We start from the raw sequence: 138,634 nt of genomic DNA on the forward strand, positions 1-138,634 counted from the left end.
AGTCTCTATTTATAGAGGAAAAAAATTACGAATTTTGGTAAAAAAAATAAAAATCATTTGCAATGAAATAATTGAGTCCAAATTATTAAGAAGATAAAAATCCAAGCAGCCAATCGTAACAAGCCACATGTCACAACCTTTATCCATTGCACTTTCTCTCTCCGCGTTCTGCAACGCCCACGCACCCTGTCGGCGCGTGCATCACACGCGCCCAGATCAACGGCCAGAAAAACAACGCGTGACATACGTGGCAGGGTTTCAACTTATTGAATTTGTTCATCATCTCTCTCCTCTTCCCTCATTTTCAATAGGTCATTGGAGATGGTCTAAGTTTTTGTTTTTGTTTATATATAGAAAATTATACAGAAATAAATGGTAAATAAACAATAAACTACGTGATTAACCTTTTTTGATGACAAAATCAATCATCTTAAAAATAACATTCATGAAACTTATGTTTGGCCCTTTGTTATAAGTAGTTTTAAGGATTACCTATCCTACAATAAAAGCTTCACTTCCCAATCCCACAAGTGATAAATTATTTTTTGAAAGCATACATTACCTTCTCCTCCCTCAAAAGCAAAAATTCATAACATCAAGTTAGAATCAATTTTACTTAAGACCAAATTAAACATTGATTGAAATCAAGTGTGAGTGATTGTGTCTCACATCGACTATAAATGGAGAAAAAAAAATTATAGTTATTGATATTTAATAACCCTGGGACCGCTCCAATAATATATAGTTATTGATATTTAATAAAAGGCAAATCATAAAAAAAAAAAAAAAAAAAAATTATTAGATCTTTCTATATGTTTAAAAAGAAACAAAATACTCCATTGCATGTACTTCCAATGTCCACACTCAAAGATACGATGTCCGAAATCGTGTAAAAAATGCACATATTTTTTGAAATTCCTTCCAACTTTTGAAATTGTGGTCGAACACCATAGAAGTTTTCTTTTCAATATTAAGCTTATGTTTGCTTCCACGTTTGGAGTAGTTATAATTAATTCCAGAGGTGCAAAATATTTTAACATGTTTGTTGGAAAGTTTGGAAAGCGTCGAGAGTTTGAGTGATTATGTCACACATAGTTAAGGCGATTTTTTTTACCAATTTTTCTATCTAGAATAAATAATTAAGGAGATTTTTGAAAAAATAATAGTTAACATTGCATTCAATTATCGGAGCGGTCCCAAAGTCAATCAGTCCAATATAAGATTTTAAGCTTTAAAATTTTGGGATCAATTTGTATCCCCTCCGGCCAATCTTCTCATGTGGTCTGTCCTGCGGTAGTTACAACCATTGAATCTATACACGAATGAGAGAGAAAAAGTAAAATAAAGTAATTAAAAAGTCTCAACTATTGAATCGCCGCATGAGAGATGGCAGCACATCTTATGCAAGAGATGATCCTTGTCCAAAATTTTGTTTCATAAAAAGGCCACAAATAGTCATGTCTTCCCTATCCTAGTTTTTTTTTATTGACAAAGCTAACCTAAGTTGAAACCTTGAATCCAAACAAAACTTATTATTTTTTAAAATAACATTACGAATTCTTCAAGAATAAAGAGCAGTCACTCACAATGCACTATTTGCCACAATTCAAGGAGGTGTGACTGAAAAATAGGAAGTGAACAAATAAATCATGCAATTAAAACTTGTCGGTTGTGTCAAAAATTCTTGATGCTATTTTTCTAGAAAAATAGCATTTTCCTTTTTTATATGTTATTAAAATTTTCCTTTTGTTATCTTTTTCCTTTTTTATGAGGTATCACTATAAAAAATATTTTAGGGCATTGCCAAACCTAAAATCAAAATGCCTTGTCCCAAGATGTCCATTTTTTTTAGTTGCTGGCTACTTGGTATCTTTTGTCCTATTGGTATACAACCAACCAACACCAATGTTGAGCTCTCTGCAATTCCTTATGGTTTTCAGTCTTCACATGATCTGGGAAGTTGGTTTTGGGATTGGTTTAGGAATCTGACTCACAAATAACTTATCAATGCAATTTGTTTGTGTTTTATACTTGGTAGGGCTGGAAATGCGGCTCGACCCGATAAAAATTAAATCACCTCGAAATTCAACTCAAGTTCGTCACGATCTTTTTTTTCCAACTCAAATTCGACTCAATTCAAGCTCACGAACAACTCGGTTCGACTCAATAACTCGAATCAAAAGAACCAAAACTAAAAAAAAATAAAAAATGAAAATGTAGCCAAACACCATAACAATAAAATAATGCGATTGGCTGAGAACAAATTTGTTCTTAAAACAAAGTACTCCAGCTTTTCTTTTATTATAGCCAATCCAGCTTTCAATTGTTTGAAAACTTACCGATGTGGGACTATTCTCATATAATGGTTTCATGGTTTGAACTTTGAAAGCATTTTGTACATCGCTGTGTTATAGTTCTAAACATTCATTTGTCACTTTTTTAGTTAATTTTTTTTCATAATATCTTCATGTTTAGGAACCTATAGTTTTAATTTTGTGGGCTAATTTAAGTAGTACGATACAAGCTAAGTGTATGAGTGTGTGTATATATAATCGAGTTGGCTCATGAACCAAACGAGTCAGACTATATATAGCTCAAGTCCAACTCATTTATTTAACGAACTTAATTTTTATTTAACTCAAGTTCGATTCATTTGGTTCAAGAATCGAGTTCAACGAACTAATTACCAAATCGAATCTCAAACTATTTTCGAGTTGGTTCGGTTTAACGCCAGCCTAGTGAAATAGAAACTACGGGCCCAATTTAACCCCTGTAACATGTTGAATTCTGCTCATTACCGAAACCGTATTGCTCATTTCCAAAGTAAATGTCCAAAATACCCATGCACATGTTAACATGCGTAGCGTGACTTAAGTTGCGCTATGTCCTGTTATTAGCCCAGGCAGAACCTCATTATGCATCACTTTCAAACACAACACACACACAAATCTCAATTTTCTCTCAAATTACCCAACTCCAAAATTCCTTCAACTTCAAATCAAACAACACTCCAACAACAAAAACAAGTAAGCTATCACTTAAATTATGTTGGTATGATAGATTTTTTCATTTAATCTAGAAGTTTTTAGGTTTATTGTTTTGTTAAAATTTTAATTTTTTTTTGCAAGAAATGATAGAATGTTACATGCAAATGACTTATAGTGCTTAATTGTTATGATGTTTAGATACTATGTTAGATTTTTTACATTTAGATTAGATTTTTTACATTTAGATTAGATTTTTTTAGATTTAGGGTTTGTTTAATTTTATTTTTTTGCAAGATATGACCCAATGTTACATGCAAATGAGTAATATTGCTTAATTATTTAGATGTTTGCATGTTTATGTTGTAGTTATCATTTTTAAAGTTTATGTATAATTTGCACTCCAAGTGTTTGATAAAATGTTGGAATGAGTTTTTCATTGATTGTGTTTAGTTTCTTATTGTGTAGATTTGAAGCAATGGCCGGGTGGGTCGACGTTCATGCAGAATTCAACGGCGGAGAACCTCAGAGGTTGAAGGTTCGGCGCCTTGATGTAACGTTAAGAGGTCTCAAGGATCAACTGAATGAATTCAACCAAGGAGTCAACCCCAAAGACGCAAGGAGGGTGGAATACGTTCGGTATAAATGTCCAACGCTTGACGAGGGGAGAGTATCATTCACTTGGGTTGAGTTAAAGAACGACGAAAACGTGACGAGTATGTTTTGAGATCAATTGAAGATATCATCAACAGCTTGATTCCGCTAGAAGATCGTCATTAGTTAGGGTAAGGTGCATTCCAACTACAACAATTGTCTTACCTCTGAAATGAGGTAATTCAAACTTGCCAAACGACCATGACTCAAGTATTAAGCCCAGCGTTCATATTTTTCCTTTGAAAAGATTAAATTCTTGTTATGCTGGTTTAGATGAAGGTATTAAGTGTCAATGAATGAACCTCATTTCGTTGGCACTTGAATACCATCATCTAAAGCAAGCCTAACAAAAATTTATTATTTTCAAAGAAAAAACATGAACGCGGGGCGAAATGCTTGAGTCATGTTGTTTGGCCAGTTTAAATTTACCTCATTCAAAGGTAAGACAATTGTTGTAGTTAGAATGCACATTCCAACTACAACAATTGTCTTACTCTGGATGGGGCAATTCAAACTTGTTAATCGACAGGACTCCAACATTCGATAAGCCTCTTGAACACTGGTATTCAAGTGTCAAGGAATGCACTTCATTCTTTTGACACTTGAATACCATCATTCAAGATGTTGATCGTATATTGGAGTCCTGCTGCTTAGCAAAATTGAATTTGCCCCATTCAGTGGTAAGATAATTGTTGCAGTTGGAAGGTACATTCCATAATATGTAATGTAATGATAAGAACATGTATTACTGAGAATCAGCTATATAAGTTATTTATTGAATTTTTATTTGAATTCACGCTGTCGCAATTTTTATTCGAATTTGCGCTGAATTTATTATAAAAGAAACAATTAACATTTACATTTTATTAATATAAATGCAAACATAAAATAAATGCAATCAATCATAAAATATCATTTTATTAATATAATTCTTATTACATTTACAATAGGGTAAAACTAAATCTGCGAAAAAATAAAAACCACCAGAAAACCTACCTCCGTGGCGTAAAACTAAAAGAAAACCCCCAGAAAACCGACCTTCCAGTGGTAAAACTAAAAGAAAACCACCAGAAAACCTAGCTCCCTGGGGTAAAACTAAATCTGCACATTTAGTTTTACGCAATCTGGTTCTTTTTTCAAGAAAACTGCTCACTACTTATCTTTTCCCCAGCATTCCCACTACTTATCATTCTTTCTCTTTTTACACCAAAATAAGAAGGAAAGGAACAAGATTCATGGGGGAGAGAGTGGGGAGGAGAGTGAGAATGTGAGTTGGTGTGAGGAAATGGGGAAGTTTAGAGGTGTATTTATAGCGGGAGATTGTAACATATGTTATATTTACCATAAATAGGGTCAAAAAACGTGTTAAATCTTAACAAAAACGTGTAAAAACAATTAAAATGCATTGAACAAAGTCAAAAAAACGTGTGTTCTTGAGGCTAGGATTAACACTAGCGCGAGTTAACTCACGCCCAGGTTAACACTAGCGTGAGTTAACTCACGCCAGTTTGGCCGGTGGTCAAGAACACGTTTTATGAACTTTGGTCGGTTATTCAACACTTTTATTGAGTTTTACACGTTTTGTTTTACTGTTTTTGACTGAATTTAGTGCATATGAAACCTATGCACTAAATAATTTTCAATTAGGCTTTTATTCTTATTTTTTGGTTACATTTAATTTAGTCCTTTATTCTAAATTATTTTATTAACTTTATTCTAAATTATTTTATTAACTTTATTCTAATTTTATTTATTAACTTTATTCTAAATTAGTTTATTTACTTTATTCTAAATTAGTTTATTTACTTTATTCTAAATTATTTATGCACTTAAAATAAATATTAATTTGATATTATTCATTAAATAAATACAAATATAAATAAAAGTAAATGAACTAAATTAATATTTATTCATTAAATACAAAATTAGAAAATAAAAGCAAATACAAAATAAAAAGGAATAAATAATAAAATTGAGGCATATAACAATATCTCATTTTATTAATAGAATTCATACAATACAATAATTGATACAATAATTTATTCCAATTCACTAATTTATTCTACTTATTAATAGAATTCATACAATACAATAATCAACTTCTTGGGGTAAAATAGTGAGGAGCCTTCTTGGGGAAAATACATCACCAACCCTTGGGCTAAATTTAAATCTGGTTTTTTTATACCCCTACAAGAATCTTTTTCCCACGGTAAAAAGTTTGTGGAGTAAAAAAAAAGCAAATTTAAACTTATCATGAGGGTCGATCACTACCCCAAGTCGGCTACTCACTATTTTACCCCTAAGAAGATTGATCATTTTTGCCCCCAAAGAGAATATTGAAAAAGAAAGAAAGAAGAGAAATAGAGGGAGAGAGTGAGGAGGGGGAGAAAGTGATATGGTGTGAGGAATTAGGGAAGTATGGAGGGGTATTTATAGGTGGGAATGGTAGTATAGGTTGTAAACACCATTAATGTAGTCAAAAAAACGTGTAAAATAGTGTTAAAAATGTGTGGATTAAATGTTGAAGAACTGACCACAGACCAAAAAACGTTTGTTCTTTAGTTCTGCACCGGCCAACTGGCGTGAGTTAACTCACGTTCAGAATACACTAACGCAAGTTAAGTCACGCTACGTGACTTAACTTAGGTAAAAAAAATACATTAGCGTATGTTAAGTCACGTAACGTGACTTAACATAGGTAAAAAATGCACTAGCACATGTTAACTTACGCAGGGGTATTTTAGACATTTATTTTGGGAAAGAGCAATATTGTTTGGTAATGAGCAAAATTCTAACATGTTTGTAAAAGAAGGTTGTTCTCAAAATTGTACAAGTTATTAGTAACCGGTGAATCTTTAGGGTTCTAAATAGAATGCAATGAGAAAATAGAGAGAATATGTATAATGCTCTTGAGGAGTACTTTAATAAAAGTAATAGACAGATTTGCCATATATTAAAGTCAACTTAGAAGAGAAAAAGATGCTAGATAAATGCAGTGGGTAAGCTCTTTCTCATTAATTAACAAACTTTATTTTCTTTTTCTTTTGACTTGTTAACCACTATATCCATAATCATGATCAACAAAAAAAAAGAGACTATATCCATAATCATTTTCATATTTCAACCGTATTTACAAAAAAGGAAAGGAAAAATATGATTTGGATATTGTATTGGAATTGAACATGAAATTGCTACTATACATTTCTCATTTTCTAATAAAGTGAACATCCCCTGACCGTTGATCAACATGCTTAATCCATCTATTATGAATAACACGTGCTTTATGCTTCACCGCCGCCACTGAGTACTCACCACCACCGGCAGCTGATAAATGTGCCATATGAATCCCCTTCCCCACCGGAAGAAACACCGACTTAACAAGTCTTCGCGAGCCCCTCGCCACCACGCTCCGCCACATATAACCAGAATCCATCTTAGAAATAAAATTAGCATTCTTACATATCAATACAGAACCTTTACCACTCAACTTTGCTAACCTCAACACTCTAGTAAAATCTTTTCTCCGAGAATCAACAACCAAGAAATCTATTCCGATCAAACCATCCATCACTTCCTCCGGTTCTCCTACCAAAACCTCCGGTGACATACCAGCTTCTAACATATTTTTTGCATACTCTGATCTTGAGAGTTCATCAGGAACTATACACACGTGTCTTCCACCATTGTGACCGCTTGCTATGGATAAACCAACACTCGTTGGAATAACTCCGCCACATGACCATGTTTCCACTATAAGCTGAGCGTTCCATCCTGCCGCCATAGCTGAAACAAACTCCGCCACACCAGATTCACTGACAAGGTGATTGGTGGTTACGGCTTGAACTGTGTCTATGTATGAGTTAGTTGCTCTCTCTGGGGACCAAACAAGTTTCATGTCTTTCATGCTACTATTGCTATATATGTTTCTTTGTGTTTTATTGTGAACTTGTGTTGTGTTTGTAAAATTGTTGTTGTAGTGTGGAATGGGAAATGGGAGTTATGGAGTTATATTTATGCGTGTGTGAAGAGACAAGACCATTGACTTTTCTTCGATTTATGTGTACGTTTTCATAGTCATAGGTAGTATTGGATTACGATAGCGGTGGAATTTATTTCACTTTTCCAGAAACAGTAATGGCCGCGTTTTATTTTCATATTTTCTCGGTGCTTTCTTCGTCAACTTCTTTTTTAATATTCATACCTTTTCTGTTGGTGGTTTTGGATTTTAGTGGTGGTAGCTTCTTCATAACTTTTTCTTCTAGTTGCATTGCAATCGCAATTTAAGTCTTTGTGGACCAAGGCGGTTGAGGTGATTAGATATTGTTTACTCCTACTAAATATCCGACATGTACAAAAATATCAAACCTTAATACCTAATTCTATTTTATATTTTATCTTATGACTATGACTGCTATTTATATTATTTTGTTGTGTTAATTAAGTTTTTAACCCTTATAAATATTTATACTTTTATTTTTAGTTCCTGTAAAATAAAATCATACATTATAGTTTCTATAAAAAATTTCATTTGCATTTTTAGTCCATATAAAATTTTCCATCAGCACTTTTAGTTCTTATAAAAAATTTCCATCAACAGTTTTGGTCCCTAAAATGCTTAAGGAAAATGTCACAAAGACTAAAAAGTGTGATTTTATTTTATAGGGACTAATAACAAAACTGTTAAATATTTATAGGGATTAAAAACTTAATTAACCTATTTGTTTTATCTTGATAACAAACATTAAATTCTTACTTACTACTTGCATTTGATTATTATAGAAATACAAATTTAATCATTCCTCTAAAAAGTAAATACAGTTCAAATTTGATCGTTAAAAAAAGCAAAGTTTCACAATGTGGTCAATTTAAACAGTTTAACCATTTCAAAGAAAACATCGTAGTAGTATATTCCCTCCATCCCATATTATAAGAAAAAAAAATCATATTTATTAAGAAAACTAAAACATACAGTTTGTAACATAGTTTTTGTGTTATCTTTGAAATAAGTTTTATAGGAAGATATAAAAACAATTTTTATTGGTAGTTGATTATAGAGAAAATGAAAAAGAGAGCAAATTGAATGCACTTTGCATTTAATTTTTTCTTGGAAAAAATAATTTTTTTAAAAAAACATAATTAAATATGATAAAAGTTGATCTTTTTTGCTTATAATATGGGATAAATAAAATAGGTTTTTTTTTGCTTATGATTTAGGAAGGAGGAGTATGTTCAAACTTCAAAAATTTTGACAAAAATAATTATTTTGATAGATATTAATGGAAGTTATTACTGATGGGATTGATGGCTAGCTTGAATGTAATAAGCTGGGCAAATTGGTCTGTCTTTACAACACATTCTTCGTGTTAAAAAGAAAAAAGAAAGAAAGGGAAAAAAGAACACGGGCCGGGGTCAATGGAGTGAGGGATGCAAGACATGACCAATAATAGTAAAACACTAAAGAAGAGAAATACTAGTCAAATGGATATCGTTTAAGATTAGTTCCAACAAGAAATAGATCTTGTCTTTGGTATTAATTATGAGGTCATAGCATTCGTAATTAATTATACCAAGAATGAATGTGGTCGAAGTCTTTGTAAAGGTGCAAGCAGTATCTTTTTTCACAAGAAACTTGATTAACTGCTTAAACCCACCACTAACCAAGCAGAGGATCCCCCTTCCGATATGGTCATTGTTTGCTTGGGTGCTACGATTAGAGTCACAATCATTCCACGAAGCCATCTTCATCACAGTCTCATCCATTATTTTAATTAACGTCACCACTTAGCTTTCATCTTAATTTTCTTTGACTTGTTCCAATGGACACGGTGCCTCTATATTTTTACTCGTATATGAAAAATACTGATGATTTTGCTTTGAGCATAAGTTAAGAAAAATTAATGTATAGTCATTTTTTTAAGGAGAAAATTAATGCAGTAACGTTTTTTTTTTTTTTTAAAGTATGTAATCAATTTTTTCTGAAGTTTAAAAATGAAAAATCTTGTTCTTTCAATAGCAAAATTTGTGAAGAAAAATACTAATAAGTGGACTGGCATGTTAAAGAATCAAATATAGTATTACTATTCTTAATGTTTTACTATTATTATTTTTTTGAATGGCAAACTATATATATACTAGGTACACCAACATCTGAAGGAGGAAACTCTAGCCCCACAACTGGGGTAAGAGAACCAAACCAAAGGCACCAAAGAAACAAACACCCGAAAGGGAAAGACAAAAGGAGAAAAAACAACAACAACCAGGAGCATCCATCCAACGACGAACGCCACACACCAAAGAAACACCTGCAAGGAAAAGAAGGTGCAAAGAGAGCCCACGGAGCCAGACCAGGAAGGAAGAGGCTGCGAACCCCCACAACCCCCCTAGCAACCCCAGGAAAACCACCCCCACAGAACCCTACTGATGCCAGCACAGGATGGGTTGCACCTCCCACTCATGGTAAGTGCAGGAACTAGTAGAACGCTTCGCCAAGAAACACTTCCAAGCTAAGAGTTTCGCTCTATCCACCAAAGACTCCTCTCGAAAGGTGCCACCAGAAAAAATAAGGTCGTTTCTGGATGTCTAGATGGTCCAAATAACAACATGTCAAACGATGAGTAAACCTAGCCTAACACTCTTCCCCCACCTAATCCCGTGAAGGACACTGCCGGACTAGACCCATAGGAGACACAAACTCCCACCCCAACCACCTAATTTTTAAGCTAAAAACTATTATGGGGGTTAAAATGCATTTGAACCATATAATTAATTATTTCAGTCATCATCATCAGTTCATTTTGGACATAGAATTTGATGGAAATTAAACAGACTTTTTTGACCTATGTAACCCAAGTGGGAAACAAAAAATGGTGGGCTAGACATATACAAGCCGCATGCTTCATCCGTACATATAGTATGTGTTCTTTGATTGATTCTTTCACACTATAAAGCGCTAATACAACGGAGTACTGTATGAGTATTGAGTATACTATTTCTGTTTGAACTTTGCCTTGTTATTGTCTTCAGATTCAGACTTCATGTAAACGAGATAACTTTTTTATTTATTCGAAAATAAACGAGCTAAATTAAAGAACACCTTATTTTTATCCAAATTCAATTGAAATGAGAAAATGCACCGACTGATAATGCCTGCATTTATTGACCTTATAAATGCATGCATGAGGATATGATGAATAGTTGCAAACAAGTAAAGGCAGCATTCTCTCTCAAAAAGAAAAGTAAAGGCAGCATTCGGATCCTGAAATCAATTAATTCTGGCATGCATGTAAAAAGTACTATAGGATTGTGTACATATCTGCCAGGTGTACGAATGCACGATCCTCCTAGAAAACTTTGTGTATTGACGACCATGTGGAGAATAAGGGGGAAGCAAACAAGAAGAAAATGAAAATTTTGTTAAAAAAACAATTAAATATCACACTTGTTAATTACTCCACAACAGGGCCGGCCCATAGCCCGTCGAGGCTGGGCGACGACACCGGGCCTCCAATTTTTTGGGGCCCAAAATATATATTTTTTTAATATGTAAGACATGAAAATAATGATTATATATCTATTAAAAGCAAATTTATTTAATTTGTACAGCTTGCTTTAGTGGCATGGCCATTTTTTGTTGAGTGTGAGGTCATGTGTTCAAGACCCACCAAAGTGTGATTTTTAATTTTATTTTTTTAAATAACTTATTTATTTTTTTGGGGCCCAGATTTTTTTTTTTTTTGCATCCCTTATAAAATTAAAACCGGGAATTTGTTAAGACGGCCCTGCTCCACAATAAAGGTGAAATATAAATGATAGGTGACAACTAGGGTACCCATAAAAGAATGGTGGGTAATTTACCCCAACCAATACACATTAGCCACATAAGCATATTTTTAAGTGGTATCCATGAACTATCTTGACCCCACCAACAAATTGCTCATTTTCATTGGTTAGTGGGTAAATTACCCACCATTCTTCAAAGGTAATCTAGAAAAAACCTAAATGGTATCATTGTTAAATTGAATTGCTACTCAAATGATAATAGTGATATTGTTATACTAAACACCTTCATCTAAGTTCATACTTGTGATCTTGAAATTATATATGCGAATTTTAAACGGTGTTTGATACTTTGTCAAGATATAAAATAAAATAAAATATTGGATTTGATCATTCAACTTATCAATTATTAGTTGAATTATTAGGTTGAACCAAACCACATGATTTCAAAACCGTGAAATAGACCAAGTGCATGCATGTTTGGTTCTACGGTGCTAAAAATTAATTTTACTTAACAATATGATGAATGTTGAAAGTTTTATGTTTATATACATTTTCATGAAAGTGAATTGAACAGGTATAAAAATCACGTTTAAACTCAAGTTATAAATCTCAAATTCAAACACGTCAATCAATTTTACACCTCAAGATCAATTATGACTACAAACACAGAACCACATAGCTAGGTGGAAAGAAACTCCCAGGGTGTTTGGCCACAATTTCTAAAAGCCAGTACAAAATTGAGAGTTGGAAGTAATTTCTAAAAGCATCTGTGTTATTTTAACACAATTTCCGACATTGTATATCTTTGAGTGTGGATATTAGTCCCAGGGAGAGAAAACGGATTTGATTTCGCTGAAATACAAAGCATGGTATACAATTTTAAGCCCAATCAAGGTTTTAACTAGAAGTTTGTTCCTCAATTGCATAAATTGATTAAAAAAGTTTGAACTTTTTTTGAAATAAAAGTGCTTACTATTACTGAAAAATTGGCATATGCCGTTAACGGTGACGAGTCCATGGTATTCTTTAGTAAAAGGCGAAAGAATAGTTTGCTTTGAGCTCATCACACGGCTGCGTGAATTGAATGGTGGAAGTCTCTATTCATTTTATATTATTAACAATTTTATTTCACACATGCACTGGTCGATGTGGGCTAAACTCTGGTGTGACCTCTGTTTACACTTATAGTCTGTTTTGGAAGTTCTCCCCATCCACTCATTACTAATGCTTTCTTACTTTCATATTTTTCAACAACAGTTATACAAATAAACATGTGTATGTTGTAAAAGTTTTTATATGACTGACTGAATAAAAGGCTTCTAGTGAAATTTACAATTATTTGGCAATCACTAACTTAGATAACTTTATTACATGCTCATGGAATAAATAACAGCAATGGATGAAACCTAGCAATTAGAATTAGTAGATCATAATGAATGAGCCGGAAACACACTTAGCTCCTGAATCACATCCACCATGTTTGGTCTTTCATCGGGGCTCTCATGGATACATTGCATTCCAAGCTTTGTAAGAATGCTTGCTTCAGAATTAGAATATCTTCCCTTAAGATTTGTGTCGATGCAATCATCAAATTTGAAAGATTGAAATGCCGTCCGGATTGAACCGCCTATCGCTGTCTTGCCAGATAAAACTTGAAGTACAATAACTCCAAATGCGTATATGTCGCTCTTCTCGGTAAAGCGTCCCGTAGTAATGTATTCGGGAGCTAGGTATCCCATTGCAGCACTTACTTTTAGAGCCGAGAAAACTACATCGTCTGCAAGAAGCTTGGGAAGTCCCGCATTCATGATCAAAGGATTAAAATCTTTGTCAAGGAGAACATTCTCCACTGAAATATTCTGGTGTACTATCGTAGGTTTGCTTGCTTCATTGCTGTGCAGATATCCTATACCTGATCATAAAGGAATAGAAAGTATCAAACAGAAAGAAAATGGATATTAGGTTTGAATGTTTTTGGTCCATACAAATATGCAACTTTTTGCTTCTAGTTCCTGTAAAACATATTTAGTGTTTGTAATCCTTGCAGATATGCAATTTTTGGCCTAAAGTCCTTACTTTTTTTCAGTCCCTAAAATATTTAGTCCCACCAATACATACTACATAAAGACTAAAGTGAATATTACACATATATTGCAGAGACTAATTTCAACAGGAAGGACTATAAAAAAACAGCAAGGGGCCAATTATGATTATATCTGAAATTTTGTCAGATGTGATTCAGTTTCAGAAAGGACATTGCTGAAACTTTTTTTGGAAACTTCTTTCATTTGTACCATAGATTTCTAAAGAAAATATCATCAATTATGAATAGCTTACCCTTTGCAATGCCCTTGATGATAGTAACCCTCTTGGACCAGTCAAGCAAATGGCCACTTCTATCTTCTATGTCAAGATATTGGGACAGGTCACCCATCATAGCAAAGTCGTTGATAAGGTAACATTCACCTCTACTACTTGAGCAACAGAAACCTCTTAGCTTGACAACGTTTTCATGTCTAAGTGAGGTTAATAAGCTCAATCCCTTTACAAATTCGGCTTCCTCAGTTTTGCAGCATGACATGTTAATGCTTGTAATAGCCACAAGAGAACCATCTCTGAGAACTCCCTTATACGTTGCCGAGAATTTGCTCTTACGCAATAAATTCACTTCTGAAAAATACTGTGTTGCAGATTCGACTTCATCTACATTAAACCTAAACTGGTTTAGATATTCATTTGATAATCCACCGGCATTTTGATCATCAGGCATTGGATAACATCCATTATAATAGTCAAGATTAACAAGTGTAGATGGACTTTTTTGGTATAACTCTTTAGGTTGCTGAGGACTAAGTTTCCCTTCAGAAGAGTTGGATGAAATTTTCTGCTTTCGACGGCGGTATTTGACGAATGTAAATAATCCAGCACCTATGATTGTGAGTGTGATGATGGCTATAACACTCGCTGTGATGACACTTGTAGGAACACTTCTTGATTTTGAGCAATGTTTCTGGTTACAATGCATTTGGAAATTCGCAGGCTCCGGGCGAGGCGTTGCAGGATTACTATTTTTGAGGTGGTCTTGATCCGAGGTATCAATGTTGCTGACGTTTAAATCTGGTTCTTTGTTGCAAGCTCTCAAAGTAGAAATCCCTACTCCACATAAACCTTGGTTGTTTGCCCCTTGGAATCCTTCCCCAAGTCTCTGCAACACTTCATTTTCAATTTCAAAACAAAATGTTACTGCGGATTTAAACTATAATGCACAAAGAAGAATGCCGAAAAAAATTGGAAAGTCGGCGAGGCATTAGGCGTACCAGAAGGAACAGTTCCCGACAAAGAATTGTTTTGGATGTCTAGAACTTCCAAATGTGCAATATTGGCTAGAGTTGCTGGAATAGCACCACTGAAATTGTTGAAGCTCAAATTTAGCCTGCTTAGATTTTCCAAGTTCCCTAAGCTAAGAGGAATTTGACCAGTTAACTTGTTATATTGCAAAGCAAGAGTTGTAAGTTGCTTTAAGGAACCCATCTGTGTAGGTATATTCCCTACCAATTGATTATCTCCCAACTGAAGTACTGCATAAACAATTCAAAATCAATTTGTCGCCACACAACCAAACATACGCACCGTAAAAATTGAACCTGGATTGAAAACCCCCTGAGCCCATCAAAAGGGTACAATGCACAAAGACACGTGAGATTTCAAAATCTATTCAAATCCAACACAGCAATAAAGCTCTTCTTTATGATCTACATGATTTTTTTTTGTGGAAATTAGAATATATCTTTACGCAACAGCAAAGACTAATCTCACGAGATAATTGATATCTATTTGAGGATTTAACATCTTTATCATATATTTATTCATAGGCACCAATCAATGATCAAATCTCTTTGATCAAATGCTTAATGGATTCCTTGTATCTACTATTCGTGCCACACTATATATAATATATGGTCTTGTTGACACTCACAAGTGCTTGCAAAATTAAACAACTGTTAACAACTTGATACTAAAAAACGGTACTATATACAATTATAAATACATACCTTGGAGACTAGCCATGTTGCCAATCTCAGGAGGAATTCTTCCAGAAAGACTATTAACATCAAGATAGAGATCAACAAGTTCAGTAAGATTTGAAATCTGTGATGGTATCTCACCAGAAAGATTGTTATAATGCAAGTATAACCCTGACAAGCATTTGAGTTCAGCTACAGATGAAGATAATGATCCAAAAAGTCCCTTTCCCTGCAAAGAGATATTAGCCACTTTCCAATGTTCATTGCAAGCAATCCCTTCAAATGAACCACTGCATGGATTACCATCACCGATCCATGAGGTAAGAATCTTTCCCTCTGGATCAAGAGAGGCTTTCAAATCCATCAAAGCTCTTAGCTCTGCATTTCCAAGAACAGTTTGTGAAATTGAAAAGGCAATGAAAAAAAACATAGAAAAGAGGAGATGGAAGGAGTTCATGTCTGAATTATGAATTCTTGAACAAAAGCTAAAAAAAGAGATACACCCTTTTTGAGGTTTTATGTTAAATAAGCTATCTGTGGTTTAAGGTTGTCATGTAACATATTGTTTGATTAATGATTAATGATCACTACCTTGTTAGAACTTTGTTTTGAGACTTAATGGTGTGTGATTTTGTTAGTATGTGGAAAGATTTAGATAGAGAAGAAAGGTAAGTAAAAGGATAAGCATTTTTTCAAAAAGAGGTGGATAATTAATTGAATTAACTTTATGAGTTGCTGACAGAAAGACAGAAAGTAGGTTTGGTTCACATTGCATCACTATTTCTTGACTTTGAGTAGGTTTTGGGGGGGGAAATGGGAGTTTATGATAACTTTGGTGTTGGGTGGGAATAGCTGCAAGTGCCACCCTTTGCGGAAAAGATTGGTGGAATTAGTTAATGCATGAATAGAGATGTGTCATGTTGTGGACCTACATTCTTTGACTAGTACTAGTATTTCATTTTCACTTTTTAATCATCAACTTTCTATTGAGCTACGCCTACTACTAGTACTATTGTCTATCTAGCATGGTTTCTAGATTTTACTCCCTCTATTCTTTTTTTAATTTTGGTTTTTCTTTCTTTTTTGCACTTACTAAAACAAATAATCATTAAATTTATCATTTTTTTTATCTAAATATTTATTGTTTTATAATATCCAAAAAAGTCTAACCGTACAATATTTTTTAGGGAATCTAATGGTACCATTTGTTTTTTTGTTCATGTATAATTAATTGTTTCTTTAATATATAAAAATGATATATAATTCTTTTCATTAAACTTTCTCATAAATAATTAAGGGTTCTAAATAGAATGTTAATTTGATTAGGAATATCTAACAACAAATGAATCTATTTGGGTTGACCTGGTGATATTGGTTTGAGGTTTAGAAATATGTTTCTTCTTGAATTCGATTATCTCTTATGTCAATTTGAATGAGTTAATTTAGTTTTTTTAAAAACAACAACACTACCTTTCTTTTTAGTAGCCAACACAATACTACCTTTCTTTTTTGAAAAATGATTGTTTTCTTTTGTATTTTGAGAAATAAAATTTGTAATGATACTATCTATCATACTTTCACCGTGTTACTCTCTCTTTCCTTATACTCCATCCATTTCAAAATACATGTTCAAGTCAACCACTTTATATAGGTTAATGTATAATTTTGACTGTTAATATCTTTAATTATCTAAAGTAAAAAATTAAAAAAATTTAATATTTTGAAAATATTTGTCGCGACAAATCAAACAACATCTTACATGCTAATATTTGTATTTATTCATTAGTTAAAAAATATGGTCAAAGTAAGTCAAGTAAATAGTGCACATTGCAAAAATTGAACATGTATTTTGAAACGCATAGATTATCTTAGATTTTCATACTAATACTTACATTTCTTTTGTTTGTTCAAAAATGATTGTTCAAATAATATCTTTTGTATTTATTGTCTTACTATTATTTTCCATGTGTGACATCGATGGGTCAAACATAAACTGAACTGAACACAGGTGCAGAGATTAAATATAACTTGAGTTCCCAGTAGTCTACCATTTCACTTTCTCACATAAATAATTAACCCACAACCTACTTCACGCACCCGTCCCCACACACACCGATCCCTCTTTTTTAATGGGCTTAGGCCCAAATAATCAACGCTCTAAACTCAATAACCGTCCAAAAATTCAAAAACGTACCTAACGACGTCGTAAAAGTCCAATAATAATAAACAAAAATAAAAACAAATCACAAGTACCAAACAAACAAAGCTAACACTACCATAATCATCAATCTGAGATTCTGAGGAGGGAGTGAAAAAGAAGGAGAAAAACATTTTCAATTTCATTTCACAGTGTTTGTAATATAAACGAGAAAACAAAAAATCTCAAACCCGAAATCAAACGAAAATGGGTAAGGATCTAAGCGACGATCAAATCTCATCAATGAAAGAAGCATTCACACTATTCGACACCGACAACGACGGCAATATCGCACCATCGGAGCTTGGAATCCTCATGCGTTCTCTCGGCGGTAACCCGACCCAAGCCCAGCTCAAATCCATCGTCGCCGAAGAGAATCTAACCTCCCCTTTCGATTTCTCTCGCTTTCTCGATCTCATGTCCAAACACATGAAACCTGAACCGTTCGATCGTCAACTAAGGGATGCGTTCAAAGTTCTCGATAAAGATGCAACTGGATTTGTTTCTGTGAATGAACTTCGTCATATTTTGACGAGTATTGGTGAGAAGCTTGAGCCTGCTGAGTTTGATGAATGGATTAGGGAAGTTGATGTTGGGTCTGATGGGAAGATTCGTTATGAAGATTTCATCGCAAGAATGGTCGCCAAGTGAAGATGGATCCTGAAAATGCAATCGCTTTTTATATTTTTCTCGTGTTTCGGTATTTTCTCTGTTTAATTTGTGATGTTATGTTTTGTTCAAGTGGATCAATGAATTAACTTAGTTATGTTTGTTTATGATTTTAATTTTGCGTGAAACAGTTTGGATCAATGTTATGTAGCTAACCTTGGGTGTGGTTTTAGGGAATGTTTGGTTATTCAAATTGGATATTTCTTTGGGTTGATTTGTATGATGAGATCTGATTCTGAATATTCTGAACATATATGTGTATCTAATCCTTTGTTCCTTTTTGTATCAAGTTTGAATTTTGAGTGTTGTGAAATCTGGAAGTAAATGTTGGTTTTGGTTTCTTACTGAATAATCATCCTGTTTACCACATGTTTCGTATCACTTGGAAGTTTGCCCGAATCAAGGTGGCTCACCGTGATTCTGACGAATTGTCCGTGATATCAAAGATGCCGTTAGTGTGGGATTGGACACTATGTAAAATCTCCACTTGCTTGTTTGTTTTGTATTTATACTGGCTTTTCTTACTGAAGGAAAGAAATGCATATAATTCAATGCAGACAAGATTATTCTTGATTAGGAAATATGTTATTGAAGTAATTTTATTACTCTAGAAGTTCTATCGAAGTTATCTATGTTTCAAATTTTGATTGTTGTGAAATAAGGAAGTAGATGATGGTGTTATTATTTTACTAAATAATCAAACCTTATTTAGTGTGTAATTGGAGCTTGTTTTTCATGCCGAGGGAAAAAGGAATACATTTAGTTCAATGTAGAAACGATTTTTTTTTTTAAGAAGCTAAACTAGCCCACCCAATTGCACACGTCAAGGTCCCAAGCCAACACCATCAGACTAATCCAAATGGGCAACGTAGAAAAGATTGTTCTTGAATAGGAAACAAAAATAGAAAATGTCATTGAAGTTATTTTATCAGTCTAGAATGACAAAGATGACAATTTTTTGTCGCTCATTAGCAGTTGAATGCTGGTTGTGTGTGTTTTCACCTGTGCAAGGTGTAACATATAGTAGGGAGCGGTTTGGATCGAATAAGATCAGAAGGATAAATGTTGCTTTAATTTAATATGCGCTTGGCGTGTCCTCTTTTGTGATTTAAACTGTTTTATTTACGTTCTAAATATTATTTAGTTGTTGGTTCCCTACATAAATGATTATCTATGTGGTTTTTTCAAAGAATTGCTTCTAAATGTTTGAGTTCTGGTTAGGAAGGAAGAAGCCATTCTGTTCTAGAACAAACTTTAAGAGTTCAACTGTGAATCTTTAGTCAAATATAAAGAAATAGACTTCTCCCATGTCTATAAATAATGCTTACTGCAATCTATTTGACGTACTGATTGAGTGAAAGACACTATCAATCAAACCTAAACCTGAACAATCACTATTGTAGTCAACTGATGTAATGAGCAGTTCAGAGGCACATGATTTTGGGAAACATGGTCTTGGCATGATACCCTGCAATTTTGTAATTTTTGCATGTAGTTTATTTGATGGCGCCAACAAAATAAATTTTTGTTTTCAGATAATGAAAGAAAATTATAAAATCTTTTATGTTGTATTTGCTTTTCCCCAGCACCAAGTCTCTCCGGCTCCACCTCTAGCATTGTACAAGACATTGTAGCATATGTCAGGCAACTAGGGTTGATTTGTTCATGAAGTATTGTTTTTACATGTGTAATTGTGTGTGCCTGTGATTGCAAGAGGTAGAAGAGGTAATTTTTCTGGTTCCACAAGTGTTTGCATGTTCTTTAAATTCTTTAAATGTGTGTGTCTCACATTGGATGATCCAGAAAAGAGAACCATTGTAAGAGTTAGAATGTTAGGATATAGAACTCTCCTAAATATGTGTGACTGTCTCACACGAAGGATACTCTTGGATGATGTCGTGTTTGTGAATTGTGGATATGGATATTTAAATCATATGTTCTGTTGTGATAATTTCACAAATCTCTATAAAACATTGAAATTCAAGTTAGTAGTGTATTGAATTGTTGTCCATTTCAGAATAAGGTTCAATGTGATCCCCTGGAACTTTAAACCGTGCCCTAGAGTATCGCTATCAGGTCAGGTTAAGGTAGAATTGAAATGTGGTATGCTTGAATGATAAACATTGATTGTCAAAAGTAGACAATCAAACCCATCATCTTAGGCACATCCCAAACATTTGTTGGTGACTCTCATTCATTGAATATGAATGCAGATGAACTGAGATAATGATCGATTATTTTTCCTTCCACGTGGGTGTTTATCTGTGCACTTTGTGTTTATTTACATTTAATCTTCTCAGTAGGTGTTGTATCCAATGCTACGCTCTTGTAATTTCCAGTGTTACTGTGTCATATCATGTGCCATGTTTATATACTTCTTTTCTACCTGCACCATGTGCAAGGGTGTTCGCGGTTTGGTTTGATTTCAAGGCTAAAATTCATCTGTCCCGCAAGATATAAAAACATATGGTTTGGTTGGCTCTTTTAATAAAACTAATTCAAACTAATGCGGTTTGGTTTGGTTTGGTTTGGGTTGGTTTGTTTTTTGCAAAGGTTAAAAAGCTTATAAACTCTACATCTCTGTTTTTCAGTTCAGAAATTCTTCTGTTTTTCCGTTTAGAAATTCTTACCTAGATTATGTTTGGAATTGGTCATTGTGTGCAAAGTTGATGTACCTAACTGTAAGAAATTATCATAGTTTGGCAATAAAGAATCTATTCTTAAGGAAGTAGAGATTTTCACAAACAAAACTTTGAAGCATGTCTACTGAGTGTGTTTTCATAAACAAAACTTTGAAGGATGCCTAGTAAGTGTTTGGGTTGAATAAGTGTTTAGGATCAGTGAGTGTTTTGTAAGGACTTTATCTTTTCACACCTACTGTTTGCTTGTGAAAATACTCTCAATGATAGTTAATTGCTGTTTGGAGACCTTTAAATCGGTTAAACCCATTTTTAATGTTATTGTAGCAATCTAAAAAGTGTTGAACGGTACTTAACTACCGTTGTGTGAGCGTACAATGGTTAAACTAACGCCTAGCCAACAATAATTTGATTTTTTTAGCAAATATAGGGTTCGCAAAGAGCAACCTTCTTTAAGCCTGCAAATTGCAAATATCTTTCTCCCCTAATTCTTCCTTCTTATTTTTTTTTGGTTTTATTAACCGGTGCCCTCAGACACTGGCTAAGATATCTAAAAAAGGAAAAATTAAATTAAAAATGACACTTTGTGCTCGCGATTTTCGGATATCAAACCATTTAATTGATTTGAATCGTCAATCTTTGAACTCTCGATTTTTATTCTTGGGAAGGGAAAAAATGAGTAAAAACCCTTATCGAGACTTTGGATTCGGGGGTTGGTTATGCGAAGGGAAGGTGCTAGCACCCTAAGCATCTACGGTATTCCGTAGGAACCTCTTACCTAGATTATCTTGTGCTAAGCTACTTGTTTATTTGAAAAAATTATTGCCTAATGTCTAAGTGAAAGAATGGAGGGAGAAGAAGTATGTTTTTGGTTATTTTTATTTGATTTGGAAGGACGAGTCCTCTGCCTACGTACCCTTTTTGGGGAAGGGATCAAAACCGACGTAGTTCCACTCAAAAATTTCTTTGGTGGGTTAGGTTGATTTTAAGATTTTTTGAAAATGGGTTTTAAGAAGAGAAAGAGGCCTCAAGGCATGAGATAAGAAAACAAGTGAGGTTGATTGATTTTAAATTTTGAAAATGATTGAAGTTGAATTAAAATTGATTGAGAATTTGATTAAGAAAATAAAGGAAAACAGTTATTAAGAAAATAATTTTTGAAGTTTTGCATATTTGACTTTTTTGAGAAAATGATTTTTCTAAACTAACAGTAAAAACTAACGTAACGTCGTAAAAACTAACGGAAAGCGGTAAATAAAATGTGGTAGTGTCGGTGCATGTGTCGGTGCTTGTGTTACCTACATTATTACATCAATTCCTAAATACAACCCTAAGGCCTTTATGCCAAAATAAAATGCAAGAAATAAAATTACATCAATTCCCTATTTATACATACTAAGTCAATGACAAAATAAAATAATGAGAAAATTAAATATGCATGCTATGATTTAAGACAAAAATTAAATGGTTAGTGATCACAAGGAATATTATGATGAATGGGACATAAGAAATAATAAGCAAGAATTAAGATAATAAAAAATTTAAGATCATCATATAAGAAATAAAAAAAAAACCAATTAAAAGGGAAAAAAAGGATGGATTTTTAACAATGATAGAAAAATTAAAAATAGTGAGAAAAACATTTTTTGGAATTTTTTTCTAAACATAAAAATGTCAAAAAGAAAAAAAACAGCATTTAAAAAGTAAAAACAATAACAAATAAAAATAAAAAAACAAATTGGCTCAGCAGGATTAATTCTGGACCATTGGATTAAATCAATGGTCCAAGTTCAAACCCCTGGATTCATCATAGCCATAGGATCTAAGATCCAACGGTCACAAAAACAACATAGAAACAAAGGGATTATACTGAAAACACAGTGACCGTCAGATCAACGATCTGATGGTCCAAACAGAAACCACACTATACTCACGCAGAAAGAAAATCCACTTGATCCAAAATCAAGATACACAGGAGCCCTCAGATCAAGGAATGATCCAGATCCAAAGGCTGTAACGCGATGGAGCACTGAATTGCAGTATGCGCATGTGCACAAGATCAAACCAAAAAAGAAGCACTATAAAAAGGTTTTAACAAAAAAAAAAAAAAACACAAATCACACAAATCCTCTCTCTAAAAAAAAACTAGAGAGAGAAGCTCCCCCTTCTCTCTACAAAGCTCGCCGGAGAAGAAGGTGGGGGAGGGGCGGCCGGAGCTGCTCCGGCGTGGTGGCCGGCCGGAGCGCCGCCGCGCCGGAGTTTTTTTTTGCTTTTTTTTTTTCGAAATTTTTACATCAAAATACTCCTCTTCCCTTCCTCTACTCGAATCTAAACTCAAAATTTCGAAAACATGCACCAAAAATCCTAGATCTACAAATGAAGATATGAAAATTTTACCTCTTTTTCCGGTGCGGTTCCGTTTGCGTTTCCGGTTCACCTCCTTTCCTAGCTTTTCCGGTTCGGCCTCCTCCTCTTTTCCGGTTCGATTGGCTCCTTGCTCCGGTTCGCCTCCTCTCCTAGCTTTTGCTACGGTCCGGTTCGGTTTTGGCTTGTTTGGGATGATGATGATTTGTGGTTGTATGAATGGTTTGAGGTTGTTGTTTAAGTCTTGTGTTGCTGGATTTTGATGAATCTATGAATGTTCTTCATGAGTTCATGTTATTTCTTTGTAATTTTAGTGTTTGATCTGAAAAAGGGTTGGAAAAGTAGGAAATGAGTGTTTGTGTGGTTTGGGGGACTGATTTGACTCTGACGTGAACAGTGATTTTTTCTGGCCCATTTCCCAATGATTGATAGGGTTTTTATAGTGACAAACTAGGGTTTCTCTGGTACAAACAAATGACCAAAATGCCCCTGCAGCTGAGACTTGGAGAAAAAGATTTGACAAAAGGATAAATAAATAAAAACAAAATGAATAATAAAAAGAATAAAAATAAAATAAAAAAAAAAGAAAAGATAGAGTCACGTGAGTGACTTTGATTTTTTTTTAAAATAAAAATAAAAAAATAAAAAAAAATATAATAATAATAAATAAACTAAACTAAAAAAAGAAAAATAAAAAAAGTCCCTTCGGAATCTGACATGAGGTACTTCAAAGTATCCTCCCTGCCGAAATTTTGTTTGAAATGATTAATAAAAAAAACGCCTTTTAAAATGCGATCAGGCCTTCTCTTTTTTGACGTGATCGTTACGATAAAAAAAACTATGCGTCGTAAAAATGAAAGTGAGACGTTTTTAAACGTCGTGAAACGCGAACGTTGATTTAACGTAAAAAAAACTTTTTTGAATGACTAAAGACAAAAAAAACACGAACTTTAAATGGTAAAAACAACGAAAAAAAGGGAACGTGAACAATTTTAAAATACGGACAAGAGGTTTTAAACGGTCCAAAATTGGGGTATGACAGATGCCCCTATTTAAGTTTCTTCGTCACAAAGATTTTAAAAGAGAACTTTTTAAACCAAAGTGTCGGAGAGACTTAAATATATAAAAACGCCAATTTTGGACCCTTTGAAACGCCAGAGGTGTGATGCTGAAGAATGTGACAATACGACTAAATATGATGTAAGTATGAAGGTAAAGATGATGCATATACTGACTGGGAGACAAATGGATAGGTATCACTGGGGAAAGAAATGATAGGTAGGTATAAATGACATTGTTTCAAGGCGAAAGTGAAGACATGATTGGCCGACGAGTGGCGAAAGTAAAAACATGATTGATTGCCGACGAGTGGCTAATGTAAAGACATGATTGATTGCCGACGAGTGGCGAATGTAAAGACATGATTGATTGCCGACGAGTGGCGAAATTAAAGACATGATTTGCCGACGAGTGGCGAAAGTAAAGACATGATTGGCCGACGAGTGGCGAAAGTAAAGACATGATTGGCCGACGAGTGGCGAAAGTAAAGACATGATTTAGCCGACGAGTGGCGAAATTAAAGACATGATTTGCCGACGAGTGGCGAAAGTAAAGACATGATTGGCCGACGAGTGGCGAATGTAAAGACATGATGGACCGACAGGATTTGCTAACATTGTGGGATAGCGCACACACGGTAAAAAATAAAGGCAAGACAGACCATTAGCATTTGCTAAAAGCAAAGCCTCCGGTGAAAGTAAAGACAATGTAAAGCTTGGTATCAGGGGAGTGACTTGATAAGGATAAAGTTGAGGGGAACAAGGAATTTGTCTGAAGACCAAGGGGAATTGTATAGACTGATTACTGGTGAGACCTGCCGCATGTTTGATTTGATGACATTTTGGAGTTAGACACACTGGGGGATAATGAAGCAAAATATTGGGTAAAAATGCAACTATGTATGGATGATGTTTATATGCGTGCTATGTATGCATGAATGAATGAATATGTATGAGACTCATATGATGGTGTAATGGTAAGATTGTTGAGGCAGGACTGGGCAGGTCTACGAGGAGAATGGCCCGGCATTACTGTACGAACACTCAAAGCCTTCACCGGGGATAAAGTCACGGAGATGAATCAACCATTGTTAGGGTACAGCCCTTAAACATACTGCTGGGATAAGTCCTCACCAAATGGGGTAGAAGTCGCCATTCCACCAATGCAACACCGTATTTTCATGTTTGAATAGTCATTGCTTTTTGTATATATTTTTTTTTTGAAATCCCTAACTTTTGCCTGGATCGTCCTTTCGGATTTTCAATCCACCGGGGAGACATTTTTCTTTTTCTCTTTTTGTATGCCCCTAATTTTTACCTGGATCGCCCTTTTGGGTTTTCGATCCACCAGGGCGCTTTTTTTCTCTTTTTTTTTTTTTTTTTTTTTTTCTTTGCAATGACTATTTCTTCTTTGTTGAACCTGCTTGTTTCGGACAAACTGTTGACACATACTTATGTGATACATGTTTTTAAAGATAGTATGTTTGTCATTTTTTTTTTTTTTTTTTTTTTTTTTTTTTTTTTTTTTTTGGAAAAAAACATAAAATCTTTTAGAAAAGTTTTTTCAAAATTTTTGCTTCAAATACTAATATTAAAAACGAAAGAAAGATTTTTTTTGCACATAGAATAAACAAGAATTCCAACAAAGGGGCACATGCTCAAATTGATTTAATAGAAATGGTGACCGGCTAAAGGCATGGCACCACAGATTACAAAGAGTTGGAATATGGTAATTATATGGGATAGGTACATTGAACACAATAACCGCTATACTTCTTGACCACTTTGAATTCCACAGTTTGGATGCTTCAACATTAGAGAACTTCTGACAGTCAAGGTGTCTCGGGCAAGTGATGTTTCATCTGATGCAGTTACTTGTCTCGATCCTTAATTTTTGCATAGATCGCCCTTGCGGGTTTTCGATCTATCAGGATAATTTCCCCTTTTTTTTTTTTTTTTTTTTTTTTTTTTTTTTTTGTCTCTAATTTTTGCCTGGACCGCCCTTTCGGGTTTTCGATCCACCGAGACGCTCATTTTTGGTTTAAGCCGCCCTTTCAGGTTTTCGACCTACCGAGCTGTTCTTTTATATATTTAGACAAAGTATTTCTTGACTGCATCAGAATTCACAGGACGAGGTAACTCCTCTCCATCCATATTCGTAAGAATTAAAGCACCACCAGAGAAAGCTCTCTTCACCACGTAGGGACCTTCATAGCTTGGCGTCCATTTGCCCCTAGGATCTGGTTGAAAGGATTTGATACATTTGAGCACAAGATCTCCTTCCTTGAATTCGCGGGGATGGACTCCTTTATCGAATGCTTGTTTCATCCTTGACTGATATAACTGTCCATGACACAAAGCAGCCATACGTTTTTCCTCAATCAAATTCAACTGGTCGTACCTGCTCTGGCACCATTCAGCTTCAGACAATTCAGCTTCCATCAAGACTCTTAAAGAAGGGATCTCAACCTCTACAGGTAGTACAGCCTCCATACCATATACCAAAGAGAAAGGGGTTGCCCCTGTCGAGGTTCGCACTGAGGTACGGTATCCATACAAAGCGTAGGGTAACATTTCATGCCAGTCCTTATAAGTAACTACCATCTTCTGTATGATCTTCTTGATGTTCTTGTTTGCAGCTTCAACTGCCCCATTCATCTGTGGTCTGTAAGGAGAAGAATTGTGATGTTGAATCTTGAAGTCATCGCACAACTCTTTCATCATGTTGTTATTCAGATTTGTGCCATTGTCTGTGATGATTCTGTTGGGAACACCGTAGCGGCTGATGAGGTTGTTCTTGATAAATCTGACCACTACCTGCTTGGTCACATTGGCGTAAGATGCTGCTTCAACCCACTTGGTGAAATAATCGATAGCCACTAATATGAAGCGATGCCCATTGGAAGCCTTTGGTTCAATCCGACCAATCATGTCAATGCCCCACATAGAGAAGGGCCACGGGGACGAGATGACATTGAGCATAGATGGTGGTATATGAATCTTGTCAGCATAGATTTGACATTTGTGGCATCTCTTGGCATGATTGTAGCAATCAGCGTGCATTGTTATCCAGTAGTACCCAGCTCTTAATATCTTCTTCGCCATGGCGTGCCCACATGAGTGAGTTCCGAAAGAGCCTTCATGAATCTCGCACATCAATTTTTCTGCTTCATGCTTATCCACACATCTAAGTAGGACCCTATCAAAGTTCCTTTTATACAAAACGTCTTCGTTAAGGAAGAAACGGCTTGACAATTTTCTCAATGTTTTCTTGTCCTTGTTGGATGCCCCAGGTGGGTACTTTTGAGTTTGAAGGAAAACTTGGATATCATGATACCATGGCTTGTCATCATCAATTGCTTCAGCTACAAACACATAAGCTGGTCGGTCGAGAAATTGGACATTGATTACTGGCACAGTATTGTGACCGTTCACATTGATCATTGAGGATAGAGTAGCTAAAGCATCCGCCATTTGATTCTCATCACGGGGCACATGGTGTAACTCTACTTTGTTGAAGAAAGTCAGCAATCGTCTCGCATAATCTCTGTAGGGAATCAAACCAGGATGGCGAGTTTCCCATTCTCCTTTGATCTGGTTAATCACGAGAGCTGAATCTCCATAGATGACAATTTTCTTGATCCTCAAGTCGATGGCTTCTTCGATACCCATGATGCAAGCTTCATATTCTGCGATGTTGTTTGTACAATCAAATCGAATCCTTGCAGTAAAAGGGATGTGAGTACCCTTAGGGGTAATGAGAACTGCACCAATTCCACTACCATAGACATTAACGGCTCCATCAAATATCAAACCCCATTCGGATTCAGGATCAGGACCTTCACCGAACACTGGTTCGTCACAATCTTTTGCTTTTAGATACATAACCTCTTCATCTGGGAAGTCAAATTTGATCGGTTGATAGTCTTCGATTGGTTGATGAGCCAAATGTTCTGCCAAGATGCTACCTTTGACTGCTTTCTGAGTGCGATACTCGATATCATACTCGGACAATAACATCTGCCAGCGAGCAATCCTTCCAGTTAAAGCTGGCTTCTCAAATATGTACTTGATAGGATCCATCTTGGATATCAACCAAGTTGTATGATTAATCATATAATGACGGAGACGCTTGGCAGCCCAAGTTAAAGCACAACAAGTTTTCTCAAGTACAGAATATCGGGACTCACAATCAGTGAACTTCTTACTCAAATAGTAGATAGCGTGCTCTTTCTTTCCGGTTTCGTCTTGTTGACCCAAAACACAGCCCATGGAATCTTCTAGTACTGTTAAATACATGATCAAAGGTCTTCCGTCAACTGGAGGAACAAGAATTGGAGGTTCTAACAGATATTCTTTGATTTGATCAAAAGCCTTCTGACAATCATCATTCCACTTCACCCCTTGATCCTTGCGGAGTAACTTGAAAATTGGTCCACATGTGGCGGTCATGTGAGAGATAAATCTGGAGATATAGTTGAGTCTACCAAGAAAACCTCTTACTTGCTTCTCTGTCTTTGGAACAGGCATTTCTCTGATGGCTCTGACCTTGTCGGGATCAACTTCAATACCCTTTTGACTGACGATAAAGCCTAGGAGTTTACCAGATCTAACACCGAACGTACATTTGTTAGGATTCAACCGGAGTTTGTACTTTCTCAACCGCTGAAACATCTTCAACAAATACTCAACATGTTCTTCTTCTGTGCCAGACTTAACAATCATATCATCTACGTAGACCTCAATTTCTTTGTGAATCATATCATGAAAGATTTTGGTCATACCCCTCTGGTAAGTGGCACCAGCATTTATCAAACCAAATGGCATCACCACATAACAGAAAGCACCCCAGGGCGTGATGAAAGACGTCTTTTCTCTATCCTCAGGAGCCATCCTGATCTGATTGTAGCCGGAGAAACCGTCCATGAAGGAGAAAACCTTGCACTTAGCAGTGTTATCAACCAATACATCAATGTGAGGCAAAGGAAAATTATCCTTCGGACTAGCCTTGTTCAAGTCCCGATAATCAACACACATTCTGACTTTACCATCTTTCTTTGGAACAGGCACTATGTTGGCCAACCATTGAGGATACTCTGATGTGACTAGGAAACCTGCATCAATTTGCTTTCGCACTTCCTCTTTGATCTTGAGGGCCATATCAGGATGAGATCTTCTCAATTTCTGTTTTACCGGAGGACACTCAGGCTTCAACGGTAGTCTGTGTTCAACGACATCAGGGTCTAGACCCGGCATGTCTTTGTATGACCATGCGAATATATCAACATATTCTCTGATAAGCTCAATTACTCTTTTCTTGACAGATACATCCAACGATGCCCCAATCTTGATTTCTTTCTTGTCTTCCTCAGTACCCAGATTGATGATTTCTATCTCCTCCTGATGAGGTTGAATTGTCTTCCTTTCTTGTTCCAACATCCATTTGATCTCATTCGGGATCTCCTCATCCTCCTCTGCCACAGCCTCGTAAACCGGGACCTCAAAGTTGGGAGAAAGCATGGGGTCACTGTGTTCAACGGATTCACTTATGTTCAGTCTGCACATGATTCATGATTGATTTTAATGAGTAAATGCAGACCTTTGGTTTTGAAATTTAAAAGAAAAAGAGAATGATTTTTTTTTTGGATTTTTTGTATTACCATTTTTTCCAGAAAAAGCAACAAAAAATAAAAAGTAATAAAAGCCGTGATAGAAACGACGATTTTTATTTGTAATAAAAGTACTAGAAGCAAAACAAAGCCCTACATGATTTCACTTTCGCCTTGGGCAGAACGAAAGGAGTTTTCTTAAAAAAACAAAAAAAACAACAAAAGACAAGACAAACACATTACTTAGAGCGGGGTGTCACAGAAGGAATGTCAACAGCAATCCAGTTGCAGCAAGCTCCTCCAGGCGTCACAAAGACCGGTGTCACTCCTCCAGGTGCATCATCTAAAATTGCATTGGTCTCTGATGAATCATGAATGAAACCAGCACTGTGGAAAGAACCTCTGGTAGGGTCGAACATCCCAGGCTTACTGTTAAGGAAACCAATTCCCTCCTTACGCTTGTTTTCTGGCAACTCCACTAGCTGACCCCAGCCTTCGGTTTTGCCTTCCTGAATTACTCTCCGGGCATCCTTCAACGAAGCCATACAAGTCTCAATCTTACCGACACTTTCTTCGGCAGAGAACCCTTGGAATGATGGCCCGTCCGAACTACTACCACCGATAACAGAGAAAGCAGACAAATTGCTGATTAAAAAGGCCGATTCGCCACTCACAGTGATCAACTTTCCACGACTTACAAACTTCAATTTCTGATGGAGAGTAGATGTCACAGCCCCAGCGTCATGAATCCATGGTCTGCCGAGCAAACAGCTGAAAGAAGCCTGGATTTCCATGACTTGGAAAGTAACCTGAAATTCATGTGGGCCGACCGAAATTGGTAAATCTACCTCACCATACACCGATCTCCTAGTTCCATCGAAGGCCCTTACCGTCACCTTGCTAAGTCTCAAAGGAGCCTCGGAGTATGCCAATTGGTCGAAAGTTGACTTGGGCATCACATTAAGTGCAGAGCCGGTATCTATCAGGACGTTGGATAACGAGTCCGTTCTGCAAAGTACAGAGATGAATAATGCTTGATTATGCTTATTCCCCTCCGCCGGGAGATCTTCATCACTGAAAGTCAGACTGTTACATACGGTCACATTCCCCACAATGCTTTCGAATTGACCCAGAGTTACATCATAATCCACAAATGCCTGGTCTAGTACTTTCCTCAGGGCATCCCGATGAGCACCAGAACTTGATAACAGGGCCATGATGGAAATCTTCGCAGGAGTTTGTAACAGCTGGTCCACCACCCTGTATTCACTCTTCTTGATCAGCTTCAAGACTTCATCGGCATCCTCAAAGTCAAACTCTTTGGCCTGCTCCCCAGCTTTACCTTTACCGGCGTTTCGCTCTTTTACTGGCTCATCGACCGGAACACTAACACTCTTCGGACCCACCGTAGGAAAAATGCGGCCACTCCTCAAAATCCGGCTATTCTCTGCGATATTATCCACAGCAACAGGTGAAGTTGTCTCACTTCCGGGCTCTAGAATCGTGCCTTCATACTTGTAGGGTACAGCTTTCTGAGCAGTAGTAGGCGTGGGCCTAGGCACACAGATTACCAAGGGAGTACCAACGGGCTTTGTACTGTTAGGGTTTATCACCAGCGGCCTCCTGGCTCTGAATACCGGAGTGACAACGCAGACGTCCTTGCTCTCGGGTTCCCTTGTAACCACAAGTTCTCTTCTATTTAGGAGACCCTGCACATCATTCTGGACTTGTATACATCCACGAGGATCCATCGAACATATGTCACAAGCTTCATGATTGTGGTTGAAGAGAGTTGCTTTACACATTTTCACATGTATCGGTACCAGAGGAGTCTTGATATCACCTACAGAGAGAATGCGAGCCTCTTCCTGATCGTCTTGAATCATATTAACAGCAGGCCCATGAGTAGGCAGAGGATTGTTCTGAGCTACAGCATCAGGGTCGGTGAAGGTTAACTCTTTACTATTTATCAGTTTCTGAACCTCTTTCTTAAGAGCAAAACAACGCTCCACATCGTGGCCTGGTGCCCCTTGATGGTAAATACAATGAAGGTCCGGACGGTACCAGCGTGGGAGAGGGTCCGGAATGCGAGGAGGTGGTATTGTTTGGACCAGATTCTGTGCAAGTAAAGAAGGGAGCAATGCTCCATAGGTCATTGGCAAGGGGTCAAATTGTTGTTTTTGATTTTGCTGGTTGTAGGGAGCTTGAGGACGGGGTTGTTGTTGTGGGGGGTTATATGGCCTTTGTTGGTATGGTTGTTGAGGATAGTAGGGTTGTTGAGGATGGTAGGGTGGTTGAGAGAGTTGTTGTGGGTTATATGGTTGTTGATATAGTGGGGGATAGTATAATGAAGGCCCTTGAGGTCTTGGTGGTTGATAGTTTGGGTTCTGGGGTGCGGTCATTTGTGGGGTGATATTGGCAACAAAGGGGTGATTAGGGTACACGGGCTGAGGTCCTCCATGAGCCACCATGCCAACCTCTTGAGCATTCCTCTTTGGGTAACCATTCCCAAATTTCTTATTACCACTGGACGAAACTCCTGAAGAACCACCTGAAGAACTTCCCGAAACAGCTGCTCCCTTACGAGCCCACTCCTCGATACGCATTCCTGTTTCCACCAAGTCAGTGAACTTCTGTGATGCACAGACAATCATCTTTTCTGAATAACAAGGGCTCAGGGTTTCATAGAACAAATCTGAAAGTTCCCTCTCATCCAAGGGAGGACGAATCTGAGCAGCTTTTTGAATGAAGCGTTGTGCGTATTCTTTGAACGATTCTTTATCTTTCTGGGTTAAGGACTGCAACTCCTTGCGACTTGGCGCCAGATAGGTATTATATTTGTACTGTTGCATGAAGGCCTCAGCCAACTGTTCAAAAGTAGTGACTCCTTTCAATCCCATGAACCAGGTATGTGCCGGACCAGTCAAACTATCCTGGAAGCAGTGAATGAGTAAGGGAACATTATTCTTGTAAGCTATCATCTTGCTAATATACATAGTTAGATGATTTTGTGGACACGTGTCCCCTTGATATTTCTCAAATACAGGCATCTTGAACTTTGGAGGTATGTTTACATCTGGTACCAAGCAAAGGTCATATATGCTTTGGACGACTGTTTCCTTTCCCCGCATATTACTCATCTTCTTCTCTAGAGCACCGAACCTTTCTTCCCAATCGATTGCTTTATCATCCCCCATTATACTGTCAGAGTGATAAATCTGCTCTTCATGTTGTGGCCCAACATGCACAGTAGGACCTGCTTGAGTCATGGTAGCTTGAGGAATCGGTTGACTCATCTGGAAATGTGCCGAAGTCTGTTGACCCTGTGCGAAAGGCATTTCAGTAGCGCCTGGACCAAAAACCCCGTTAGTTGCAATCGGCATGCCCCAAGGGTAGCCTGAAGGCATGGAATATTGAGGAGTAGCAAAGGGACCCTGGGGGCCAAGAGGACGGAAGCCTGAGTTGCCCATAGTTGCCATATTACCAGAAGAAAAATCAGTTATCAGAGGCTGGGTGAGGCCGATAGTTGTAGTAGTAGTCGGAGATGGTTGCGGGGGACCCTCAGGTGCAGCTGTGACAACCACAACAGGAGCTGAATTGGAGATTGCTGCTTGCTCTCTCTCAGCCATCATAGTTTCCATCATAAGTGCCATTCTTTCCATCTCCCCCTTGAGGTTAACCAGTTCCTCTCTGAGCTGAGCGTTTTCCTGTTCTGCCGCTAACATCCTTTTCTTGATATGAGCTCGAGTGTTGTGAATGCGAGCGGGTTTGTACTGAATACGCCGGGCCACTTTGCTTTTCTGAGGCAGAAATGAGGAGAGTATGAGACTTGGATTTTGATACTTTTTATGAATGCAATATGATGCATGATATGCTATATGCCAAAATATGCAATTTTTATATATATTTATTTTATTTTTATTGAAGGACCTATAAAAGCAGTTTTGTAAACATACCAACCTAAACAAATCATAAAAAAAAAAACAAAGTTGATTACAAGATAATTCCCTTTCTAACAACAAAGCCAAGGGATAAACTTTCAAAGAAAAACAAGATAATTCCCTTTCTAACAACAAAGCCAAGGGATAAACTTTCAAAATAAAACAAGATAATTCCCTTTCTAACAACAAAGCCAAGGGATAGACTCCGTAACTACACCAAAAAACATCAAAACAAACTGAAAGACTCTCAAGCCTCTGAACCGAGCTACTCCTCAAAATCAGAATGCGGCCCATCAAAGAGATCCATACGTTTCTTCTTCCGCCCGGGAATTTGATCAAGCGCGACATCTTTCTCCTTGATACTCTTTTTCAGCTGGGCGATTATCACATCTTTCTTGTGGCTATCATAAGCTTCTTGCTCTAGTAGGGCCATCACAGCCTCATATTCCTGATCCTTTTTCTGATACTCCCCTTTCCACTTTTGTACTTCACGTTCCGCCTCAACTAAACGCTCTTGGTATTCCTTCTCGGTGTCAAAGGTCATAGGTAGGGGTGGTGCTGGAGTGATTGCAGATACAAATCTTGATATCTTGTAAGGCATCCCAATTTGAACAGCTCTATCTATCACCCACTGAGTATATGATTCATGAACGGCTCCTGTCTTCCTCCCTAACTGGCTCTTGTCTCTTCTACGAATGGTGTGCCAAGCTCGCACAACCTGCTCTCTCATGCCTTTACTGTCATCTACGTTGAGGTAATACACATTCTCTAGATAGATGCTGAGCGGCTTCCCTTCCATGGGATATCCGAACTGACGTCTGGCAAGCGTAGGATTGTAGCTAATTCCTCCTTCTATACCAAGAAGTGGTACATTGGCAAATTTCCCACAACTGTCAATAATAGTTCCTTTGTCATAAACCCGATCGTACCACACTACCTCGGTTGGAGTCAGGGACATGAGTCTTTTGGACCAAAGAAGGTTTTCTGGATTGGTGGTGAAGCGAGGAGTTCGGGGTAAGTGCGAGGTGATCCATCGATATAGCAATTGTGCACAACAAAGGATAGTTCCACGACCAGCCTGGGTGCGCCTATGGATGGAGAGGTAAGTATCACCTAATAAGGTAGGGACAGGGTTCCTTGACAAGAAAATTTGAATGGCTTTAATGTCCACAAAGTTGTCGAGGCTAGGGAAGAGTACGAGGCCATAAATAAGCAAGGCAAGGATGGAGTTAAAGGCATAGGCAACCCCCATTTTGTCAAAGAATGTGGTCCTTTCGTAAAGAAAATCGGTGGAGAAACCCAAAAGTTTTCCCTTAGTGATGAGATGTGCTTTCACTTCGTCCGTTTCAAGATGGAGAGCTGCGGCAATGGTTGAGTGCTTGGGGATTTCCTCGAGGCCACTGAAAGGTACTTTGTCCAACACTGGTAGATTAATCCAACAAGAGTACTCCTCCAAGGTGGGGAGAATCTGGTAATCTTGAAAAGTAAAGCAATGGTAGCCCGGGTCATAGAACTGAACAAAAGCGTTGAGAAGCCCTTCGTCAATATCTGTCTTAACAACACCCATCAAATTTCCATGTTGCTTGTAGAAATCGTCCATACAAACCACTTTCTTCCCTAGCTTCCTCAAACTCAAGAGATCTGGCTTCCTGAAACTATACTGCCTAAGGTTCCTCATGTCTACAATGTTTACAACAAAGCTTTTATAAGTCCTTCAAAAAAAAATGATGAATGGAAAAAATATTTATGGATGGATGCATGTATGCATGATGAGGTTAAATTCATATGTTGGAGTCAAAGGGTAATAACGCCATTTGGTAAGGACTAAGGTTTTTTAGATTGCACTTGTAACAAGGGTTCTACCAAGTTCCCAAAGTCTTTAACCACTTCCGAATATTTATCGGGTGACGGGAGTACTCCCATTCCAATTATATTCGTCGGAAAGTCTCGTTTGGGTGTAGTATCGCGTATCAACTAATTCAAGAGTACTCTCGATTAGCCACCGCACTACGTTCCTAAAAGGCCAAGATGGGTTACAGGTGACTAAAGGTCCTCAACTTCAAAGGTCACTTGAAAATAGCATGCCAAACATGAGTACTCACGTTGACAACATATACTTCCAAGATCCCTCCGTTGAGTGGGGTTATCACATGTGCCAATACCGAAGAGTACTCTTGGCATGGAACTATGATTATACCACCGTCCTATCTTAAGTTTCCCTCAAGCTCGGGTGTAGAGCTTATCGCACCACTCACGTAATAAAGCAAACATGTAAGCAAAATATTTACAAAGCATAAACAAATAATAAAGCACAAAATAAAGAAAGTGAGGTGGGTTTAACCCGCATAGGATCTAAGTCCCCAGTGAAGTCGCCATTTCTGTGCTCGCGATTTTCGGATATCAAACCATTTAATTGATTTGAATCGTCAATCTTTGAACTCTCGATTTTTATTCTTGGGAAGGGAAAAAATGAGTAAAAACCCTTATCGAGACTTTGGATTCGGGGGTTGGTTATGCGAAGGGAAGGTGCTAGCACCCTAAGCATCTACGGTATTCCGTAGGAACCTCTTACCTAGATTATCTTGTGCTAAGCTACTTGTTTATTTGAAAAAATTATTGCCTAATGTCTAAGTGAAAGAATGGAGGGAGAAGAAGTATGTTTTTGGTTATTTTTATTTGATTTGGAAGGACGAGTCCTCTGCCTACGTACCCTTTTTGGGGAAGGGATCAAAACCGACGTAGTTCCACTCAAAAATTTCTTTGGTGGGTTAGGTTGATTTTAAGATTTTTTGAAAATGGGTTTTAAGAAGAGAAAGAGGCCTCAAGGCATGAGATAAGAAAACAAGTGAGGTTGATTGATTTTAAATTTTGAAAATGATTGAAGTTGAATTAAAATTGATTGAGAATTTGATTAAGAAAATAAAGGAAAACAGTTATTAAGAAAATAATTTTTGAAGTTTTGCATATTTGACTTTTTTGAGAAAATGATTTTTCTAAACTAACAGTAAAAACTAACGTAACGTCGTAAAAACTAACGGAAAGCGGTAAATAAAATGTGGTAGTGTCGGTGCATGTGTCGGTGCTTGTGTTACCTACATTATTACATCAATTCCTAAATACAACCCTAAGGCCTTTATGCCAAAATAAAATGCAAGAAATAAAATTACATCAATTCCCTATTTATACATACTAAGTCAATGACAAAATAAAATAATGAGAAAATTAAATATGCATGCTATGATTTAAGACAAAAATTAAATGGTTAGTGATCACAAGGAATATTATGATGAATGGGACATAAGAAATAATAAGCAAGAATTAAGATAATAAAAAATTTAAGATCATCATATAAGAAATAAAAAAAAACCAATTAAAAGGGAAAAAAAGGATGGATTTTTAACAATGATAGAAAAATTAAAAATAGTGAGAAAAACATTTTTTGGAATTTTTTTCTAAACATAAAAATGTCAAAAAGAAAAAAAACAGCATTTAAAAAGTAAAAACAATAACAAATAAAAATAAAAAAACAAATTGGCTCAGCAGGATTAATTCTGGACCATTGGATTAAATCAATGGTCCAAGTTCAAACCCCTGGATTCATCATAGCCATAGGATCTAAGATCCAACGGTCACAAAAACAACATAGAAACAAAGGGATTATACTGAAAACACAGTGACCGTCAGATCAACGATCTGATGGTCCAAACAGAAACCACACTATACTCACGCAGAAAGAAAATCCACTTGATCCAAAATCAAGATACACAGGAGCCCTCAGATCAAGGAATGATCCAGATCCAAAGGCTGTAACGCGATGGAGCACTGAATTGCAGTATGCGCATGTGCACAAGATCAAACCAAAAAAGAAGCACTATAAAAAGGTTTTAACAAAAAAAAAAAAAACACAAATCACACAAATCCTCTCTCTAAAAAAAAACTAGAGAGAGAAGCTCCCCCTTCTCTCTACAAAGCTCGCCGGAGAAGAAGGTGGGGGAGGGGCGGCCGGAGCTGCTCCGGCGTGGTGGCCGGCCGGAGCGCCGCCGCGCCGGAGTTTTTTTTTGCTTTTTTTTTTTCGAAATTTTTACATCAAAATACTCCTCTTCCCTTCCTCTACTCGAATCTAAACTCAAAATTTCGAAAACATGCACCAAAAATCCTAGATCTACAAATGAAGATATGAAAATTTTACCTCTTTTTCCGGTGCGGTTCCGTTTGCGTTTCCGGTTCACCTCCTTTCCTAGCTTTTCCGGTTCGGCCTCCTCCTCTTTTCCGGTTCGATTGGCTCCTTGCTCCGGTTCGCCTCCTCTCCTAGCTTTTGCTACGGTCCGGTTCGGTTTTGGCTTGTTTGGGATGATGATGATTTGTGGTTGTATGAATGGTTTGAGGTTGTTGTTTAAGTCTTGTGTTGCTGGATTTTGATGAATCTATGAATGTTCTTCATGAGTTCATGTTATTTCTTTGTAATTTTAGTGTTTGATCTGAAAAAGGGTTGGAAAAGTAGGAAATGAGTGTTTGTGTGGTTTGGGGGACTGATTTGACTCTGACGTGAACAGTGATTTTTTCTGGCCCATTTCCCAATGATTGATAGGGTTTTTATAGTGACAAACTAGGGTTTCTCTGGTACAAACAAATGACCAAAATGCCCCTGCAGCTGAGACTTGGAGAAAAAGATTTGACAAAAGGATAAATAAATAAAAACAAAATGAATAATAAAAAGAATAAAAAATAAAATAAAAAAAAAAGAAAAGATAGAGTCACGTGAGTGACTTTGATTTTTTTTTTAAAATAAAAATAAAAAAATAAAAAAAAATATAATAATAATAAATAAACTAAACTAAAAAAAGAAAAATAAAAAAAGTCCCTTCGGAATCTGACATGAGGTACTTCAAAGTATCCTCCCTGCCGAAATTTTGTTTGAAATGATTAATAAAAAAAACGCCTTTTAAAATGCGATCAGGCCTTCTCTTTTTTGACGTGATCGTTACGATAAAAAAAACTATGCGTCGTAAAAATGAAAGTGAGACGTTTTTAAACGTCGTGAAACGCGAACGTTGATTTAACGTAAAAAAAAACTTTTTTGAATGACTAAAGACAAAAAAAACACGAACTTTAAATGGTAAAAACAACGAAAAAAAGGGAACGTGAACAATTTTAAAATACGGACAAGAGGTTTTAAACGGTCCAAAATTGGGGTATGACACACTTTTTTGACTTTTGAAGAATTGATTACACAATTTCAATACAAAAGCATATTTGTTTCTTTAACCAGTGTCCCGGAGACATCAATTAACATTTTATTTTTTTAAGGAAAATGTTAACTTGTGCCTTAAGGACACAAGATAAGGATCTAAAAATGGAATTAAAAAATAAATGTTGTATTAAAAAGATAAATTTTTAAGTTTTTAAGATTATGAATGCACAATTTTCAAGATCAAATTTTTATATTTAGTTTTTTATTTTGTGCCCTTATGACAAGTTGGCAAGACCCTTTTTTCAAAAGTCTTCCCCTCCCCTCCTAAACTCCTAACAGAACCTTAAAGCATTGAACCTTAAAGCATTGTTCATCTTTTATGTAATATTGCTCCTCCTCCTTTTCCAATACAAGAGAGTACACGTGTAGAAAATGTTTCCACTAGTATGAATTTTCCAAATGTTGCACTGCATCCAGGCCGTTTCTGAAATGTTTGTGGCCTAGGATCAACCTATAATTTGAACCCTAAATAATGAGTATGTAAAAAATTTAAATGTCCAAAACAGTGAAAATAATTTGCTTAAAGAATATATTTTTACTACGTTAGAAATTATCTAACAAAAACATCAAGTTTTAAAGTGAAATATTGAATTCTTGATTTAATATTCAAATGCTCATACAAAACAAACAATTTATACGACCATTTTTAAATGCAAAGTCACTAATAATTGTGTTTACAACAATATTTTTCTCAATACATAAAATGGCTAGATCATTAAACTTTTCTTAACATAGTCATATGTGTAAGCATTTGTACTTTGCCGTTTTATGCTATTAACATGGTTGTTGTGAGCCTGTTCACATATTCATCATTTTTGTTTTTAGCGAATTTGCATTATATCGATGTACTCTATCAATTTGAACGAATAAATATATTTTATTTTGTCAAAAAAAATTTTTAACTTTTCTTAACATTATGATCTCAAATAATTTTTCAATAATTTTAACTTCGAAAAACTTCTTTTGCAGGTGTCACATTCATTGACATAGTTAAATAAATTTTTTGGGCCTAATGAACCTCTCGTTTTTTTGTAGGGGCCAAATTTTATAACGGTTGCCCTACTCGTTTTGCCTCGGATACCTCGAGTGATACATGCACCTTTTTTTGGAGCATTTCCAAGAGACGATGGAAAGGAAATCTAGGTTTTTTGACGATATAATACCAAAGACCTGACATTGCATGGTAGAGCTCTTACGAAGGCTATTTATGGTGTGTGAAGAACACCATATTTTAGAAGATAAGAAACTATAGTTTTCAAAGAAAAATAGTGCGTAGCTATATAAATACAAAATAGTGAAGCGTACATAACTTTTTGGAATTTGCATCTTTGCTTCGAGAAAACCCAAGCTCCAACTGCAAAATCAAAACTATGGTCTCTCTGTTTAGGATTGACATTAGTCTTGTTTCTATTTTGATTATGTTTCAGATGATATTTTAGTATAATTTTTATATTTTTTTCAAAATAACTTTCAATGTTCTAATAAATTAAATGCACTCTTTTTAAAGTTCGTTACAATCCAAAAAACTAGAAAGTTGTAAACTAATGTCTTCAAGTTTCCAATGCACAAGAAAACTATGACTAATACATATATCTTCAAGACGGTGAATAGGAAAAAAAAATCAAAATATACTATCAATCCAAAAAATAGTTCTTATATTTTTTTGGATTAATAATATATCTTGATTAACAGTTCCCTTGAGTATGTCATAATGACATAGTGTAACGTCCCTTTCTGACCCTAATATAATTAGTCACTTAAATTAAATAAGTTCGTTCTCATTATATCATAAAATTAAATAAGACCCCAATTAGATAGTTAGATGCACGGCATAGTGCGAAAACTTTGACGCATGACATGAGCACGATAAAAGGTGGAAATACATTTATATTTTTTAAATAAATAAAAGTAGAACATGACTAACATCACAATAAAATCCAACGGCTGGTAAGCATTCCTTAATTTTCGTCGTCTCCCCATCGCACCATTTATCTCTTTCCTTAACAAAATCGTCTAAACTAATACCATCACCAATTAATCATAAGCAAATTATTTTGATGTTGAATTATGATAAAATATCTTAGTACAAACATAGAATGACATATCTGAATCTTATAATTATGTTAAAATAGAAGAAATATGACCAAATTTACACTATGTACACGACAATATTGGTGTCCTTGTAAACGAACAATCAATGACTACATATTCATGTGTTACGTAAAGATATATACTAATAACATACAAAAACCAATGATTTAATTTACATGTTACATAAAATACGTGATCATGAGTTGCAAAAGATATAATGAACAGCAACTTAAAACAAAGCCAATTTTTCATGTGTTACATGAAATATGCTTGTGTGATACATGAGAATGTAGTTGAAGAACAATCAACAACCAATATCATTGTGTGTTACATAAAATATGATCATGTTTACATGAAGATGTAGATGAACAACATCCAATGACTCAGTGGCGGAGCCAGGAATTTTAACTAGTGGAGGCACAATTGTTCTTTATGATTTGCCTTTTTTTGTTAAATATTGAATGATTTTCTCATTTGACAAGGACCATTTGAAAAAAGTATCCTAATTTTTTCTCCATCACTTGGATGATAATCGGAAAGTCTTGGTTTCAACCCATGATCATTAGAAAGCTTTTCCAAATCCAATTCTTTTTTTTTTTTTTTAAAAGATGGACCCAATTTCATACTTCTACATTCATCTAATGCTTGAGGATTAATTGTTGATTATTGCTCTAAACTTGACTTTTTTGAGATATTTCTCCATTGTATATAATTTACTGCTAGAAATAACAAGTTTATTGATCACAATCAACTATAAAACACTACTTTTTCTTATAACTACCCTATAAACACTACTCATTACATAAAAATCATAGGAAATCAATCATAAAAAGGACATAAAAATATCAACATAAACACTTAAAGCAATAAAATAGTCGTAAAGTTCAAGATTGTTGAATATCAACATAAATTCAATATCATAAAGGTAATAATATTATATGCAGGGGTCGGGGTTCGAACCCTGGACACCCCACTTCTCTACATTTATTAAAATGTGTGAACTCTATTAACTAGACTATTTGACAAATAAAAAATTAATAATACTCCATCCGTCCCTAATTATAAGACCCTTTTGCTAAAATCACGGGAATTAAGAAAGCGGATATTTGTATTAAAGTTGTTTGTAATCACTATTGTTTTTACAATATTATCCTTAAGAGAGAGAGTTAGTTTATGTTTTCCATATGCTACTTATTGCTGATTGAAGAAAAAGATGTATAATAAATAGGGGCATGTATGTAAAGAAATAATTAATGTAGTTGGAAATAACAAAGGGGTCTTATAAAAAGGGACAAAAAAATTTCTCAAAAGGGTCTTATAATTAGGAACGGAGGGAGTAGATGTTAACCATCATTACAATAATAAACAAATAATGAAATAAATAAGGTTAAAATCATAAATTAAAAAGTTGATGCGGTTGATTTTTTTTATCAATGAAACAAGGATGAAGGGCTTTATTTTGTTCACTAAGAAGAGAAAGAATTTTGCATGGGTGGGGTGGTTGTGTGCAGCGGCGAAACTAGCATAAATTTTATGCAGGGGCCAAATTTAAAAAAAAAATAAAAAATATATATATATATATATATTTAAAATCAACATATTAAATTTAAAGAAAAATTTAATTATAGTCTAATAAATTATAACTTTTTAAGTTTCGTTACTACAAAAAAGTTATTCAATCCTTGCCTAAACAATGAGTGTTTTTGGTCATTTAATCTTGATAAGAGCAAATTAAGGATTAAAATTAAATAAACTATTAGGAACTTAACTTAAAAATCGAGAATGTTCTATAGACTAAAACCAAATTTAACCCTAAACTTAACTAATATGTTAAAAAAAAACACAATAATTTTTACTTACATGAAATGTAAATAAAAGCAATAACAAAGAAAATAAAAATTGACAATAACTATTTAAAAAAGTTGGGCTCAACACGTTTTAAAAAGTTAATTTTCTTCAGAATTGATTGCATACTAAATAGACTAATATTGTCTTTTTCAATGTAAACAAATAAGTTATTTGAAAAAAGAAAAAAAAACTCATTATATGTTTAATTTGTTTCACTATTGTTTTCACAATTTTTATTCTTCCAAAAGTTTTCTCCGAATTTGTTATTGAGACCGAAAATGTTGAACTAATACAAATAAATCTATCAATATCCCGTAGTAATTTCTTAAATTTCTTATTTATGTTAATTTTTAACAAATAAATTTATTTGGGGTAGCTAAATATTTTTTATTTGGGGTAGCTAAATATAAAAACATACCAACATATTCAAGAATAATACTTTTTTTGGGGTAGCCATGGCTACCTCATGCTAATGAAGGGAACCGCCCCTGGTTGTGTGTGACATATGGGGGGCTTTGTTTATTGATTAAAAAAGCTTAAAAAATATGAAAGAGAGAAAGGGTTGGTTTCGTCATAGTAGGTGGGGGTTTGACTATCAATATATGTATATGTAGTATGTATATATAAAAGTAGTGCAGGCAGGAGCCTACATAACCTTGTGTGTGACTCCGCCACTACAATGACTATATTTTAATGTGTTACATCTAATATTCTCATTTATCACATAAAAATGTAGATGACATCCAATGACTTGCAACATGCATACTCGTGTATTACCTGAAATATAATAATGATTTACGTGAAAATATGGAGGAAGAATGGACAAAAAACATCATAAGAGACATTAAAATATTCACTCAAGGAGAAGAATGAATATGTATGTTAAAATCCGACTAAATGCCATAACCAATAAATGTTTCTACCTTTGTAAAAAAAATGATGTTTCTATCATGAAGTTCACAAAGTACAAAGATATTGAAGCTGGCAAATAAGAGATAAATTCAAGTCAAATCAATGAATAATAATTAGGTTTAGATGCACTTTTAATCTCCATATATAAATTCCTTCAAAAAAAAAATCTCCATATATAAATATTTTTAATTTTTATTCTTTTTCTAAAACTAACTTTTTGATCTTCTATTAAGAAAGTCAATTTTTTTTTGTTCCCTACTAGTTTTAATGATGTGGCGTCTTCATTAATGACGTGGTACTATGTGGCATGAGTGTGTTGGAAAAAAAATTGTGTCACTATTGTTGCATTTAATATTATTATTTATTTTACATATAAATTAAAAAAATAATTATTAATTTTTTGAACAAAAGTTCATTTCAAGCACATCAAAACAACAAATTCATGCACAACCTTAAATAAAGTAACTCAATCCAAAACTTTATTAAAGTAAATCCCATCACAAATCTTCCCAACATTAGCACCCACACCAATAAAAACCCATTCATTCCTTCACCTTAGCCTTCTCACTAACCTCTTGAATAGCCATAGTTACAGAGATATCAATTTCAATGAGATTTAAATTTTGGGTCTCTTGAAAGTATCAATTTTGAAGATGGGAGTAGCTATAAAATTCAAGGGATTGCAAATAAGATCTATTGATTGTTGATTGGGTTTATGTGTTATTATCTCACTCACACAAACTTTCAATCTTTGCTTTATAAGTCAACTCTCTTCTTCCCTGTAATCTAACAATCATATGATTTTGAGATACAATAATTTCTTTTCACTGTTCAACTTATATTTTAGACTATGATTCAATTTTCTTGTTGTAGTGTGGTTATTTTTGTTTTTTTAATCGATTTTTAATATTTTAATACGTCAATAAAATAAATTACAACAATAATGGTTTGAAAAATATTTTATCCAACTCAATTTAGACAATCAAAGAATCTAAAATACATCACTTAAGAGGGTAAGAGAGAGAGATGATTTTCTATTCAAGTATACATTTATGCAATCAATGAGGTTGTAGCTAATACTTTGTATAACTTTCACCTTTGTGGTTCAAGTAAGATACGAATAATACTTTGTAAATTTTTACCTTTGTAGTTCAAGAAAGAAAGATACGAACAGTGCTTCAAGAGGGGACTGGTGGTAGCTAGGTAGGAACCATAATTTATTTTTGTTAAAACGGTTTCATAGTTTAAAAATTAGATGTTAATAAATCTCTCTCTCTCTCTCTCTCTCTCTCTCTATATATATATATATATATATATATATATATATAAACATAATACATACATACAAGTTTACTGCACATACCTCATCAATGTATTGTTAAAAAAAAGATAACAAGTAATTAGAAGTGTTATCCATCTCTAAGAGTGTTGACGACACTGATAGATAACGAGAAGTTATCACATTTGTATCATAAGGAAGTCCTATCAACTCTAGACACACTACTCAAACATAAAGAGATTTGGCCGGTTTAAGATGTGCCACAAATCCTTTCTCAATATTAGAGTATTTGTTTGCAATGACCGGAAACTCTTTAACTTTGGAGTAAAAGCAGACTAAAGATCTAGCAGTGTCTTTGACTTGTTCCTCTGAATAAGTCGTCTGTAGTATTAATTTCTCGATCCAGTTAGGAGTTATCGTTATAGTGCATCTGGATGCAAAAACATCTGCAACTGAAACCATTGATGGAATGTAGTTCAAGGTGTAAAATTGATCATTCCCAATTCAGATAGGAAATAAGTCATGTTTTCCAAAAGAAAGTTGTTATATGTGTCATCTGGTGGTGCCTTAAAGAAAAGAGATAGAAAATGAAAGGGTGTTGAAACAGTCAGTTTCCGGTTTAAAGCTCCTGATGTCTCTTCCTCAATCCATAGTATTTGTGCACGTGTGTAAGGATTATCAGGAAGAGTAACAAAGGTATCCACCTGCACAAAATTTACAAACTATTAGAGAAACACTAACATAGTAGGAAAAATACATATTCATATAATACCCACCTTAAGGTGCCAGATTCCACCATACTTATATGCTATCAGCCAGGCGCCCATGCCAACCAACCGAAGTTTTTCCTCTCTCACCGATCTGGCTACCAAGAATCGATCAACAATATTCATAGCTAGAAAAAGGGATTCCTGTGAAATTGCATACTTGGTATGGATACCTATAACCCTGTCAAGAAGCTTAGGTCTCCTGCTAATATAGATATTAGATTGTGAGACCGCGTAATCACCGGTACTCGTACTCCCCTCATCCTACAGCAACAACATATTTGTATCAATAAATAACAAAACACTACAGACTTGTGCAAAAAAAAAGTTACTTTAAATCATCATATTTATTTGTTAATCCTACCTTCTTATAAAACTTGTTTAATTCTTCGATATATTTCATAGCGACAAGTTTCTCCTTACTAACATCAGAGGTGACATCATTTACTTCAAGTTTCTGTAATTTCAAAAAGACAAAAAAAACTCAAATAAAAGAACAAACTTAGCCGTAACCTATAAGTGAAATGAAACTAGTAACAAGAGAAGTTCACAATTATACCTTGTTTTTGTTAATAACAACCTCTTTTTGTACATACTCTTGTAATTTTTCTAGAATTTTGTCAACCAAACTGCCAAAAGAAATAAAAATCCACACCAACCTAGAATCAGTGAGTAAGAGGGAGGGGGGGAGAACAAGGAAGAAAAGAACCTGGTGGTGTTTTTACTATCAGTGTCTTCAATTACAAAAGATATAATGAACAACAACTTAAAATGAAGCCAATTTTTCATGTGTTACATGAAATATGCTTGTGTGATACATGAGAATGTAGTTGAACAACAATCAACAACCAATATCATTGTGTGTTACATAAAATATGATCATGTATTACATGAAGATGTAGATGAACAACATCCAATGACTATATTTTAATGTGTTACATCAAATATTCTCATTTATCACATAAAAAATAGATGAACAACATCCAATGACTTACAACATGCACACTCATGTATTACCTAAAATATAATAATGATTTACCTGAAAATATGGAGGAAGAATGAAAAAAAAAATCATAAGAGACATTAAAAAAATTCATTTAAGGAGAAGAATGTATATGTATGTGAAAATCCACCTAAATGCCATAAACAATATGATGTTTCTACCATGAAGTTCACAAGGTACAAAAAGCAGATCAATAAGAGATAAATTCAAGTCAAATCAATGAATAATAATAAGGTTTAGATGCATTTATAATCTCCATATATAAATATTTTTAATTTTTAGCCATTCTTTTTCTTTTTTCTAAATTTTTAGCCATTCTTTTTATAATCTCAATAATTTTTTTTTCTCCCTGCTAGTTTTAATGATGTGACGTCTTCGTTAATAACGTGGTACTATGTGACATTAGTGAGGTGGAAAAAAAATATTGTTTCATTATTGTTGCAATTAATATTATTATTGATTTTATATATGAATTAAAATATTAAAAAAATTATTAATTTTTGAACAAAAGTTCATTTCAACTACATCAAAACAACAAATTCAAGCACAACCTTAAACAAAGTAACCCTATCCAAAACTCTATTAAAGTAAATCCCATCACAAATCTCCCTTAACATTAGCACCCACACCAATAAAAACCCATTCATTCCTTCACCATAGCCTTCTCACTAACCTCTTGAATAGTCATAGTCACAGAGATATCAATTTCAATGAGATTTAAATTTTGGGTCTCTTGAAAGTATCCGTTTTGAAGATGGAAGTAGCTATAAAATTCAAGGGATTGCAAATAAGATCTATGGGTTGTTGATTGAGTTTTTTTGTTATCATCTAACCCTCACTCACACAAACTTTCAATCTTTGCTTTATAACTCAAACTCTCTTCTTCCCTATAATCTAACAATCATATGATTTTGAGATGCAATAATTTCTTTTCATTGTTAAACTTTTATTTTAGACTATGATTCAATTTTCTTGTTGTAGTGTGGTTGTTTTTGTTTTTTAATCGATTTTAATATGTTAATAAAATAAATTACAACAATATTGGTCTGAAAAATATTTTATCCAAATCATTAATGTCAACCTAGTGTCATGTCATTAATGATAGCACCATGTCACTTAAATTGATGGGGAGTCTGAAATATTTAGTTGACTTTATGAATATAGTGAACAAAAAGTTGTTATTTAAAAAGGTGAACTAAAGGTTAAAAAAATAGGCAAAATTATTCCCGTGGTTCCTTAACTTAATTTCGAGAAATAATAATGTCTTTTATCCTTTTTTTTTTCCATGTCATTTTTGCCATTTTGATCAATTTGCACATGAATTCAAAATTATGATTTTATTTTGATATGAGTTCTTGATGTTAAAATATATGATCCTTCATTCATATTTTATATTTGATGCTTCAAATCCATATTTAAACATATGAAAATGACATAAAAAAAAAGATAAAAAACGAAATGGTTATCTGAAATTAAGTTAAAGACAATAAGTATAATTTTTTCTAAAAAAATATGTTTTATAAGGGGACCAAAATTGTCATTAAGAATAATAATTAGAAGAAATAAGAAGTTGAATTTTCAATTTAAAGTTCAATTTAGATGCACAAAAGACATTCAATCAACGATTAATTAGGGTTTGTATTCAATATTCATAACAAACATTTACCCATCTTTAGTGACAGACACCATGGGGCGTATGCATAGTAAAGGGTATGTATCTCCTCTTCCAATCTCAATTTAACCCTCTTCTCTTCAATTTATTCCTTCTCACACCATTGATATTCCTTTTTGTTTGATTGCAGCAAGGGTATTTCTTCCTCTGCTTTACCCTACAAAAGAACTTCTCCTAGCTGGCTTAAGATCTCCTCACCAGAGGTAACTAATTTCACATTACATTCTTCTAATTCCATTTTCACATTAATTCAAAACTTTTGAATTTGTTTCAGGTTGATGAGACTATTTGCAAGTTTGCTAAGAAGGGTTTGACTCCTTCTCAGATCGGTGTTATTCTTCGTGATTCTCACGGCATTGCTCAGGTCAAGAGCGTTACCGGCAGCAAAATCCTTCGTATCCTCAAAGCTCACGGTATCTCTCTATGCTGTATTGTATTGTTTTGGTTTGTTAGGCCTTGTTTGGATAAACCGTTTAACAAATGATAAAATAGACGCAAACTGTTTTTGTTTAAGTTATAACTTGTTTTCACAAGTTATTAAGCCCGGTGAACAGCCTGTGCAAAGTGGGATACAACACAGGGCCTTGGAATTGAGGTCCCAAATTGTAAAAAAAAATTACATAGAAATGTTTAACCGTCCAAATTTTAATGAAATATGAAATTCTGAACTTAATTATATCAATAAATCCCAAATTATTAGGGTCCAAATTCCTGCATATACCAATTTCGGTGGCCAAATATTAGAACAGGGACTCCAATTTATTTGGGACGGTACTGCAAGTTATTCTGGAGAGCTTATGTAAATAAGCTGAAAACAGCTTACAAACATGTCATAAGCTTTTTAAGTTCTCCAAAATAGTCTCACAAGTGCTTATGTCAATTGATAATAAACTCAAATAAGTAAATCAAACAGACCCTAAATACAATTATAATCTTCATAAAGTTACATTCAAGTTTAGTTAGTTTTATAGGTAATGCATAAAAAAGTAGATAATTTTGAGGAACTAAAAACATAAATATAACCCTTTGAATTCATACATTGTTTTGTTTAACTGAAGGACTTGCACCTGAGATTCCTGAGGATCTGTACCATTTGATAAAGAAGGCGGTTTCAATCCGCAAGCATTTGGAGAGGAACAGAAAGGACAAGGACTCCAAGTTCAGACTCATCCTTGTTGAGAGCAGAATCCACCGTCTTGCTCGTTATTACAAGAAAACCAAGAAGCTTCCTCCTGTGTGGAAATAGTAAGATTTTCACACCCTATGCCAATAGTTTTGTATTTTCCATCCAATTGATTCAACTACAAATGCTAGGTTTAGTCACCAATTTCAGTTTTTCTATTATGGAGCAAGATAAAATTGATTCAACTGCAAATGCTATAGGTTCAGTCACCGGTTACAGTTTTTCTATTTTGGAGCAAGATGAAGAATTGACCTTGTTTATGTTTGAAGCAAGATGAAGAATTATACTTGTTTATGTCATTAGTCAAATTTTGATGTCGAGCTTTGTGGTGGAATGCATTGGATCCATCAGTTGCATTTTTTCAGTTTATGTTACCTATTTATGTTGAATTCGTTTTGCTTGTCTAGGGGAAGATATTGATTAAAAAAACTAATTAACTTTTGGAATGCATTTAAACTCCGGGGACCTAGATTACATTTGTGATAGACAGGGGGATATGAGGTATGAGGTATGTTTACGAGAAGGGAAGTAATAATCGAAGGGTAAAGGAAATGAAATAGATGTATTTTAAATAATGACTTTCTTCCCCTTATTTGAAAGGGTCGTTAAAAATTGGGGCATCCCATAAAGTTTGCTAGGACCCATGAGCACTTCGATAGGATCTTGTCAACTATAAATTTAATCAATGCATTTTGGGTTGAGTACTAGTCCTCTCTGAATAGAATGCTTAATAGCTTTCCTTACCCATGGGTGCATCTTCCTTCATGTTTTCAACATTTTAATTTTGAATTCATACTCTTTCATCTCCAGCTCAAGTCAAGTCTGTTTTTAAAATAAGTTCAATTGCGCGTCTGGTTGACTAGATGAAAAGTGGAAAAGAATGACTAGTTAAAAATGATTTTCAACAATGAAGCCTTTATTTTTCCTTTTTATGTGTTTTATTCTACTAAATAAGTAGAAGTATAAAGTGATTTTCGTTCTAAATTTTTACTCAGGCACTTTCTATGTACTCACCCATGCACATACCAATTAAATTGGTTACTCTGTTATCAATTTCTGTTGATTACCAGGGTTTTAGTTACTTTGATATAAATTTTTGCTGTTACTCTGTTGACGTACATGCATAATATTGTTTCTCAATAGGCTAATTTTATTGTGTGGTTGCCTGCTTTATTATTTCTTATGTACTTTTATTGAATTGTGCACAGCTGTATGTTTCTTTACAATCTTTTAATCTCTTGAACTTTCCCGTCTTGCCTTCCAGTAAATTTGCAATTCTACCATGTTCCTATCTCAAGTAATGACTTTTGAATATGCAGCGAATCAACAACTGCCAGCACTTTGGTTGCTTAGAGATTGTATGGGCTCATTCTTCATGCTTTCCGTTTCCGGTAACAGAGGGTTGCTGCACTGGCAATCTGCGAGGTCATTTTGAGGTTTATCTAGAGACTTGATGGGCCATGCAATTTCTTATTTTGTTAAGAACCTTTGATAAAGTAGAAAGATATTAATTATTTTACGTTGACTGCATTGTATTCTTTTTAAGTAAACTGTTCGAAAGTTGTTTCAAACGGTTATTGTATTTCTGCATTCTTGTGTGTGTGAGCTTGCGTTTACAAATGAAACATAGGATTTTTATTTTAATTAAAAGCTTGCTGATCGCTTAGAAGGGAAAAATTTACAATGGGAAAATGAGCTTTCATTAAAACCTATTGTATTGCCTTCCTGTAATCAGCATTCCAGAGAAGCAAGTCAATTTTCTGATGATCAAATTGTGAGGACGCCTCGATGATACTTCAATCCAGTATAGTATTTTTTAAGTCGATTCTGGTCTTCCAAAATGTAAACCTTTTTTTTATACAAGGGAGGCCCTTAGGCCAGACTACAAAATCAACAAAATTTAACTTGTAGACACAGTAAGAAAAGTACCGACGAGGGTAACAAACTGCTAGATAAGGATTTCTTTAATTGGAAGGTGTTCCTGAAATTTGTAAGATTGAATGAGAGAGCAAAGAGATAGAAAGAAAATAAATAGTTAGAGAACAATATGAGAATAAACGTTATTGACTTTGCCAAGAGAACAATTCAGTTTTTTTACATCAATGAAACGGGTATAGCTGAGTGATGATAAACTTTTTTTTTTCAATGGAGGAAACTTTTACCCTACTCGACTCCGACGGTGAAGATAAGATCCCTCCCTCAAGTCCTGGAATCCTTATGCCGTTTCTCGGAGACAACCCGACCAAAGCACAACCGAAATCAATTTTTTGGTGAAGAAAACCTCACATCACCTTTCAATTTCTCTTCGTTTTTGGATCTCTGTCCAAACACATGAAACCTGAGTCGCTTAATCGCCAACTACGCGACGCCATCAAAGTTCTCTATAAAGTATACTAGTGGCTTAGTCTGCGTCAACAAGCTTTGTCACATTCTCACCATCATCAGCAAAAAGATGGTGCTACACAATTAAGGAAATTTGTATTCATATTGCAATGAAATTAGTTAAATTTGGTGTTGTGCTATCTGAATGTAAGCAAGCAGTGTTGTAATTTATGTTTCAAAAACTTTCTTGTTGAGTTAAGTTGGAGACAAGTAGTTCATACTTTAACTAATGTTGTCCTATCTTTATTTAACTACGATATTTTTGTTGATTTTTTTTGGAACCAAGTCTCGAATCGAGAACCACAAAGTTTAAAAGTAAATCATACAATCAAGTAATTTCAAGAGACCGACAATATTTTAATAGATATCAAGTCTCAAATCGAGAACCACAAAATTTAAAAGTAAACCATGCAACCAACTTGTATTGAACACTTAATTAGAACTTAAATGATATAAGCCTCCATTATAAAAGAAACACTTGGCAGTAGTTTGTTGTTAACAAGAATGTAAATAGTCAATTTCCCCTCTGAAATTGTAAGTTTCATCAATTATCCTCTGAAATTAACAAAACTTCAATTACCCCCCTGAAATTTCACAACGTTAGTAAATTTACCCCCTCCGTCAAATTTTTCTGTTAGTGAACATGACGTTTTGCAAATACCCCCTGAAGTTTTGCACTTATGTGCAAAATGCCCCCCAAACTTAAAAATTTATATTATTTTTTTCTTAAAAACAAACAATTAATAGTTAAATATTAAAACTAACTATTAATTTTGGAATTTGGGAAAACTACGTGCATATATACATCAAAATAGGCTCCAAAATGGGGAAAATTATATATTTTTTAAAGTGACAATAATGGGATGATTTGTGGATTAATATTGGGGGTTGTGTAGTTTAAATGGTTTGAGCAAATTGTTGAAGGAGTTGGAGGAGTTAAAAGACTAAGATGATGAAGGAGAAAATATAAATATAAATTTGATTATTGATTTGTTTATAAACCTTTAAAAATAATAATTTGTCTATTAGAAATAACCATTATTGTCACTTTAAAAATACACATTTTTCCCTATTTTGATGTATATATGTATGTAGTTTTTCCAAACTCCAAAATTAATAGTTAGCTTTAATATTTAACTATTAATTGTTTGTTTTTAAGAAAAAAATAATATAAATTTTTAAGTTTGGGGGGCATTTTGCACATAAGTGCAAAACTTCAGGGGGGTATTTGCAAAACGTCATGTTCACTAACAGAAAAATTTGACGGAGGGGGTAAATTGACTAACGTTGTGAAATTTCAGGGGGGTAATTGAAGTTTTGTTAATTTCAGAAGGGTAATTGATGAAACTTACAATTTCAGGGGGAAAATTGACTATTTACTCAAAAGGCATATAATTTTAGTCCAAAAAATGGAGAAGAAAATGCATTGAAATACATAGGCCAGACTTGATGCTAAATCTATAAATGACACATGCATGCAAATCAAAATTTAAGCAGGCGCATGCCTCCGTAGTAGTAAACGTGTGTCTGACCCTTTTTCATATGCATAATTCCTTTCTTTAAATCATTTTTTTTTTCATATCTTAATTTTGGTAAATAGAAAAATTCTCCGAAGAAGGGGAATGAATTTAATTTTGAGCTTTATATACAAGGAAGGAAATAATTTTTTATTCGAAAACAATAGCTTTTTAAAGTAACATTATATTGAATGCCATGGATTCTAATTAAAAATTGACATAATTTTTGGAGCAATAAACTGGTTAAATATCTATGTTTTCCGTAAATAGATTTTCATTAAATTTTTTTAATTATTATTCTTCATATCTTAATTATCAATCAAAATTTTCTCTTAATAGAATATTTTTCTTTGGAACTATTTAAAAGGGATTTGTCCACATTTGCAATTTTTTTCACATTAAAAAATTTGCCCATAAATTCTACCTCAATTGATAAAAATATCAAAGGGATTCGTATCATCTCTATGTATGTGGTGAATTTTCAATGGCTATTATCATTTTATCTATCTAACAAAATCTTAAGATTGCACAAAAATAAAAATAAAAAGGATCTAAAAACCTAAAACGAGATTACACACTTTTAAACACAACTACCATGAACTTAACCACATCACCACCTTCTCAAACAAATTCAGAACTACAAACTAAAAAAAATTAGACCAACTCTCAATAAATAAATAAACAAAACATATATATTTTTTATATATAAAAAATATAGTTTTTGACATTAATAATGCATTAAATGTTGTAAACCGTGATCAAAACTTTCTACAAATGTTAATTCTTTGATCCATATATACAATAGCATTTCCTTTTTTGATAGACCAAAATATATATTGCATTTTAATGAGTTTTTTCAAATAATATCTTAAGATAATGAATGGGATCTTTTTTACCTTAATTTCCTCTTCATCATTATATTTTTTGTTCTGCAATATTGTATTCTCTTTGTGTCATTAGATAGGTAGTTTTGTATAAACATGGAGAACAACAAAAAGCAAACATCGTCTCCTTCATCAACAACCGTGAATTTCGATCAACCACTCAGTCCCAAGGATTCCATTTGTCCATCACCACCATCTGTATGCATAACTACACATTTCTTTTGTTACCAAGACTATATTTCATTTTACTTATTGCTACTATATTATATTCAAGGGTTTTACTTGAAATTTTCCGGTCCGGTCTTACATTTTTTTGTTGTTTTATATAAAGTTGAGATCTAGTATTGGTGTATGGTTGTTTTTCTCTCTGATTTGAATATTCTAGTTCCTAGTATGCATATAATTGATTTCAAGGACTTAAAATGTTCTTTTAAGTAAAAAATAGTGGTTAAGATGGCAATAGTAAATACATGTTTTGTTTTTTAAGTTGTGTTTGGATTCATATAGTTTTTTGCCTGTATCTTTTTTATTTTTCCTGCTAAGTTTATGTATGTATTTTTTTGTTGTTTTGCTCAAAAAAATAAGACCAAATTGACCGGTTGAACTTGAAACGGACAAATTCATCGGTTGATTTGATCCCTTTTTTACTTTTTTGTGATTGAATTTGGTTGAACCCATTGAATATGTGGTTGGTTCCATTTGTTATTATTATTTTGTACTTTTTTAAATTGTTTTTGCTTTTTTATCTGTTTATTTGTAATCTAATTCGACCTGATCAATTGAATCAAAATCTAAAACCCTCACCGGTATGATCCCCATAAATGGTTTCAAGTACTCTCTCAACTATTATGAAAAAGTGGTGATTTTCAATTGACATGTAGCTAAATCACTGTGTTATGTGGTCATGAATTTGATTTTGGTTGTGATTATGGTCTTAAAATACATATGAAGAGTGATACTTATCACTTTACAAACAAAGCATCATGTACAGCACACCGGACGTGAGGTGGTGTATAGGGAAAAAAGAACAATTCTGCAAATAGTTTATAAAGAGTATTGGTATTTACGTTAGAAGTAAGTTTTATAACGACTAGTTAAACTAAAAATGTAAACTTTTTGGTTTGATAAACACACATAGCACATATATTAATGCTGTTTTTTATTTGTCAGGTTGAGGATATTGGATCAAGAATTCAAGAAGTGGGAAAAAAAAGTCTTGGAACACCAGGTAATTTATTTTGAAATTCTCTTCATCTATATATACTATAAAATACTTTAATTTGATTACATCATTTACATGACATACAACTACAAACTATACCACTAGAAGTATATATGGCTTACAACCAACTATCGTGCTAGTGTATAAGTGTGAGTTATATATCCAACAAAAACCATTTTGAATATGTCCACTTTTTTTTTTTTTTTTTTTTGAATGGAAGACTATGTCTGCATTTATTTAGTAATGTTTCTGTTTGGTTTCGGGACTTCTGGCAGTGACATATCTAACAAGAGTACTAATACCCATTGTTATAAAGATACAGGGGAAGCCACCTTGTTCAGCTCTTCAATCCTCTATGGTGGTCGTGAAGATGATACCCCAATAGGAAATACAGCTGAACCATGTGATGTTGTGAGTGCAATCATTCTCATCCTTTTTTATATGTTTGACCTGAGGAATTTATTATATCCTTCCTAGAAAACATATACAAACATCTTATAAATGGTGAGATCTAATTAAATGTTTGTATAAAATTATTTTATGTATTTAATGAATATAGTATTCTGGTACACTAAAAAGTCTCACATTGCTTGGAATTGAATCGAGGTCAAGAGTAGTTTATATAACACACACAAACACTCATATTTCGAAAACAATGTTGTGGACTTGAGGTTGGAACGTTAGCCTCGATTGGAGGGCTTGTTCTGCTATACAAAAGTTTCACATTGTTTGAGAATTGAGACTAAAAGTAGTTTATACATTACATACAACACTCACACTCCCCAATTCATCGAATCGTCTTTTATAAAGGATAAAACCCCGATGGCTCATACAAAGTCAAAGCAAACAATACTTTGAAAGCACAAAACTTGAGGTCGGAACATATTCAATTTCATTATAATAAAGATTTTTTACACTACCGATCAATCATAATTGTCTGATCATAAATAATTTCACTTTAATAACAATTACTTCTAATGTACATTTGAACGGTGCTAGAGCAATACATGCTTGGGAACACGCAAAAAACTAAAAGAAAATTAAAGAGAATAAAATTAAACGATACCGGTTGATGTGACTGTGCTCAAATAATATTGATTTAGAGTTATGCCTATGAAAGTCTTTATCATGAATGATTGTGAATCACTAATTTTGTTTTTTATTTACACGGTTAGCATATCAAAATTAAACTTTTTTGTTATATTTTAAGTGCATATGAATTAAATTCCAATAATATTACGCCACTATCTGATTTCGTAATTGTAATTAAGAATATGATTAAAATTAGTCACCAGAAAGACGATTTTGCTATTCAAGTATACATTTATGCAATGAGGTTGTAGCTAATACTTTATATGATTTTCACCTTTGTAGTTTAAGAAAGATACGGATAATGCTGATCTCAATTGTAACAATCCTAACAGTGCTTCAAGGGGAGACTGGTGGCTAGGTAGGAACCATAATTTATTTTGATTAAAACGATTTCATAGTTTAAAAACTAGATGTTAATAAATAAAAATGTCCTTACTCACTTTCATTATGCCTATATTACTCTCTCTTTCATAGTTTTATTACAGCTATATTATTTATTCGGATTTGCCAGGTTCCCTTTATTACTAAATCACTGAAACATGGTGTTAAGAGTTAGCATTCTGCAGCCTGCTGGTAAATATTCCTTCTCCTTCTTTATATTCCTTGACTAGCTAGATTCATGGAATTTAATATAAAGAATTGATGATACCAATTTTAAATGAAAATTAAATTTATTTATTTTTAGTTTTACCTTTTCATCAAAAAATCGTTCATTGCATTTCTCCTTTTCTTCTGAGATTAACTTGGTATAGCTACATTCTTTCAAAAAAAAAAAAAAAAAAAATGGTATAGCTACATATCGACATTGAGAAAATTTAATATTATTGCAAACACTTTTTTTGGATGAAATATTATTTGAAACTCAAAACAACACAAGTGGAATTTGATATAGCGTGTTAGTTATGTCCATCTTTAAACAATAACCATATTAGAATGAGAGCTAGCTGTATCAATATTTATATCCTTTTACTTGAAGAAAATGTTAACATGTGTTTGAGGATACAGGTTAAGAAACTTCAAATATAAATATCAGCATTCAATTTAAAAAAAAAAAATTGATATTTTTAAATTCCTTAAAATGTACACTTAAAATAAAAGTTAGTAAACTTTTTTTTTTCCTTCTACTTCAGCATGCGAAGGACATATTGCATTTTTTTTTATATGATGATATAATGAGACGTGAGTTTGTTTATGTAGCAGAAAGAAGATTGATCGCATAAAGCTCAAACGTGCTCTAATTCACCATGCAAATATACAAGTTATATATTATAGGTAGACTTAGTATCCATTACATTTTTCATCCACTATGTTGGGTCCTTTTTTGTCTCAGATAGCGGGTATAATTAGCTAAATCGTTAAAGTACTTCGGGCAAAAGTAATTCCTGCTTAGTTTTTATTTTTTTAACTTATGAAAAGGTTTTGTATTAGACTTTGTTTATGATGATAGGACCGTTCTTGGTCTTTTGGGGATCATCTTCACCACGTTCGTAGTATATGTTATTATTGCTTGAAAATAATATGGGTTCTTGCATTCTCTTGAGTGTGCACATGTTGGTAACATATTGTTGCTTTCCATTTTTTAGTTTGTACTTAAATGTCCTAAATTTGTAAGAAATCAATCGTTGATACGAAGCAAAAATTGAGCTTTTGATCCATCCTTAAACTCTTTATAAGTCTTTAATTTGCATTTCATAAGAAACACCTCTTATTGTTTGAAAAATTAGACATAGAAATATTACAAGGGAAATGATATCATGTAACCTAATGACATATGTTAAAGAGTTTGGGAAAAAAGCGGAGAATATGCTAAACTTCTCCTGGTTGGTTAGAGGAGTAAAAATGAGACAAAAAAAATAAATTGTGAAATTCACACTAGAAGAAAAAACAGTATGAACAAATTACTTTCATTTTTAGTTGTAGGTTATACAGGGCCGTCTTAACAAATTCATAGGCCCGGTTTTAATTTTATAAGGGATGCAAAAAAAAAAGTCTGGGCTCCAAAAAAATAAATAAGTCATTTAAAAAAAAAAAAATTAAAAAATACACTTTAATGGGTCTTGAACACATGACCTCATACTCAACAAAAAATGACCACACCACTAAAGCAAGCTATACAAATTAAATTAATTTGCTTTTAATAGATATATAACCATCATTTTTGTGGCTTACATATAAAAAAAAAAAATTTGGGCCCCAAAAAATTGGAGGCCCGGTGTCGTCGCCCATCCTCGATGGGCTATGGGCCGGCCCTGAGGTTATATTCTTGGTGAGTTTTAGAATGGGACAATTGAGAAATTTTCCGATCTTAGGCTTATTTGTTTCTTACCGGCTGTTACCTGTGATTTCAATTGAAAGAAAATACTCATACGGCTTATATGTTTTGGATTATGTTAATATCAACAACAAAGAAGCGGTCTTTATTTTATTTTTAAAAGGAAAACCTATTTGTCAATCTGAACAATTTATTTAACTGCTAAATAATTTACACCAGATTTTATCAAAGAAGCAAAAGCAAATTTATAGACCAAACAAAATTTAAAAACAATCTACTACTATAAAATTATTTAAAATATTATCTACACTATATTCAAGTATTTTTTAAAAAAAAAACTCGGTATCAACCCAAGAATAGATTAATTCATAGGATACATCCAAGTGATAATATTAGCTAATTTCTTTTAACTTAATTTTATGTAATATTTTCATTTTTAATATTTTTTCTACGATTTTATTATTTATGTTATAACATGTCAATATTGTATCTTTTTTTTATGAGATTTTTTTCAATAAAACTTGGGTTTCTAAGTTTGTATAATGAATCTGCTAAAAAAAAAATGTATGATGAAGATTTGAGGTTTTTTTATGAACTTCAGATGATTTTTTTTTAGTTTTTATTTTATTTTATATTTTTTGATAAAAAAAAAGTGATAAGGATATTGATATTTTATAATATAAAAGATTAAATCGATAAAAAAAAAAATGACAAAGTATGACCTGCTGTGAAGCATAAATACTTCAAAATTGATGACACACCTGTATGTGATACGTACCATGCATCAATACGTGCTCGATATGCCCAAATACATATTATGAGAGTATTCAGTGATTAAATTTTATTTTTTTTTAAAAAAACAATTGTTTTTTTTTTTGTCGAGTAGCATAGTGACTAGAGCTCACACAATTTAATTGTGGAGAAGTGGAGTGTCCGGAATTCGAACCTGACCCCTGCATATAATACGCAATATCCCTGTCAACTGAGCTAAACTCACGAGGATAAAAAAAAAAAAAAAGCAATTGCTGATACATTAAAAGTATTACTCTTCCTGTTTTAATTTTATAATTTTTTTAATCGGTGTAAAATTATCAAATATTTTTGTTATAGTCGTGGGCAAAGGAAATTACATTTATGAAGAATATAATGAAAAATTCTTAAAATAAAAGTACAATAAAAGAAAGAAAAAGAAACGCACTCCAATTCCCTCAAATTAGTGTTCCATTCTACTTTTTAAAAATCCATGTACTTAAGTTGATGAGCCGTACAAGTTGCAGGTAAAAAAGACAATACGATCTCAACCATCCTCATTATTTTGTATTAAATCAATGATTCAATTTAGATAAGCCTAAGATGGGGAAGTTTTACAATTACCCCATGCTAAACGTGACCTATATTCTTTACTCCCTTTCCGGTTAGATTACACAATGTTAATATTGAAAGAAGAAGAAGAAAGCACAAATTAGGGATCTAAATAAATATTATACGATGATATTTGTATTGTCATGTTGGATAACTATAATATTCATACCAGTCATATATTCATTTCGGTATATATTAAACATATGATTTATGAATTTTGAAGTATCCCTGAGTCTTTCCGGATACCCATAAATATATATATATTTTTTTTTATAAAAGAGGTTGAATTTTTCTAAAAATCAATAAATTTTAATTACCTAAAATTTGACAATAAAAGTTCACCAGATTCATTTCACTCTCAAATTCAACAAAAGTTCTTTCTTTTTATCAAACATAATATACATACTTAGTATCTAGGCTTCCCCCAAAAAACAAATAGTATCATGGCTTATAATGCTAACTTTATTTTTAAATGATGATTTTTAAGTAATTTACTTAACGATAAAGGATATCACGGATGCCACTACCATTAAATCGGCATATGTACCATTAAGTAATATGTAGTTAAAATATCCATTTTTTTTTAGGAATATCTATTAAGGTATCCGTCTTGTGTCTATTATGGATTTTATATGTGAATACACAAATATTTTTGTCATCCCTAAAAGAATTGAGGTAAATAAAGATACCCACACTTTTATTTTTTATTTTTTATCTTGTTTTATCTTTTTATGCATAGATTTTTTTTTGCCAAATTTACTATATTTGTCGGAATATATTTTCTCTCGGCACCAATCTCAAACCCTAACAAAGTCTTAATGTTCTCTTTTTTTTTGGGTACAAAGTCTTAATGTTCTATTAGATGATCCAAGAACAAGAATGGATACAATCAAATTTTCAATTGCCATATAGATTTTGATAATTCTACAAGCAATAATAAAATACCAACAATGAAGCAACTTTTAAGTACATCATTCTTAAAAGAGTGTTTTCATAACATTATTCTTGGTCTGTGTTTGTTTATGCAAATAGACGCCTCAATAAATTTATGATAAATACTCATTTTTTACATGAGAAAGACACACAGACAGACACAACACATATCAAACAAATGCTTAATCTAGAATGCATCCAAATGTTTTTTTAGTTGTTTAAAACATGTTGTAGTATGCAATTGAGTCATCTAGTAAGAAAGAATCATTTTCTACTCTCTCGGATTTATATTGAATTTTTTAAATCAGTATACTTGATCCCCACGAACACCTTAATTATCAGTTTGCGTAGTGTTGTCATCACCCTGAATACACCTTATCGGTTGTAACAAAAAAAGAATACACCTTATCGGTTTTGTATGTCATGTCTAAATTAGGAACTAAATCGAAAGGAATCTTATATCACAATGAAAAATTAAAAGGATTTTCTTTTTAAGGACTAAAATTCAACTTAAAGATATCACAATGGAAAAACTCTAATTAAAGACACTGTCAATTTGGTGCCTCCAATACTCAATAAAAGAATGTACAAAGGTTAATATAAAAAGGGAATTTTTTTTTTTCTGACCCTCTTTTCGAAAAAAAATTCAAGTCTGACCCCCTTTCGCGTGCGGGACAATTTCAGTCTGTGTTACCACTAAGCCAGTGTACATTTGATGTTAATTTTTGCATCCAATAATATATATACCATTTTTAAAACCAGATTCACACACCATGAGGCATGAACCATCCAATTTTTCATTTTTGTTTTTTTATTGTATAATTTAGGATCTCCGACGAAATATATTTTGATAAAATATCCGACGAATATATATATATATATATATTATTATCCGACAAAATATATAATTTTCACCGATAAATTATCCGACGAAATGATTTATATATTATTTCAAGATAAAATCTAGAATCCAATTAAAATTATAAAATCTTCTATATTTATTTTTTTATTGGATAATTGAGGTGCCCGTGGCCGGGGTGAAATTTTATAGGAGATTTGTAAAAAAATAAAAAAATTTCGTCGGATTCTAGATTTTATCTTGAAATAATATATAAATCATTTCGTCGGATAATTTATCGGTGAAAATTATATATTTTGTCGGATAATAATATATATATATATATTCGTCGGATATTTTATCAAAATATATTTCGTCTGAGATCCTAAATTATCCAATAAAAAAACAAAAATGAAAAATTGGATGGTTCATCATGCCTTATGGTGTGTGAATCTGGTTTTAAAAATGGTATATATATTATTGGATACAAAAATTAACATCAAATGTACATTGGTTTAGTGGCAACACAGATTGGAAATCTTGCATGCGCCTGGTTCGATTCCCTTTGGGAACAAAATTGAAATTTTTTCTCTCTTTACCATTTTTCTCTCTCCATTGTTTTTGACCAATGAGAAGAGAGAACAACAAAGTTGTCTCAAAGGTTGTACCAAAATGGTTGTCAAAATATCACTACTCATATATTTAACATGAATATCATGTGGTTGTGCAAATTAAAAAAAAAAAAAAATCAGTTTAGCTTTAATTCTTTATATTATTTGAATTTGTTTTAGGTTTAATTATATGAATTTGGTTTAGACCGATAGCTGAACTAAAAAAGTTGAGAAATACTTACCATTATGAGCTCTACTCTTATCCATTCACAACAAAAATATATTCTTCATCACTCATTCATCAACAAGCATGGATGGGTGAAGCAAGTTCTATCGAGGCTACATAGATATAAAAGTGATACACAAGTACATAACAGCATGGTGAATGGTATAAGCCAGATTGCACCAAGTCGGGTGTAGTTTTGCAGTCTCAACTAACATGTGGAGCAAAAGATATCAATGTCAATGAGGATTCATTCATAAGACATAATCTCCAAGAGGAATGCTGGCAAACAAACTAGTTTAAACCTAAAACATGGTAATAAAGGTTTAACCTTACAAAACCCAAACACAAATTGACCCCAAAAAGAGCTCTGCAGATGCTTTGGGGCTAACCATACTTCCAAAGATTTTTTTTACTATTAAAACCAAAATTGACTTGTAAGCAGTGTCTGACTAATCGTTCATGCATATAGTTTTAATTGCAGTTCGCAACTGCCGCAGTACTCCAAGGTTCTAGAGGTCAGTGTAATGACATCACAATGACAATGACAATTGCCGTTCAAAGATTTTAAATGTCACTGTAACCGCATAACAACAGCAATCGCAGCAGCATTTATCATGTATCGCTGTGTAACCGCAGTTTAAAACTTTGCATTTATGGAATAAATATAAACTTCAACTAAAGTCAATTTGGTGCATCCAATACTCATAAAAAACTGTACAAAGGTTAACATAAAAAAGGCATAGTACATAGGAAGATAAAAAAGGCAAAATATAAAATTAAAGAAGAAAAAAAGAGACCATGATACTATACTAGTTCTTCCCCTCAGTTCCCCAACACAAACGGCATACTGCAATTATATAGGGAAGAGAAACAGGGTACGTGTGGAACATTAGATAATGTTATGCAGCAAAACATATGACATCGAAATCACCAAACATTCTTGTTCTTAAGAGGAGAGTGAAAGTCAAGGTACCACCTTACAAACTTCTTGAGTCCAGCTTCCAAATCAGTAGTAGGCATGTAACCAAGCTCCCTTTGCGCCCTGCTGATGTTAGCATGAGTAAACCTAACATCACCATTTATTGGCATCGGCACTACCTTCCTCTTCACATTCACCTTCAAAAGCTTCTCCAATATATTGACAAGCTCACTAACCGGAACCGGCGAAGTATTACCCAAGTTAAAAATCCTATATTGCGCATTTCCCTTCTTCTTCCCACCACTACCAGTACTTTTCTTAGCTGTATCCAAAGCCCCTAAACACCCTTTGACAATATCACCAATATACGTAAAATCTCTAGTTACACTTCCACCATCAGGAGATTCAAACACAGTAATTTGTTTTCCTTTCAAAATATCCTTAGTGAATAAGTAAACAGCCATATCAGGACGACCCCAAGGACCATAAACAGTGAAGAAACGTAAACCAGTTACGGAAAGACCATAAATATGATTATAAGTATGTGCAAATTCTTCACCAGCTTTCTTCGTCGCTGCATAGAGACTAGCAGGTTGATCCGTTCGATCCTTTTCCGAAAAAGGAGTCTTCGAATTTAACCCGTAAACCGAACTCGAAGAAGCGTAAACAATCGCCGGTTGAGGGTTTGCCGATTTAGAAACTTCAAGGAGGTTAACAAAACCTGTAGAATAAACCATAACTTAGTCTCAGAATTACTATCACTCTGTCAGTCTATCTCCAATTTAATACATAAACTATTTAATACACGTTAGACAAACCCATATATTAAATAGTCCTTAAGCTCAGTCTCAAAATTATCTGTTAGATACAGGCCATGTTTGGATAAACAACTTATTTTCAGCTTATAGCACAAGCACTTGTCATGATAAAATTAAGTTAAATTGTTTTTGGATATACTATAAGTTGTTTTCATTAGCTAAAATAGGGCCTGTTTGGATTGACTTATTTTTAATATTATGAAAAATAGCTTACGCAAATAAATAAGCTTTTATGTAAATTCTTAAGTTCTTACTGAAGAAAATTCTTCATAAGCTGTTTTGTCCTAAACTACCTTGACAAGCTTATGAATAATACTAAAAGGTTATTTATTTACATAAACTGTTTTGCATAAGCTAAAAAATAAGTCAATCCAAACAGGTCCATAAGCTTATGAAAAAAGTCATAAGATGTTTTCATAAGTTCTCCCAAACAGTCTCACACAACTTATACTAGTAGATGAGCTCAAATAAGCCAATTCTATCTAATCATACCAAACTTCTAATTACCATAAACCAATTCTAACAAATCTCACACTATATCAAACAATATCGCACGCACTCGACAGTTTATTCCATAAACTATATAACTATAATGAATGAATAATTCTTAAACTATATATGTATTCAAACCTGCAATGTTGCTGTGAACATACGAATTAGGGTTTCGCATAGCATAACGAACCCCAGCTTGAGCAGCAAGATGCATAACATGCGTAAAAGCAACAACATCAAACAGTTTACGGAGAAGATGAACATCATTGATATCACCTTCAACGACAAAAACACCAGCGCGTGAAAGAACCTTGGCACGAGTGCGTTTGAGGTTAATATCATAATACCGATTGAAATTATCAATCCCTAAAACCCCATCGCCACGTCGCTTAAGAGCGAGCGAGACATGCATACCGACGAAACCAGAAGCGCCGGTGACAAGAACGGTGAGTGGTGAACCGGAGGGAGAGTTATGGCGGGTTGATTTGGTGACCCGTTTTTCCCATTCGGGTCCGCCCCATGAATTTTTGGTGGGAAGTGATGACGTGGAAGGTGAGAGAATGAAGAAGAAAATAATGAAAGCGAGAAAAACGAAAATTGAAGAGCATAGTGTGAATTTTGATGATCTAATGCGAAGAATGTTGTTGTTATTAATATTATTGTAAGGTTGATAATGATATTTTTCTGGTTTTGAGGGTAATATACCTATGCCACCCATGTTCAATTTCAGAATTCAATTGACGGTGTTCGTTCTTGTTTGTTGATTTCGAGGGTTTTGACTTATGTTGACTATCTATCTATGACCACCGTTCTTGCTAATTAAGTAGACTTTTGCCTCATTCCAAGAACAAGGAAGGATTGTTTGTGTTTACATGCAAGGGTTTTAAATAGTTGCGACAGTACGGCGGCCTGTTAATTTAGGTAGAGATTTAATTTAATTTAATTTTTTGTTTTTGTTTTTTTCTTTCAATTATTTATTTTTTATGATCACAAATTAATTTTCATATGTACTTGTGAAATAATATATGCAAGATTCGAGCTTATTATGACGATGAAATTAATTTAGGAAAATGCTAGATATCAAGAATGATTTTATAAGAAAAATTTAAGAATGACATGGCACAATAATCACCTTTAGATTTCAGTCTCATTTATTAATCTTTCATAAAAAAAGATACATAACACCCACCACCCCATGATTTCCGGCCAAACTAAGATTTTATTGGTTAACATTAATTTCAGAACTATTTCTTGATAAAATCTAATGGTGATTATTCTGCCATGTCATTTTTGAAATTTTCTTGAAAAAATCTTTCTTGATATATAACATTGCTCATTAATTTATCCTCGATTTAAGAATGTCAAAAATGTTTGCTATTGTTTTTTGTCGGGAACTCAATTAAGCTGCGAGAAAATCATGTTGATCAAATTGGGTTTTGATTGATTTTTTTTTTTAGTCCTTAAAAATAAAAACAGGATGTTTCAACCTTCGAAAATTTTCATTTCAGTTTTAGATTTGGTCTCTAAATGCTAGTTTATGTTTATATTTATGTGAATATTATGACCTTGTATGTTGAAGATGTGTTTTAAGCTATGTCAATCTATTATGTTTCAACTCATGTATTTTCATATCAAAATAAAACAAATATTATTGATTTTTTTTTTAATTTATTAGTATATTTAGAGTTTGTTTGGTGTGCAAAATATGATAGAGACATGATATAATTAGAAAATAGATAAAGATATAATATGATAGTAACATGATAAACATTTATCCTATTGGTGCACGCATGATAAAAAAGATGATAACATTATTTTATCCTATCGTGTGTTTGGATACACACTTATTATGATAAGAAAAAATTAACAACGCTGCCACCTCCACCGTGTGCAACAGCCAATTGAAATTGATTGGGAACAGAAAATTCATATCCTAATTATGTGTGTTTTAGTTAAATCAAATTGGGAATCAATTCTTTAATCGACCGAGAGTGAGAAGCAAGGACCTTTGGAATGAGAGTAAAAAAATAGAAGGAAAAATAGTTTGGAAGACATTCATTTTGATTGAATTGATCCAACATTACCAACACTTTCCACCTTGAGGAGACCTCAAAAAAGGCTTAAAAAATTCACAGTTGAAACCATTCGGGCCTGAACTTTTGTTTCCTTTGGAATTATGGACTACCTTGATGATTTCCTCCTCCAAGATTTTTTTGAAAGAAGAGTATTTTGAACCTCATTCAAAGAAGCAAAGACTACTATGTCAAAAGTAGGTATTTCTCAGTTGACATAAGAGAAAGGTTTAGAAAAATACATGAAGACCTCTTGTCTTATAGTCGATGAAAGATGAAGTCATGAACCTTCTGATTTGAGAACCGAACTAGTTTTTGATGGTTCGGTTAACCTAAAAAACCGAACCGAATCGAACCGAAATTTTGAAATGGTTCGGGAAAATCGAACCAAACCGTTTCAGGTATGGAGCTAACCGAACTGAACCAAAGTTATGGTTCGGTTAACCGTTTTCTTACCTATGAACTGAACCGAACCATAACCAATATTTTGAACCGAAATGCATTTTTTTTATCCTTTTGTGAATTTAATTGTGTTTTTTTATCCTTTTCAAAATAGCTTATTTGATAAACAACTTATTTTCTGAAAAACAACTTATTCAAAACAACTTATTTTATGCAAAACACCTTATTATAAAAAACAGCTTATTTTATGAAAAACAACTTATTTTTTAAAACAGCTTCTTTTATGGAAAAACAACTTATTCAAAAAAGCTTATTTTATTAAAAATAGCTTGTTTCGATCTCTTTCTAAAAACAACTTATTCAAAACAGCTTATTTCAAGCAAAACAACTTATTATAAAAAATAGCTTATTTAAAATAGCTTATTTTATGCAAAACACCTTATTTTAAAAAACAGCTTATTCAAACAACTTATTTTATGAAAACAACTTATTTTAAAACAGCTTATTTAAAACAACTTATTTTATTCAAAACATAAGTTGTTTTTTGAAAATAAGCTATTTTGAATAAGCTGTTTTTAAAATAAGGTGTTTTTCATAAATTAAGTTGTTTTTTTAAAATAAGTTGTTTTTCAAATAAGCTATTTTGCATAAAATTAGCTGTTTTTTTTAAAATAAGTTGTTTTCATAAAATAAGCTGTTTTGAATAAGTTGCTTTTTAAAATAAGGTGTTTTGCATAAAATAAGCTGTTTTGAATAAGTTTTTTTTTTATTTTTAAAATAAACTATTTTGCATAAAATAAGCTGTTTTTCAAATAAGTTGTTTTTTTTAAATAAGTTGTTTTCATAAAATAAGCTATTTTTAAAATAAGGTGTTTTGCGTAAAAAAGCTTTTTAAAATAAGCTATTTTAAATAAGTTGTTTTTTTGGAAAGATCCAACAAAGAGTTCAAGTGGTTTCCTTAAAAAAATAAAAAATAAAAGTTCAAGTGGTTCGGTTCGATTCAAGATGGTTCGGTTATAGTTCAAGAACTGTTAATAAATTAACGGTTCGGTTCATGAACCATTATAATGATTCGGTTATTTTTGGTTCGGTTCGGTTCGGTTCCCGCGGTTCGGTTCGGTTTATGGTTCTTTTTACCCACCCCTAGATGCAAGCATGAAAGAAAGTCAAGTTAGAGTCACCCTCGTTGAACCACTTCACCCTCCCTCTTTGGTACATAATACTATGTTTACTCTTCAAAAGCAACCAAAGATCCGATTTTTTTTCAAACCTAAGACCTCCTCTTTAGTAAGACCCTCTTATTCATATATTTGAAGTCTAGAGTTGCTATATACGTCAAGCCCATTGATTTTCTCCTCCAAATCCCCATACACTTTTCAGTTCCACTTCTTGATTTCACCCTTTATCAACCCTCCAAAGGAAAGGAGCATTCCTCCAAGAATTTTCCACCACCGAATGTAAGGCCTTATTTGAGAGCCAATGATTATGATTATTAAAGTAAAACATTGTTGGTCCTCAATCATGATTATCAAATTTGTGACAAGAGGGCAAAAACATCCTTATTCAAAACCAATTAACTCAAATCCCCCACTCTGTTAACCATTGAATGAAGACCAAAATTCTATTTAGCTGATTCAAACATTTACCATTTGGTATACCGACTTTATAGATCTGAAAGACTTTATGTGAGTCGTAACCTGATATGTTTAGCTAAATAAACTTTTAAATAAGCTCTAACATTTTATATTTTAAAAAATCATGTGTGGTTGGGATCTAACGTTAGCATAATTGCATAAGAAACCCTAGTTGTATTTAACTTTGATTCTTACTTTAAAGAATTTAATATAAAATATAAACTTCAATATATTTTTTTACAACGATAAACAATGATTTTGTTTAATGCATATAGAGAGATATATTTGATAAACAATGATTTTTAAAATATATAATATCTTAAAAATAAAAAAAATGTCTCAAAACATTTGTTATATTTTTCGGATGTGCCCTTTAAAAAAAATGGGATGTGAAAACACATTGACTATTTTCTTGCTCCACCAAATCAACTTTCTCGATCCGTCAGTGCCTTCTTCTTCCTAATGAAACAATACAAATGCCCAAATAAAAAGGATGATGCAGATTCTAGTTAAAGTAGCTTTGCCAGCAACTCCTCCTTCATCGCCTCTGGTTATTGCTGCAAATTGGAAAACAAAACTCATTAATATTAGTGAGTTTATTGCTGAAATGTTAACTTTATAATTTTATAATATGAACAAATTATGTTCTTCAGTTAAATTTGTATAATTATAATTCATTATTAATTAAGTAACACTAATGATCATTTTAATTTAGGTTTGATTGCTCTTACTTGAAGTCATAGATAATTTTTTTTTTTAGGGAGGTCATAGATAAACTTAAAATTATAAAGCTAAACATTTTTAACCTAGTAAATAAATTTTCTTATTACCTAAACGTAAAACTTGATTTCACCAAATGGAATAAATAAGAATTAAGTGGATTATAAAAAATAATTGAAATGATCTAATTTATATAAAGCACGACAAAAATATTTATAGTGACAAACACGTGATATTCTTGTGTGCACTTTAAAGGGTTTTTTTTGTTTTTTTTTTTTAAGACAGGGTATCCTCCGCGCGAGACTAATCCCCTTAGTCTTGTGGGAATCTAAATAGGCGGCAAACTCTCCCTAAAAGTTTTAACAATGTTGCATGTCTAAGAGTGGATTCGAACTAGAATCTTGGTTAAACTAGAAGAGACATGTGTCATCTCATCTAAGCGTTGTTAGGTTTTAAAGTGGTATTTATGTGTTCACTTTAATTGATTAGTATTATAAAAGTAAAAAAAAGTGGTTTTTTTTTTTTTTTGAGTGAATAATAATTTAATAATTTTAATTGATTAGTTACTATAAAGGGTTTTATGCGTGCACTTTGTCATTTGTTTGCCTAGTGTAAGATTTGTTCAACAAAATCTGGAAGAAAAAAAATCATACACTCACTAGATCTATTAAGGTTCCTCACAGTTAACTGATCCAATGAATGAAATACTTATGTTTGACAGAAACAGATGCATACACATAGATAAAACAAGGGTATTTTAAAATGTGTGGGATGAACTTCAGAAAACAAGGATTTGCAAAATAAGAGAATTTCACAAAACACTGTAATAATATTTGAGAGAATTTCTTAAAACAACTTATGATATGTTCATAATTTCAGCGTATAAGTTCTTCAACATAACTTATAAAAATAACTTCTAGCTTCTACAAAAATATTTACCGTGACAAACGTGATATTCTTGTGTGTACTTTAAAGGGTTTTTTATGTGTTCACTTTAATTGTTTAGTAGTGGTTTAAAAATAATTTAATGGTTTTATTTAATTGATTAGTTACTATAAAGGGTTTTATGTGTGCACTTTGCCATTTGTTTGTCTAGTGTAAGATTTGTTCAACAAAATCTGGGGGAAAAATCAAACACTCATTAGATTTATTAAGGTTCCTCACAGTTAGCTGATCGAATGAATAATATTTATAAGTTCTTCTAGAAATAACATATACATAGAAACTTAAGATGATAAACGCTTTGTCTTGTGTTTTTAACTTATTTTCTTCTCTATTATCACAAAACACAATGCAAATTCAAGTATTGCTACTCCTACTAAAGAAGACTGCTTGCCGAGGCACCAGTTTGTGTCGCTTAAGTGGTGCATCTGTTAAACATTGTTGATAAACTAAAAAGTGAAATGAAGAGGATTTTACCTGGGGGCTGCAATGACGACAGGGGAAGAGTTGGAGAAGAAGCTGAAAATTTCCAATAAGGAAATATCAGGATATAAATGCATGTATTGATGTAATCTCATTATTATTATAAATTGAATTGATGAAAGTAGTGTACTTAATTATATGGTAGAATTGGAAAATAAAAAAGTAATATTCCTCTAAAAATCAATTTTTTTTTTCTTCAATGGGTCAGTCGATTTAGGACGGAAGAAGTATTAAATATGTTTTCATTTCACATACCTATGCAGGAGCTGGTATTGAAGTTGATACCACATAAGTATATAACTTGGAAAACCTGAGTAATTTTCAAACCAAAAGCTTCAAATAAGCCATAAGCTGCGATAAGTTGACAGAAACATGTTTTGTGGGTTGCATATAGATCTTTAATTGGATTGCAGCAAATGTCTGGTGGTTGTGTAGAGTTAATGTAGTCAATGCATGGTAATAGTATCTGATCAGCACAAGGTGGAAGCACTTGTGCATCTACTAAGCTAATTACACTCATGCTAATTACTACCATTAACACCCAAATCAGCATCACCCGTGTACACATTTTGCCATTATTCATTTTGTTATAATTAATGAGACAACGAGACCTTAATTTTGTTCCACTTTTCCTACGTGAAAAAATGTGTGTGTGTGTACTATATAGGTTGCTTTGGTTTAATTTTTTTTCTTTTTCTAACTATTTATTTGAGTTCTATTTTGGTTTAATATACATATAGTTTCCATTGCCTCACTGGAAAGGTTTATTTTCATTGCATTTGACTATATTAATCAACGAGGTGACTCTTTATATCCCTAGAGTATAGTCAATGGTTTCTTTCTCTCTGATTAGTGATCCATATCTCTCAAATCTTCAATCTTCATTTTCTTTTGCGAGAAAAAAAGAAAGGAGTCTTTTCGAGTTGCGTTAGGAGCAGGTAATTAGATAGCTGGGATCTTTGCTTTGATCCAATTGAGAGTGGCTGGCATATATGACGAAATAAGTTTAATGTTAGATTTCTTAATCAGAAGACTTATCGAATTGTGAAGTTAAAGTAATTATAATAATTCATTTTTTTAATAATTTTTTTTCCTTCATATGAACGGATTGAGAGGAAATAAAGAGTTAATGATTTTGTGTAAATGTATGTTTGGACTGATATCATTTTGAGTGTGGATCAAAGGAAGGAGTTGAAAAAATGAAAAGAGATATGATTGTGTAACTTGTGTGTTCTATTAAAGAAATTGAAGAAAAAAAAATGTGTATATGGGGGTATGTTGAATGCATACTACTCGTTGTTAAGTGGTTTGATTATTTTAAGGCTAATGGTTTTTGGTTTAATTTTTATAAAGCATTGTTGGTTGCAAGTTAGATGTTATTTTTGGTATCCTCAGGGTTAAGACTAGATTGTAAAAAAAAGTTTATGGCTCAAATAAACTTGTTTATGATATAATAGGTATTGCAACCTATGTTAGATCTAGAAGGTTGTTTGAGTTAGCCGACAATAAACCAGTGACAACAACGAAGATGTATGCTTTAAGTTGGGGGTGAATAGTGAGGCTTGGAAGTGGAGAATGAAGTTGTTGGGTTTGGGAGGAATAGCTTTTGAGGGTATGTTGTGAGCAGTGGCTCGTATATCTCTTTGTGGGCATGTGCCCCCATAAAGTTTTCCAAAGCATCATGGCTTCATGCGTTAATACACTCATATTGCATTACATACATACATACATATATATATATATATATATATATATATATATATATATATATATATATACCCTAATACAATTATTTACTTATTTATTTATTATATCTATTAAAAAAAGTTTTATCATCCTTCTATATAAATAGATGTTATGGAACCTATTAAACAAAAAGGCTTAAATATGTATTTGATCCTTGCAATTAGGGGTCGTTTAAAAATTGGTCCCTGTATTTGCTAATCCTTGCAAACTAGCCTTGCAATCGTTAATCATTTAAAATTTAGTCCTTTGACCAACTTAATCACTGCCACGTCACTAATTTGATGATGTGACAATCACTGCCAAACATGAAATTCCAATTTTGCCCTTAAGAAGAGGACAAAATATTGAAGAAAGAATTGGAAACCCAGGGGTAAAATTGGAATTTTATGTGGCGTGGCAGTGATTAAGTGGGGAGAGGGACGAAATTTTAAATGATTAAACAATGTAGGGGTAAATTGCCAGGATTAACGATTACAGGGACCAATTTTTAAACGACCCCTAATTGCAAGGATCAAATACATATTTAAGCCAAACAAAAATGCTGATTGTTCATCTCTCAACATATCTTCTTTTACGTTGGTTTCATTCTCCTAATTAATATATGATAATAATGTAATTATTTATCATGGAAAAACTTGAGAGGTTTCGAATCAAAATGAGTTATCAATCTTTCTATTAAAATTATAAAAACAAACTTTATTTTTTGTTAGTCATTTTGATTTTTAAATGTGTCTTTAGTTAGTTAATTTAATCTTTAAATATATTTTTTACTAATCAATTTGGTCTATACAATGAATAACAAAACAACCATTTGAAGATTTGTTCATAGTTTTGATAAATTTCATATACTTTAGTGAAAACACATCAAACATTTAGAGACCAAAATGACTACTCTAAATCGGTCTCGACCTCTAAATTAATATTGTATATCGGCGTCTAAATTATTTAAGATGACCCTGCTACAAATTAGAATAGGGTTTCCAAAAATTATTTAAAATGACCCTGCTACAAATTTATATATATATATATATATATATTGCCCCCACTATTCAAAATTTATGGCTTCGCCAATGGTTGTGAGTTGTTAACTTCTACTCCACATATGTCCCTATATAGAAGTTCTCTGTTTTTTTTTTTCGCATTTCTTAAAAAAAAATTGTTAGTATAATTAATGTGTCTATTTTGTGTAAATATTTACTAAATTGTTCTTTGTTTATATGTGTATTAAATTTGACTATTTATATTTTAAGAGAAGTCAGCAGTATTACTTTGGGATATGTTTTAAAAATAATAATAAATGCATCAAGTCATTTGTAGAAGAACTTATATTTAGGGACAAAAGTTTTTCTCAAAAAGTGCTTATAATTAGAAACGGAGGGAGCAATGTTTTGCAAGTTAGTATGAATGATAGGTGAGTAGAAATTGCCTCCATTTCAATGCTATTAAGTGAACACTATATATCAACATTTGACACTGGAGAATATTATTAATCATGTAGATGACGATCAAATTCTTTGAATCATATTTCTACCAAAGTAAATTTGTTTAAGCGAGGAATTCTTAATCATAACGATCAATTGTATGTGGGAGGTTGTGGTATGATTGAAGACATGGATTACTTGTTTGCAAAATGTAACTTTTTCAGTAGAATCTTGTACTTGGTTTGTCATTGGTTAGACTTTGTTATTGTTTCTCATGGAACTCTTTTGGATCACCTATCACATTTTGGTGGTTTAGGAGGGTTCTCGAAACAAGTTCATTTAGCCTTGAATATTATTTGATTATCTTGCGTGTAGATTATTTGGAAAGAAAAGAATATGCACATTTTTCAGCACATAAGTAACAATTGCAAGCTTTATGTAAAAAAAGTCAAGTTGCAGTTCTATTGATGGTTGAAAGCGAGATACTATGTTATTTTCTTATCAGAGGTTTCACTCACCCTCTCCAATGTTTGCAATATGTTTCCTAGTATCTTTAACTTTAATTATTTATGTGGCAACTATAACAAATGAATGATGTTTCTCTTCGTTGAATTTTATATAGAGTAGAAAGATCAATCGTATGAGATGCAATTTTTTTTAATTGCAAATAATTTTATTGAACGACAATCTAGTGCACTTAATCGTATGAGATACACATTTGTTTTGTACGTTAAATGCATATAAAGAGATGTATTTGTTTCTTTAGAGGAAGAGATGTATTAGTATTGACAATGGAAAACGCATACAATATTTTAAAAATATGTATCAAGCCATTTGTAATTTATAGGAATTCAGGTATTAAGTATTTAATTTATTTAATGTGATGATAGTAAAACTTTATAATATTTTTCTCGTGCCAAATAAACTTTTTGGATCCGCTAGCTAGTGCCTTCTTCCTAACCAAACAAGAAAAATGGCCAAATAAACATTATGAAGCAGAGTCCAGTCAAAGCAATCCTGCCTGCTCCTCCTTCATCACCTATAGGTGTTGCTGCAAATTGGTAAAACAACTCAGTATTACACGTTACTTTATAGTTTTAAAAATAACAAATATAAAACAAAATGCATATTCATTTCGTGCTTTGCTACTCTTTTGTCAACAAAATAAAATAATTGAAGAAGATTGCTAACTGCTAAGGCACTATTGTGTGCTACTTAAGTGGTGCATATGAAATTGAGAGGATTGAGAGGTTCTACCTGCTGGGGGTTTCCCCGAGGACAGTGGAAGAGTTGGAGAAGACGCTGAAAATTTCATGATATCAATGCATTAATAGGAAAATACACATAGATTCACTTAAGTACTCATGATTTCTTTAAATAATTCACAATTTTCTCCAAGTTTAAATTAATTAAGAATCATATAAACACATAAGAAAATGCATTTAATTTTGTCTACATTTTAATTTCAATTACCATTGCAGAAGCTGGTATCAAATTTGACGCCACATGTGCGGAGAATTCGGTACCCTACAGTGAATTTAACACCAAAAGCTTCAAATAAACCAGGAGTGTAGACAAGTTGACAGAAACATGTTTCTTGGGTTGCATCAAAAACATCTTTAATGGCAGTGCAGCATATGTCTGGTGGATAAATGTCTTGTATCGAATGACTAGTGGAGTTAGCGTACTCAATGCATGGCAATAACGGTTTACCGCACGGTGGAAGAACTTGTGCATCTAATATGCTAATCACACTCATGCTAATTACCATCAACAGCATAACATACATTCTGCAATTATACATTTTGTTGTAATTCATGAGACTACGGACCTTAATTTTGTTCCACTTTTCCTATGTCGAAATGTGTATATATAAGTAAATAATGCTTTGATTTAATTTGGTGATACAGGTCCGGCCTGCTAAGTAATATATAATATATACTAGAAAGTTTCTTTTCCTTGAATTTGAATTTATTAATTAGCGCCGGTGACTCTTTCATTGAATATGCATCCCAGAAGAAAAGTGAAATAATGTGATTGATGCAGGAGCTATTTTTGGGGAGATTCTCTACTTTTTTTTCATCAAAATTATATTCTTACTTTGTCTTTATTTGATCCATATCTGTCAAATCTTAATTACTCTTCAAAGAGTCTTTTTGAGTTGCTTTAGAGAGTTTAAGGGATGCAATTGTGACAATACCACTATCCTATAATTGTTCCATAATAATTTCAAAATTACGTTGACAATCAAAATGAATGAATATATTCATTGATTTATTTCCTTTTCTTTAACACTTCCCCCTCAAGTTAAAGCGTGAATGCCAATGACACTCAACTTTTTAAGATGGGTATTAAACACATATGATAGTAGTTTTTGTAGATATATTTGTTATCTCCTTTTTAGTCTGCCATTAAAGATGTCTTAATCTATCCTCTTTGGATCTTTTCGCGAATAGTGTGACAATCTAGTTTAATTTGCTTATCTGCTCAAGCTAAAGTGGGTTTGCAGCAATGTGTAATTGATTGTCACAAAACAATCTTGCCAGCCCGGGATGTGGTACTGGTACATGTAAAACCTTTAACAAATATCTTGACCAAGAAAGCTCACAAGTAGTATACGTAGCAACCATCGGTCGATACCACGCTTCTGTTGATGACACTTCTGTTGGTGACCATCACATAGCCTTCTGTCGAATAGATGGAGTGTCGAGGCAAGAAGTGTTGATTGAAAATTACTCTTGACCGGTCAAGGCGTATAACATATATATGGATGTCACTAGAATTGGCTTGAATGAGGAAATGCTTTCCCTCTTCGATGTTCTATTTGACATTGCAATTGTCTTGCAAACAATAATAGCCAATCTTGTACCGTAAGGCATCGCAAATGCCAAGAAAAGCTTATTTGGTGCAAACAACAAAGTAGACACGAAGGTCGTTGTCACTTTTGGTGCCAATGCAAAGTATAATTGGCAGCAAGTAGACAACACACACATGAGAGTTCATCGCAACCCATAAGCAAAGCAACACTCGCTTCCATTTTTTTTACCCTTCATATTTTTTAGAATATATATCTATGAAGTACTTTCTAAGTATCTATTATGGTGCATCTAATAAAATATTTAAAAATATATATATATAAGCTATTTCATTCGGTCTTTCTTATAATAACAAATGTGTCAACATAAATTGATGTATTTGGTCTATATTTTGAACAAAATATATCCTTTTTTTTACCTATTTGTCTTTTATATAAGTGACTAGAAAGAGTAATTTTAATATTTCATGGATACAAATTCATGAGTAATCGCAAATATTGAAAGAATATTGGTGTCCAATACAAACACGGTTTCATGTTTAAAGTATTTGAACTTCAAAATTAAGAAGGAGACATGAGACAACTTTTCTAATAAGGAAGTACTACTCAAATGGAATGATTTCCTCCCTTGACAGTAAATATTAAGCTACAAAAATAGATGTTGACCTTATATTGAAGCATTGATTGGTTCAAACGAAATTTATAAGAGACTTTGTTTGACGTGCGTATACCAAACAAGGAAGGCCTTGTAGGAGCATATATTTTTAATTTTCCAACATGGATTTTCCACTACTGCACATATGAAATTTTGCAACATTTTTGCGGTGACAATTTTAAAAAAGTGTTACACACATAATTTATTTTCAGTTTTAAGAGCACCCATAAAATAAAATGTTACTCTATATTTCTTTTTTAACAAATAAAAAAAGGAAAATGTTACCAACACTTCAGTGGATAACTCATAACTCTCTCTATTCTCTCTCTCATCAAAAATCTCACCGATCAAAATGAATCAACACAACAATCAATCACCACCGTCGCCGCCACATCACCACCGTCACGTCTCTCAGAGTTCAGTTTTCTTTTCTCGACCACAAACAACTAATCGATCACAATTCACCACATTAACGTTCTTTGGAATTCCAACTTAAGTTGATGTATTTGGAATTCCAACTTGTTAATGACCAACCATTGTTTTATGGTTTTATTTGTTTTCTTTTTCGGATAGTAGTTGTTGGATATTCTAAATTAGTTTCTATAGGTTAAGCCTTGGTGAGATAATTTTATCATAGTAGCTCATTTCTGTAAAACTAAATTTTAGAAATAACCAGGAAAAATGAATTTGGTGAGATATTCTAAAATGTCATAGTAGGTCATTTCTGTAAAATTGAGGAGAAATTATAAATGTAGTAAAAATAATAAGAATTTTATCAAATTAGCATAAATAACTATTGATTGATTATAAGTCAAAAATAAGTTATTGGTTGATTCTCGTTATCATAAGTGTAAAGTAAAAAATAATAATTTGAGAATGATGCATAACACATTAACTAGAGGGGCAAAATTGAAAAATAATTAATTAAAATTACATTAAAAATTGAACTGACAAGTATTTTACGACAATTTTTTTTACAAATATAATAATAATAATTACTGGACAGGTTGAGTACACCTATATATTAGACGAATAAAGTTTAAAGAAATGAAAAATGAGCAAATTAAATGCATGGAAACAGATTCAATAATAATGAAAAAATAATAATATCAAATAGTACAATTTTGGCTTAGGTAGATGCCCGTAGAAAAAATGTCAACTTCTTGATCTTAATGAAGAGGTAGTCTTACGTACACACAAATATAAATAAAATTAGCTGACCACACACACAATAATGAAGAAAACTAAATAAATAAATAAATTAGTTACATCTCAAATTTTTAAAATTTAAGTTTGTCCCCAAGCAAGAAATTCTCCTTAATGAAACAACATACATGCCCAAATGAACAATATGAAGTAGTGTCCGGTAAAAGTGATCATCCCCGCTCCTCCTCCATCACTTCCACGTGTTGCTGTAAATTCGTAAAAACTCAGGATCATTGGTGATTTTACATACATCATTTAGAGCATCTCCAATAACACTTTTACTAAGAGATTTTTTATGTGACTCCCACATGCACATCACTTTTTTTAAATGAGTTCCACTAATAATTTTACAATATTGCATAACAATAATTTATTTGTTAGATCATAATATCTTTTTCTTAGAGAATAATTATCTTATTTATGAAAATATTAAATTTATTTGTGCAATTTTTTTTCTTCCAATTTTTTTTCAATAATTTAACCATTATAAAAACAGTGGAATGCATGTTGTAAAAAAAGTTGAAATATCTGAAGTTGACATTTATGTTCCTAACACTAGCAATATTTCCCTGTTTTTTATGCATATGGTAACAAATCTCACAAGACAAGTATGCTATTTTTATTCTCTCAAAAATAAAAAAAAAGTTTAAATATGTTTTTTATCCTTTATCTTTTATTAAAAAATTGTTTTGGTCCTTTAACTTTTTTGTAAATTATTTGTCCTTTGTCTTTTTAAAAAGTGATATTTTAGTCTTTGGCATACCAAAACCAATAAAATAAAGACTAAAATATCACCCTTTTGAAAAGATATTAGATTAAAACAATTCAAAAAAAAAAAGATAAAAGACCAAATATATATTTAAGCCAAGAAAAAAAAGTACGCTATTTTCCGTAGAAAAAACCTTTATGGAGCCCTTTTATGAGAATGAGAACGATGTAGATAGATAGAGTTTGAATAACTAAATGAGACAACTACACTACGGCGAGTTCTTCATTTTGAAATATGGGATGGTTTGTAAAAAAAAAAAGTTATTTTATAATATTAATTGTGTCTTGTCTTTTTTTTTTTTTTTTGTCAGGTAGCCTAGTGGTTAGAATTCACTTTTTTTAAGGTGAATAAGTGGGGTGTCCGGGGTTCGAACCCCGGCTCCTGTATATAACAATGCATGTCCCTGCCAACTGAACTATGCTCACGGGGACTCTTGTCTTTTAACTATTATCTTAAAATTATTTTTCCCGAATTATTTTTCACTATATCACAAAACACAACGCAAATTCACGACATGCTACTCCTATTTATTTAAAGAAAACTACTCAGCCACCGGTGTGTCACAATGCAAGTAAAAGTTGTTTGGATTGATTTATTTTTAACGTTAAGGCAAGATAGTTTATGCAAATAACTAAATTTTTATGTATTATTTATATGTTTGTCAAGTTATTTTATAAAATAAAAACTTCTAAAGATACAATTCTTGTTAGTAAGAATTTATGAATTAACATTTTTTTTTAAAGAACTGATTCATAAGTTCAAAATAGGTCAATTCAAATGAGTCCTAAGAATTGTTCATAATCCCAAAAATAAAAAAAGAGAGAAATTGAAAGGCTTTTTACCTGGAGGTTGCATCAATGACGGAGAAAGACCTGGAGCAGAGGCTGCAATTTTCCAAAACGTAATGTAAATTTCAGGTAAGGTAATTTTTTTTCTTCTTATATTGAAGTAAATTATAATGTACCTTTTAAAATTTTATTTAAATTTTAAGTAAAGTAAAACAAAATTATGATATGTGAACGAATAATTGGAAGATATATATTCAACTAAGCTTCATATGCTATTGTGTTCATGTTTAATTAATAGAAAAAGTCTTGTATATATATTAGAACAAACAAAAACCCAATTAATATGAAACGGTTTAATAATTTCATATATATATATATATATATATATATATATATATATATATATATATATATATATATATATATATATATATGGTACCTTTGCAGGAGGTGGGATCGAATTTGACACCACATGAGTTAACAACTTTGACAGCCAAAGCTAGTTTAACACCAAAACTTTCGAGTAGACCAGGAGTTGAAATTTGACAGAAACATGTATAATCGTGAGTTGCTTCAAAAATTTCTTTAATTGGATTGCAGCAAATGTCTGGTGGATGAGTGGAATTGAGGTAGTCTGTGCATGGCAACATCTTATCACCAGCACAAGGTGGAAGCATTTGTGCATCTACTATGCTAATTACATTTATGTTAATTACTAAGATAATCAACAAAACCACCATCATCCTCATAATATACATTCTGCAATTATCCATTTTGTTATGTTCCACTTTATTTCTTATGTTGAAAATGAATGTATTTTGCTTTGGTTTGATGGATATATATATATAGTTCCCGTTGCCTTATTTGAATTGTTTATTTTTTTTGCCTCAATTTATTAATTAATCAGCATGTGACCCTTTCAAGAAAGATTGACACCGCAAACCAAAGAGTGTGTGATGGAGCTATTTTTGGGGAGATTCTCTACTATCAGAAAAATATTCTTACTTTGTCTCTATATATATATATATATATATATATATATATATATATATATATATATATATATATGTGTGTGTTTTCAATTTCCAATTTTTATACCAACTTTACATTGATCCGAGTGAAATTGAATTCATTATTTAAGCAATTTCTCGAGTCTAAACTTTGTAAATGAAAGAAAATGTAGTTAAGAGGAGATCTCGTTAATGGTCATTTACAAGGTTTTGCAAAAAAGAATAGTCATTGACAAAAGTTAGTAGATACTTCATATCAATAATATGACTGAACTCTTCTCTGGAAGAAGAAAAAAAAAACTCAAGTTTATTTTTGGAGTCTTTCATATTTTTGGAGATATGATCATACGAGCAAGACTAAGAGGGTAAATGGGAGACATCCCATTTGAGTAGTAACATTATTTTTTAGGTTTATTGAATAATTAATGTATTTGATATATACTATTATAGACCAAATACATAATTATTCAATGAACCCAAAAAATAACTTTTTGCTTATAAATATGACTGGATGAAGTATTACGATGATTTCCTCCCTTGACACCTAACGATTAAGCTAGAAAAATGGAAGTTGACCTTTGATCTACTCATCAAGACATGGCTGGTGATATTGAAGCATTGATTGGTTCAAACGAAATGATAGGAGACTGTTTTTGACGTGCGTACCAAACAAGAAAAGTCTTATAGGAGCATTATGTTTTTAATTCTCCAACATGGATTGACCAACTTGTTAATGACGCATCTTTTGTTTTGGCTAGTTGTTAGATGGACATAATGGAGGATATTCTAAATTAATTTCTATAAGGCTAAAGGCTGGTGGAATCAAATTTAATATACATATATCTTATTTTGTCAAATCAAACTATTCAAAATATAATACTGTAATTTCTCAAATGAATTGTACTACAATTATTAGCCTCTACATGGGCATGTTTATGTTTAATATATTCTTGGCTGGCTCAATGATTGTCCGATAAAACGTTTCATCGCTGATGAGAGACGATTTTAAAGCTGAAACTAGCTAGGAAGAGCCAGAAAAGGAAGAATTATGGAGATGGTGAATCTAAGACAAACATCAACTGAAAGTGAGCGTGGTTGGCTACTTGTCTTGACTGATTGAGTTGTAGAGATCATTGCTTAAGTTTAGCGGTCCATTCAAACATAAGTCTGATCACAAATTACGGAATAAAGTTTGATGAAAGTTACACTATGTTTTTGCTGTTTTTTTAATACCTGTGTTTCACTGTATTAGTAGCAACAACATTGTTCTATGTCAATGTAGGTTTGATCCAATTGATAAAGAATCGGTTCATGTTCATTAAGGATTGAAGTTTAAATTTTGTTGTCGACGTGATAACTTTTTTGTTGGCGGATAATATGTTAGTACATCTATCAATTTTATGAGTTTTGCAACTTTTTATGTCTTTATTGCGGTTCTAAAATCCAACTCGCCTAAACCTTTATATAAAAAAAATTCTGATCTACTATCTCTTTTTATAGAGTATCCGTATCAATCATCTTTATTATGAGCCAAAAATGGTTTAAGATGAACTTGGTGGTAATTTGGTGATTATTTTTTTATCTTTATTGGATTGGATGTCTCTGAAGCATGTCTATTTCAAAATCAATATGAAACACGTACCCAGTACTCACGGGTTATAAGTACCGAACACAAACCAAAATTAGTTTTAAAAAAAAATAAAAATGGATGTTTTATATGGGTACACAAAAAAGTCTACATACTTTTTGCGTATTTACTTGTGATGCTTGTTAAATAAATATTTATTTTATTTTACTATAATAATTTAAATTAAGTTTTCTAATTCATTTTTGGTAATGTTGATACTTTTTATATTATACTTTATGCATATATATCTTGCTAAAAAAATAATATTTCTCCGACTCTTGTTGTGCAAATGTCCTTTCATAACCTAATTTTCTTAAATTTGTATATTTATTTTCTAACTCTATCTTAATTTGTGAAATAGTAAATTATGAGAGACATTTTTCAAAATAAATTATTATCCTCAAAACGTAAACTCTCATACCCTTAATAATAAGAGACAGCAAAGTGAAATGAAATAAAATGAAATGGAAACCTAAGTTCAATAACACCTATTTTGGATTGAGTTATAAGTGTCAAAACTCCCTTCCTTCAAATAATAGCGAAGACTCATAATAAAATAATGGAAAAATTATACAATTAATCCCTTAACTTTATTTTAGGTAACATTTTCGTCCTTTATCTTTTTTTTTGTCACAATTTAGTCCTTTATGTTATAAAATAACAACATAGTTATCCTTCTTTATGAAAAAATAATCAAAAACTCCAAAAAAAATTCATCAAACTCATAGGCAAACATAAATCTTCATCATACAAGCCTAGAAAATCAAATTTCTTTGAAAAAAATCTCATAAAAAATGATAAGATATTGTCATTTTATAACATAAAGGACTAAATCGTGACAAAAAAAAATAAAGGACGAAAGTGTTACCTAAAATAAAATTATGAGACTAATTGTATAATTTTGCCTAAAATAATTGAACAATCAAGGTAGGCCACCTCTCAAAGAAAACAAACAATCTAGGTTGGCCTCAACTATATCATATATTATATGAATTATTATAATAAGTTGAAATTTGATTAATTAGGAAGAAAAGCATACGCACGATTATTCAATTAAATTAAATATTGTATTTTTTTTAGGGAATAATTAAATATTGTATATTATATTTTAGTAACACTTGCACGCAATTTCATTAACTTTATAAAATACATCATATTTAAGTGTTGATTTATTTGAGAGATGAGAGAATTAATTAACAAAATATAAAACTTAATATATGGTGTTTTTTTAAGTATATTATATGGTGTTAGAGGTCAATTTTGTTGATAAATCATAATTGTTCATATGTGATTTTAGAAGTAATTACGATCAAAGTCATATAATTTTTATGATGATTTGACGGTTATAATTATCGATAATCTAGAAAGTCATTACAATGTTATTTTGTATAGGAATTAAATTCTTAAATAATTTGTTACAGGACCATTAAGTTTTTAAATAATTCACAATTGAGTTATTTTAGATATATTTTGCTTCTATTTGGTAAAAAAAATAGTGAATTGTTGATAAATTAACTTATAGTGGATGATCTTGTAGCGGATCGCTCATAAGTTAATTTATAATTAATAGCGGATAAATCAACTAATTGAATTTGTAGTATTTAGTAAAATTATAGTTGAACTAGCTTATAAGTAAATGACATAAAAGATTTAATTCTTTTTAATTAAAATTACGAGAGTAAATTGAATTAAAAAATGATAAATTATAAACTACTTGAATCACCTTATGAAAAGATGTTATAAACTAGTAAAAATAAATTATAAGTTCGTGATAAAGTGGCGGTTACCAAACAAGTTTTTTTTAATCAAATGAGCTATAAGACATAAGTTATAAGTTATAAGCTAAAAAAAAATGTCTTGCCAAACAAACCCTTGTTGAAAATGTTGGAGTTGTTGATATTCGAGTATGAATGATAGTATCACATCGACAATGAGTAAATATAATATTGAATATATAAGAGGATCAATTCATACTCTCAAAGTGTTGATCAATTGTTGCTTCAAGCGCGTAGACTTCTCAACAAGGGTGTGTGATTGGCAAAACGTATCACACGACAAATTACTTAACAGCCCATCAAATAAGTGGGCTAAACTTTTGGAGTGGCCCATTTTCAAAACCCAACAAAAAAATTCACTAATAACTAAATTACATATATACCCTTGGAAATTTAGCAATATTCCAAATTGGAAAGTTATAACAGATAACGCATCATCTGATTGAAGAAGATAGTAACCATAGCAAGCAAGGTGGTTAGATAGTTTTATTTCCTTCAACTTCAATACAATAAATGGCTACGCTTAACTTTGGCTTAGCCACAACAAATTTGAATGCTACTTCTGGTTTTCGAACTAGAACCAAATCATGGAGCAGAGGCAAATCCACAATTGTTTGTATTGGTGGTGGTCCTATTGGTCCTCTTGATTGGGTAACTTAACTAAACTTCAACTTTAACTAACTAACTAACTAACTAACTAACTAACTAACTAACTATTTGTTGATTGATAATTTTGATTTATGTAGGACCCAGAAGGTGTACTAGGCCGGCCCAATACTGGCCACCTTGCTAGGCTTGAGTTTAAAAGACGGCTTGAGAAAGATTCTGATGCTCGCGAAGCCTTTGAACGTCAAGTTCGTGAAGAGAAAGAACGCCGTCGAGCCCTTCGTGATGTAAGTTAACTTTATTTTGATACTTAAATATGTGAGACATTCGTGAATGTGTGTTTCGTTGGTAATTTTGGTATTTGATTGTGTTTTCTATTAGTTAGTTTAGTCGTTGAATGTGTTTTCTGTTAGTCAATTTGATCCATTGAATTACTAATGTAATATAAGAGACTTGTGATTATGTGTTTATAATTTTGATACTTTCAAAGACTATAGTAACATCGTCTCAAATATTTAGAGACCAAAGTGACTATTACTCTAATTTACTCCATAGATGTATGACTGTAAAGTATATATAATCCATCATGATATTAAGATTGTAGTTCTGTTAAGAACTAAAATGACAAAATTTCATATAATTTAGAGATTAAATTGGAGAGAGCGTGAAACTTTGGAGACTAAATTGACTGCTTATTGATTTCTTGAATGCTTTTTCTCTGTAGCCTTTATTATTCTATGAAGATTCAATGATTTAATATCTTATTTTTCATTTGCTTAGTCTCGTGATGTTCCTGATACTCCACAAGACCTCATTGAATACTTGCTTGACACTGAAGCTCAGGAGATTGAATTTGAGATTGCAAGAATGAGACCACGGTTTGTAGTACTTTTCAAATGAATGGGATTCACCTCTATATTCTGTTGTGCTGAGTCTATTTTTATATCAATGCACCGTGACTCTTAAGTTCTGCAGATTAAACGACGAATTCATTTTGGCACTAAAATCCGAGTTAGGACAGCTTCGATTTGCTGTTAACAAAACACAGGTTTCGGACTCTTTTTGGTGGTTATTTTCATTGAATAAATTATTCTAGTCTCTGGTCCTTTTTACAATGATGATTTCTGCAGCTTACGGAGGATAGATTGACTGAGCTGGAGGCTCTAGAGAAGGCCATACAAGAAGGAACAGGTTTGTGAAAATGGAATCTGAATAGAGTGAATCACCAATTTAGTTCATGAAATTGTAGGGTGCTGGTAACTATGTCCTTGAAATTAACAAAATTTCACAATGATCTCCGGATTTGAAAATTCTCAATCACATTAGTCATGTTCAGACTATTTCATGGTCTAAATTGACCGAGTTGGAAAGAATCATGATTAGTGATTTTCAATATCCAGGACTGTTTTGATATATTAATAATTTGAAGGATTAAATTGTCAACACCATACCATTTCAAGGACTAAATTGGCGATTTGATCAATTGGTCAATCTGAACGAGAAATAAATACTTGTCTAGAAACTACTACTATAATGCAAGCTTACTCCTTGCTCGGTTTGCTCCCATTTGCTTATGCAGATGCCTATGATAAGATGCAAGCTCAGCTCATAAAAGCCAAGGAAAACCTAACCAAAATCTTGACATCAAAGGATGTCAAAGCAACTGTATGTAAATTAATGTTTGCAGTTCTTTATAGTTGATATTATTGGTTTTGTACTTCTGTTCTAGTTAAACTAGGTCTAATTTATCTTCAATACAGTTGCTGGAGTTGGTTGAACGCAACGAGATTAATCGATCATTGTTGACCCTTCTTGATGAAAACATATCAAGTGCACATGGTGCCAACCAGGTAAAATATCAATTGAATGATTTTTCATCTGATTACCAGAATCTGTGTGTGGAATTGTCAATTTTCAAACAGGATAATTCCAGCATCATCCAGCTATAATCTTTTACTCATTACCCTTCTTAGAGCACGGCATATTTTTGTGCCGCCGAAACTAGAAACATAAAAGTTATAAATTGCCAGATTTAATTTACTGAACATGGTTTATGTTTGAACATAACAGAACTTGTGGTGCACATACTTTATTGGTGATATTGAGATTAGTGCTTATTTTCCTTGTTGCAGAAGCAAGCTGCAGAATACATGGAGAAGCTCCGTGGGGCTGTTCTCAAATACATTACAGTTTAGTGTGGATAGTATGTTTTGTTTCTTACTTTATTATCACCATTTGTGGAAAACTGTGCCGTCGATAATTGTATCAAATATGCGATATATAATACTTTCTTTGCTATGATATCATAGTAAATGAGTTGTAAATTTTGAAATACGTATGACTAATGTATCTTTAGTTGGAAATCTTGTAAAATTGTTTTTAAAATCACAATATACACATCCTGTTAATTGAGAATTTGGTTCTGTTTTTGAGTGATTTCAATTTTTCTCCTTCATGACTTTAAATGTTCTGAACATAAGCTTGATGGATGATGAATTATACTAAGTGGTAGTTGTGGGTTTACATTGACAAATTAGATAGAATGTTAAATTTTATTGAGTTGTTTTGGTCTTTTTCTTTAATGTTTTTTCATCCTTTAGATAACTTTTACCACTAGGAGGATGCGGCTAAGCAGATTTTTTTCAAGGGAAAGCAGTGCCACTTAAAACATGTCAACAAAAGTTGCTTTATCTTTAAAACTTGTCAAAAAAGAAGCGATATCTTCAAAAGAATATATTAATAAATTTAAAGATAACCTGCCAATATTTTCCTTTTTTAAAAAAGAAAGTGGGATACGGTAGCAATCCATTCACAGTCACATATAGATACAATAATACATGTCTCCCACTTCCTACAGTCCTATTTCCTATAATAATACTATATATGCGAGAGGACCATATGATACAGTCATATATAGATACATATATCACTATATTGCTAGTAAACATGGCGGCTAGAGCCGGGGTTTATTTGCTGGTCTTCATGAGTCTTGTCACTGCAGAATCCTCTATAACCCCGTCAGAGTTCATCAGGTCCTCATGCAGAGCTACTCGCTATCCTGTTTTATGTGTTCAATGTCTCATGGGGTATGCGAGTGTGATTGGCCAAAGCGAGCGACAACTAACGATAACTGCTCTATCAGTGAGCATATCTAGGACACGATCGAGTGCATCGTTTGTAAAGAAGATATCAAAAGCAAGAGGCATCAAGCCAAGGGAGTACAGAGCCGTACAAGACTGCATAGAAAACATGGGTGACAGTTTGGACAGTCTTAGCCAATCGGTTAGGGAGTTAGGCAGTATTGGTCATGCTGTTGGAGAGGACTTTGTGTGGCACATGACCAACGTGCAGACTTGGGTCAGTGCTGCACTTACTGATGATAACACTTGTCTTGATGGCTTTGCTGGTCCTTCCATGAATGGAATTGTTAAGGCTGCCATCAAGGACAGGGTTGTCAATGTTGCTCAAGTTACCAGCAACACACTCGCTTTGGTTAATCGCTTTGCCTCAAGCCATCGAACTGCAGAAACTCCTTAAATCGTTCTGTTGTACTTGTTCAACTGTTTTGTCAATGTTTTCCCTCAACTGATGAAAAGTCTCTCTTCTCAAAATCTAGATTCAGTCTTGTGTGGTTCTTTTTGATGCATGATGTATACAAAAATCATATTCTGAGGGTATTTGTGTAATATAGGTGTTTCTTATGGTGTATTGAAACAGGTTTCTGTATTGAAGAATGTGAAATTACTGTTTAGAATTCATCAATCTAGTTTCAGTGAACGAGTTTATGAATCTTTTGATTTCAGGATAATTGTGCTGAGTTTTTCTATATCCACTGCTAGCTTCTGCACTGTGCACTAACATTAGTAGTTGGACATATCAAAAAAAAAAAAAACACTAGTTGTTGGAATACAAAATTCTATTTCTAGTTTTACACCAAAGTGCTTGTTCCATCTTTTAAGACAATTGCTTGTTCACTTTTTGAGTATTTATTTTGTTACACTTCTCTTCCATCATATTTACATCTTCTGTCTCTTAAATCTAGACTTAATCAAAATACCACTTGGTAACTTTAGCAAATTTGAATCATTGGATGAAAATATAACGACTAACATTTCAAATTTGTGGAGGAAAAATATGAGTCGTTTAATCTTCATCTGGTTTCACATTGTAGACAATAATGATTGTCATTTTTTACAATAATATGTACCAATCATCTCTCTTCCTTTTTTCTTTTCTTTTTCTTCCTTCTTTATATTGCAAATCACAAATCCTACTTTCTCTTCCCCTACTTCTTTTTCTTATCTTTTTTATCTTTCTTCTCTACATCTTTTACTAACCAACCAAGTAACCAACATCAAATTTTGATGCACATTACAAGTAACCAAGGTGTGAGAATCTTTCTTATTGAAACATTAACTTAATCAATTGTATCTGTGGCACTAGAAATAGTATTCTATACGAGATATCCCCACATAGATGCACATTACAACACTATTGTTGAATGGTTATTGAATACAAGTTACAACTTATATCACCATTCTTTACTGAAAAACATAATCTAACCAAAAATAATCTAACTGAAAAACATTATGCCACTTAATATGAAAGCACACTTCTGTCAGAGTGGCAACAGAGTAAATCTGCTTTCCAAACCCTCAATGACAGCATTTACTAATTACCTAGCTCCATATAATCTAAGATTTACATAATCAAAGATTTATATATTTGGTTTACATATATGAATTCTCATCAAAGGATGGATTCTCTTTTCATGTAAACAAGATCAAGCCTCATATTATGGTTAACCAATCAAACTGATACAGGACATGGTTGTGGGGGAGAGGGGCAGATATAAATTATGTACATCAACATGGATCAATTCTATTTCTAATTTGTAATGACCAAGATATAGAACAATTATTACATTTCTAATTTGTAATGAGTTTACATGAACATAAGATGAATTGCATCATCAAAAAAATTTAAGCACAATATATGATATCATAAGGCAATTCAAACGACGATGAGTCGTACACAACTCAACAAAGATACAAAAACTAGAACATAGTAAAAGAATCAATACATCAGATATTGTATTCTTCATATTACAGATAAAAGAAGGATTTCAAGAACTGCTGAAACTAGTGACAATGGGAATAACAATGATGAGAACCAGAATAAGCAAGAGTATAATCCCAATGCACATCCACTTCCTGCTACTTTTTTGATACTGTTTAGCACCGTGAAGATTCTTTGTACCATCTTTAACATAATGAGAAGCATGAAGAACATGATGTTCAATATCATCCATTTTCTCACCTTGTGCTTCAACCATAACAGCCATATCCAAAAATATTTGATGAAGTTCCAACAAACTCTTCTCAATCTCTTTAGCAGCATCATGTCTGTCTTGTATCTCAACCACAGTTTCCAGAACCTTTCCTCTTCCATGTTCTTGTATTGCCTTCCCTAAGAAACTTTCATCATCTCCATTTGAAATTATCTTCTCAATTACCTCTTCATCAGCATGTTCCCCTGTCACTGTGTAATACCTTCTCCCTACTGTTTCTTTGTATTCACTCATCATTTTCTGCCTAAGTCCCTGTTGTTATATACAAGGTTTCATAAATTGTGATGAGTGTAATGTTACAAGATACACAACATACTAAAACTAAATATTCTAAACCTTAAAATTGATACATAATTTAAAGAAAATTATTAATTTGAATCCAGAAATAAAAAAAAAATAAAAACAAAAGAGAAATTGACAAGGGTATCTACCTGAAACTCCATCATAAGCTCCTTGAGTTTCTTACGCAAGCCATTAGTAACAGCAATTCTAGTTCTATAAATTGCTGGTGAACCATCTTTAAGTCCAGAGAGTCTTCTATTAGCAGCATTAGCACGATCCATTTCTTCAAGTTGAGTCCTAATACACTTTGCTTTCTTCAAAACAGTCACAATATCAGTATTAATTCTTTCCCTCAATGCTTTCAAAGCTTCAGTTTTGTGAAGACTCTTGCTCTCTTCATTTGCTTGTTCAAGCTTTGTTAGTATATCACGAATTTCACCCATTTCTGTTCTCACTTTCTCTGCCTCTTCCAAGAACAAATTCATATCAGTTTCCAAATGGGTCAATGAAGATCTTGTTAATTCAACACCACCTTGTTTTTGATGAAGACCAGCTTCTAAATCAACTTCATCTTTCATAGCTGCTTTTTTTAGATCAACATAGTTGGTGAATGATTTTGTCATTAGATCATTCATTTTCGATCAATTTGGTGTAAAGGGTTTTCCTGCATAGATAAAAAAATTGAAGAAAAAAATGAAGATTAATATACAAAAAATTGGTGAGTTATGAACTATTAAAAAAATTGATTTTTTTGCAATAATAGAAACATGAGATGAGAAGATTACTTACCTTTTTGATTGTGAGAGAAGAGAAAAAGGAAAGTGAAGAGAAAAAGCGCAGATTGAGAAGGAAATTTTTGAGGAATCTAGAGAGTGTTGAAGTAGATTTGAATATTGAAAGGAAGTGAAGGTTTTTTATGAGTTGGGAAAATGGGTCTAACGGCTAGTTTTTGTAGAATAATGAAAGTAGCCGTTATTGTTTTCTGTGAATCCAACGGCTATATTTATGTTTGGGACTCAAGACAAAGGACAAGTTTTCTTTGTACAAATGTTTTTTTTTTTTTTTTTTGACAAATTCTTTGTACAAATATTGTTTCGGCCCACTTTGGTCTTTATTTTTCAAGGTTAAATATTTTTTAATTCTTATAATATCACGAGCTTTTAAGTTTAGATTTCACTGTTAAATATGTTTTTGTCCTTATAAATTTAGAGCTTCTAATTTTAGTCTTTATTTAATTTTAATAACTTTTTTAGTCTCCACAAAAATGATTTACATGTAATTTTAATCCCTATTAAAAAAAATTTGTTTAATTATCCTTAAACACTTAAACATTTGAACGATTTATTTTAGACAAATTTAGAACATTATGAAAGGTTCATTTACTAAAATTTAAATTATTTAATGTGAAATGAATTAAATATGAATTTTTTAAATGCCAAAAGTTCAAGATAAAAGTAACCAAATTTTGTGCATAGAAATTAAATTTTGAGATAATTTCTTGTCGAGGAATTTTTAATAATGTTCTTGACACTTCTACAAATAATTGTTCAAAAAGTTAAAAGTTTAAGCATAATTAAACAAATTTTAATTTAATAGAGACTAAAATTGAATGCAATTTTTTTTATAAGGACTAAAAGAACTATTAAAATTAAGCAAGGGCTAAACTTAGAGGGTCTCAATATTATAGGGACCAAAAAAATATTTAACCCTACATTACTAATGGTAATTTTAGTCATTTATAATACTGCAATTAAAGTATTTCTTATTTTATTATTATTTTTTTTACAAAAAATAGATATTCTTAGTTCTCAAAATAATCCCTATAACTAACTAGTTAGGCCCACTCATGAAGTATGTTGGCAACATGGAAATAATGGTACAATGGTTCTTAATGTAGATGGCAACGTTTTAACTAACCTAGGTAAAGCAAGATATGGTGGATTGGTTAGGAATTTTGAGGGAAAATTTCAATTTGCCTTCTATGGTAGTGTTTGATTGTCCAATATTTTGCATGCAGAAATTCATGTTCTTATGATTGGGATTAAGCTTTGCTGGGAGGCTCGTTATAAGAAACTAGTTTGCTTTTCTGACTCTCTTCATGTGGTGCACTTAGTGTCGAAAGAAGTGTCGAGACTTCATCACTATGCGAACCTCTTAGAACACATTCGGACGTATTTGGATAAGAAGTGGGATATTTCCATTCATCATATTTTTTTAGAAGGAAACTCTTGCGCATATCTACTTTTAAAACTAGGTGCTAATTATTCAGAGTCTCTTGTGATGGTACATCAATCATTATCATGTCTTTCATCAGCTTTACTAACTAATGCTATGGGAATGTTCTTTATTATGACGTAGTTTTTCTTTACTTCTTTTTCTTTTGTTTTTTTTTTTTTCCTTTTCTCATGTAAACAAAAAATAAATAATCCCTATAAAATGTAAATATGGATTTAATGTGAATACACCTTTTTGAGGAACTAAATTTAAAACACATAATTTATTCTCTCCGGTCCTATTTATAAGAGAAATTTATATTAACAAAAGTTGATGTATTCGGTTAAAAATTTAGACCAGATACATTAATTTTTGTTGACTAAAATATCTCTTATAAATAGAACCAAAGGGGGTACGTAATTTTTTCGATTCTCTCCAGTAACTTTTTGGTGGGTTAGTTTATCTTTTAAAAAAAAACGTAAATGATATTTGATAGTTCATGAGATCTACCAGTACCCAAGACTTTGAAAAGTAATCATTAATAGTTTTCTTTTGTCTTTTTAAAATAAATATTTTTTTTCTAACTATACCAGAAAAGTACTAAAGTATTTTAAAGGAAGAGCTAAAAATAACAGAAATACACATGCACACAGAAACCTTACACTCACCATATATACATCCGGTTGGTAGAGTTTTATTGTATTTCCTCCCACCTTGGCTTCGTGTACGATTGCAACTCTGATGTAAGTTTTTGATGTGCAAATAACAACCCACTAAAAATAAAACATAAAGCATCATGTTTTGAGAATGCAGATGCGTTGAAAACTTTGTAAGATGATTTACCTAATCTAAAATGATTTGATATGTTATTACAACAATTAAGATAAAGGATGTTAAATAAAATCCGTAAGTCGTTAATCTTTATGGGTGAAAGAAAGGGAGGCTCGTGGCATGAAAAGATACTCATGAATTATGAAAAAACATCAGATCAAGCCATAAACTTAACAATAGTTGGAACATGTAACAAGAAGCGAAGTACATCGTCCATTCTTGGAGTCAAGAGTACTTTTTATTATTTATTATTGCGAAGAATAATAAATAAGAATTGGTTAGCATCGTTCTTTATCTTGAGTCATTGCGAAGAATTGGCTTAGATGAAAATAGTTGACCATGAGGGAAAAATGTAGATCTAGTTAGTACAATTTTCCTTATTTATTATTGTCTGCCCTGCATTATAATAATTATTTTGAAGAAAAAAATGCATTGAAATTTTTTCCTATAAAAAAACTACAAATAAAACGGATTCCTGCAACCCAAAAAATTGATTTCCTGTTATAACTCACGTTTTAGTAGCAAAATAAAATGCTGATGTGCTTATTCCTGAAATTTTTTCATTCATCTCCCTTTATATCCATCCTTTCAAACAGTGTAAAGTTGCAAATGCTAATTTATGTGATAGTATTCCGAGTGATTTGACTTTTTTTAACCCTTAATTTCATGAAAGAAAAAAAATAGACTGATAATTTGTAGTTTAACTCTGAACTCTATGAAACATTCATCTTAGGTTTGATTAAACACTTAAGCTCAACCACATAATTTAATTTGACAATATAAACTGGTCAGAATCAGTAAAACCCCTTGTCCAACTCAATTGATCAATACAACAACAATAACCAAACTTATCCCACTAAATAAGTACAGACTTTTTCACTGATGCTCTTATCATCTATTTTTTTTCTCCATTTATTGTTTTTGAACAATGAAAAAAAAAATTTGTTTTAAAAATTATATAAATATCATTACTCCTATCAAAAACCGACTCAAATTGTTCAATGATAAAAAAAAAAAAAAAAAAAAAAAAAAAAAAAGAAGAGGCCGGAAAACTGTCTTCGGCAAACAAAAGACACACTTTCCTAGTTGGGGCCTTCTCACTCAAGATATTTTATAGCTTGATTTTTTTTTCTTTTTTTGAATTATGAGGTTGATATCTCTATTAATATTTTAGACTTAATTTACCTCATAATAAGCAGCTCCACGTTATCGGATTCAACTTTCGTGTCGCAGTAAACTTAACTAAGTTGATAAAAACAATACATAATATATAAGGCCTGAAGTTCAAACCCCAAACACAAACTCAAGTTTCTCCGTTCTCCTTTATTCAACAGATGTCCTTCCACAGCAATACGACATAATTTCTATGTAATGAACCTTTTTCTTGCAAAAAGAGATGCGCATTATGTCTACAGAGACTCATCGCCTGTTACTACATTGTGCAATGAACGTTTGTATTTTAGTTCAACACAATCTAGCAAGTATCTCTTCTACAATCAAAGAAAATGATTTCCTAAATTTAGAGTGAAGTCATTAAACTGATACAGATCCAATTGAAAGCATGCACACGACATCAATTACTATGCAAAAATGAATACTTGAGTTTTTAAAAATTCTACGAATACACGAAAACAAAAACAAAACAAGTCAAAATTTCCCAACTATTGTACTTCCAATCCAATCTATTCCAATATCAAATCAAAGTCACAATAGGAATAATAGCCAATTGCTTTTTCGCAAGAGCTGCTATCTTCCATCAAATTTACTTCATCTGGACAATTCCGGCACTGATCAGCTTTTGGATCTTGTCCATCACACCCGGGTTCTTGGTATGTTCCTGTGCAGCCTTCGGATTTTCCTGGAAATCAACCAATACCTGCATACAAAGCCAACCATTATAAACACATCTTATTGCTGTGGTACATTATACACAATTATTATGCAGCCAAGAAAAAAAGCAAACCTGTCTCATAACAGGGTCTTGAAGGATGTTCTGAATCTCTGGATCTGACATTGCCTTAGCCTGAGAAATATTCAAAATACAGCATATATCATATATATCATATTTGAAATAAGTCAAATTTGAAATAAGGGTCCTGCTAACCGGTGCCCACCGGGGCACCCATTAGCATTTCCCTTCGAATAATAATTTCTAATTGCAAAGATTTTCACACTATATGACAAACCTGTCTCTCCTTCAACTCTTCAGGAGTTACATCTCCACGACTGGTTCTATTAATTTGCTTCACACAACTGAAATGGATATACATGGTTAAACATGATTTGCAGCCAAAAAAGGAAACTGGAAATATTAAACACATTGCAGGGATTTTAACCAATATGATATGTACCTTCGAACCCCTTCAAGCAATTCCTGGTTGTTTGCATCATGTTTCAACCCTTCCTGATATGTTTCCAAAGCCTTTTCATATTCTTTCATGAAAAACTGAACCGCACCCTTCCGAGTATAACCCTTGGTGAAGGTCGGATCAAGCTCAATACACTTCTCTGCATCCTTTAAACCTTCAGGCATTGCCCCCAGTTTTGTGTAACATGCAGCTCTGTTACTATAAGCCTGAAAGAAATGGAGTATTCCAACATGTTAGGATTCAGATAGCATAACCACAAGGACCACCTGAAATCAAAGAGTATTATTACCTTAGGATTTTGTGGGTTTCTTTTTATAGACTCTGTGTAATGCTTAATAGCTTCAGGATACTTCTGCTGCTTAAAGTATTCATTCCCTGCAAGACAAGGTTTTCATACATTAACACAGTCTACAAATAAGATTGGGTCAAAACGATAATGTGGAAATAGAGGCTAGGAGAAGGATGCTTGCAGGAAATGAAGAGCCTGGAAGATCAGACTAAGAGATAGTACCTTTTTCTCTCTCCTCATCAGCCAAATTTGGATCGAAGTATTCTTGTTGTTCTAGTTCTTTCTTGGCCTTCTCAGCTTCATTGAGTTTCTTCAGGGTGTCTGGGTTACGGTGCTCTGTAAGCGCTTTTTGGTAAGTCTCAATGACAGGTTCATAATCTTTAGAGCATTTTGCCGTTTTACCCATGGCAGTTCCTTTCCTTGTCAAAGCTCTTGCTATCATCTTGTAGTCTGCTCTTAACTCTCGTCCTCTTTCAACAGCCTTATCACAATCTTTTATGCAATCCTCATACTGAAAAGATTCAAAGAATATTTATCAGAATACATTACAGGAAAGAAGTGTCCCTTGACTTAACTTTAAAAAACCCTTAGATTTTTCTCTTCCTAATCCTATTTAAACACTCAAACCATAGTAAGATGTGACCAAGTTCTGTAACCATCAAACACTGAAACAAGCTTTAACAACAATACCGCTGTTATGTTTTGGATGCTAAGTGCAATAAGCAGGTATAATTATAGATCTTAAGACTTACACTTCATAAATATCTAATACTATTGGAGGATATGCCAAATACTCGGCTGGAAAATCAGAGTATTTTGCATATAATGGTATAACAACATAAAATCCTAAATTCTCAGCAGTCTTGAAAATATTATTGGGGTTGTCAAAGGGTCATTTAACTCCGGTGTGATTACATTCCACGATTACAGAATTTCTATGACATGCAGTTCATGATAATAAACCAAAGTCAACCTTCAGTACCAAGGTAGCTTTAAGACTTTGAATGGGAGACTGGAGAGATGGAGGGGACGGCGGAGGGCTTTGGGGTAGAGAATAGAGCATCTTTACTTTTTCTGGGAGAGTATTAAGGGATCGAAATGAAAATCTTATGAATGATTTTTTTTTTCATTTTGAAAGTCTAATAGAGAAAATAATGGATTTAAAAATTTATTCAAAATCGTCTATAACATCCTTCAAAGTCCACTCCCAGTGCATTTTTAAGTTCCCGCATATTATAGGGTTTTAGTCTATTGAAGAAAAATATGTCATGCAAGGTGAGGAGACTAGTCACTTCCCTTTTACTTCTTTTATCCAGAAAAATCTCTCCTTCATTCTCCTATAAACTCCCAATTAAAGCCTAAGGGTCTGTTGGAGAGATTATGAGGGAAGGGGAAGAGAAGGCTTTGGATAAAAGGGACGAAATGAAAATGGTAGAAAGGATAATCCCCCTAACTCGAATGGGCAGTTAATTTTTCTTTATAATACCAAATCCCTCCAAAATGGGAGAACTCAGACATTTGGAGGAGGGTTAGATAAATTCTTCAACATTTGGAGGAGGGTTTGATAAATTCTTCAAATCCGATACATATATCATAATAATACACTCAAAATTAAAACTATATTAATCCCAAACATTCATTTACAAGAATCTCTCAAATAAGGTGTAAAACCCCACTCTATAAATTGAGAGCATCATAGATATCAACGCATCACCCACAGACAAAAGTATATTTAATGACACACTTGGGAGATGATTTCCAGCTTTCATAAAACAATAGTTCTGTCTGACAGTAAGATGTATTATCACCACGTCAGGAACAAATCAAAATACTTGTCCCACATAAAAAACAAAATAATGTATTTTCATGGCCAATACATGATAGCCTTCTCAATTTGGTTCATAGACTTGATAGTACATCAATTCAATGGAATTCTCATGGGGTTTAATTGGAAATAGATAAAAGGACCAGTTTTGAGTAAAAGTTCACAACAGACTAAGTTAAACACTTGTTCACCTATGGAAAAAGTTGAATAGGTTAACACATTTTCACCTATGGGGTCAAACTAAAAAACACTGCACCTTTACATAGACAAGTTACAGTTTCACCATATACGATAACTAAGCAATTAAGCAGTAAAATTATAGTCAAATAACCTTAACAATGAAACTAGACTAAACTTAGATAAAACAATGCATAATAATAGAAGCAGAATGCATATACACACACACAGATACATATAGATAAATATTTGTCAAAAATATATAAATAGGAAAATTCATACCTTTCCCATTTCCAAGTATACAGCAGCACGGTTAGTGAGAAAGGAAACATCCTCATCATCCAATTCCAAAGCTTTCGAATAATGCTGAATCGCGGTATCAAAATCCTTCTTCTTATACGCAGCATTACCAGCCTCCTTTTCCTTCTGCGCATCAGCTTTCCTCTGCTTCACTTCCTTCTCCTCATCAGCCACCTCCATTGGCTCCGGTTCCGGCTCAGGCTCAACCTCCGGCTGCTTTGTCACCTCAGGTTCAGCAGCTCTCTTCCTCTCCGAGCTGGAAGGCATATCGGGCATATCCACATCATCACCACCTCTTCCAATTTTAACATTAAGCAAAACCCCAAAAGCTTGCATAACTCTTTGATCCTTCAAATACAAATTCAAATTATTGGGATCCTTTTGAATATCTTGCATCATCTTCACAAAATCAGGTTGTTGAAGATAAACCCTAGTTGTAGGATCAGCCGTGAGTTTCGCCCACATCTCTGGTCCAGAAAAGGCATCACCAAAGGGATTAGCACCCGGCGCAGAACGTGGCCTAGAAAAACTCGCCGCCGCGGCTTTTTGAGCATCGGCTAAACCTGATTTCAAGGGTTCATTATTAGGATCAATTTCTAACCCTTTCTTGTAAGCTGAAACGGCGTCATCGTATTGAGAAAGACCGAGATGAGCGGCACCGAGACGGCTGTAACCCTTTGACCAATCAGGTTTGAGTTCGACGGTTTTCTTGGCATCGGTTAAAGCGTCGGTGTAATTCTGGAGAGAAGCGTAAGCGGCGGATCGGTTGGAGTAGAGGACGTGGTTGGTGGGGGAAAGATCGATGGCTTCAGAGAAGTGACGGATGGCCGTTGAGAAATCGCCGGAAGAGAATGCTGCGTTGCCTTTGGCTTTAGCTTCGTCGGCCATGGATAGATCGAAAGGGTTTTGGGGATTTTGCGATAGGAAGAAGAAGAAAGGGATTTACTTTGTTGATTGGGACCGAGGAGAGTGAGTGAATTGAACAAGAGTGAAGAGAGAGAAAGAGTGGGTTAGGTTATATATATTAATTAATTGGTTCTTAACTAGAGAGTTCTACTAGGGTCTGGGGTTCTCGAATGTTCTTCCAATTATGCATATATTGCATAAGGGTGGGTGGGTGTTCATTGTGCGGGTAGACCCGTAAACCCGATAACATAAACCGATCCAATATGTTAATTACCCGAATCCGATCATTAACGGGTATAATATGAATTAAGCTACTACAATTTGTAAAAGTTTGGTTTGGGTATTGGTTTTTTTTTTTTTTTTTACTATTACTTTTCCCATCTGCCTCCTCGCGTGTTGTGCAAAATTTACTAAAATACCCCTGGTTCGGATTACTTATTCTGGACCAGATTGTTAGTTATTTTCGAAAACAGAAATCCAGACCAGATGTTATGTAACTTTATGTGTCTTTCTTTGATGTCAAAGGTCTCTATTGATCGTTATATGAACCTCACACAAGCTGCAATGCATTGCAATTGCAAGGTTCCTATGAACGGTCAACAATGACCATGACACCATCGACACCCCTAAAAAACTAAAAAACATTTGAAGAAAATGGAAGAAAAGAGGTGAAGTGAAGAATGAAGGAATTTGTTAAAGATGGAAGCATATTTATAGCCTAAAACAAGTCCTAGGTCATTAATACAGTCAATGAAAACGTGTTAGTGCTTGTAATCGTCCAAACCCACAATAACGGCTCCGAATCTTTCCGGAGTTTACATTCTGGAATGTCCTTAGCCCTACAGGAAGTGCCAACTTTTCTCTCGTTCACCACCATTATCGCATTAATCCGGAAAATATATTCCGGAAAACAGGTGTGCATTCCGAATTTTATATTTCGGAATGCATCAGTCATTGCCGGTGGTTTGCATCACACGTTTTTGTCGGTGGTCAAGTAAAAAAAACATGGTAAAATGCATTTTTTGACTGCATTTATGGCCTCCCAACTGTTTTTGACCCACCCCTCCCTATAAATAGTCTTCCAAACCCCACCATTTCTCACATCATCCTCTCCCACCCTCTCCTCCTCTTCTTCCTTCTACAACCATGGTTTTCCATCGTTGGCTTTTCATAGATAAGGGTCTCGTTGAAAACTTTCAAGGTTTGTATGAACGATCAATGAGGATGGAACCGCGCTGCAACGAAGTGCAGTTCATCTGAGGGTCATGTGGGTCAGTGTGGTTCTTAGCTTGGCCTGTCTGGGCGTAAGTTTGAGCACCCCTCATCTCCCTCAAGGGCATTGTTTTCTTCTTCCCGCCCTCCTCTTCCCCCCTCCCCCGGTTTTCCTCCAATAGGCAAACTACTGGTATGTCCCATCACATACCAGTGGTTAGGCTCTTAAGAGATTAGAATTAGGCTCATAGGAGATTAGAAATAGATTTAGGATCTTATGTAATAAGCTTAAAAAGCTTGAAAATTATTATAATGTATTGTTCATATAATAATAAAATGAGTTGTTTTTATGTTTGTGTCTTTTTATTTATGTTTTTTATTTTATTTTCATTTTATTTTACGAATTTTGAAGATTAAAATTGCAAAAGTTATGGTAAAACATTATTCTGGATTTTCAAATCCTGAAACATCTGCAAAATTCTAACAATGCAATCCGAAAAACGAAATCCGAACCAGGGGTAAAATTGGAAAAAAAAAATAGGGCGCGAGGAAAGGTATAAGGTGGGAAAAGTAATAGTTTTTTTTTTTTTTTTGTCGAAATTTGGATATTGGGTTTAAGCTTTTAGACCCGTAAATCTGTGAATCCGACTTGTTATCGCCTTACTGGTTAGTGTGAATTTATATAGGGTCATGTTAACTTGTGCCTTAAGGGCACAAGTTAACATTTCTCATTTATATATATTATTTTCAACCAAAAAACTAAGAAGTATATGTTATTTTTTTGTTTGAGTTTAATTTCTACCAAAAACAATTATGAGTCCAACCAAACCATAATTTTAATTAGAATAGATTCTTATTCCATATGCGATTTATTGAGATTAAAAAAAAATCTATCAAAATTATTAGTTTTTATTTTACACCCACAACCCATGAACCCAACCTGATCCAACTTGGTCACAATCATGTTGGTTCGGTTCGGGTTTGATAGCAAAAAATGCAAATAAGATGACAAACTCGATATGTTGAAAATTGAATGGGTTGGGTAATAGGTTTGATCAAACCCAACCCAACATGTGTGCATCCCTGGTTTTGTGATTCAAATGTTAGTTTTCCTTTTATCAATCTTACTCGTTATTTTAATTGGTAAAAAATAAAATTAAAGATATTTTTTTGACTTAAATACAATTTTGATCCCCTTTATTTTTAAATTTCTTAACTTTTGATACCATTGTTTCTAAAACCAACTTTTTGTCCCGCTATCTAGGAAGTCAACAAATATTTTTGTTTTCCCTCTCCTCTTTGCATGATGTACCTACTCATTAATGACATGGATCTTACATGGTTTGCATTAATTTAATCCTACTGTGTGCATGTCACAACATACATAAACAATTAAGATAAGAATTCACCACAGAGGAGAACTGGTTCACACACCTGTCAAATAGTATATGAATGGTCAAGTATCTTAGACCATCTCTAATGGGAGGGTCTTAATATTTTAAGACCCGTACCTATTAGGTACCCCTACTAGGGAGGAACTTTTTCGGGGTCTGGCTCTCATTTAAGACTTTCATTCTTAAGTGGGACCAACACCTTTTTAATATTAAAAAATTGATATCTAATAATTTAAAGTTATTGATAGTTGATTAATGGGTCCCATTTATGAAATTTGTGTGACATGCTGGATTGGAGGGATTGAGTTCTTATTAGATACTCCCTCCATCCCTATATCTAGGCACCTATTTTATTTTATTTTTGTCCCTAAATATAACCCTCTTTTCAAATTACTAGATGCATTTATTATTTTTTTCCTAAACATACCCTTAATAAATACTACTAACTTATCTTGAAATATGAAAAGTCAAATTTAATACACATACAAACAAAGGACAATTTGGTAATATTAACACACAAAATAGACACATTAATTATACCAACAATTTTTCTTAAGAAATGTGAAAAAACAAAAGGGGTTTACATTTAGGACGGAGGGAGTATTACTATTATAAAACTATAAATGAGTGATGTGTAAAAATGGGACTCATTTAAGTACCCAAAACTTATGTCTCCATTATCGATGCTCTTACCCTTGGCAAAATGTACCACAACAATGCAAATGTTAACATATGGTGTGGCAGCAGATGTGGTCGATGAATACATCAAAATAGGAAGTAGTACAACATTGGATCTCAGACGTGGACAAAATATCTCATAAGCAATTGGTTGATTTGATTAAAAGTGAAGAGTACAAAAGCATCACGTACCTTTGGTATTGGAACCTTGGATTTAGCTTTGCACGTGGCTTAAGACCATTGAACAATGATGTTGATGTTTTAAATTTCATCGAGGATATCAGCGGTTTTAACGTGGCAGATGTTTATGTGAAGCATTCAGTTGACAACCCTATTGTTAAGGAAGAAGAGATTATTGCTCTTAAAAAATGTAACGAGACTGATTTTGCCATTGGAACGGAGAGCGACGACGAAAGAATCAATGGTGTTGAGGTTGAGTTTCAGAATGAAGAAGGTGTGAGGGTAGATGCAAATGAGATTGAAGTTGAGGTTCAAAATGAAGGTGTGGGACTTGAAGATGAAGTTAATCCTCAGGTCCATGATGGAGCTAATGTTAAGGGTCAAATGAACGATGATGTTGACTTTGTTCCTAGTGGGGAAGATAGTTATAGCGACTTAGAGGATAGCATTGAGTCTTATGAAATGGATTGGAAACTGTACTTCCAGAGGAATTAATCAAAACACTAATGATGATGGTACACAAACAACTCCCACACATTTTGGGGATTTTGATGACGAAGGAAATGGTGACTTTGATCAATTAAACACTCCTTCAAAGAGTGATGATGAAGAAGGTATTGAAAAATTTCCATTATTTAAGCCTGGTGATGGAGTTAGGTTTCAGATAGGCTTGAGGTTCAACAACAAGAAGATGACTAGGGAGGCAATCAAGGAGTATGCAATGTTTGAATAAGAAAAACATTTTTATGAAACAAAATGATACAAAATGAGGATAAGTTAGTGGGTTGGAAACCAATTTTGTCAAATTGCTATAAGGAATGATCACACATGCCAACGACACATAAAAATCATGAACAATAAATGTGAAATTTTATTTAAGGCATGTGAGACACTTAATATGGTTACTACTTTCGATCATAGTTTAAACACAGATAAATATGCAATTTTATTTAAAGCATGTCGAACATTAATTTGAGACATGTAGACACCAAGTGTGCTGTGAGAGACTAACTCCGTCTATTAGACTCAATCAATTAGTGCACGAACAATATTTAATATGAATATTATTTATCAATTGTTAAACCTTGAAATAGTCAAGTATAATTGAATAAATTACCTTTTTACCTTTGCATATTTTGGTTTCACATAACCTGTCTTAATATATTTCCAACAACTAACATCATATTAATCGAAATTTGAAGAAAAAAAGAATTTAAAACACGTATGACCAATAAAATAGCTATATTTACGATCAAATTTGTGACATGAACTACAACTAAATTACTCTCCATTTAACCACCAATCGAGCTAGGCATAAAAATGTTTAAAAGAATTTGACTACCAAAAATATATTTAAAGTGAAAAAGATTTGAGAACCTAATATAGGATCTAAAAAATTGGGGGCCTAAAGCAAAGCACTTCAGGTGACGAATTTATTTATTTATTTATTTATTTTTTGACGGGGTAGGTGACGAGTGTAATGACCTGAAAATCTTCCTTAACAGTCAATTCTCATTCCGAATTCTAAAGATGCCTACCATTACAAACAAGAAAAGGACTAAATCAAACACATGTGTACTTTGATAAATAATAAAAAGCAATAGAAAACACAAGGTTTTATTACAAGTTTAAATCATCACTCGTCTTCATAATGAGCAAGGATACATGATAATACCAATAGCCAGACTAACTAACTAAACAAACATGCATCAGGTGTTTCCAACTCTAAACTAAATTTGATAAATAAATTAAAACAACCTCGCAAAACTTCACATGTATGTCCAGGTCCAATAGCCAATGTACTGATTAGAAATATAAATGTTTGTTTTTCGGTTTTGCCCAAGTATGACAAAACTAAATAGGAAATGAAGCTAAACTGTTGGTATGAAGAAATACGTCATGAAAACCTTCAGGAATGCCCTCTATCTTTGTCAATCGTCTAGTCTTGACATTGTAACCAAAATGGATTTTTTAAAGTATGTAGCTGACTTTTCTTTTGTAGGGAAACATAATTGAAAGATAATTTGTTCATTCATCCCGAAAAGAATGGATATCAATATCATTTTAGTATCATTAACTGATAGCTGGCCGCAAGCAACCACATAATCAAAGAGTACCATCTCGTGATAAAGTGACCATTTTCCTGAATTGATATCCAAAATGTAAATTTGAAATGTTTTAATGGGATCTTCATGCACAATGCAAGAAAGGTGATTTCCCATCCATAAATACTCCACATCTAGATAGCGACACACCCGTAGAGGGGGAAGTGGATATTCTCTGACAATAACTTCCTTGTCAACATCCATCACAATCACTGATTCCTTTAGTATCCAGTAAAGATCATTGCCACCACTATAAACTGGTTTTTTGAAAAAATATTTCTCATTGAGAACTTTTGGTCTAGCCACTATCTCTTTCCAAGAGTTATCTATTCCAATTTTTAGCACATAAAAAAGAACCCAATCGACGCCTGAAACCTTTCTAATGTCTACAAAGAACAACTTGAATATGGAAGAGTGAGGAACACGTGCTAAAGTTAAACTGTCCATAGTTAATGATTCTTGACTGGGTAAACGAGGAACTCTAAGGCGGCACTTGAGGATGGGGTTCAAGACAAAAATTTGTTTAGGAAAATTCTAAAACAACAATATGCCATCACAAGTACTCCTTAAACTTCCCATGCCTGAATATGTCCCCAAATCAATCCTTTCAAAGTGACCATTTAAATCATCTTTAATATCCAAGAAATAATAACTCATTGACTTATTTTCAACTAAAAGACCAGGTTTAGAATGTGTGCATTGTTGAATTGCAAAATTTGAGCTATTAATAATAGTAGCCCATGATTTGCAAACGTACCTTGCAGAAGTAAGCAAGCTCTTGAGAGAAACCCGACTAAGGATATCAATAACCAAGTCTTCAGAGAGAAGCAGCAGCTGTGAAATCACTATAGACTTCTCACTATTTGACTCCAACTTCATAACATTCTTCTTCACATGATCTTTAGAGCATTTTTCCGTGTTGCCCAAGGCAGTCCCTTTCCTATTCAAAAAGCTCTTGCTATCATCTTGTAGTCTGATCTTAGTTCCCTTCCTCCTTCAACAACCCTATCACAATCTTTTATGCAATCCTTGTACTGAAAAAATTCAAGGAATATTTGTCAGTATGCATATCATAGGGAAGAACTGTCCCTTTACTTGCATAACTTTTAAAAAAAATACTGAAATTTTGCTCCCTTAAATTTTGTTCTTCCTAATCTTATTCAAGCACTCAAACCATGGGCAAATTTGACCAAGTTCCGTAACCACCAAACACTTTTTTTTAAGCATAAGTGGGTGCAGATGGAGAACCAACTGCAACACCTAGATTTATAAATATACAAAAGGAAACAAGCACAAAAGGAGAGGGGGGACGAGGACCTAATATACATCTTAAGACTGATGTGATGTTTATGGCAACAAAACTGATGAGATGTTTATGGCATGCTAATTGTGAAAGCTGACTAAATAAAGCTTAATATACATCTTAAGACTTACCCATCATAAGTAACTAATACCTTGGAGGTCACCAAATACTCTTTCTGGCACATCAAAGTTTTTTGCATATACAGGTAAACTATATAACATGTCACATTCCTAACAACTACTATGATTAGATTCCACAACTACTGAACTTTTAAGACATACTGTCCACGATCAAAAACCAAAGTCAACCTCCAGTACCAAGGTTTGAGCCCTAAGGCTTAGTGTGGGAGGCTAGAGAAAAACGAAGAGAAGGGTGGAGGGCTTGGAGGGAAGGGGAAAGTGGAGACATAGGAGAATCCTTCACTTTTTTTGGGAGAGTACTATTCGAGTGTGTTTGGATAGGGGAATGTTTTGAGGGAATGTAATGTTTTGAGGGAATTCAACTACTTTAAGGTGAATTCTATTGCTTGAATTAAGGTATTGGGAGAATCCTTCATTTTGGAAGTATCATTAAGACAATACAACAACAACAACCAAGCCTTATCCCATTAAGTGGGGTATCATAAAGACAATAATGGATTTAAAATTTATTCAAAATCCTCTAAAACCCTCAAAAGCCCTCTCCCAGTGCATTTTTTGAGTTCCCATATATTGAAGAGTTTTAGTATAATGAAGTAAAAAGAAAATGCCATGCAAGGTAAGGAGACTACTGTCACCATTACCCTTTACTTCTTTTCCTTTATCGAGAAAACTCACACCTGTTTGGGAGTTTATGAAGGAAGGGGAAGGGAATGCTTTGTTTGGATAAAAGGATGGAGGAAAGGATAGTCCCCCGACTTGAATGGGGAGTTTATTTTTCTTTATAATACAAATCCCTCCAAAATGGGAGAACTCAATTATTGTATTGGACGAGGGGGATTTTGAAGGTTTAGAAAAACTCTTCAAATCCAATTAATATCGTTATTAGTTATAATACTCTCAAACAAAAAATAATACTAATCACAAACATTCTTTACAAAAATACACTCTCAAACAAGGTGTAAAATCTCAATCTATAAATTGAGACTATCCTAGATATCGACGGTTTACCCACAAATAAAGGTATATTTAATCACAGACTTAGCAGATTATTTCCAGCTTTCATAAAAAAATAGCTCTGTCTAATGTTAAACTGTATTATTATTTATTTGTGTTCTAATGCATACAACTTGTCTTAATTTCAAGTAAATAGAAACGAACAGAAAATTCACATACCTAAATAAATACATAAATATGTAGGCAAAAATCATTCATACCTTTCCCATTTCCAAGTACACAGCAGCATCGTTGGTGAGAAAGGACACACCCTCATCATCCAATTCCAAAGCTTTTAAATAATGTTGAATAGTAGTATCAAAATCCTTCTTATACGCAGCATCACCAGCCACATTTTCTTTCCGCACCTCAGCCTTCCTCTGCTTCACTTCCTTCTCCTCATCGGTCTCCATCGGCTCCGGCTCCGGGAAGGGCTTCCTTTGTTGTTCGGGACTGAGAGTAGATTCAAGAGATGATGAAGAGTGGGTTAGGATAACTAGAGGGTTTTACTAGCGTACGGGGTTTGGGGTTAAAGATTATCAATTTTGTGCTCGAATTATTGGAATAACTAAAAAAGAAATGATATTTAAATAACCATTTTAAAAAAAAACTGTGACAACTTCCTTTTTCATACTCATATTATGTTTTTACTTTCTCTCTATTGATTTGGTTTTTTTGTCAATACTAGACATGACAACAAAATCCATACTCGCGGTTCCCGCCCGAACCAAATCCAATTTGACGGGTTTTCCCGTTTTGACTGGGTTTGGGTATGGGTATGGATTTTCTCCGATTTCAAAACACGAATAACAGGTATATAGGTACCCTACTCCGAACCCATATCCATACCCGTTCCAAATGTAAAAAATTACTTTATGTTGATATGTATGTTATTTTGTTTGATAATTGTCATGTTAATAAAAACTATCATTGATATTTAAAGGATCAACTAAATCATTCCGTCTAACAAATGTTAAAGTGAGCATATTGTTGGATAATGTATTACAACATTGCTCTTGGGAATGCAAAAACTTCTATTTTTTATTAAAAAAATTATTCGATACGGGGATGGGGATGAGGTGGGGATATCCGAACCCGTCGGGGATGAGATTCAATTTCTCATCCCCGTTGGATATGGGTAGGGTAACGGGTAAGTATATGAGAATCGGGTATGGGGACGGGAAGGTAAAACCCGTCCCCACCCCGCCCCATTGCCATGCCCAATCAATACCTCATTTTCTTTGTAAAATTTTGGTTGTCTCAAAAGTTGTCACTCAAGTGGATGTTCAAATAACACAACTCTAACTTAAATGTCCTTGAATTGTATAAATTTCGATCAATTTTGTATTCTATCAAGTGTAAACGTGGATTGTCACTCAGATGTCATGTATATATGGACACAAATTTTTTAAGTTTGACTAAAATTATTTATAAGTATATAGATATTGCACTTTCATATTATACGATACTATTACCTTTTTTTAGACCAAACTATACTTTTTTTTTTTTTGCTTATTTTTATATATTTATACATTGTTATTTTGTCGATGTTACTTAGAAAGATAAGAATTTATATTATTATTTTTTGAATGATATTATATTTCTTATATCATTGGTGACATTAAAAATGATAATTATAATTTATTACAATATTAAAGTGTAAAATATATATTATTTATACTTTTTTTGAAATATATATTATTTATACCTGTAATTTTATCTTCTATATTATATATATAAAAAAAATAGATTGTGTTTAAAGCGACTTTTTCTCGTTTTAAGTATACTATTTGTGCTACGAATCACACATGCTATAAATAATATACTTTATCTATATTATGGTCATGTTTGGATATACACAGCTTATTTGTGATTCACAGCACAAACACTTATCATGATAAGCACTTACCTATAAGCTATTTGACCTTTTTTTTTTTTTTTTTTTTTTTTCCGAGTCTTTTCAAAGAAAAAATGTATCTTTTTAGGAATAAATTGGAAAATGGGGAGCCTTTAAGCATATATACTATAGGGGGGTGAATTGAGAAATTTTCGGATTCAAATCACAACAGAAAATACAAAATCCACTTCCGTTGGAGAAGCCTACTGTATGTTAGATCGGAAACAAGTTGGATTGGTGTCGCACTCAACTCAACTCGCCGGAAAAACTCAGCCGGAGTTGCTCGTCGGCCGCCACAAACACTGACGAAATCATCAACCAGGTTTTCCTTTTCTTCTTCTTTCAATTTCATGTAACGAACGTGATGATACGATTCCAACACGATTCGTGGCCACGATAGCCGCTCCTACAATTCCAGAATTACGGTGCAATAGAAATTAAAATTATAGCTTAGTTCCGGCGAAATTGACAAAATGCAGCACTTTGTACGCTTAGTTCTGTCTCGTGAACTCTAGAATAACTTATAGCTTATACAAAAATAATTTAACTTTATTTTCTCTTTGGGTATAGAAATAGCTTATAGGTAAGTGCTTATCATGATAAGTGTTTGTGCTATGAATCACAAATAAGCTGTTTATATCCAAACATGACCATATGCATACATTCATACAAGATCAACCAACAATGCAAACTTAGATATCAGATTATTAACTAAGTACTTGGCACATGTTTCTATCCAATTGCATAGCCATAGCATTAAAGAAACAAATACCTTTTTAATTTTTATATCACTATCGCTTCGAATCTTGCTGTCCTAGCATGTTGCATCTCAATATAACATGGTTTGAACTTTTTGCATTTGATGAAATTGTTGTTATAACTCTTTTTTGCAAAGGAAAAACCCTTGTGAAGTGCATTTTCTTATCCACATTGTTACCTGCATGATAATGAAAGATTAACATAATTATTTTGTGGAGTTTTCTTTTTTCCCCTTTAGCATATTACCGAAGCTGAATTCCCAATTAGAGTAATTAGGTGTTGGTTTTGATTGTTGTAGCACTTCTTTTCTCGAAGGGCCAATCGCAATGTTATAGATATACAAAACAAAGGGAAAATTTGAGGGTTAACTTACAACCTATGAAATTTAGGGCCATTTGACTTTGTGAAAACATTGTCTATTTTCTTCATTTTTTTAATATTTATGTTAGTTTTACTTTTTTTTTTTGGTTTTTTAACCCTCCGGTTCTCAGGGGAAAGGACCTTGGTTATCCCGAGTTCGGCCAGGAGGTAAGTAAAGTCTGGGCAAGAATTGTTCCACCAAGGAATCGAACTCAGGTTCACCTGAACAATTCGTCCGTGGAGCTCATTAACCACTCGAGCTCAATTACTTGCTTCGTCGTATTAGTTTTACTTGTTAACAAGAAGAAAAGAGACTGTTGAAGTAAAACAATTGTCTTGCATTTTCCACATTTATAGTCTTGTGTTAGTTTTACTTGTTTCAGAGTAGGTTATAAGTTACATTTGAATGTATGTGCAGAACTAGTTTATTTATAGTACAGTTTTAGTGGGTACTAAAACCAGTCCTCAAAGTAACTTTTAGGAGCATTTTACTTTGTGAAAACATATTCTTTTTTTTTTTTCATTTTCTAAAATTTGTGTTAGGTTTACTTGTTAGCAAGTTAAAAAGAGACTCTTAGAGTGAACAATTGTCTTGCATTTTCAAAAACAATGAAAATGTCAAAAAAATTATTTTCATTATTTTATAAAATGCATTTCCCTAACTAGCATTTTATATTATCTCCATCACAATGAGTCCTCTCTTTAGAAACTTTTTTATCTCTTCGTTAACAAATAAAACTAACACAAATTTTGAGAAATGAAAATAGAATTTTTTTCACAAAGTAGACGAGTCGTTAAGTTTATAAATATGGTAACAAGTTATGCTTGTGTAGCTACATTATATCTGTGTGTATAGTGAAATGTATTGGCGATTTTTTTAAAAAAAAAAATATGGTAGGGTTGTGATTGATGTAACTTTCATCTGCAGGCACTAACGCGAGGATTTAATGAGTGGCGGTTCTGCATCTAGTAACTTAAGGCAAGCTCTCTCCTATTGCGTACAACAAGTGCGAAGTTATGATTACCATCACTATCTCTGCCTTCTTGAATTGCCTCCATCTATGCGGAAGGCTGCATTTACACTCCGTGCCTTGAATGTTGAAACAGCTAGAGCTATGGATGTTGCTTCAGATCCCAGGATTGGCCTTATGCGCCTTGTCTGGTGGCAGGAAGCGATAGACAAATTGTTTGCCAATAAATTAATTGAACATCCAACAGCGCTGGCCCTGTCAAGCGTGATAGCAGAGACCAAAATTAGTAAGACATGGTTGAAACGATCCGTTGAAGCCCGGATCAACGATGCAAGAAGAGAGGCTACCGACATTCCAGAAACTATGGAAGAATTGGAGAAATATGCCGAGAACACGGTATCTACTATGTTGTACTTGACACTTCAAGCTGGCGGTATCACGTCTACTGCAGCTGATCATGCAGCCTCACATATTGGCAAGGCTAGCGGTATTCTTTTGCTCCTTAAATCGCTACCTTATCATGCTGGTCACAACCGACATTTTTCTTACATTCCAAGGGCAATAGCATCCAAACATGGGCTAATTTTTAAACAGGAAGGTCAAGGAGAGAGATGGGTGGATTCTCGTGAGGGTCTGTGTGAAGCAGTTTATGAAATGGCATCAGTTGCCAACGCACACTTAGAAAAGGCACGTAAATTAGCTGGGAGTGTGCCTGCTGAGGCTGTTCCAGTGCTCCTGCCAGCTGTGCCTGCTCAGGTTCTCTTGGATTCCCTACGCCGGGTGCAATTTGATGTGTTTGATCCAAGGCTAGCACGAGGGGTGCTGGGAATACCACCTTTGTGGTACCAGCTTCAACTCAAGTGGACTTCATGGAGAAGGAAATACTAAACTAGTTTAGTTACCTTGATGTTAATCAACCTTGGGGGTCTTGAAATTTTTTCATGTGTGTTAATTGTTTAATAAGTTTATTGGACCATGTAACAGAAACTAGAATCTAGCATATGCACTAATTGTGATGTGCAATGTATCTTTTTAAAATGAGGCCTGGGTTATTTAAAGGCCAACACAATTGTATTTGAGCATACTTAACATGATTTTCTGCTCATAATTTAAAGAAAACACAACACGATTTTAGTGTACCAAAATCATGATAAGCACTTGTGCTATAAGCTGCAAATAAACCAATCCAAACAGGCCCTAAGACAAGCTCAAGTCTTCAACTGCTCTTTACAGAAAGAGCGGCACAGTGCCTAGAAGAGATGGTATGGTATCTCCTTGTGATTTTCTGCGGCAAATTATCGAGCTTCCCTGTTCCAGTGTTCCTCATTGTGCTGGCTCTGATTTTTGGTGGTCACATGAAATGAAACACATCTATGTCCCTGTAAACTATTGTTTAGGTAATTTTTTCTTCATATCTTTCTCTTTGATTTTCTTGCTTTTAATGGTCATGAAATATACATGACAACAACACAAACATATTGTAATTTTTAATGGAAATAAAACATTTTTTTTCATCTCAAGTTGTGTTGTGTGACTGATACATTAAAAAAATCAGATGCTCATTAACAATACTTGTCCAAACTCATTGGTAGAGTTCGCTAGAAGACAAGCTAATGTAGTGGTCCATAATTTGGCTGAGTGACTACATATACAGCTAATCCTCAAGTTTTTGATGTTGTTCCACATTGTTTTCATGATATTATCCTTAATGAAATGATAAAAACAAAGCAAAAAATGAAGAAAAAATAAAAATCAATGGATTCATCTTGACTGTGGATGTATCTGATTCTTCAAAAGATCCATGCAAGGATCTGAAACATTTAATAGTTGCTTGAAATTATTGACAAAACATTTTCTTTCCCGTTTGTTCTTGGTCATATGTAATTATATAACTAAATTTGGAAAGGGTTTTATATTTACCGAACAATATTCCATAATTAGAGGCAAAGCTTGATGGAATGTTTGAGGATCTTGCTTTGGTAGGTCCAAGATGACAATTGGATAGCATGTGAGACGTTTACTTCACTTCTGTGCCAGTTACAATCAAACCAAACCACCCCATAAAATAAATATACAATAGAATCAAACCACAAAAAACCATCAAGTTTGCATTCACTGTGCTCTTCTTTACCATGATTTTCATTCTTTTTTTCTTTTCAGATGAAATTATGAAAGCATTAAAATAACGTTTTGTTAAAAATTTATTGAGGTTAACAGCATCAGTACCCACGATGAATAATAATATTTCATAATTTTATTGGATAACTGCACAAAACTTGATCCCGAAGCATAGGCATCCATTTGAATGGTTCACATTCTCTAGCTGTGGTAACAGCCAGAATTCTAACTAAAAACAGAAAGCATGCTATAAATGGTATAACAGTTGGGGGTCCATAAATAAAACCGGTCTGCACTAAAATTTTCAGACTAAATATAATGATCTTTATTTTGAACATCAATGGAAAATTTAATTATACGTAAACTATTCAGTTTTATGTCTCTGTTGGAGTACTCTAGGCTTGAGCCCCTTTTTGTTAAGAAAAAAAGACATTGTATAAGGAGAAGTATCTCATCCGCATTCCTTAGCATATGGTCGGTTGGTGGGCCAGGCTCGTGGGTTTATATTAGATTACCATTATAATAATGGGTTTGAGTTTTGACATTGATACATTTCAATACTGTACAAATATATACTGTAGTAGTAATTGTTTAGTGTCGTAATATTATTTTGGACCAACCAAACCAGAGACAGCGTGAGGTTACTCCAACAGAATAACAATTATTATTTCTCTAGAAACCTTTAATTCTATTGTCTTGTCTGGTAATAATATATTTGTACTTTTTGAGGGTCACCTGCAACTGCAATAATGTTGTGGAGTGGAGTGGTGTGGTGCATTCTTCAGATTGTTTGGCCGCTCGGTAATTCAGTGAGCCGTTTCCCTCTGGGCTCAATAGCGTCGAAGACCTTTTAGGTTTACCGGAATTGTGTTTGGTATTAATCTGTTTGTTCATCCATCCGGTCATTAGAGTGCCTTCGTCCTTTAGGCTCGATTCTCGGAGATTGTGCTTGGTATAAAGTTTTTTGGTCCATTAATATTATATAGAGCTAATGTCGCACAAATATAGACGAGTGAATATAATCTGATGATAAATTGATTAAGTTAAGGAGCACGTCTTGCCCTAAATTGAGATCTCTCATCTTTATACTCGTTTACTCTTCTACTATATTATGTCTACTCTGACTTTGACATCAAAGTGCCTTTTGTATGTACCTCTTCTCTCGTCAGACACCACGCATCTTCACTAAAGCTTCATTATCTTCAACCTCCCAAAAATTGATTTGATTTATTAGACAAGTAGACAACAAAAATAACATATTGAAAGATTGATGCAAAATAACAAAAATTAAATACTCTAAGATTTTTTTTGTGGAGAAGTAGAGTTTCTGAGGTTCGAACCTCGACCCTTGCATATTATATGCAATATTTCTACTAACTGGATTAAGCTCACGGAGATAGATTATCTTTTCTACTCATGTTGATTTAGTAGTGTAAATGTTTTTAAAAAATGACAACACTCACTTTAAAATTCTTTTTTCTACACTAATGTTGCCCCACTGCTAAAATATAAAGAGCCTACATGATTGGAGAAAAGCATATGTAAATAATTTTGTAAGTGTTCTTTAAACTTGAATGTTTTCTTTGTCTTGTACTGAGACATCATCCTCTCAAACATTAAAATATCAATCTGCCAACAGTACAAGTATTGTTTTTTTGTTTTTCTTCATAAAATTAGCTCATAAAGCTATAAAGTTATAAACTACACGTCACCAAATTATTCGTCTTGTGTCGCCACTTATACATATGATTATGTATTTTTAAGAGATTAATGTAGTGAAGTATAATTCTGATTGACATTTTACTAGTAGTAGTACAATACAATCTTTGTCTCTCTTTTTAATAATGAATGACCATTCGTGCTCACCGTTTGATGATATGATCAATGTTTCATTCTCTTTCACTTTTTCCAATCCCGGGCCCGGCAACCGCAAACGTTAACACCAAATAATCATTCTTTTGGCGTCATCATCAGTTGCTGGTGGGTGGAATATCTCTCTCTAACATTTTTTTTTATGAACTCAAAGCTTTTCCAGTAATCTAGCTCCAACTCAATAGATAAGGAGAGAGAAACTTTAATTTGAGAGTGACGCTTTATTAGGGTTTCTTCATTTCTCTCATCTTTATATATTTCTTCTTGTTCTCTTCTGCTTTTGCTTCCAACCTATTTCATTCAAAAACATCTCCATTTTCTTTTTCCTTCACTTTCTCAACTTCTCTTTTTCAGTGATTCTATTCCTAGGGATTGATTTTGTTCAATTCTCGAGGAATGAATTGCCATTAATTACCTTACTTTTAGTGCTTTCTAGATTTGTCTCTTTTTGGTTGTTGGAATATATTTCATGATTTTTATATCATATGATTGTTGAATAAAAGGGAGTATATACATCTCGTGAATTTTGTGCTGCAAATTAAGAGATTTCTTTCGTCATATCCACACTATACATTGGAGTCTTTACGAAGAGCAAATCAAGTTTAAGGTTATTCTTTCGTCTTTACCTCTTAAATTTAATTGATCTTGCTATAAAAAAAATTAATTAATACGAGTCTATGCCCTGAATTTGTGTTTGTATGTGGATCAATTCTCATCTTAAAAGTCGAGTATGTAAAGTTGAGTTAAACTCAATCTAATTTCTAAAAAATTTCTTGATGTTCCTCAATTTATTATATCAATAGGTATTGGTTGATTTTTATAGTTTAAGCATCACTTCCTCTCCCTTTTAGTATTTATCATTTCTTTGACTTTTTACACATAACCTATAAATTTTGTTACTAGGCATGACAATGGGGTGAGGTGGGGATGAGTTTTACATTTTCCGTCCCCATACCTGATTCTCATATACTTATCTGTTACTCTACCTATACTCAACGGAGATAGAGAAATTGAACATCATCCATGTTCTCGACGGGTTCAGGTATCCCCGTCCCATCCTCGTCGCCGCATTGAATAATTGTTTTAATAAAAAATAGATGTGTTTTTGCAACCCATAGAGAAATGTTGTAATGCATTATCCAGCAATATGCTCACTTTAACATTTGTTAGACCGATTGATTTAGTTGCTCCTTTGAATATCAATGGTAGTTTTTATAACACGACAATTATCAAACAGAATAACATGACATATCAACATAAAATAATTTTCTACATTCGGGAGGGGTTTGAGTATGGGTTCGAGACCCATCCTATACCCGTGTCTTGAAATCGAGGAAAACCCAAACTCAGTCAAAACGATGAAAACTTGTCAAATTGAATTTGGTTCGGACGGATCCCTGCCCATTTATTACATTTCTTATTCATTTTTTATTTTTTTTTAGTAAATCTCTTATTCATAAAATACCCTCGATCATTTATTATCTCATTTTATCTGATATTTCTCTAAGTACAAATTAAATGGACTTGATAGCCAAGTCAAATGCTAATTAAATGTCACATGGGGTAAAGATCTCTGACTTGACTTTAATCTGTGTGTTTCGGTTGGAGTTTGTTCATCGACCATATGTCCATCAACACCTACCGTTAAATCATGCTCACTTTTCACTTTTTATTCCTTTTGTTTCACATCAGACAATTTTAAGCTCTTTCCGTCCCTATTGCCCCAACCAGATTATAGTATTGTTTTATCTGCATGCGACGTGGTAATATATTTGATTGTTTGTATAATCAGCTTCTATTTACTCATTTTGCCGTAGCACTCGTAAGCCAGAACATTCATGGACTAAATTTGATCGCTCTAGAACCAACTTATGTTGTAGACTATAATTAATGTTTGGTATATCCTATAAGTTCATTAAACTTATTCATGCTTGCATCATTGCATTCTACAAAAGGGTCTTCTCTTTTGTGTGCTACAAGTTTATTTTGTCTCTTTTTTCTTTCCAAGGGAAAAGAGAGTTAACAGATATGTGTCTATAATTCATTTTTCAATTCTTATGGAGTGTCCTTTACTATTGCTGTTTCTTGCTCTCTCTCTCTCTTTTTTTTTCAAATAAATGAAGAGTATTTTTTTGACAGAAAAAGAAATGTAGGGTTTTTTTTTTTTTTCAAATAAATGTTGAGTTTGTAATCATAATATTGCTAACATTATTTAAATGATTCAAAATTATATTTGAAAATGTCCTCGCAACTATTTTCAAGTATTTCTTTTGTTTATAAATCTGCGAATTGGTATAAAAAAAAAAAAAAAAACTCAATGATCAATAAATTTAGTAACAATAATACCTTCATCTTTATTTCTGGAGAATTTTTTTGTCTATTTTTATAGGATCAACCATTTCAAATTTTAAAATGCATCAATTATCAACAACAAGTACTATATATGATTTGAAGGTAAATTAACAAACTTGGAAAACAATACAAATTAATTGTTTACAAAATTATTATTATTACCAACTTTTTTTTTTTTTTTTTGACAAGGTTACCAACTTTCTTAATTTTTATAATTTCCGCGGGAGGTCCATTATTTAGTGATTGAGGTAACATTTAATATGGTTGTTATCAATCTTCCAATTTTTATTACAAAAAGTATTATCTTTTAACTCTACTTAATAGGTTCATATTAAAATGACTCGATATTTAATACTTTTTGTGTGAAATAAAAAATTATGATGATCAAAATATTCCCGGTCTATACCTTATTTAGACATGAATTTAGTTTAATTCAAGCTTTCTTGGCTTGTCTTGCTTCTTCTTTTTACTTCTTATCTAACCTAATTGACATAGATACTTCAGTGTTCAATATTGTCCTTTATAGTGCCTGTGTTATTCTGAAGTGGAAGTGAATCTCATAATTTAATTAGTGCACCGTAGACACATTATTCACCGCTTATAATTTAATATTGTTTGTTTTCCCCTCAAATGCGTGCAGGTTGAATTTGAATTATCTATAGCTAGCAGATATGAACAATTTCTCACACGTTCCTCCTGGATTTCGTTTCCATCCCACTGATGAAGAACTTGTTGATCACTACCTTAGGAAAAAGATAGCTTCTAAAAGGATTGATCTTGATATCATTAAAGATGTTGATCTCTATAAGATTGAGCCGTGGGATCTACAAGGTACTTAATTACTCCTTCCAATCTTATATATAAGAAAAAGTTGAGTCAACAAAAGTTGATGTGTCTGATTCAAATAAAACTAGATACATCAAATTTTATTGACCTAAGATACATTCTCGTATATATAGTACCGGAAGGAGTATTTACAAGTCTAGCTCCAAGACTATATATTAATTTATTAATAATAAGTAAAAGTAGATGCTCACATTTGTTGCTTGCTTTGTATTGAAACAAGAAGAGTTATGCAAAATAGGAAGTGATGAACAAACTGAATGGTACTTCTTTAGTCATAAAGATAAGAAGTATCCAACGAGCAGTCGTACAAATAGAGCTACAAAAGCAGGATTCTGGAAAGCTACAGGAAGAGACAAAGCAATTTATTCTAACCATATTTGTCTGATTGGAATGAGAAAGACTCTTGTCTTCTATAAAGGAAGAGCACCTAATGGTCAAAAATCTGATTGGATCATGCATGAGTATCGCTTAGAAACAAATGAAAATGGAACTACTCCTCAGGTAATAATACTTATAATAAGCACATATTTAATATTTTCTTTCTTTTTCTGAAAAACAAGAATATATTATCATCTTGTCGTCTAATGTAATAAGCACATATTTTATAGGAAGAAGGATGGGTTGTGTGTAAAGTGTTCAAGAAACGAATAGCTACAACAATGAGGAAAATGGACGATTCACCATGTTGGTATGATGATCAAGTATCATTCATGCAATCAGAGCTTGAATCCCCAAGCAGAATTTCTTCTCATCACCCTTATAATGCATCATACCAACATCAACAACAGCATTATCCTTGCAAACAAGAGTTGGATCAATTGCAATACAATATACACATTAATAATAATGATGCTAATAATTTCCTACAACTTCCACAACTAGAAAACCTCAATTCTCCTATGCAATGCTCATTATCAACACATTCAATGACTCAAGAACAATATGGCCAGCAACAAAGTATGCAAATGCTTTATGGTGGTAGCAATGATTTACAAGCAGTAGTGGAGCAATCAAATGAATGGAAAGCACTAGACAAATTTGTTGCTTCTCGTCTAAGTCAAGATCAAGATCATGCTTCTAAGGGAACTAGTAGTTATTGTAATGTGGCTCAACAAATTGCTTTGCTATCAAATGATGAATCCAAAAAATCAGAAACTGGTGGCCAGGAACATGTGACTTCAATCTCCAACTCAAATTGTCAGATTGACACGTGGAAATGAAAATTTGTAACTATATATGAAGATGCATATTAATATTATATATTATAGGGAGTAGTACAGTTTAACTCCTACAAAAATTAAAAGGGTTTATGTACATAGTAAACCCTTATAAAGCATTGTTAAATATTCTTATCAGGTTGAACCTCTTGTACAAGAGAAACCGACCATTAATACTCTGCAACTGATATTTAAGTTGCTACAACTATAGCAAATAGTTCTTGCTTCTAGTTGAAATCAAAGTTTATTACTTTTTTATTTACTTTTGTTTAATTAGGCAGTTACTTTTGTAATTTGTTAATTTTACTTGAAACCTATATATCATTATACGCAGCTAGGAAGTGTGTGATAGATTGTAAAGGCTTAATTAATAATTACCAAGCATATGTATATGTACAATATTTTTCTCTTCCTACTATTCAATTCATACGTCATTATTTGTGCAGTTATACTATGTATCTAAAAGTTTCAATTTTCAATAACCTCATAAAAATATAAGTGTTTCAAAAGCAACCGAAATGTGGTTGCATTATATATAGTGTTTTTATTGGTTTTTGTGTATGAAAAAAATCATGTTAGAGAAGAAGGTTTGTCTCACACACACACACACATAGACACACACCACCATTTTCTTAATTCAAAGGTGCATTTCGTTCCATGAGTCCGCAGCTTATGAAACATGGTTTTACTCAAGCCGAATGCAAGGTAAGGTGGTGAGACTCTGAGCAGTATTTTTTTTTTTTATCAGCAAAGAAATTGAATATATTAAAAGGGAGAGAAATACTCGAACCCATATTACAAATAGAGTCTAAAGAAACAATAAACTAGTACATTTTAGTCATATTATGACCTACTGGAATATGACTTTCAACTGTTGGGATGCCATTTGCTCGCACGAAAATTTTGTTATTATACAAAAATAATATTCAAAATTGTACTTGTAATATTAAAAGCAAGAATTGATCGTTAAATAAATTTATTGTCATAGTATTCATTATTTTTTTCAAGATTTTAAATTGCATACACAATATGTGTATGAGCTTCTTTTACAACTATTATCAATCACAATTCATGGAGTGGTTGGTTACTAATTGACTAATATGTGATTACCAATTGGCCAACTTCTATTTAATGATGTGTATAGCATACAGCATGAATATATCTATTGCATATATAAATTAGATTTAATTGCAGTTTTGATCCTCATATTTTCATTTTGCAAAATTGGTCTTCCTATTTTAAAATTCGACAATTTTGGTACCTCTATCAAATATTTTGTCTAAAATTTTGTGATATGATATGTTTTAAATGAAGTTTTCAAGGAATTTTGTTACAATTTCATCGATGTTCAAATCATATTCCATGACATTTAAAATTTATCACATCACATCTTTATAGTTCAAAAATATGAGCGAGAGGCCAAAACTGTCAAATTTTAAAATAGGGGGACCAATTCTTCAAAATGGTGAAAATAGAGGGACTAAAACTGCAAATAAGCCTGTAAATTAAATTCTTTTTTCAATTTTAATTACTAAAAAGTTCACAATAAATTTTAAAAAAATAAAGGATGTATTATGATTTTTGAAAACAAAATTGGCGAAATGGAAAGAGAAACAAAAAAATACCAAAATAAAAAGAAGACTTAAATATGTCTTTAGTCCCTGCACTTTCATCAGATTTTGGCATTGGTCCCTACACTTTTTTTTTTATTGGAATTGGTCCCTCCACTTTGTAAAAATATTGGTACTGGTCCCTCTCTTAACTTTCTGTTAAAAATAAAACACAAAACTATTGGTATTGGTCCCTGCACTTTGTAAAAATATTGGTATTGGTGCCACGTGGCGTGAAATGATTGGGTCACGTGGCACTCTGTTAGTTGTGTTTTTTTTTTTAACAGAGAGACCAATACCAATATTTTTACAAAGTGCAGGGACCAATGCCAAACAAAAAAGTTCAGGGACCAATGCCAAAATCTGATGAAAATCCAAGAGAAAAAAAAACGTCTCTTGCTTTCCCTTTTTTCTTTTTTCGTCTGTTGTGTTTTTGAAGTAAAGTGATAGAAATGACACAAATAATTAAAAGAGTATTGCTATTTGGTACGGATATTACCGTACGAAAATTTACGGACGCGTGTGAATTGTCATTATGCACGCGCTAAATTTCACACATTAAAATAAAATAAATCAAGACTAAATTAAAACCCCGTCTTCTTTCCCTTCATTTTTAACCCACCGCTTTTGATGCCTTAACCCACCATGTGACATATATTAAAACCCCTCATTTGTACATATGTCCTTCTTTTTTAGGTGCAGAAAGAAAGTATTCTTTCCACTTGATATTATTGTACATGCACCTAAAACTAAAACCCCTTCTTCTTCCCCTTTATCTCCAATGGCTCTTACCACACCCCAAAGGTACAACAATGTTTGTAGTGTGCTGAGCTATTTTCCAATTTTTCTTAATTCAGAATTTAATCATTTTTCCTAATATAAATGATTTGATTTTCATGTGGATTTTTGGGTGTTTCATATTGATGAATGAGTAATTTTAGTGTGATATTGTTTTATCTACAAACCAATGTTATGTGATATTGTACTCTTTTGGTGGTGGAATTCAAAGGAATGCTTGGTGAGATGATGAGTAGTAGGTGTTGGGGCTGTTTATCTGCTGGATTTTGACTTTTGATGGTGGTGTTGTTGCATGCTGTTTATTGGCGCTGAAGGTGGGTTTTGACAGTGAGGCTGGGATACTCATTTGTGTTTCGGTATCAGCAAGAAAGTTTGCTGCCTGCTGTTGTTTTTCAAGCATGTGTGCGGTGCGGCCTGGATTGAACTTGTGTTGGGCTGTTTTGTGTTGTTTTGGTTTCGGATGTGTTGCTGCTGCAAGCCTGCAAGTGGTTTCCTTTGGACAGAACTGCAGCGCGTGCAAATATGTTACTTTCACGCGTCCGTGAAAATTCTTGCGCAATACGTCCGTACAAAATAGCATTTTCCTAATTAAAATTACACTCATACCAACTCCCTAACCAAAAAAAATAATAGAAATGACATAAAGCACTTGCCAGACCAAAAAAATACAATAAAAAAAAAAAAAGATTGAAAATTACACTCACTTTGGTTTTGCAGTCACATTATCTTGGTCGAAGTTGGTTAGGGTTTATAGTTCGAAAATTGTAGGTTGTGAAGCAAGCAACAATGGAAGAAGAGAACTTGTTAAAGGAAGCAAATAAACTTCCATGGGAGGATCGTCTCTCCACAAGAATTGGAAGATACACAATGAGACCAATATCGAATTGTCGGGGTCTTTGCAACTCACCGATCCCAAGGACCATTGCATTCGTGATTTCTGTTAGTGTATTTTTTTTTGTTCTTTTTTTTTCATTTTGGTTAGGGTTTTTCGTGTTTCCTAATTCTATGTGACGATCGTTCACGGTCTTTTTGGTTGGTGGTTTTTTAGTTGATATAATTTTTATAAATCAAAAGAATAAGTTAATTTTGCAAAGATAAAAAATTATGGAAATTAACATGAAACTGGTCACGTGCATAAAAAACAAAATATAATTTTAAAATTTGAATTAATATTAAATAGTTAAATTAGTTGTAAAAAATGTTAAAATAAAATTAGAAATTAGAGAAAATTGTTTAAATATAATCAAAATTGATATGAGTATTTTTGAAAAAAAAAAAATTAATGGAACATAAATAATACAAATCAGTTGAACTTTTTGGATAGATAAAAAAAATAAAAATTTACAAAGAACTCTCTTCCAGAGAACTTCTAATTTCTTTTAGAAGAGTTGGATGATTGTTTATAACACCTGTGTACAGTTTACCAATGGTTTATGCTTGATTGTTTATAACACCAGTGTGTACAGTCCATCATCAATGGTTTATGCTTCAGAGCAGCTTTTATCACTTGATGCATGTTAAAGATAATTCCCTCTTGGAACGACAGTTCAATATTGTTTGTAAAAGTACTGCAATACTGACTTGTTGCAATACTTAAACCAGCCAAACAACTTCTTGTTGATGCATTTTAGAATGCCAGCCTATTCTCTTAGACTATTTGCTGTAACTCTTTATTTTGCTAGATTTTTTTATAAGACATTACAATGAAGTCGAATTTTATTTTATTGTTGAAATCAAATCTTCATCTATATTTTTTTGTAAGTAGTCATCAAAACATGCGATAAAGTCAAGAATTGGGCGAATATCCGAGCTTTGAGGGCTGTTTTGGTTCTCTTTGAAAATATGTCTAGGCTGAAGGTAAACTATCACAAGAGCAGTTTGTTTGGTATTAACATTGAGGACTCGTGGTTGTATTAGGTTGCTTTTATTTTATCGTGCAAAGTGGGTCGCATTCCTTTCATTTATCTTGGCCTCCCCATTGGAGATGATTCTAGACGTTTATCTTTTTGGGATCCGGTTATTATCGTATAAAATCTAGGCTGTCTGATTGGAAAAGCAGAAATTTGTCTTATGGGGGCCGTTTGATTCTCCTCAAATCCGTTTTGTCTTCAATGCATGTCTATGCCCTATCCTTTTTCAGAGCTCCCGTAGGTATAATCTCTTCCATCGAATCTATTCTTATTAAAAAAATTTGGGGTGGGGGTGAGGATAATAGGAAAATTGCTTGGGTTGACTGGAACTCTGTTTGTATGAGTAAGGAGGTTGGTAGTTTGGGGGTAAGGAGATTGAAAGAGTTTAACATTGCTCTTATTGCTAAATGGTGTTGGAGGTGTTTAATGGATAGAGACAGGTTGTGGTTTAGAGTTTTATTGTCCCGTTATGGTGAGGAGAGAGGGCGGATTAGAGAGGGTGATAGGATGGGGTCGGCGTGGTGGAAGGAAATTGTTAAAATTCGAGAGGGGATAGGTGTGGAAGGAGAAAGTTGGTTTGAAGCTAATATTATAAAGCGTCTCGGTAACGGCCTTAACACTTATTTTTGGTCCGATTGTTGGGTGGGGAATGAGTCGTTGATGGAGAGGTTTAGGAGACTATTTGACTTATCAGTTCACCAGGATTTGACGGTGGGTGCTATGCACGCCTTAGGTTGGGGAGAGAATGGGGAGGCTTGGAGGTGGAGATGTCGATTGTTTGCCTGGGAGGTAAATCCGCCCATGGTCACCATAATCATTGGGCATGTATGTCAACCTAGTTATCTAATTCATAATTTTCACAAAAAGAGACCAAGTGTGAGTGAAAGATCGGCATGCGTGCTGATCATGGATGGATCACAGGCTAGGGTATAACAAAAAAAGTAAAATCAAGAAAGAGTAATTTGCCGGAAATTCTAATACATTTTTTTTATGATACTTATTGTAGGAGGGATACATAAAATTAATTACTTTTAAATAAATAAGAATAAATATTTAATCAAGAGGAAGCACATCTACCCAAGAAACAAAAAGAAAAAAGAAAAAAAAACTCGCAAATATTATGTTATTGAGCACGTCATACCTACATCTACAATGTTGTATTATTCAATTTGCAATTTTTACAACGAGAGCCCTCTCAACTCCAATCTTCATATGTTTAATAAGAAAAATGTTATTGTCATGGATGCGATGAATCACATGCAAATTTGTCACGAACACAACATGAATAATAATTGGGATTTATTAAGACTATTGTGTTACTGACTGTTATAAAACACCATGTTAAGATAATAATAACATCGCTATGAGCTTCTGTAGTAATTTCTTATCCAGAAACAGAAATTAAAAAGAAAAGGATATATACTTTTTTTTCTTCTTCTAGATATGTAGGCCACACACAAATCGTAGTAGATACTCATAAGTTAACCAGAAATGGTGGTTAAGCCAAGTTTTCTCCAAAATGTTGACTTCAGAAATAATGTTTCTCCACCAAAAGGCTAGTGAGGCGGTTTTGATTCTGTTATTAAATTTCTCTGTATTTTGAACTCTGTTTTGGCTTTGAGTACACCTTATGCTCAGATTTATCTTACAAAAGAATTCAAATATTGCTTATCAACAACGATGATTTCTACTACGGTTAATCACTATTAGTAATAGCTTTTTGTTATACAAAAACATGCACAAAATGGATGGATCAGATGACTTTGAATTTGGATGGTAATGGACTACTAAAAAAAAATTAACAATCAACTAAAAGAGATCAATAGTGCTATTTGGTAAACTAGTTTATGTCACCATCATTGTTGGACTGAATCAAAAGATCAATATTCTTGCAATTAGTTCATAGCCACCATTATGCCATGAGATCCTTAATGTGTAGAGAAATTGTGATGTTTGAACTGTCTCAAACAACCTAACAAATTGGTGCCATGCACCCAACAAATCCTAGTTGCTCGAACCTCCATTCTCATAAAACGCTAACCGGGACTACGACGTTGCTTCTGCACCCGAGTCTCTCGCGCGAAGCCACTATTAACTTTGCACCACAAAATCTTTCTTGCAACACCGCAATTCTACCTCCACCAACCCGCATACCCATCTGAACGAAAATAAAAGACTAATATGTAAACCTGTAATGAGTTGAAGGTTTAAAAAAATAGGGTGAAGTGGCCAACGGTTGAAAGTGTATTCAAAGAAGTGTGTAAGGAGTGTGTTGCTATCATTTCTCTAATTATGTAAACCACGTTTAACACAATTTTCTATCTCTTCCTGATTGTCTATCACTTCAATATGGGAGATGTTAGGCAAGATTACTCATTTGTATAAATATAATGCACAAATCCACTGTCAACCTTGGTCCTTAAGTTATTGAGAAACATCAAAATGTGGGTTTTTTCCTCCTTACAGTAGCTATTTTCCAAAGAACAGTTGTTCAGTATTGACCCAAATGTAAAATTCTGCAGCAATTTATGAGTAGAGTGTATAACAGTCCACTTCATAGGGCAAGGTGGATAATCATATTATTCAAGCGTGGGGAAGATCTGTATGGAATATATTTATTTCTTTTTCGCAATATCATAAATAACATGTAAAAGTTATCTATTTCGCTATAGATTTACAATTGCCTAAAACGAAGATCCACACACAGATTCAAACAAGAAATTGATCTTCAAAGATCATGAAAGTTTTGTCATATATTTCAATGAGAAATCATGACCAAAACAAGGAGCGTGATTCTATATCCAGCAAATGAGGAAGTAGATCTTACATGGGAGAAAGATGACTTCACTAAATAGTTTCTGGCTCTAAACTGAGACCAAAATACCCAACACAAACAAATAGGGTAGTTCAAGAAAGTGCTTCATTTGTTCAATGCAATTATGCTCTTAGAAGTCCAAAGATCACAAATAGCCTCAATTTTTGTCCCTGATATATGTACAAGAATATGGTCTGATGGCAATCATTACTCCAGGTAACTATTTCGAGTCGCAAAGGCCTGATGCTTCATCACAGAAACCATCCCGGTCTAGTAGTTTCTGTGGTGGAGCACTCAACAATGGAGATGATGGGGTGCCATAAGCATTTCGTCGTTTGTTTCCGCAACCTAAACTCACTCTTGTGCTTACTCCTGTTACAGGATTTGTGCCACTAGCATACTTGCATAAAGCCTACATAATCAGTCAAATAATATATGTAATTCTCAGTCATAAGCTCAATAAATTCTACGCCAAGAAAGCATTTTGACCACATTGAAACACATTAATTCTACGCAATCTGACCATGACCCTATCATGTGGAAGCTCGAATACTAAGATTTGATTAGTGTTTGAAGCAATCAGTGGTCGTACCAGTTTTTGGGGAAGGTCCAACACGGCATCACTAAAATCAGCGCCTTCAATGATGGCGCCTCCAAGGTCACTCCGCGTGAGGACTGTTCTAGAAAGAATGGCATTCGTAAGATTGGCTTCATTAAGAACCTGTATACATAGTACATCCCAAACATGAAACCGGATATAAATAAAATCAGAGAAAAAAGCATACTTTTAGAATTAATCAGTTTTATTTGATGTACTAGTAGTTACCATGCGATCCATCAATGTATCACTCAAATCAGCACCTAAAAGATGTTGCGCAAAAAAAATCAATGAAATTATAATACATTGTAAAGGCGTCAGATACTTTTTAGAAATAGAAACCCACTATTAACTTATACCTGTAAAATTTGCTTTGAATGCAACAGCTTTCTCCATGTATGCACCATTGAAAGTAGAACCGCTAAAATCTGATTCTCTCATATCAGCAGATGTGAAATTGGCTCTTCTGTATAAGTAATTTAGATTAGCCATGAATATAGGTCCCTAAACTTCTATACATAATAACTATATTCAAAATAATTTGCTATGCTAAATTGCTGACATATATACATGTGGACAATATTACTAAGTTATTAATCAAACCTGAGACCTTAAGGAGGAGCACACTCCAAGGTCTCGATCCAACACCACCATGCTAACCCAACTGGGTTAAATTGGCTACTTTATTACTGTACTTATGTGTTTTTAATTGACAATACACTCATCTTCTAAGAAAAACTTAAAAAAACACAAGGCCTAATTTAAAGGTTACCTGAAATTTTCATTCACGTGCACTGTTTTCCTGCATTATAGTAACCCTAATGAATTAGTAATTATGATTCAACTAATAATATATTAACTATTAATATATTAAATGAAAGAAACGAACTTGAGGTCTGCTGATCCAAATTGGGCAGCTGATCCAATACCAAATTCACCCCTGACTTCAGCTTCAAATTTGTTAAGATCAGCAAGGGCAGACATGTCAGAGCTGAAAACAATAACAGCAGCTGCCAACGTGGCCGAAACAAGTTTCCCCCAGTTCTTGTTGGACTCTACATTAGCACATGGCAGCTCAACCTAAGTCATCATTGCATTATAACACTAATTTCTTTCTTTCTCCAATCAAAATTAAAACATTGAAAACTAATTAAAATATAGTACTACTAACCTTGAGGATGATCATTGTTTAAGCTCATTTTGCAAATAACTTGAGAGGACTTTGAAACCTTGGAACTTGAAGGGTAACAAGAAACATGGTGAGAATTGATTGAAAGTGGTGTGAATGAATTCAGTGCCATCGCGTATAAGGAAGGTATAAGCAATGAGGAAGGAAGGAAAAATTAACAAGGTTGTAGTGTAGTGCAGTGCAGGTAGTGATTGTGGTAAGTATTAACACACGTGTTCTAGTGTTATCCAATTTTTGGTAACGCCACATGTCAAAAGAGAAAGCATTTTTCTATGTAATTCTAAATGACAAAATTACCCTTTGTTGAGATTTAATTCACAATTTCGCCCTAAAACCCTTTCAAGTTTCAATCGTTCTCAAGAAAAACCAACCCTTCCTTTTACTTGTTCTCTCTCTTCTTCCAAAACTGTTGTTCTTCTCTCCACATTTCACAGCAAGATTGATCCTTTTCTAGCAAGTATTCGAAGTAAGGTTAGAAAATTGTTTTACTTGTTCTCTCTCATTTCAATTCATGAATTTGATTGTTTCTGTGTTTTTTTTTGTGACAGAATGCAACTATACAAGTAAACGCGGAAGTGTGGATGAACGAATAGAACACAAATAGATTGAAGCAAAACAATCAACAACCATGTGGAGATCACCTCGATTTTCGTATCTTGTAAATTGCTCTTTATTTCTCTACCATTAACGTGTTGAAGCTTTGTTTTCTCATGAAACTTGTGTTTTTTTCTTTCTGTTTTTCAGGTTACTAGATTGAGTCAAGGGAACATAAGTAATGTCAATCGATGTTACAGTCAAATATTGTCTCAACCGTCTTATTCGCAGACAAAATCTGAATCTGTTCCTTCTGAACAGAAAGCCAGTAGAGAAATTCCAAAGCATTATATTGGGGAAAATGTGTCTAGAAAAGATAGAACCAAATTTCTTCTCACCACAGTAAGTATAATAATGTGAGTTATGGGGAAACTCGGTATTTGGTCCAAGGATTGACTAATCCGATGACCAATCCCACAGCGGGGGTTCAGTTGAAGCCAGAGCAAAGTTCTGTATGGACTAGCCCAACACAGCCCGAGACCTAGTCAGTAACACACTCCTAGGTCTCAAGCCTTCACCATGCCAACCTCCGGGGATGAAGGGGTTTGAATATTATTTTGATAGTTTGAGTATGGTGATGGGGTTTCAATTTTTGTTGTTTTGATTAAAGCCCTAATGATGCAGCTTCGTGATATGGATGATACTGATAGTAAGGAGGCTATTTATGGTGCTCTTGATGCCTGGGTTGCTTGGGAGCAAAATTTTCCAATTGGTTCATTGAGAAATATATTGCTTTGTCTTGAGAAGGAACAACAATGGCATAGGATTGTTCAGGTATGTATCATCTCTGTGTGTGTGCTTCCTTTCTTTTTTCTTCTCATGCATTATACTTGTTAAAATAAAGCTTGTTAAAAAAAATTTGTTACGAAAGATTTATACAAGAGAAGAATGCATAAAAATGTGATGTTTGACCAATTAGGTTATGGCTGATCATACATGCTGAGAGTGGGTTGTTGTTAGTTGTAAGTGTTACATGCTGCCGTACAGGATTCTTGCATTTCTTGTGAAACTTCTCTCATAAGTCATAACAATAAGCACTTTCCATAGAATTATTGTGGGCCTCTAGACTTTTCATCATCAGTTTAGTAGATCAATTTGTCCTTCTAAAAGGATTAGTTATTGTTTTTGAAGCAAATAGAACTTAATACAATCACTTAAAGGCTCTAGAACTGTAAAAAATTACAAATATTTGATGAATATCTGTCATGATGGTAAATGCATGTTGACAAACAAATGAATTGCCATCAATCGATTTAACATTTGATAATGTTGACAAATTGAGTTGAGCACCATGAAAATAAAGTTTGAATGTGCAGAGAAAAATAAACCAAAAATTCGACAGTTTGATGGAAGAGGTTTATATTCAATAACCTTTCCTTTGGCTTGCGTAACTTCTCCATTTCCCTACTTAACTTTTGGTTGAATTGATTTGTTAATGGATGTAACAACTAACAACTGATAGGCATTGAGTCATGTGACTCACATTGAGTCATGTGAATCGTACAACCATTGTCAATGAGCCAAGTATTCAATTCATATGAATTGAGGGCTTGTGATTCAATAAATAAATGCTCAGCGCTCACATTTACCTGTTTTTTGGGTTGTTGTTGACTTGAGACTACTTTTCTTTATTCCGCAATAGTTAATCATTGTGGCCTAGGTTTTTTTTTTCTCTAAAAATCACAGTGAAATAGAGGTTTATCTTTGAAATAACAATCTGTCTCTGTCATTTGTTCGTTGGCAATAGGAGCAAGGGAAAAAATCACCCTTTCTTGAAGAACATTCATTTTCCCTAATCCCTCCATCATTATAGAAATATAGAGACTGGATTTTTCAGAATGCCTTCCCTTGTTTTTGCTTGAAAGGCACCTTCACTAACTTTATTATCTTTTCTTGAAACCCTTTGCTCTCATGCATGAAGCTTGCTGATTCTGTATTGTGAGACTTTGCAAACTTTTGAGGAAGTGAAACCATGATCTTTGCTAAAACCTTTTTATCTGTAAATGCCTCACCAAGATGCCACATTTGATTTACCGCTTCCATTTACCTGCCAGAATTATCTTTGACAGATTCTTTGTCCATCATCTTCATCAATTCAATTTCTCTCTGCAATGTGAGGATCCTAACAGATCTAACCCTGTTACTGCCCTCATATTCATCTTGGACAGTGTCCAATACCTGTTTAGCTGTTTCCAAGTCCATGGTTTTGATGAAAATATGATCTGTCAGTCATGAATGAAAACAAGTGATGGCTTTGTCTTTCTTCGATTTCTTCTCCTCATTAGCTTTTATTTTAGAAACGTTAGGATTCTCTCTCAATGGCAATGAATCAGCTTCAGTGATCACAACATTCCATAAAGCTTGAGACACCATAGTTGCCTACAAGAAATATCTCAACCTCACTGTGTTTAACCCTCAAATAATTAAGAACTTTTCCTCACATCCCGAAAGAAAATGGCTCTTTGATACCATGTTGACAGTTTGAGTTGAGCCCTGTGAAAATAATGTTTGAATGTTTGAGAAAAGTAAATGAAAGATGAACAATTTGAAGGAAGAAAGTTACAATAAAAGAAAATGCCTATAAATTGGCTTACAGGACCGAACGTTAACCCCATAAAAAAATCTAAAACAACATCTGTGTTTTTGGTTAACAAGAATGACTTACGTACAATATAAAGAATTGCACATCTGCAATAGGAACAGAGACTATCTAGATTTTATCTCCAACTTATTCAAAAATAAAATTTCGAATAAGGCATAATCTCATAAATCTAAGAGATAAATACCTTTCTTTTTATATACTTTTATCGATTGGTTAGTTAGATGATAGAGTTTATCAATTTTGTATTACTCATCCTAATGATTAGATACTTTTTTGCATGTATTGTGAGTTTTTATTGCGTAATGATGTTTGCGACTAATTTACTAGTAATTATTTTTGTGAACAAAGGCAGACCCAGAAAGAAATTTCAGTTGACCTTTTTTTATCAACACTGTGGTTGACCTTAGTATTATTTATTTTGATGCTTTAATATCTTCTCCAAGGTAATTAAATGGATGCTGAGCAAGGGGCAGGGGACTACGATGGGAACATATGGTCAATTGATTCGAGCGTTAGATATGGATCATAGAGTTGGAGAAGCACACAAATTCTGGGAAATGAAAATTGGCACTGATTTGCATTCTGTTCCTTGGCAGTTGTGCCATCTCATGATATCAGTATATTATCGGAACAATATGCTTGAAGATCTTGTTAGGGTAAGCTTTCCCAAATAGTGGAATATAGAAATTTTGGGTTTCAATTGATTCCCATTCTAATAGTGTTGTTAATCGATGTGGCTGATTGCTGACCTCATTTAGTAGAATCAAGCCTGGTTATTATGTTGTTGCATGCTATTGTTAGTTTCTTTTGATTCTACTATACTAAATCAATTGGTTGATGGGACAAATCTCTTTCAGTAGAAACAAAATAATATAGATGCTCTTCATTTGTTGAAAAGATTGATTTTAAAAATATGTCTCGAAATGAAGTTGATGAAGGCTTTAGTTAATACAAAAAATACTGCAGTGTCCCTTCAAACATAGTTACTGGTATTTTCACTATAATGCGCTTTTATCCTACTTCAAATTAGCAAAATTTTGACTAAAATGAAATTGTGGCAGTCGAGAAGCAGATTAGCTACCACATAATCAATGGATACTGGTCATAACTATGTTGAATATGATCAATGTCAGTGGATAACAAAATAATAGTTTAGCACTGATGAATTTTTGGTATTAATGGTATGTAAAAGAACAAGATTAAATACTTTACTCGGTCATTTCGAATTTCTATTGAGGCAACAAATCAAATAATTTTCTTATCTCAGTTGATCATGTTATTGTACTTCTATAGGTAGTATTTTGCTAGCCTCTCTTACTCTTTGTTGATGGCTATATACGGTTATAGTTCAATTAACTCAGTTAACCTTTATTTCATGTCTTGATTAAAAGCTTTTCAAGGGACTGGAAGCTTTTGATCGTAAACCTCGGGATAAATTGATCATTCAAAAAGTGGCAAATGCATATGAGATGTTAGGCTTGATTGAAGAGAAAGAGAGAGTAATGGAAAAATATAGTCATCTCTTCACAATCAAAGAGGAAAGACCGACCAAGAAAGGTGGAAGGAAGTCAAGTGCTAAAAAGAAGAAAGGGGGGCCCAATGAATCTAGAAAGGACTCTGCGGACAAGTAACGGTAAGGTAGTATCATATACTTATTACTTGATAACACGGATGAAATTGTTTGGTCAGTTGATTTTTAATCTTGTACTGATACAGTTACAAAATATTTCAAGAAAAATTTCAGGCTGAGCTGCAAGACAAAATTAAGTTCCGTTCTAGAAAAAAATGCATATCTGTTTCTGGACATAGAACTGATTCCAATTTTTTTTTGTTTTCACCAGTTGAATTTTATGAAGATGGAACCTGAGGCTGTTTATTTTTTTACTATTCTTAAATCAAGCTTTCCGTGGCTTGCAGCAGGATGTAGCATTTAATTGTTATATTGCTTTTAACAGCATCAACCAAATTTGAGAAGAGGTTCGAAGTTCAAACCGTTCGTTTTGTTTTTTCCCCAAGCTTCAAGTTTAAGCAAAACACCATGCACCTGGGACACATGTACTGAACTGCTGATCAAGTCTTCAATGTGTGGATATGAGTCTAATGAGTTGTATGGACGCTAGAATGTTATTCGTTACATGGCAGAACAAGAATTTCATGAACTGATATTACAGATTAAGTGTACTGATACTTTGATATTGTAGATTGTATTTTATGATGGTGTGATAGACCAAAGTTTCTCTGTGCTCTGGCTATGCATGTAAATTAACAATTCAACGTTCCAAAACCAATCTCGACGCTAAATCTTGCTAGTACGGTTTATAGTTATGGATAACTAAAGTCTTGTGACTAATATTACTACATTAGTTATTGTGTATGAACATTCACTCGCTTAATTTTCATTGCAAATAAACAATTTCATACCCTAGTTATTACTTATGTTTATCTTCTTTTAAAAATAAATCTTTTTGTGAAGGCAGTAGGCACTAATCCATAACGTAACTATTATTTTGAAGAAACACATAAAAATAAAAAGTAAATTAATTAAATAAAAAGAGATCACATCATTATCACATGTTCATTAATGAATTATTGAAAGTATTCCAAACATATATAATTTACATTCTTATTTGCACTTTAAAGCTGATTTTTGATCGTTAAGAATAACACTGAACTAGGCGTATAACGCATGAATGACTTGTACTTGGTAAATCTCAAAACAATACAACATTATATCTGATACTTAGCAAATTCATGCTCAGCTAGTTGAACAATGTCATCATCGTCCCACTCATCACGATAAGTCTCAGGTCGCAAGAGCCTGTTCTTCGATGTAGCCATATACATTTGCCTTCTCCATTCTTCCATAGCAGGAACACCACACTGATCTGCAAGCCAGTTATTGTAGTCCCACTGCAATAATACACATTCCTTAACATATCAGGTTTCCATTAAAGGATAGTTAACTATTTACATCTTTCTGCAGTGTTTCATGCTTGATGCACTTTGAAACGGAACATGGTAAAAAAACCAGAATATTTTAGCTCTATATAATTGCATTTTGTGGACAAATGTTACCTAAGTCTGAACAATTTAGAATTATATACACTATAATACAAGAAGAAACAACCTAATAAAAATTGGATATAACAAAAAATATAAAGGCACCTGAACATCGGCCGTGCCCGTGCCCATATTATGAGTGTGCCTCTTAGGAATGCCAGATTCTTCAAGTGACAAGTAAAAAGCTTCAATATCTTTAGTCATCTCCTCTTCTGAAGGAAGGGCAATGCGATTAGACAAAACTCCAGCTATCCACTTACTCTGCAATTCAAACAAAGGGAAGGGAGCAACCTTCCAAGGTAACCCAACAAAGGAAAGCCATGGAGCTAACGCCGGTGGAAAAACATGCTTGTAGAGTGGTCCAACACGATTGTCATCTACAGTCACCACGCTGTTGGTTTCAAGGAAAGGAAAATCATACTTGTACCTAGAAAAGGAACAAATGGACATCAACATTGGTTCACTTTTTTCTTGTAGTTAATATGCAAGACTTTATGTCTCAATTGCAGGTTACTTATGCCTAAATATATTTGAGTCCTCAACATGGTTTTAAATTGCAGTTGTGCCTGTCGTTGCTATAACTTTGCAATTTTGACATTGTCGATAAATGCGGTTCCTCCAAAACATTTGTATTGCAGCCGCATTTACGATTTAAAACTTAAGTCCACAATATGAACTGGTTTAAAAGAAAAACTAATAGGGAATGCTAAGAATACCCTGTGCAATGTACAATGAAGTCAGCGATAACTGCATTTCCATCTTTAAAAACCACTGCACCATCTTCATGAACACTGTCAATCTGCATTGTTCAAGATCAAGAAGATCGACCAAACAATCTAAGCAACAGTTATCCAAAAGTTTATGGATACTAATGTCATGATGGCCATCTAATTCTCACCATAAATAACAAGTTTTACCATAGAATGAAGCCACATGTTATCATGGCCAGGTAACTTTCCAAGCTTATCTTCTTCAACAGACCTAGCTGCAATATGAACTTCTTTAGCAACGGTTGCCACGTCTCGAGAAATATCAACCGCACTGGCAGCACCACCAATTAGAACTACAACCTACCCAGCACAAAAAATGGATAAAAGCCATGAAGACGAAATATGATTGTCATTTCTTAAAATAAGCATAGCAACTTCAATGTTATATGTTAAAAAAATTATGAACCTGAAACTACAAACCAACACAGAACCAAATCAGCTATAAATGATTTGAATTTGTTGACATTCGAGTACTATTGTTTTATTTTAACTAAAAAAGAATACTAATGGAACTAGTATCAATATAACTAAGCATATTACTTACTTGATCTTGAAAGGGCTCGGGTGTTCTGTAATTATGGCTATGCATTTGCTTCCCTGGCCATGCATTAATGCCTGAAAAGAAAGGGTGATCCGAAGTTTGTTTATAATTTGAGTCTATCAAATCTAACCTTTTTTTAGAAAATTATTTCAGCTAAGAGAGAGTATACATTAATATTATATTTTGTGAAGTATCTTTTTGTTTGAATAACTAGATAATGAAGAATTTTATCTTGAATAAATAAAAAGAATACAACTCATATGTTGTTCTATACAAGGTTGTTTGTATTGCTTACTTACAGTATATAGTTTGTCACGGTTAAATTTTTTGATAGTAAAGATTAAATGGTTCTATTTTTATTTTTTTTGGTGAATTGATTAAATGGTTCGGTCACAATCTAGATCCTAATTATAGGCAGATAAAACTATTTCTCTTTCAGTTGTTGAAATAATCAAATTTTTTTGTAAGATAATTTCTCCATCATAAAAATAACAGCCACTTTCATTTATTATACGAAATTAGTTTAAAAACTAACAAGGCCACGTCATTCCAATTGAAAAAAATAAAAACATAGATAGCTTCATGTTAAAAAGGAGAAAATGAAATTGAGAAAGCAAACAGAATATACGAGGAAAATATTTCTCGAAATTCAAAACTTTATGAATGTGCTAGAGTGGACCATATAAATATAAATAAGAAAAAGACACACACAAGAGAAGTGAAAATAACCAGGAATATTGGGAAGTCTTGGTTGAAAATAATGTCCATTGCAAACAACAACAGCATCATAAATCTCATCCACACATTCTCTCTCCACTGATCTAGATCTCACCGTCCATTTTCCACCTTCACCCACCCCAGCAAACACCACCTCTGTCTTCAACCTCACCAAATCACTAATCTCAAAATCCGCAGCAAAATCCTTCAAATACATCAATACCTCTCCATGACTCGGGAACCTTCTAGAATCTCTCCCCTTCTCTTCTTTCCTCCTAAAAGGGTAATCTCGGAAACCCATACTCTCCCGAGGCAAATTGGTTCGG

The 138,634-nt window shown here is 33.3% G+C and overlaps 22 protein-coding genes and 1 non-coding gene across 35 annotated transcripts in view; 8 read left to right on the forward strand and 15 right to left on the reverse strand.

Annotated features, from left to right (window-relative positions):
- Nucleotides 1-6,625: 6,625 nt before the first annotated feature.
- Nucleotides 6,626-7,835, reverse strand: LOC11427093 (uncharacterized). Its single transcript, XM_003611193.4, has one exon. The coding sequence runs from the start codon at nt 7,540-7,542 to the stop codon at nt 6,844-6,846; it is 699 nt and encodes a 232-aa protein (XP_003611241.2). The 5' UTR covers nt 7,543-7,835; the 3' UTR covers nt 6,626-6,843.
- A 4,539-nt stretch (nt 7,836-12,374) lies between these two features.
- LOC112422344 (U5 spliceosomal RNA) lies at nt 12,375-12,490 on the reverse strand. Its single transcript, XR_003012706.1, has one exon. It is a non-coding gene; the product is annotated as a U5 spliceosomal RNA (small nuclear RNA).
- Nucleotides 12,491-12,635: 145 nt separating this feature from the next.
- LOC11436824 (LRR receptor-like serine/threonine-protein kinase GSO2) lies at nt 12,636-16,300 on the reverse strand. Its single transcript, XM_003611195.4, has 4 exons — nt 15,470-16,300; nt 14,735-14,995; nt 13,755-14,630; nt 12,636-13,329 (listed from the first exon to the last, which is right to left on the reverse strand). The coding sequence occupies exons 1-4, from the start codon at nt 15,897-15,899 to the stop codon at nt 12,845-12,847; spliced, it is 2,052 nt and encodes a 683-aa protein (XP_003611243.1). The 5' UTR covers nt 15,900-16,300; the 3' UTR covers nt 12,636-12,844.
- Nucleotides 16,301-17,692: 1,392 nt separating this feature from the next.
- Nucleotides 17,693-18,621, forward strand: LOC11429162 (probable calcium-binding protein CML13). The gene has a single exon (XM_003611196.4). The coding sequence runs from the start codon at nt 17,847-17,849 to the stop codon at nt 18,288-18,290; it is 444 nt and encodes a 147-aa protein (XP_003611244.1). The 5' UTR covers nt 17,693-17,846; the 3' UTR covers nt 18,291-18,621.
- Nucleotides 18,622-26,693: 8,072 nt separating this feature from the next.
- On the reverse strand, nt 26,694-38,468 carry LOC112421802 (uncharacterized). The gene is made up of 6 exons (XM_039834371.1): nt 38,109-38,468; nt 30,222-33,778; nt 29,057-29,926; nt 27,227-28,948; nt 26,771-27,130; nt 26,694-26,712 (listed from the first exon to the last, which is right to left on the reverse strand). Exons 2-6 carry the CDS (start codon nt 33,701-33,703, stop codon nt 26,694-26,696), a joined length of 6,453 nt encoding a protein of 2,150 aa, XP_039690305.1. The 5' UTR covers nt 33,704-33,778; nt 38,109-38,468.
- A 7,308-nt stretch (nt 38,469-45,776) lies between these two features.
- Nucleotides 45,777-47,758, reverse strand: LOC11441044 (G2/mitotic-specific cyclin S13-6). Its single transcript, XM_024784134.1, has 4 exons — nt 47,744-47,758; nt 46,432-46,524; nt 46,077-46,331; nt 45,777-46,004 (listed from the first exon to the last, which is right to left on the reverse strand). Exons 1-4 carry the CDS (start codon nt 47,756-47,758, stop codon nt 45,777-45,779), a joined length of 591 nt encoding a protein of 196 aa, XP_024639902.1.
- Nucleotides 47,759-48,640: 882 nt separating this feature from the next.
- LOC11443116 (40S ribosomal protein S13) lies at nt 48,641-51,515 on the forward strand. Its single transcript, XM_003611200.4, has 5 exons — nt 48,641-48,780; nt 48,873-48,945; nt 49,017-49,155; nt 49,801-49,987; nt 51,245-51,515. The coding sequence occupies exons 1-5, from the start codon at nt 48,758-48,760 to the stop codon at nt 51,276-51,278; spliced, it is 456 nt and encodes a 151-aa protein (XP_003611248.1). The 5' UTR covers nt 48,641-48,757; the 3' UTR covers nt 51,279-51,515.
- A 3,289-nt stretch (nt 51,516-54,804) lies between these two features.
- Nucleotides 54,805-57,550, forward strand: LOC11443117 (uncharacterized). Its single transcript, XM_003611202.1, has 5 exons — nt 54,805-54,906; nt 55,879-55,936; nt 56,253-56,341; nt 57,305-57,380; nt 57,534-57,550. The coding sequence occupies exons 1-5, from the start codon at nt 54,805-54,807 to the stop codon at nt 57,548-57,550; spliced, it is 342 nt and encodes a 113-aa protein (XP_003611250.1).
- A 6,341-nt stretch (nt 57,551-63,891) lies between these two features.
- Nucleotides 63,892-66,395, reverse strand: LOC11443118 (UDP-glucuronate 4-epimerase 5). Of its 2 annotated transcripts, XM_039834518.1 has the most exons (3): nt 66,332-66,395; nt 65,632-66,301; nt 63,892-64,904 (listed from the first exon to the last, which is right to left on the reverse strand). In XM_039834518.1, the coding sequence occupies exons 2-3, from the start codon at nt 66,209-66,211 to the stop codon at nt 64,192-64,194; spliced, it is 1,293 nt and encodes a 430-aa protein (XP_039690452.1). In that variant the 5' UTR covers nt 66,212-66,301; nt 66,332-66,395; the 3' UTR covers nt 63,892-64,191. The 2 variants fall into 2 exon arrangements, with proteins under 2 accessions (XP_039690452.1, XP_003611251.1); XM_003611203.4 differs by having other exon boundaries at nt 65,632-66,351.
- A 3,467-nt stretch (nt 66,396-69,862) lies between these two features.
- Nucleotides 69,863-72,416, reverse strand: LOC11441045 (non-specific lipid transfer protein GPI-anchored 7). Its single transcript, XM_003611204.4, has 3 exons — nt 72,002-72,416; nt 71,741-71,782; nt 69,863-70,158 (listed from the first exon to the last, which is right to left on the reverse strand). The coding sequence occupies exons 1-3, from the start codon at nt 72,327-72,329 to the stop codon at nt 70,061-70,063; spliced, it is 468 nt and encodes a 155-aa protein (XP_003611252.3). The 5' UTR covers nt 72,330-72,416; the 3' UTR covers nt 69,863-70,060.
- A 3,305-nt stretch (nt 72,417-75,721) lies between these two features.
- LOC11438595 (non-specific lipid transfer protein GPI-anchored 8) lies at nt 75,722-76,765 on the reverse strand. The gene is made up of 3 exons (XM_003611205.3): nt 76,387-76,765; nt 76,171-76,215; nt 75,722-75,964 (listed from the first exon to the last, which is right to left on the reverse strand). The coding sequence occupies exons 1-3, from the start codon at nt 76,730-76,732 to the stop codon at nt 75,870-75,872; spliced, it is 486 nt and encodes a 161-aa protein (XP_003611253.2). The 5' UTR covers nt 76,733-76,765; the 3' UTR covers nt 75,722-75,869.
- Nucleotides 76,766-79,446: 2,681 nt separating this feature from the next.
- On the reverse strand, nt 79,447-81,955 carry LOC11429164 (non-specific lipid transfer protein GPI-anchored 8). The gene is made up of 3 exons (XM_013597975.2): nt 81,586-81,955; nt 81,201-81,242; nt 79,447-79,795 (listed from the first exon to the last, which is right to left on the reverse strand). The coding sequence occupies exons 1-3, from the start codon at nt 81,917-81,919 to the stop codon at nt 79,701-79,703; spliced, it is 471 nt and encodes a 156-aa protein (XP_013453429.1). The 5' UTR covers nt 81,920-81,955; the 3' UTR covers nt 79,447-79,700.
- Nucleotides 81,956-85,996: 4,041 nt separating this feature from the next.
- On the forward strand, nt 85,997-88,555 carry LOC11436298 (uncharacterized). Its single transcript, XM_003611208.4, has 8 exons — nt 85,997-86,209; nt 86,305-86,451; nt 86,945-87,042; nt 87,140-87,212; nt 87,295-87,355; nt 87,744-87,829; nt 87,925-88,014; nt 88,297-88,555. Exons 1-8 carry the CDS (start codon nt 86,072-86,074, stop codon nt 88,357-88,359), a joined length of 756 nt encoding a protein of 251 aa, XP_003611256.1. The 5' UTR covers nt 85,997-86,071; the 3' UTR covers nt 88,360-88,555.
- Nucleotides 88,556-89,024: 469 nt separating this feature from the next.
- Nucleotides 89,025-89,972, forward strand: LOC11427094 (21 kDa protein). Its single transcript, XM_003611210.4, has one exon. The coding sequence runs from the start codon at nt 89,048-89,050 to the stop codon at nt 89,699-89,701; it is 654 nt and encodes a 217-aa protein (XP_003611258.1). The 5' UTR covers nt 89,025-89,047; the 3' UTR covers nt 89,702-89,972.
- Nucleotides 89,973-91,071: 1,099 nt separating this feature from the next.
- On the reverse strand, nt 91,072-92,745 carry LOC11436299 (syntaxin-related protein KNOLLE). Its single transcript, XM_003611211.4, has 3 exons — nt 92,586-92,745; nt 91,946-92,460; nt 91,072-91,766 (listed from the first exon to the last, which is right to left on the reverse strand). Exons 2-3 carry the CDS (start codon nt 92,429-92,431, stop codon nt 91,290-91,292), a joined length of 963 nt encoding a protein of 320 aa, XP_003611259.1. The 5' UTR covers nt 92,432-92,460; nt 92,586-92,745; the 3' UTR covers nt 91,072-91,289.
- Nucleotides 92,746-96,225: 3,480 nt separating this feature from the next.
- Nucleotides 96,226-100,838, reverse strand: LOC11436300 (hsp70-Hsp90 organizing protein 3). The gene is made up of 7 exons (XM_003611212.4): nt 99,784-100,838; nt 97,722-98,010; nt 97,500-97,585; nt 97,193-97,416; nt 97,028-97,094; nt 96,805-96,864; nt 96,226-96,717 (listed from the first exon to the last, which is right to left on the reverse strand). The coding sequence occupies exons 1-7, from the start codon at nt 100,687-100,689 to the stop codon at nt 96,604-96,606; spliced, it is 1,746 nt and encodes a 581-aa protein (XP_003611260.1). The 5' UTR covers nt 100,690-100,838; the 3' UTR covers nt 96,226-96,603.
- Nucleotides 100,839-105,730: 4,892 nt separating this feature from the next.
- Nucleotides 105,731-106,750, reverse strand: LOC112421803 (uncharacterized). The gene has a single exon (XM_024783571.2). The coding sequence runs from the start codon at nt 106,721-106,723 to the stop codon at nt 106,103-106,105; it is 621 nt and encodes a 206-aa protein (XP_024639339.1). The 5' UTR covers nt 106,724-106,750; the 3' UTR covers nt 105,731-106,102.
- On the reverse strand, nt 105,731-109,253 carry LOC11436826 (stress-induced-phosphoprotein 1-like). The gene is given in 3 exon segments (XM_024783570.2): nt 105,731-107,224; nt 107,227-107,310; nt 108,934-109,253. Coding segments are annotated over 3 exon segments (690 nt in total). The 5' UTR covers nt 109,126-109,253; the 3' UTR covers nt 105,731-106,810.
- A 1,416-nt stretch (nt 109,254-110,669) lies between these two features.
- Nucleotides 110,670-114,215, forward strand: LOC11429166 (NADH dehydrogenase (ubiquinone) complex I, assembly factor 6). The gene is made up of 2 exons (XM_003611215.4): nt 110,670-110,931; nt 112,657-114,215. Exon 2 carries the CDS (start codon nt 112,676-112,678, stop codon nt 113,585-113,587), a length of 912 nt encoding a protein of 303 aa, XP_003611263.2. The 5' UTR covers nt 110,670-110,931; nt 112,657-112,675; the 3' UTR covers nt 113,588-114,215.
- A 2,673-nt stretch (nt 114,216-116,888) lies between these two features.
- LOC11435750 (NAC domain-containing protein 7) lies at nt 116,889-121,362 on the forward strand. Of its 3 annotated transcripts, none has more exons than XM_003611217.4 (4): nt 116,889-117,296; nt 119,682-119,872; nt 120,111-120,388; nt 120,496-121,362. In XM_003611217.4, the coding sequence occupies exons 2-4, from the start codon at nt 119,713-119,715 to the stop codon at nt 121,105-121,107; spliced, it is 1,050 nt and encodes a 349-aa protein (XP_003611265.2). In that variant the 5' UTR covers nt 116,889-117,296; nt 119,682-119,712; the 3' UTR covers nt 121,108-121,362. The 3 variants fall into 3 exon arrangements, with proteins under 3 accessions (XP_003611265.2, XP_039690016.1, XP_039690015.1); XM_039834082.1 differs by lacking the exon at nt 116,889-117,296 and adding an exon at nt 117,651-117,731; XM_039834081.1 differs by lacking the exon at nt 116,889-117,296 and having other exon boundaries at nt 119,120-119,872.
- Nucleotides 121,363-128,023: 6,661 nt separating this feature from the next.
- LOC11443119 (thylakoid lumenal protein TL20.3, chloroplastic) lies at nt 128,024-130,199 on the reverse strand. Of its 2 annotated transcripts, none has more exons than XM_003611219.4 (7): nt 130,007-130,199; nt 129,725-129,890; nt 129,608-129,637; nt 129,195-129,301; nt 129,064-129,098; nt 128,830-128,958; nt 128,024-128,649 (listed from the first exon to the last, which is right to left on the reverse strand). In XM_003611219.4, the coding sequence occupies exons 1-7, from the start codon at nt 130,134-130,136 to the stop codon at nt 128,458-128,460; spliced, it is 789 nt and encodes a 262-aa protein (XP_003611267.1). In that variant the 5' UTR covers nt 130,137-130,199; the 3' UTR covers nt 128,024-128,457. The 2 variants fall into 2 exon arrangements, with proteins under 2 accessions (XP_003611267.1, XP_003611268.1); XM_003611220.4 differs by having other exon boundaries at nt 128,437-128,649; nt 129,725-129,915; nt 130,007-130,172.
- A 147-nt stretch (nt 130,200-130,346) lies between these two features.
- On the forward strand, nt 130,347-135,580 carry LOC11443120 (pentatricopeptide repeat-containing protein At4g18975, chloroplastic). Of its 8 annotated transcripts, none has more exons than XM_024784463.2 (7): nt 130,347-130,495; nt 130,573-130,682; nt 130,769-130,960; nt 131,243-131,392; nt 133,664-133,876; nt 134,612-134,858; nt 135,062-135,580. In XM_024784463.2, the coding sequence occupies exons 2-6, from the start codon at nt 130,653-130,655 to the stop codon at nt 134,849-134,851; spliced, it is 825 nt and encodes a 274-aa protein (XP_024640231.1). In that variant the 5' UTR covers nt 130,347-130,495; nt 130,573-130,652; the 3' UTR covers nt 134,852-134,858; nt 135,062-135,580. The 8 variants fall into 8 exon arrangements, with proteins under 8 accessions (XP_024640231.1, XP_039690163.1, XP_039690164.1 ...); XM_039834229.1 differs by having other exon boundaries at nt 135,138-135,580; XM_039834230.1 differs by having other exon boundaries at nt 135,176-135,580.
- A 196-nt stretch (nt 135,581-135,776) lies between these two features.
- The window catches only part of LOC11436827 (flavin-containing monooxygenase FMO GS-OX-like 4), a 3,330-nt gene continuing 472 nt past the window's right edge, over nt 135,777-138,634 (reverse strand). The window contains exons 1-6 of one of the 2 annotated variants that reach the window (XM_024785238.2): nt 138,303-138,634; nt 137,595-137,665; nt 137,198-137,350; nt 136,997-137,079; nt 136,386-136,707; nt 135,777-136,130 (exon numbers count right to left, since the gene is read on the reverse strand). The exon at nt 138,303-138,634 is cut by the window's right edge and continues 472 nt beyond it. In XM_024785238.2, the coding sequence (XP_024641006.1) occupies nt 135,948-136,130; nt 136,386-136,707; nt 136,997-137,079; nt 137,198-137,350; nt 137,595-137,665; nt 138,303-138,634 (1,144 nt within the window). In that variant the 3' untranslated portion in view covers nt 135,777-135,947. The remainder of the gene's footprint in view (nt 136,131-136,385; nt 136,708-136,996; nt 137,080-137,197; nt 137,351-137,594; nt 137,666-138,302) is intronic. The other variant, XM_003611223.4, reaches the window with a different exon arrangement.

Source organism: Medicago truncatula, chromosome 5 (genome assembly GCF_003473485.1).
Source record: "Medicago truncatula cultivar Jemalong A17 chromosome 5, MtrunA17r5.0-ANR, whole genome shotgun sequence".
NCBI lineage: Eukaryota > Viridiplantae > Streptophyta > Magnoliopsida > Fabales > Fabaceae > Medicago > Medicago truncatula.

What these genes read in the sequence shown, in the direction of transcription:
- LOC11427093 (XM_003611193.4), bottom strand. Translation starts at nt 7,542, where the DNA reads ATGAAAGACATGAAACTTGTTTGGTCCCCAGAGAGAGCAACTAACTCA.
- LOC11436824 (XM_003611195.4), bottom strand. Translation starts at nt 15,899, where the DNA reads ATGAACTCCTTCCATCTCCTCTTTTCTATGTTTTTTTTCATTGCCTTT. An exon ending in GTCGGGAACTGTTCCTTCTG is followed by an intron (nt 14,631 to 14,734) that starts GTACGCCTAATG and finishes TTGAAAATGAAG; the next exon opens with TGTTGCAGAGACTTGGGGAA. An exon ending in CATCAAGGGCATTGCAAAGG is followed by an intron (nt 13,330 to 13,754) that starts GTAAGCTATTCA and finishes CTTTATGATCAG; the next exon opens with GTATAGGATATCTGCACAGC.
- LOC11429162 (XM_003611196.4), top strand. Translation starts at nt 17,847, where the DNA reads ATGGGTAAGGATCTAAGCGACGATCAAATCTCATCAATGAAAGAAGCA.
- LOC112421802 (XM_039834371.1), bottom strand. Translation starts at nt 33,703, where the DNA reads ATGTTAGCGGCAGAACAGGAAAACGCTCAGCTCAGAGAGGAACTGGTT. An exon ending in ACAGAAGAAGAACATGTTGA is followed by an intron (nt 28,949 to 29,056) that starts GTATTTGTTGAA and finishes CTTTATCGTCAG; the next exon opens with TCAAAAGGGTATTGAAGTTG. An exon ending in GCTATCGATTATTTCACCAA is followed by an intron (nt 27,131 to 27,226) that starts GTGGGTTGAAGC and finishes TGTTCCCAACAG; the next exon opens with AATCATCACAGACAATGGCA.
- LOC11441044 (XM_024784134.1), bottom strand. An exon ending in TAAACAAGTTTTATAAGAAG is followed by an intron (nt 46,332 to 46,431) that starts GTAGGATTAACA and finishes TTGTTGCTGTAG; the next exon opens with GATGAGGGGAGTACGAGTAC. An exon ending in GTGGAATCTGGCACCTTAAG is followed by an intron (nt 46,005 to 46,076) that starts GTGGGTATTATA and finishes AATTTTGTGCAG; the next exon opens with GTGGATACCTTTGTTACTCT.
- LOC11443116 (XM_003611200.4), top strand. Translation starts at nt 48,758, where the DNA reads ATGGGGCGTATGCATAGTAAAGG. An exon ending in GGGCGTATGCATAGTAAAGG is followed by an intron (nt 48,781 to 48,872) that starts GTATGTATCTCC and finishes GTTTGATTGCAG; the next exon opens with CAAGGGTATTTCTTCCTCTG. An exon ending in TTAAGATCTCCTCACCAGAG is followed by an intron (nt 48,946 to 49,016) that starts GTAACTAATTTC and finishes AATTTGTTTCAG; the next exon opens with GTTGATGAGACTATTTGCAA.
- LOC11443117 (XM_003611202.1), top strand. Translation starts at nt 54,805, where the DNA reads ATGGAGAACAACAAAAAGCAAACATCGTCTCCTTCATCAACAACCGTG. An exon ending in TTTGTCCATCACCACCATCT is followed by an intron (nt 54,907 to 55,878) that starts GTATGCATAACT and finishes TTTATTTGTCAG; the next exon opens with GTTGAGGATATTGGATCAAG. An exon ending in CAGCTGAACCATGTGATGTT is followed by an intron (nt 56,342 to 57,304) that starts GTGAGTGCAATC and finishes TCACCTTTGTAG; the next exon opens with TTTAAGAAAGATACGGATAA.
- LOC11443118 (XM_039834518.1), bottom strand. Translation starts at nt 66,211, where the DNA reads ATGGGTGGCATAGGTATATTACCCTCAAAACCAGAAAAATATCATTAT. An exon ending in TGTTCACAGCAACATTGCAG is followed by an intron (nt 64,905 to 65,631) that starts GTTTGAATACAT and finishes TTTATTCTACAG; the next exon opens with GTTTTGTTAACCTCCTTGAA.
- LOC11441045 (XM_003611204.4), bottom strand. Translation starts at nt 72,329, where the DNA reads ATGAATAATGGCAAAATGTGTACACGGGTGATGCTGATTTGGGTGTTA. An exon ending in CAATACCAGCTCCTGCATAG is followed by an intron (nt 71,783 to 72,001) that starts GTATGTGAAATG and finishes GGAAATTTTCAG; the next exon opens with CTTCTTCTCCAACTCTTCCC. An exon ending in GTCGTCATTGCAGCCCCCAG is followed by an intron (nt 70,159 to 71,740) that starts GTAAAATCCTCT and finishes TCCAATTTGCAG; the next exon opens with CAATAACCAGAGGCGATGAA.
- LOC11438595 (XM_003611205.3), bottom strand. Translation starts at nt 76,732, where the DNA reads ATGAATTACAACAAAATGTATAATTGCAGAATGTATGTTATGCTGTTG. An exon ending in TGATACCAGCTTCTGCAATG is followed by an intron (nt 76,216 to 76,386) that starts GTAATTGAAATT and finishes TGAAATTTTCAG; the next exon opens with CGTCTTCTCCAACTCTTCCA. An exon ending in CTCGGGGAAACCCCCAGCAG is followed by an intron (nt 75,965 to 76,170) that starts GTAGAACCTCTC and finishes ACCAATTTGCAG; the next exon opens with CAACACCTATAGGTGATGAA.
- LOC11429164 (XM_013597975.2), bottom strand. Translation starts at nt 81,919, where the DNA reads ATGGATAATTGCAGAATGTATATTATGAGGATGATGGTGGTTTTGTTG. An exon ending in CGATCCCACCTCCTGCAAAG is followed by an intron (nt 81,243 to 81,585) that starts GTACCATATATA and finishes GGAAAATTGCAG; the next exon opens with CCTCTGCTCCAGGTCTTTCT. An exon ending in GTCATTGATGCAACCTCCAG is followed by an intron (nt 79,796 to 81,200) that starts GTAAAAAGCCTT and finishes ACGAATTTACAG; the next exon opens with CAACACGTGGAAGTGATGGA.
- LOC11436298 (XM_003611208.4), top strand. Translation starts at nt 86,072, where the DNA reads ATGGCTACGCTTAACTTTGGCTTAGCCACAACAAATTTGAATGCTACT. An exon ending in CTATTGGTCCTCTTGATTGG is followed by an intron (nt 86,210 to 86,304) that starts GTAACTTAACTA and finishes TGATTTATGTAG; the next exon opens with GACCCAGAAGGTGTACTAGG. An exon ending in GTGCACATGGTGCCAACCAG is followed by an intron (nt 88,015 to 88,296) that starts GTAAAATATCAA and finishes TCCTTGTTGCAG; the next exon opens with AAGCAAGCTGCAGAATACAT.
- LOC11427094 (XM_003611210.4), top strand. Translation starts at nt 89,048, where the DNA reads ATGCGAGAGGACCATATGATACAGTCATATATAGATACATATATCACT.
- LOC11436299 (XM_003611211.4), bottom strand. Translation starts at nt 92,431, where the DNA reads ATGAATGATCTAATGACAAAATCATTCACCAACTATGTTGATCTAAAA. An exon ending in AGCTTATGATGGAGTTTCAG is followed by an intron (nt 91,767 to 91,945) that starts GTAGATACCCTT and finishes ATATAACAACAG; the next exon opens with GGACTTAGGCAGAAAATGAT.
- LOC11436300 (XM_003611212.4), bottom strand. Translation starts at nt 100,689, where the DNA reads ATGGCCGACGAAGCTAAAGCCAAAGGCAACGCAGCATTCTCTTCCGGC. An exon ending in TATACTTGGAAATGGGAAAG is followed by an intron (nt 98,011 to 99,783) that starts GTATGAATTTTC and finishes GAATCTTTTCAG; the next exon opens with TATGAGGATTGCATAAAAGA. An exon ending in TTGCTTGAAGGGGTTCGAAG is followed by an intron (nt 97,095 to 97,192) that starts GTACATATCATA and finishes TATCCATTTCAG; the next exon opens with TTGTGTGAAGCAAATTAATA.
- LOC112421803 (XM_024783571.2), bottom strand. Translation starts at nt 106,723, where the DNA reads ATGGACAGTTTAACTTTAGCACGTGTTCCTCACTCTTCCATATTCAAG.
- LOC11429166 (XM_003611215.4), top strand. Translation starts at nt 112,676, where the DNA reads ATGAGTGGCGGTTCTGCATCTAGTAACTTAAGGCAAGCTCTCTCCTAT.
- LOC11435750 (XM_003611217.4), top strand. Translation starts at nt 119,713, where the DNA reads ATGAACAATTTCTCACACGTTCCTCCTGGATTTCGTTTCCATCCCACT. An exon ending in TGAGCCGTGGGATCTACAAG is followed by an intron (nt 119,873 to 120,110) that starts GTACTTAATTAC and finishes TGAAACAAGAAG; the next exon opens with AGTTATGCAAAATAGGAAGT. An exon ending in AAAATGGAACTACTCCTCAG is followed by an intron (nt 120,389 to 120,495) that starts GTAATAATACTT and finishes CATATTTTATAG; the next exon opens with GAAGAAGGATGGGTTGTGTG.
- LOC11443119 (XM_003611219.4), bottom strand. Translation starts at nt 130,136, where the DNA reads ATGGCACTGAATTCATTCACACCACTTTCAATCAATTCTCACCATGTT. An exon ending in CACGTGAATGAAAATTTCAG is followed by an intron (nt 129,302 to 129,607) that starts GTAACCTTTAAA and finishes TTACTTATACAG; the next exon opens with AAGAGCCAATTTCACATCTG. An exon ending in TGGACCTTCCCCAAAAACTG is followed by an intron (nt 128,650 to 128,829) that starts GTACGACCACTG and finishes CTGATTATGTAG; the next exon opens with GCTTTATGCAAGTATGCTAG.
- LOC11443120 (XM_024784463.2), top strand. Translation starts at nt 130,653, where the DNA reads ATGTGGAGATCACCTCGATTTTCGTATCTT. An exon ending in CACCTCGATTTTCGTATCTT is followed by an intron (nt 130,683 to 130,768) that starts GTAAATTGCTCT and finishes TCTGTTTTTCAG; the next exon opens with GTTACTAGATTGAGTCAAGG. An exon ending in CCAAATTTCTTCTCACCACA is followed by an intron (nt 130,961 to 131,242) that starts GTAAGTATAATA and finishes CTAATGATGCAG; the next exon opens with CTTCGTGATATGGATGATAC.